The 122,217-nt window shown below is 43.6% G+C and overlaps 6 protein-coding genes across 12 annotated transcripts; 5 read left to right on the forward strand and 1 right to left on the reverse strand.

Moving 5' to 3' along the window:
• Window positions 1–17,453: 17,453 nt before the first annotated feature.
• LOC142391396 (complement C1q-like protein 2) lies at window positions 17,454–20,006 on the reverse strand. The gene is made up of 2 exons (XM_075477169.1): window positions 19,293–20,006; window positions 17,454–18,642 (listed from the first exon to the last, which is right to left on the reverse strand). Exons 1-2 carry the CDS (start codon window positions 19,890–19,892, stop codon window positions 18,463–18,465), a joined length of 780 nt encoding a protein of 259 aa, XP_075333284.1. The 5' UTR covers window positions 19,893–20,006; the 3' UTR covers window positions 17,454–18,462.
• Window positions 20,007–34,168: 14,162 nt separating this feature from the next.
• LOC142391788 (metalloreductase STEAP3-like) lies at window positions 34,169–46,205 on the forward strand. Of its 2 annotated transcripts, XM_075477850.1 has the most exons (6): window positions 34,169–34,227; window positions 35,060–35,309; window positions 35,462–35,728; window positions 37,843–38,370; window positions 40,910–41,074; window positions 44,834–46,205. In XM_075477850.1, exons 2-6 carry the CDS (start codon window positions 35,082–35,084, stop codon window positions 45,119–45,121), a joined length of 1,476 nt encoding a protein of 491 aa, XP_075333965.1. In that variant the 5' UTR covers window positions 34,169–34,227; window positions 35,060–35,081; the 3' UTR covers window positions 45,122–46,205. The 2 variants fall into 2 exon arrangements, with proteins under 2 accessions (XP_075333965.1, XP_075333966.1); XM_075477851.1 differs by lacking the exon at window positions 34,169–34,227 and having other exon boundaries at window positions 35,247–35,337.
• Window positions 46,206–48,254: 2,049 nt separating this feature from the next.
• On the forward strand, window positions 48,255–53,259 carry LOC142391789 (acyl-CoA-binding protein-like). Of its 2 annotated transcripts, none has more exons than XM_075477852.1 (4): window positions 48,255–48,363; window positions 48,548–48,668; window positions 52,972–53,034; window positions 53,124–53,259. In XM_075477852.1, the coding sequence occupies exons 1-4, from the start codon at window positions 48,358–48,360 to the stop codon at window positions 53,195–53,197; spliced, it is 264 nt and encodes an 87-aa protein (XP_075333967.1). In that variant the 5' UTR covers window positions 48,255–48,357; the 3' UTR covers window positions 53,198–53,259. The 2 variants fall into 2 exon arrangements, with proteins under 2 accessions (XP_075333967.1, XP_075333968.1); XM_075477853.1 differs by having other exon boundaries at window positions 48,257–48,363; window positions 48,551–48,668.
• Window positions 53,260–63,047: 9,788 nt separating this feature from the next.
• Window positions 63,048–90,676, forward strand: LOC142391790 (uncharacterized). 5 transcript variants are annotated; one of them, XM_075477856.1, is made up of 16 exons: window positions 63,048–63,138; window positions 65,315–65,425; window positions 65,510–65,602; window positions 65,683–65,799; window positions 65,878–65,988; window positions 66,952–67,065; window positions 67,595–67,714; window positions 68,678–68,756; window positions 68,917–69,124; window positions 69,272–71,048; window positions 71,766–71,939; window positions 72,872–73,045; window positions 85,886–86,059; window positions 87,104–87,265; window positions 89,492–89,538; window positions 89,665–90,676. In XM_075477856.1, exons 2-16 carry the CDS (start codon window positions 65,358–65,360, stop codon window positions 90,186–90,188), a joined length of 3,942 nt encoding a protein of 1,313 aa, XP_075333971.1. In that variant the 5' UTR covers window positions 63,048–63,138; window positions 65,315–65,357; the 3' UTR covers window positions 90,189–90,676. The 5 variants fall into 5 exon arrangements, with proteins under 5 accessions (XP_075333971.1, XP_075333974.1, XP_075333973.1 ...); XM_075477857.1 differs by having other exon boundaries at window positions 63,054–63,138; window positions 65,318–65,425; XM_075477859.1 differs by lacking the exon at window positions 85,886–86,059.
• A 5,132-nt stretch (window positions 90,677–95,808) lies between these two features.
• Window positions 95,809–100,821, forward strand: LOC142391210 (protein NLRC3-like). Its single transcript, XM_075476985.1, has 4 exons — window positions 95,809–95,872; window positions 97,359–98,757; window positions 98,857–99,021; window positions 100,576–100,821. Exons 1-4 carry the CDS (start codon window positions 95,809–95,811, stop codon window positions 100,748–100,750), a joined length of 1,803 nt encoding a protein of 600 aa, XP_075333100.1. The 3' UTR covers window positions 100,751–100,821.
• A 580-nt stretch (window positions 100,822–101,401) lies between these two features.
• On the forward strand, window positions 101,402–111,557 carry LOC142391211 (stonustoxin subunit beta-like). The gene is made up of 5 exons (XM_075476986.1): window positions 101,402–101,406; window positions 102,958–103,131; window positions 109,141–109,302; window positions 110,798–110,844; window positions 110,971–111,557. The coding sequence occupies exons 1-5, from the start codon at window positions 101,402–101,404 to the stop codon at window positions 111,555–111,557; spliced, it is 975 nt and encodes a 324-aa protein (XP_075333101.1).
• Window positions 111,558–122,217: the final 10,660 nt, after the last annotated feature.

Below are 122,217 nucleotides of genomic sequence, written 5' to 3' on the forward strand. Positions count from 1 at the left end.
GGGCTGCAAAAGATAATTTATAGCTTTTAATTAGTCTTCATTCCGCCCGAACTGCCCGGTGTTCATCACCGGGAGCGGGCTGAATAAAACCCGAGTCAAAAGCGCTGTCACCGGTCCCTGGCAGGGCCCTTAATCAAAGTGAAGCAGGGGCCGCGCTACACGCCGCGCACGTAATTTCCAAGGTGCTGATAAAGCTTGTTGAATAATAGCGGGGGCCCTCAGAGACACCATTTACAGAAATGACTTTATTGACGGCTTAACGTTGGTAATTCATTTTACCTTTCATGTATTGGGAGCCGGATTTGTCGCCGTAATAGGATGATAAATGCACCGGCGGATCGCAGCCGAGGTTTTTATTGAGTAGCCCAGAGTCGGGGTGCTTCAGCACACACTCTCACACACGCGCAGCCATGAGGAGCCTCTTGTTGGAGAGCTGATATAAAAAGCTGGGCTGCATGACAGTGTGTGTGGACTGCACACGAACCGGTTCTTCTGCAGAGGAAGAAAACCCGGTGATATGTTTTTTTTTAGAGGGGGGGGGGGGGGGGGGGGGGGGGGGAGACACAGCTGGTTGTTTCCTTCCTGAACGCGCAGCCTCGCGCCAAACAAAAGCAAACGCACATTTCTTTTCTTTTACTCTTTTTTTTTAAACGTGCCCGCCTGACGCATCTGTTACACCCCAATAATAATATAAAATATTATTTAGACGTCACAGAAAAATACCCCCCAAATAGTTTAATTATCCAGTTTTCTTCATTCTTTTATCAGTTAAATTCACTGCAAACACCACGTGCGATATTTGAGCCACAGGCAGTAAGATTATTTTTATTATTTAGTTTATCAAGAAATAAAATCGTATTTTTTTAGCCTCATGAAATAAAACAAGTTTTCACCTCTGATTTTTGTTAAAAAATCCCTGAAATAAAGACACCGCGTGTAAAACAAGGCCTGCTCGTGCTTTGAAATCCCATAATATTCACTGTAAACATTTGTTTTAATTTCTATAATTGCCCTCAAAAATGTAATTGGACAAATTATTAATTATTTTCCCCCCACACGCCAAAAACACTGCAGATATGTATTGTATAACACGCCAGTTAACATAATGTTTGACTGGTTTACGGACACTTTGTGGAGCAGAACTCCTCTGTGCTGGCAGGGTATGATATTTAGTCATTTTTCTCACCTTATTTTCCACTTCAAGGTGCTTGTGGTCAGTCCTCAAATGATCTGGGAGATTAGAAAGAGTCCCAGAGGACATGTAACTGTGTCATACCCAGCTGAAAGTTGTGAAAGTTTGGCCTGAGCTCCTCTCGGGTGTGCAGCTACTTTCGTGTGCTGCCACCCAGTGGACGAAGCTGGGAAATGCAACGAGCTCCACTTGACGCTTTAAGATGCTGCGGATGTGTTCTGCCAAACAGATGTGCATTTTACAAAAAGAGGAAGAAAGAAAGGGTCACAATTGTTGAGCAGATGGCATTCTTTGCTGCTAATCAATCAAAAAGTGATGAGCCTCAAACGTTGAATGTTTAACCTTTTAAAATGTTATCTTTGTTCGTGGCGTGACGAAGCTTTTAGAGTCATTTTAAACATGCGTGACGCAAGATTATAACAAGTTGCATCCACAAGAGAACATAGAAAAGGATCAAAAGAAGAAAGATTTTAAGTTGACCTATCGGGGGTTTTATGAGATTGCTCAAGCTGCTTCTCCATGATTAGATCCATTTCCAGGGACAGAAAGTAAACACGTAAGATGACTGGAAGGTTCGTAATACACCCAGAAATTTGAAACCTATACCATTTTAAGCTTTAACAGCAGGATTTTTAAATTAATCTGACTTAATTGTCGGCTTGATTTGGCTGTGAAGAGTCGAAAATGATACCAGACATAAAGATAAAGCCAGAATACTCACTTGAGTTTGACTTAGTTTTAGTTTTTATCACATTTTGAATGTTATTCTACATGTGGGCTACACTCCTGACTTGTTGCAATTGAGTGTTTTATGCCAGTTTTGACTCTTTTAGTGTTTTCCACCCCACAAAACAAACACACTCGCCTTAACCTGCACATTGAAGACCACCTTTGTGCCCCTAAAAACAAATGAAATCATTTTAGGTTTAGAAGTTTTACTTCTCAGCCACCATCCCTTTCAAAATATACACAAACTGGGTAAAACTGATGAGATTCAGGTTCTTTTAAATCAGTCATGTTACTTTGGCGCCATCTAGTGGCGCTGATATGTAAGGGTTGTTTTCACCGTCTAATTTCAGAAAGGTTAAAAACTGCTTTTTTTCACTGGAATCTAATTCTATTCAGTACATTAATCAAGTAATGATGCAGTTTTGAGTCCTACTTCACTACTTCTCAGAAGGAAATATAGATATTTAATTTATTTGACAGCTATAGTTAAGTTTATGTTACAAATTGAGATTTTATTTTTAAAATAAGTCATATTTACAGTGAGAGTTGTACAGTTTTTAACATTATCGTCAGAAATACTCAGGATTATGGGAATACTCGAACCCCTCCACATCTGGTCTCCTCGCTTTGGAGGTTTTTGGGCCCATCCACCCAGGAGGAGGCAGACCCATCTGACCTGGGAACGCCTCGGGATCCCACAGCTGGGGTGAGGGATGTCTGGGTTTCCCTCCTGGACCTGTTGGGATAAACAGATGAAAGTGGATAGATATACGTCCAGGTAGCTTTTGTCACAATTTTTGGAGAATTACTGAAAACACCTGAGGCGGAGGCTCCAGCTCTGATAAAGGTGAAGCTGCACCTCTTGCTGAGCTGGTGTATTTAAATGGCCACTTTACAAATGATCCGCTTGCAGTACATTGCAGGATTGTGGATTTGTCGTGCATTCAAAACAGTTTTTGGTTTTATTATAATTGTAAGTTGCAGTTAAATGTTCAATCTTATTATAGGTTTAGTTTATATTGTGGCATTTATAAACAAGTTCAAATCCAACTTATTTAAATCAAACTGAAATTTGAATCAGTTTAGTTCATTCTGATTCAATTTGAATGAACACTTAATTGTATTTTGTTATCACAGCACAGTATTATCTGACTAACAGACCCCGCTCATGCTCACTCATTGACATCGTGAATGTAGTGGGCTGCTCGACAGATGAAAATCCCTGTTGTCGCAGAATTTTATGATAAAACTCGTGATTTGTTCTCAGGAAAGTTTGGGAATCAAAGAGCAAAAACGGTCCCAACCAGGAGAGTTTTACCTGCCTTTTTAATAGAATCATATAATGTTGATATGCACCATTTTACAGAATACGGTATTATACTGTTAAAGGGTTAATATTATAGGGAAAAACACCTTTTTCTGTTATTGGGAGCATCAAAAAACTCTCCCCTCTGTTTGAAAGCTCCTCGTTTAACGAGCCGTTCTGATTTTCAAAATGATGTCACTCCTCCAATTTACTCCACCTCCTCTGCTACGCCTCGACCTCTGGCATCCACCCCCAAGCCCGATGAAGCCGGTGTCAGCAGGGTGAGGAGCATGCATCTCAGCCTCAGAGGGTATCAGAGGTCAAATAAGCCAGCTGTGCTCACACCAACAGGTGTTTTGACCAAAGCCTGCCTCATACATCTCAATAAGAAAGGATATCATGAGTCTCCTTTAAAATGGATTACAGAAGATCACATCTGCATGAATCTCACTTTAGTAAGTTGTGATTAAATACTGAGGAAATGGAACTAAACGGATAGATTAAATGTATATGTATGTGTTAAGATGGCTGCACTTCTCTGCTCGTCCACCAGATGTCAGACAGCAGCTGTTTCACCACAGAAGGAGGTTCCAACCTAAAAAACAGTATTAATCAGTAAAGACTGATGACACACGAACACTATGACCAGGTTTTCTTTGCGGTTACTCATTGACATTTCTCCACCTTCATAAAAAAAAAACTAAAACCAATAAAACCACAAAATTTCAAATAAAACGTCAAGATGAATAACTTCTGTTGGTTTGAAATGTCAGAGTTACAAGTCAAACTGTCAGAGAGACCCGAACCTAAGAAACGAGGCTGTAAAAGCAGCAATAAATGACTAAAAGCGAACAATGATTGATCAAAGAATACCAACTATCCGGTTACTGAGTTTAAATCCAGTTGGATTATAAAATTGATGCCGGCTGTCACCTGCGCCGCCAGTTTGAGATTTAAGTAGATTAATGTTGTGACGAGTCAAACGTTTCAGAGATTGAACAAATAAGTATTAAGAGTTTTCCGTTAAGTACCATCATATATTGAAATGCCAGCAATGTACAGGGGACATGTTTGCATACTGAACAGTGATTAATATTCTCCGGCTTTCTTCCGTCTCTTCCTTTTGTCCCTTTCTGTCTGTATCTCTCTCCAAGGTCCAGGCTCTCTCCAGTAATAATACATGAACGGCTCCTCTTCCTCATCCATTAATCAGGAGAGAGGCCGAGGTAACGCAGGGCTGATCTTTGGCCCTCACACACACACACACACACACACCTTATCAGTAATAATTGAAGGGATATGAATGCAGATGAATAATTAAGCTTTGGGGGATCTCTTTAGAGTCCTAATGAGAGGTGAGGACAGATTGCTCCTTAGTCTTATTGCGTCTTGCTGAGAAGTTTGGGGAAGCTTAAGGTGATGATTAATGGGCTCCATCCGGTAATTGGCAAATTAAATCGATGCAGGCGGACTGAGCCGTTTGCTGCTGCACAATGCAGATGTGATGTAGAGATCTCAGAGGCAAAGTCAGGCCAGACTGAAATGTCTCAGCAACTGTTGGCCGCATTGTTCAGACGTTTGTGACTGTGGTGACCCTAAATTTCTCGTAGGCAAGGCCATTCAAACAAAGAGACATTAAAACGGTAGAAATAAAAAGCAAATGTAAAATGTAAACAAAAAAGAAAGAACTAAGAAAAATAGATAAAATGTGATTAAGTTTAGAAACTCAAGCTTCAGATTTGGAGCTTTATTCAAACGCAGCTGAAAATAGGTGTGTCTTCAATCCACTGAGTGTTTCAGCTGATCTGAGGCTTTCTGGGAGTTTGTTCCAGACATGTGGAGCATAGAAGCTGAATGCAGCTCCTCCATGTCTGGTTCTGACTCTGGGAACTGATAGAAGACCGGATCCAGATGACCTGAGGGGTCTGGAAGGTTCATACTGGGTCAGGAAGTCACCGATGTATTCTGGTCCTGGACCATTCAGAGCTTTATAGAGCAGCATCAGAGCAGCATCAGAGCTTTATAGAGCAGCATCAGAGCTTTATAGAGCAGCATCAGAGCTTTAAAGACCAGCACCAGAACTTTATAGAGCAGCATCAGAACTTTATAGAGCAGCATCAGAGCTTTATAGAGCAGCATCAGAGCTTCAAAGACCAGCATCAGAGCTTTATAGAGCAGCATCAGAGCTTTATAGAGCAGCATCAGAGCTTTATAGAGCAGCATCAGAGCTTTAAAGACCAGCATCAGAACTTTATAGAGCAGCATCAGAGCTTTAAAGAGCAGCATCAGAGCTTTAAAGACCAGCATCAGAACTTTATAGAGCAGCATCAGAGCTTTAAAGACCAGCATCAGAGCTTTAAAGAGCAGCATCAGAGCTTTATAGAGCAGCATCAGAGCTTTATAGACCAGCATCAGAGCTTTAAAGACCAGCATCAGAACTTTATAGAGCAGCATCAGAGCTTTAAAGACCAGCATCAGAGCTTTAAAGAGCAGCATCAGAGCTTTATAGAGCAGCATCAGAGCTTTATAGAGCAGCATCAGAGCTTTATAGACCAGCATCAGAGCTTTATAGACCAGCATCAGAGCTTTATAGAGCAGCATCAGAGCTTTATAGAGCAGCATCAGAGCTTTATAGACCAGCATCAGAGCTTTATAGAGCAGCATCAGAGCTTTATAGAGCAGCATCAGAGCTTTATAGACCAGCATCAGAGCTTTAAAGAGCAGCATCAGAGCTTTATAGACCAGCATCAGAACTTTATAGAGCAGCATCAGAGCTTTATAGAGCAGCATCAGAGCTTTATAGAGCAGCATCAGAGCTTTATAGACCAGCATCAGAGCTTTAAAGACCAGCATCAGAACTTTATAGAGCAGCATCAGAGCTTTAAAGACCAGCATCAGAGCTTTATAGAGCAGCATCAGAGCTTTATAGAGCAGCATCAGAGCTTTATAGACCAGCATCAGAGCTTTATAGACCAGCATCAGAGCTTTATAGACCAGCATCAGAGCTTTATAGACCAGCATCAGAGCTTTATAGAGCAGCATCAGAGCTTTATAGACCAGCATCAGAGCTTTAAAGAGCAGCATCAGAGCTTTATAGACCAGCATCAGAACTTTATAGAGCAGCATCAGAGCTTTATAGAGCAGCATCAGAGCTTTATAGACCAGCATCAGAACTTTATAGAGCAGCATCAGAGCTTTATAGAGCAGCATCAGAGCTTTAAAGTCTGTCCTCTGATGGACAGGCAGCCAGTGTAAAGACCTCAGAGCTGGACTGAGTTGGTCCACATCGTAGCATCGAGAAACACCGAGTCTTTGTCGATTCATTGGAGCCGGAGCTGCCGTTATATGAAGATGTTCGGTGGAAGCAGATGTGTGTCTTGATGCATCATCTGTGTTGTGCAGTCATTTGCTGATGACAAATTAAAAAGTGTCGATTAGGATTTAAATGTCTCACTAAATATTGGATGCATTTTGTAAAGATATCCATAAAAGCTGCTAATGAAAGTGATCCTCCAGCACCTCCCTGAGACTTTAAGGTTTGCACAAGTTCTTTTTCTCTGTGGTAGATTTCATCTTTCTTCAAAGGTCTGGACTCATCAATGATTTAAACTGGGCAGCGCTTCCTCTCCCAAAGGTGCAGCAGCTGGTCTCCTTGGTTCCCAGATGTTTGCAGATGTTGTGAAAAGAAGAGGGGACGCTTCACAGTGGAAACCATGGACCTGTCACAGCTTTTTTTGAGGGATGTTCCCGCCATTAAATGGAAAAATTGGTGTCTACTGGTCCACATGTGCACCAGTAAGACCGATAGAAAGGATTCAGGTTGTTTTGCTAACACATTTTGCTCTAAATACTTTGATAATCTCCTGATTCCATCCGTCCTTTAATCCTTTAACAGTATCTTACCTACTTTCCTGCTCATGGTGGTGTCCTCCTCGTCTGTAGAGCAGATGCTCAGTATTGGTCCAGGTTATCCCAAAGCTCCAAAGATGTCTCGTATCCGTTCATAAATCAAATCAAATCAAGTTTATTTGTAGCACATTTCATGTACAAAACAATTCAAAGTGCTTCACATAAAATAAAAGCATTGCAGCAGGGAGTGGAAGAAGCATTAAAATACATAAAAGAATATAAAGAGAAACAAATAAAATAATTTAAATTAATTTAAAAACATGCAACAGTCAAGATAAGTTAAAAGATAGCATGCAGATTTCATGCATAGACACATGAGAACAGAAATGTTTTTAACCTGGATTTAAAAATGTCTCCATTTGGTGAAAGTTTAATCTCCACTGGCAGTTTGTTCCACTTGTTTGCAGCATAACAGCTAAATGCTGCTTCTCCATGTTTAGTCTGGACTCTGGACTGGACCAGCTGACCTGAGTCCTTGGATCTAAGAGCTCTGCTGGGTTTATATTCTCTGAACATATCACAGATGTAAACCATCAGCAGGCTTTTAAAATCTATTCTGTGACTGACTGGAAGCCAGAGTAAAGATTTTAAAACTGCTGTGATGTGTTCAGATCTCTTAGTCCGGGTTAAAACTCTAGCAGCAGCGTTCTGGATGAGCTGCAGATGTTTAATGCTCTTTTTAAACACTTTTGGCATTGAGATGTGTTTTTTCTTCCATTTTTCCATTCATTTTTGAAGATATTTTATATTCTATGCCTACAATTCAAAGGTGCCAGTAGCTCTGAATAGAAACCATAGACCCCAACATCTCCTGAAAATGTTATTTTAATGTTTCTTCCCGCCTCCTTTAAAGCTGCGGCCTGAGGCAGGCGGTGTATTGACGAATCGAGCAATGGCTGAAGTGTGTGTGTGTGTGTGTGTGTGTGTGTGTGTGTGTGTGTGTGTCTTCATCAGCCATGCTGCTTGAGGCCAATCTAACCTTTCAGTCGACTCTCTAAGGATCTCCTCTCATCTGGCGTCCCTTAGCCTGTCACTGTCATCAGCCAGAGGAGAGATAAACCATACAGTCCTTATTGGCTTTCTTACAATAAAAAACACCTGCTTTTATGGCTTCTTTGACCTTTTATCCACAATATGGAGAAATGACAGACTGCTTGACGTGGGATGCCAAAGTCCTCCCAAGATACACAGAGATGAATTCATGAAATCTTTGATTTGTAGTATTTTTTAGTGTCATTCACAGGCCGCTGCTGACGCCGCTAACGCTAACATGCTGATATGTTTTTAACGGGTGTGGATGCTCATCAAGTGCTAACCTGCCAACATTTACTCATGATGGCAGGTTAGCTTTGCTAGTATTTGGTCATCAATTAAGCTGCTGGATGAGGTCAAATATGGAGCTGAAGACAAAGTAAAGGACCAGAAACCTAAAGAAGGAAAATGAGCGTTATTTCACAGAGGAATTAGTCATGTGAAGAGCTTTGGACTGAACAGGAGGCTGCCAGTGATGACAGGCTGAGGAAGGAGGCCGGACATAGATGATGACGACATAAATGTGGGAGAGAAATTCAGCAGGGAGAGGCAGAAGATGATGGCTGACAGGATGGAGAGAAATTGATCTCCTTTAGCCTCTCATTATGTTTCAGCTCTGAGAACAACACAGAGATGTGTTTCCGACAGTTATGCCATTTGAAAATCAAATGTCCTCACAGAGATATAGAAACAACGGTCACGGCAAATGCATTTTAGCTGCGTTTGAGAAAGATTTGATAAATTAGAGGAAGCTGGTACAGAAAATGGATGAACTAGGCTTTTATAAGCGCTTTTAAGGCCTGCAATCAGGATCAGATTCACATCTGGGTCAGGCTTTCTTTTCCCTTACTTTAGCAACAAAGCAAGAAGAACATTTCTGTATAACATTCCAAAATAACTTTTTGTTTTAATATGTCCTGATACGTAACACTTTGGGCAAGATTCTGTCTCAGCCAAAGCAACAACTTTAAATCGGATATATGACATCGTGCTGTAGTGGTAACAGCAGAGATGTAGCGTTTCTTCATGGCTTTAATGTCACTTCAGCTTATTTTCCTTATGCTTAAGGGGGTGCTACATGACAAAGTCCATAAAGGAGTAACTTTTATCACCGTTATTTTCTTAACTAATAGAATAGATCAAATGTCTGACATCTAATAACCATATTTAAAAATATATATATATATATATCCACACTTAAGCAGCAGAAAACAGGTCATTTTCTTCCAGAAACAACTCATCAGTTGCTTTAATTGTTGCTGTTTATTTCCAGCTGATGGACTTCAGGGTTTTAACAAACATGCACCTTTATTATTCTGTTCATTTTAATGATACGATCTCTGAAAAGCTCTTTCTCATGCGGCTGCTTGAATGTAACAGAGGTTAAAAGATGCATAAGGTCACTGACACACTGTGGAATAAAGCAGCCTCCAGAGTGGATAAACATGCTGCTATGAGCAGGATCTGACAGAGGAAGCTACATGCGTGTTGGGTTCATAACAGCACACATTTGTAAAATAAGCACGGCCCTGCAGCCGTTTGCCTTTGTCGCCTTTATTTTCTGTCTTATTAACCTCGATTTTAGAAAAAAAAACAAAAAACAACCTTCATCTTCTTTGTCTTCTCTGCTCCTTGGCTCCGTTTCCCCTCCGTTTCCCCCCGGTCCTCCTTATTTGGACGATTAAAGCTCAGAGTAGATTCCCGAAGTGCCGAGTGACAGACAGAGTGAGTCAGCGTTTGGCCAAATCATTGTACAGCATATGAGTCGTAATACTGAGCAATAATTCCACTGAAGCACAGCATCTCAGGGTCGGTCTTCGCCTTACTTGCAAAGTTAAAGTTATGCTGTGTAAAATGTTAATAAATACAGAAAGCAAAGATTTGCAGATCACAGCGACTCATATTTTATTCCACTGCAGAACAAAGAAAACGTGTCAAATGTTGAACATTACTTTCACTACATCGTGAAAAATATCAGCTCATCTTGAGTTTGATGGCAGCAACACGTCAGCTCCATGTTTCCCACTGTGCAGCATCCCCTCGTCTTTTAACAACATCTGGGAACATCTGGAACTGAGGAGACCAGCTGATGGACCTTTGTTGTCCCATTCTTGTCTGATGGAGGATTCTGGATCTTCTTTGTTGTATTTTAAGTGTTTTCAGGTGGTGAAACATCTGGACTGCAGGCAGGTCAGTCCAGCAGCTGGACTCTTCCACCATGAAGCCGTGCTGCTGGAATAGATGCAGGATGTGGTTTAACTTTGTCCTGCTGAAATATGCAAGGCCTTCCCTGAAGAAGGAAGGGAGCAGATGTTGCTCTAAAACCTGTTTATATCTTTCAGCATTGATGGAGCCTTTCCAGATGTGCAGCCCCCCCCCCCAACACCATCAGAGATGCAGGCTTTGAACTGAGAGCTGATAACAAGCTGGATGGTCCCTCTCCTCTTTAGTCTGGAGGACGCAGCGTCAGATTCTGATCCATCTGACCACAGAACAGTTTTCCTCTTTGTCGTTTCTGGGTTTCTGGATCATGTTCACATGTGGCTTCTTCTCTGCCTGATGGAGCTCTAACGTGCATCTGTGGATGTTACGGTGAGCTGTGTTCACAGACCATGATTCCTGGAAGTGTTCCTGAGTCCATGCAGTGGTTTCCAGGACAGAATCAGAGACTCTGCCTCTCTAAGGTGCTCTTTTTATACCCAATCATGTCACTGACCTGTTGCTAATTAACTTAATTAGTTGCCACATGTTCCTCCAGCTGTTTCCTCTTAGTTCTACTTCCTTTTCCAGCCTTTTGTTGCTCCTGTCCCAACTTTTCGGCGTTGACACCTTTAGCTTTAACGGCGGCACCCGTTTATCGTGGCGTTGTTCTCCATAAGCGTGTCACAATCTTAATTTTAAAAGATTATGAGTCGTGAGTTGTATTTATTTTTCCTGGGTCAGTTCCTGGGTGAAAATGATCTCTGATGCTTCCAGAACAACTCTTACAATTTGAGCCCAATGTATCCTGACACTGTCATCTTTAAATATACTATCTAGACTAATCTAGATAAAATTGAGTAATAGATGAGTCGAGATAATTTTTTTTGGACGTCTTTTGCGTACAAAGTAATCAGTATGTCAATAGATAGAGATTTTATACAGTTTTTTTTTTACCCCCATTAACAAAATTTCCTTCAGTCTTTATATTTTAATCGACTTCTGCCACGTCTTCACTGCACATTTTCATCTGTAATGTGACAACTCCTTGATTTAACCTCCTCTCTTTGGCGCTCTGCGAGCAACCGACTTACACATTAACAAAAGAATATAGGCAGAAGGTGTCCAAGTGTCATTCAAAGTGAAAATTCTCAGCATGCGCGCTCTCTGTGGGTCTCCTTTATATTTTACTCATGCCATGTTGGCATTTGCATCTCAGGCATGAACATGGATCAATCATCGCAGGGATGAAATCGTTGGAGTGAAAGAATGAGGAGAGGTTTTAAAAATGCCCCGATGATTGGCTGCCTGTGCGGAGAGCTTGTCAGACGCAATATTTCATGCCGGTTAGGCAGTCAGAAGCTCGCTGGAATCAGGCGAAGCCGACTGCTCTTTACTGCCAGAAACACACGTCTGGGTGTCAGGTTGGTGTGTTTTTTTATATCGAAAGATTAGACTCAGTAATCACTGTAATTAATTAAAATGATCATTTGTGGAGATGGCAACTATAACAGCAGCTGGAGTGCCTGATGACACATGCTATCATTACTCCAATATGATGCCTGTTGCTCAGCTGCCTGTCAGGCTGAATTCCCATGAACAAGGCCTGTGTGTACGTGAAGGTTTGGCCCACTTATCTCATCCATCAGAGAATTTCACTAGTCTCCCTGTCAGTCAGCAATCGCTCACTGTCACCCCGGCCGGGGGGGGACGGAGCGACCCGATCATCTATCCTGTTCGGAGATACGTGAGCTTGTAAGCATCCGTCAGGCAGTCTGTGACACGTACTGCTGTTGATGTCTCAGTTGGTGTCAGCAACTCCACTTTTCATCCTTGATGGGTCTGCAGTGGGGGCTCTGCAAGCCCATCTTTAAACAGTTTAGAAGACTTTCACTGGTGACATCATCGCTTCAGGTCACGCCTTTTTTATCTGTCTGAGCAGAAGTTGTCTGAAGCAGCCAGTGAATAAAACCTGCCTCCAGTGTTATAACACGACAACACTTCGATGATCCTGAGAAAAATATCAGACATAGGTCATCTTTAGGCCTTCATCAGACAATCATTTGGTCATCTTTGGTGGAAAAGATTGAGGAAGCCGACAGGTAACATCAACAAGGAAACTGACTCAGATGAACACAGATCAAGTTTAACATTATGACATCAAATGTCTTCATCAAATAAAGCTACCCTGACCAATTGAGTCATGGACTCTATTCAACCTCTGAGGTTCTGTACCAGAGGAGCCCCCATGGATCAGACTGGTTTGTCCCTCACTTTCCTTCTTTGCTCAATTGGATTGAGATCTGGAGAATTTGGAGACAAAGTCATTACCTTGAACTCATTGTCTTGTTCCTCTGACCATTCTTGAACTTTTTTTGTCGTGAGGAATGGTGCATTAGGCATGTGATGTGGTGGTTAGCACCGTCGCCTCACAGCAAGAGGGTTCCAGGTTCAATTCCCAGCTGGGGCCTTTCTGTGTGGAGTGTTCATGTTCTCTCTGTGTATGGTGTAGCTCCGGCTTCCTCCCAACATCCAAAAACATGCACGTTAGGAGCCCCGGGGAAGGAAAACCTCGGAGAAACAAACCAGGGTAGGGGAAGCTCTTCAGCCTTGGCTGGCAAGTTGTTTACGAGAGGGAAAACTCGGACTAGAAAACCAACGCCGAAGACGGATGTACTGGGCCCTGGCGTGTAAGGGCAGTACAACGCAATGGAGACGAACGAGACAACAGGGCAAACTGTTTCCATGAGGCATGTATTAATGTAACATCATCATGAGTGGCAGAATCCAAGGTTTTCTGGCATAACTTTGCTCAAAACATTACATTTCCCCCACAATTGTCCTGCAAGCTCTTCTGTTGGCTTAAACAATACAAGCCCAAGTGCTTTAGTTGGCTTTGGCCACCCAAGACCCTGTCGTCAGTTCATCTTTTGACCACTTTTGGTAGGTGCAGACCATTGCATACTGGGAACATCCCATAATGGTTCTCTGACTCATCCATCCAACCATCACAAGTTGGCCTTTGTCAAAGTCGGTCAATTCCTTAAGCTTCACCATTTTTTCCCCACACTTCCTGCCTAATATATCCCGCCCACTGCCAGGTGCAAATGTAATGAGATTCATACCAGTTTCAGTATAAATTATAATGTACAAAACCATTTAAAGCAAGCACAACATTAGGCTAAGTTGGTTAGAGAAGGGGGAAACTTGGTCTAACTGACCAAAGTAAAGGTATTGGAAGCCTTTCCAAAGTATTAGCCAGGAATGTGGAGTATTAAATCCCTTTCTTCGCCTTCTGGCTGGGATGTTGAAAAAGGCTGATGGACAGAAAGGTAATACAGTAGTGAGGTCTGCTTGATGTAAATCAGCAGCTACGATAAAACCATCCAGTTGTTTTGAGGTTGTTCAGGCATTCGATTGAGATACCTCGTTGACATCTTCCTTGGGGAATTCCAGGCACAGTATAATGCTGTCCAACCATAGAGTTGTAATGGCACCCGTCTCTGCAGGTATGTGCACACAATATTCTCTAATTTCCTAAAGCTTTTTGTTACATATCGGTTGCAGCCTTCAGTCCAACTTATCTTACAGTAACTTGCAGCCCTCTGTGTATGGGTCAATCCCCCTACGATACAGTTGTGAGATTTGACTGGTATTGATGGTATGGATGATAAATGAGAGGACACCAGGGGCAGAAATGATCTGAGGGTCTGTTGAGCTGAATCTAAGACTAAGTAATACATGCTTCAGTTTAAAACTAAGTAGGAAAATAGCAAATTAAAACAAAAATAGCCTAAGGAGTTCCTTGCCAATGTCATGCCCTGCTGACAACATGGCATTCCAAGGCACCAAGCCAAGCTCGGTTGCTCGAGTTATGAATTATGAATATATCTTTTCCTCTTTGTGTCTCACACACTGTGGCCTTCAAAGCAATTATCCTGTCTTTCATGGATTTAAATGTGGGATTTATTTGGGAAATCTGTGACTTATGCTTTCATTGCTGTAACATCGAGGGAGCCTTTATGTCAGTAGGCAGCACAGGTTTTTCTTGCTGTCTGCCATTTTGCACTGATATGAACCCATGGTAGCCTAGAAGAGACAAACCAATCCTGGTTCCTGAGGGCACTGTTTTTGTTTTTTTGTGGCCACCATAGGAGGGAGGATTCGTCTAATCTCCTGCTGCTCAGTACCTTCCCCAGAGTTTTGTATGGAGATGTAAGGTGTGCCCACTCACTCTGGATCAAATCCTTAGTTTATGGCTCCCTCCTTTAAGTGAAGTGTACAACATGTGGATGATCCAGGAGTCCGGGTACATTGTTAGTGTTTTATATGTGCTGTATTTGGTGCATAGATGTCTCAGGGGCTCCCAGGAGCGTCTTTGTGGTTGTTCAGACACAGTGAGAGAAGTTAGGATTAGAAAGAGGGTAGAGGGGTCAAAGTGTGCCATTTTTGAGGTTGCGGTTTAAATTAAGGGTAGGGTTAGCATTGGAAGATTTTATAAAGAGCATGTAAAATACGTAAGCACAGTCAGCATGTTCTTACCCAACTTTTGTTTTTGGAGAACATGCCTGTTATCACAATAACTCCAACTTAAAAGAGAATTTCAAGACTAATTGTCGACGGTGTTGGGGGCGGTTTGAAAAGAATTAACAGTGAATGATAATACAGAAAAGTTTAAAATGAAGGCTTATGATCTTCTTTTCCGTCTCACAAGTTTTGTTTTGATGTATTTACATAAATTCAATTGAGTGCTGTCAAAAAACTAATTCAAACCACACTACACTTGTCTGTCTTTCCAAATATGCTCACAACCTGTACAATATGATCAGTTGCTAATCATAAACCTGGCAATGACAAATGTGAACAAAGGGTTCCTTTCCTTGAGAAGCTCAGTAATGGCACAATCCCCTCAGAGGAGGAAAGAGTTTGTTTGTAGGGTGCAGGAAAATAAGCCAACGCCTTAATAGAGGTTTATCTAAGCAGACATACTAATATTTGTTTCCCATGATTTCCATTTAAAGTGACAAGAGTGGTGTGTAAACAGCTGGTTTGTATGCCTCCCAGAGGAAGGAGGGGTATTAGAAAGAAAATACAAAACACACACAAAACAGCCATCATCTTAATGAGGGCTTACAGCAATATTTGAGCCTGGTGGAGCATTTGCAAATATCAATACAAGCTCTTCAGGAGTGAAACACTCAGTTTTTTTATTTCAGAATGTTTATGATGACACGAAGAAGACTCAAGCTGCTTATTCTTGCGTAACCGTATTTTTTCCCTCATGTCTCGAAGCCCCTGAGCCAAGTTGCTGTGCTGTAGAATTTGACTGACAATTTCATACAAATATATATATATATGTATGAAGAAAGTTACATATTCCTTTAGCCTGATAAACCAGCCTAAATGGATTGGATGTCTAATTTAGTCTGGCTCCGATGAATGGATACAACGGAACATTGTTGATGAGCACAACCCGTTGTCTTTCAAACCGTGTCTGTGCCTATAGGCCAACGCTCTGACCCTCTGCCCCGCCCGCGTTGATTCAAAACACATCTCTGCGTTGTGATTGGTTTAGTTGCCATCTGCCAGATTCAGGGCAGTATTTTCAAAATGAAAAGTGGTTCGAAGCCAGACCCAACCGCAGGCAAAACATTTTGCCGTCCAGCAGTTGGCGCTGGTTTTCCAGGCTAATATTCCTTAACTTACAGTAGCTCGATCCAATAGTTTTGCATCACAGCTGAACATCATCTATTCACGATGGAGTCAAAAGTGTCAAAAGGTGACGTCCAACAAATAGGTGAAATAAAAATAAAAAACAGCTTGTGGAAATAACTAAACTGTGCAGAATACAAATATAAACTATTAATACAGTTCGACTTGTTCCACGGCCAGCCCACTGAAAATATCCAAAAGTCCTAATGGAGCTAAAGGACATTCGGGGCGGCACCTGGAACCCGAGGGACCCGCTGCAGAGAAGCCGGTTTGTGAACGACAACGTGGTGCAACGCATTCAGACAGGCAATGGTTTTCAGGCATCTGTGAGAGAAAATATGTGCAGGCAGATTTCAGGCAGACGTGAACTCCTTGTATTTGATTAAAAAAGAAAAAAGAAATGTCTGAGAACAGATAAATAAGCTAAGAGCAACTTTTTTTTCAAACTGTATTTATTGGCATATATGAGAACAAAACCAGAACAGAATATGAAAAAAGATTCAGTGTATTTGGTTATAACGTTAAACACATTACTCCAAGACCCACAGTTTTGCTTGCTATAGCAGCCTAAGTTACCGTTTAAAGTTCTTTTTGCAGGTTTTCAGTTTGCACTGACCATTTAGAAATTTCAGCGTACTGCAATTTTAAAGCTGGGTTCATATTTGTTCTCAAATCTGTCCTCAAACAATTCTCACAAGCTTCCAACAACCTTCAAAGATGTGTAGCTTTGAACAGTAATTCCTCCCATTCGTAACAGCCATTACCACGTTCAGTCCACACAGGCTTAAGGGTAAAAAGAAGACATAATCCACAAAAAATACATGTTAAAAGTTCTATCTGTATCGTCTAAAATCTGTTGTGAAAGTACGGTAACACACACACACACAAGTAGATGACTCTTGAATCCTAATATTGAACTTCGGGGGGATATTTTTTTGGCAACAAAGAAAAATCTTGATTTATTTTTGATAAACAGTAGTAGTGACAATAGTATAATTTCCCATGTATATGCTTACTTATTTAGAACGGACATGAAAAACTGTATGCCTGATCTTTATCACTTTGTTAATTTTTTTTTTGTATATGACAACATGCTTGCTTTCTGGTGGGGAAAAAATGGGAATAAAACTGTGCTACGAGATAAAACTAAAATAATGTGGCTAAAAAACTCATTATAATTGTCTTTTTGAAATGTGTGATTCCATAATTTTGTAACAGTTACAAAGAAATCTTTAAAACATCTCTAGAACAAAGCTAGGCGTTTAGCTTTGTTCGGCAATTAGCTTACCAGCTAGCTTTGTCTATTAGCTTACCAGATAGTTGGTAAGCTAAGGGCTATCATGCCCGCTATTAGCAACATGCTAGGACTACTTATTCAACTTAGCTTTCTATTTCTGTTGTTGCTAGCCCCTGACATTTTGTTTTATATATCATTTTGTGTCATGTGACAACTAGCTAGCTAGCTAGCTTTGTCACTAATGGCAAGTACATTTACAAAAGATTTATTCAAAAAGATGTCTTTGGGTGGCTGCACTTTTCCGCAAATTTGTTATTGTAGAGTAAGTCAACTGCGTGGTACAAACTGCATTATCTTTGTTTTTTACTGTACCATTTATAGCCTCTTACGGTAACTTTGCTAACTACTTTCCTCCATTTTCATTGCAACATTTCAAACATTATTTCATGACATGTTATTATTTTATTTATTGTAGGTAATCCAGGCTTGTGTCAAGTTGAGACTAGACCCCCCTCTGCTGGATCACGGGGCAAACTACTTCTAGTAGTCAAATGCGTATTCTGTCTGAAGCACTTATAAACTTTAATTTTTATTCAAACCATTTACTGAAGGTTGACAGCCTTTGTGTCTCTTGTTTGGAAGTTTTGTCTCAGTTTCTGTAGAAGTCAGTGATGTGAAGATGGTCAAGTCTGATCAAATTGTTCTCATATTTCTTTATTTTTCAGATTGATCCCAATGAAAATGATGGGTTTCATCTGAACATTTCAGTTTTTAATTATGCTTTGAAAAGGCCAAACAATATATGTTGCATTTCCTTTAACCTTTTTTGCAAGATTAAAGTATTAAGGCCTGTCTTTTTAAGTTTCCTCAAAGGACTTTAGGAAGGTGGACAACTTTAGAAACATTTTCTCCTCTAAATTACGCTCTAAACTACCTGAAACCTCAGTTCTTCCACGCTCTTTCCCTCACGACCTCCAACTGAACATAAGTTAAAATAAATACAGCCTTATCTGTTAAATGAAAACAGAATACAGATGAGGATAAGCCAGTTTATGTGACATTGATGTGCAAAATAGTAATGCATTAGAATTTTTACTTGTGGTAAATTTCAAGGATGATTACAGTCCAAGGCCTACTGCAGCAGGTTTAGTCGGGGTATAAGATGAAGCCAGAGAAGGTGCTGTACTTGTTGTTATTGCCTCCATGAGCTTTGCCTCCATCCAGTTTGACGTAGATTTCGTCTCCAGAGTCTAAGTGCAGCACGGCACTGTTGCTGGCGTAGTCGTAGTTCTGGTCTGCATCCTGAGCTATGGCACTGGCCCGAACCTGGTTGGGAAAATAGAGATAGAATCGTAAAACTCAAACAAAAAGAAGATAGTAGACATATGCACTCAGTGAAGAAAGTTCACATATACCTAGGAGGCAAAGTGAAACAGCAGTGGTGCGTAAAATGATTAGATTCTAATAATAGAGGAGATATAAGGGGTAAACTGGGTTAAGAATAAAATCAAATTAATCCCAGTCACTTACATATATTTGAACTCAACCTTCTGTCAGAGCCTATAATGACTAAATGTTAGTCTGAAATCTGACCCGCAACCAGCTGCTGTAAACATCTGAGAAGAAACACTCATCCGGAGAGGATTTCTGCACCAGTGCCACTGTCCAACAGTGAAGGCACACAGGCTCACCGGGCTCATGTTGTTCTGAATTCAGCTCGATTGGATGTGCTGTTATATAACTCGTGTTAACCGTTGTGTAAAGATCAGCTTTATGCCGTCTGGTGCGCATTTGGTGCGTAAAATCCATATGCGTCTTTCTTTTAATATTAAACTTTGCCTATTTTTTTTTTATCAAATCGGAAATAACCAGATCAAGTCTTTGTCATTGTGCTGAATGCAAAGCGGAGTCACTGGGATTTCTGGTCTTTCCACCAGTATAATAAGATTTCCACATGCTTCATAATCACAGTCTACCTGTCCGTTCTTGCACAGGTCTGCCCACATGCTGGTTCCGTCTCCTCCGCGCATCAGCACATGGTAAGTGAAGAAATAGATCCCGGACACATGGCAGGTGAACTTTCCGGTGCTCGGATCGTAGTGGTTCCCCAAGTTTGTGATCACGTCGTCAAACTTTAACACCTCGTATCCCTCGTGTGGATTCTTCAGACCTACATAAAAGGCGACCCTGAACCCGCCGGTTGTGGAGTTGACGCCGTCTGCCTCGCTGTTGTCACCGCCCGCTGTTCCCGTTAGCGCGGGGAAACCGATTTTGCTGTCCCCGCGCTCTCCCGGTGGCCCCCTCGGACCCGGGGGTCCGGGTTCTCCCGGTGGACCCCTGGGACCAGGCTTCCCAGGTCGCCCCGTCTCCCCGCGGCTCCCTTGCGCCATCGGCGGCTGCGGAGCGACACCGTTCACGTTCTGGATCACTTCCATGGCGGTGGCGCCTCCCGGTTTGGGGTTGTACGGGTCGCACACCATCCGACAGGTGCCCATCATCTCGTAGTAATGGGCGGAGGTCTCAGAGGAGCGGAGCATCAGGAGCGGGACAGCGACGGTCAGAATTAGCAGAACCATCGCGATGACGGTCACCAGGACCACCACGGACCACTTTCTCCGCGCACGGGCACCAATGGACGACAGAAAGCCCGTGGAGCCTCTCTGGCCTGGAATGGTGACGGATAACAGAGGGGAAGATCAGTAGAATAAAAACAAATAAGATGAAGTTAAGAAAGTGCGCGGAACTTGGTCCAGCTACTCTAATTCGTGACTTGATGCTCCTGGGCAGCGGCTGCGACCAGAGAGGAGGCGCGCGTCTTCGCTGGGTGCGCGCAGACAGCTGCGTCCAGTTGTTTGCAATGATAAGACCGGAAGATATGGCTTCAAATTAAAGCTGCATCCCACAGACAGGGCGACGTAGACATATGGAGAGCATAGTGGGAAAAAAATGTGGGAAAATAAGCCAAACGCAGCTTATTTGAATAAAACTGTTATTTTAGATGTAAAAGGTTTGATCCACTTGAAGAAATAAGAGAGATGCATAAAGTCAAATCTCAGTAATAGAGCTATTTATGTCAGGGGCAGAGCCTGTGGGTGGCCTGGGGTGGCCATGTCCAACTCAGTCACCACAAAGACCAGAAACATAGGCAAAAAAACCCAGAAGAACAGTTGAAACAGTAAAAAAGATGCATTAAGAACACTTTTTCTGACCCAATCTTACCCGAGACCCAAAAGCAGTAAAAACTGTGTTCTGAATTTCTAAAAAAAACACCATTCGATACTCAATACAAGGGACGAAAGAATTGAAGAGCTGAGGAAATGCTGTGATATTTAAATCTTAGAAATATCAGATTTCTCAGATTTCTATGAACAAACATAAAGCACAGGTAAAACAAACCTGAAAACTGTTAAATTCTAAAATAATTCAATGTTACTTTCAGACTATTAATACGAGTAAGATTAAACTGAATAAAATGAGCAATATATTTTGATTTTGGAGAACATTAGAGACAATGTTTGGACATGATTAAATAAAACCCTTGTTTATATTTGTGAGGAATCTCTCCATGGGTTTTGTTTATTAGTATACGAGTGTATACGATTCAGATGATGCCGCATTCAGTCAATAACATGACTTTACTCAAGCATTTTAACCTCTTCCTGGTGGGGTTAAGACAATATAATGACATGCTTAGGATCAGAAAACAATCACAATTAGTGTCAGAGAACATCCTTTACAACACAAGTGCCACATTTATGGACAACGTAATTACAGATCCTTTCCACCTGCATCAACACGTTACCCGAATGCACGTTAGTCTCTTTAAACTATTTTTTTAAATAAATGCTGCATCCTGCTTGCTGCATTATATACTTTAAATATTAGATTATTTCTAATTCTAGAGAACATGACATCAGAAACTGCTCCTGATCTCATTTTATCTGTCGGAGTTTACGTAAACATTGTGTACTTCTCCATGGCGTGTGACCAGCTACCCTGCAGCTGAGTGCCACAAAGTAAAAACAAACATAAAAAAATCAATATCCGTGCCACCAGAGTGAGAGAGTAAGGCTCAGATTGCCCATTTTATTTATAGTTGGAAATGAAAGTATGTTTGTTTGGTCTCCCGTGCAGTTTGTTTGCACAGAGAAGTCGGACACGGCGGAGGCTGTCTGTTAGTTTTATTTTGAACATGAATAAATCCAGGTCAAAGTCAGATTTAATGAACAGCTTCAACTCACAGCAGCTAAATACATGACCAAATATTTGACTCAGACCACGAGATGCACTTTCAAAGTCACATCTTATGGCTGAGGGCAGGTTCACAATGGTGACATCAGCTGACTGACTACTTCATACAATTACACGCACACAGAGGGACAGTAGGGGGGGGTTATCAGATAATATATGCCAGAAGTGGACCAGAGACACCCTCAGCTCTGAGCTCTCTGTGGCTGCGGGGACATATTTGATGTCTTGTTTTATGAGGTTTAGTGCCATAGGTCCTGAATTTAGATTCTCCATCAGATTAAGATTCATGCCTTGCACATAAAATCACGATTCTGTTGCAGACAGATTCGTTGTGAATGCCTCTTCTGCCTCTTTTCTGTCTTTTGCTGAGTCCAACGTGGAATTTTTTTCTAATTATGGCTCTCAAGCTCCTCATTCAAAAAGGATTTTCATAATGAAATTCATCAGGTATTTAGATGGATATTTAGATAGATAGATAAATCTATCTAAATATTCTATCCATCTAAGTATTTCCAGGGAGTGCAAGCTACTCAGCCTTAAAAATAACTCCTACTGATTTTAAAACATTTCCTCAAAGGGTTTGAAATACTTTAAAACTGCAGGCCGGCGCAGCTTAGCATCAGCAATTGGAGCACAGGCCACACATCCATAACAGAGGCTTTAGAGCTCAAGGTGACTGGGAGAAATCTTCACTGGCTGAAGACGAGGTTTAGCTGAAGCCGTGCACCCCCACCCAACCCCCAACCAATTCCAGCTTGTTCTCAGTTCAGCTGTAAACATGCCGCCAGCTTACCTGCTCATGTCTGTAGGTGAGAAGGAGCACGACAATGTCGACATTTTACCATTTAATGAAAAATATGAGCTCATCTCGAATCTGATGGCAGAAACACGTCTCAAAAAAGCTGCGACAGGAGCAACAAAAGGCTGAAAAAGTGAGTGGAACTAAGAGGAAACAGCTGGAGTGTCATGTCCATGGGGTTGAGTCTTTTCTTGTTTTATCATGTTTTAGTTTATTTCATGCCTTAGTTTTCTTAGTTCAGGTCTTGTATTTAGTTTTGCCATTGTTTCCCCCACACTCATTAATTCATTCACTTCACCTGTCGATTTTTCTCAGCTGCATCCAGTCATTCATCAGTTCCCTCAGTATTTAGTCTCTCTGGTTTCTCACATTCATTGTGAGTTCCTTTTCACTTTACATCCTTCACCACAGTCACAGCCAAGATAAGTACTTTCTAGTTATGCCACGTCATGTTCCTTGTTTTGTTTTGCCTTATAGTCCGTGAGCCAGAGGGGTTGGTCGTTTCCGAAAAAGTGGCAAAGGTTACCATACCTTTTCTGAAAGCCTGGAATCTCAGCTTTTCAATGATATATGATGGCCATCCGACAAGAGTAGCTGTTTTGAGTTATCACACTTAATGTAAACTAAGGTTGAGAAAATAATGCATATAAAAAAGCAGAACACTGACATAACTGAAAATCTATATTGGACATGTTGGAATATTTTAGTTTGTTATGTTTGGTATCATTTTAAAGGGGAGACTCTGGGCCTTCTTTTTAAATCCTTTTGTGAACATTTTGGATAAGTACAGCCAACCCTGGAGCTCTTCAAACTTTTAATCACACACATTTTCCTGCCATTTCCGCCTAAGTCATCTTATGTCTTTTAATCCTGTGGCACCAGGGAGCATCATAGAAACATAATCCAAACACTGAAATACTGGCATGACCCTAAGGATTCAGAAAATGTATAATTTACCCATATTATCTGATTTGGAGGGGGTGATTTTCAGTCTTATTTCAGACATGGCGTTTGAGAAAATAATGCGTATAAATTAAGCAGAACACTGACATAGCTGAAAATCTGAAAACAGTATCACAAATAACAAATGAGACATGGATTCCTATGTTTTAAGGTGTGGTAAACCCAATTATGACATTGCCATTACTGTAAGAGGTCAAGGTCATGACCTTTAGGCATGGTCAATGACATTTTATGACATTTTTGCACAGATTGCATCATTCAAGGCCACGACACTAATCAAACTCCTCGTTGGAATCTTCATCAGAGGAATAGGATTGTTCCTCATCAGCAAGATCATCCTTCTGGTTTTTGCACTGTCTTGCATGGCATAGGTCAGTGCAGGCCAAGTTGTTGGCAACACACTGACATGATGGAGTGACACAGTCCCTCTTGCATGAGCAGGACAGAAACTCAAGCGCTGCTTGTGGACTAGAGTATGGCTACCCGACCGAAGCCCGACGGGCCCGGTCGGAACCCGACGGGCCGGGCCGGACTCGGACAAAAAATTTGAATGTCTTGTCGGACTCGGGTCGGGCTCGAAAGCAAGCAGACATCGTGAAAATTCTAAACAGCCAGAGGACAGGTGTCAGTTCATTGCAAACGTCAGTTTTTGTGATAAACATAAATAATTGAATATGCATAAATGAAAATGTTGGTAGGCTATTCGTGCCTCATGCCGTGCAGCATGCATCTGTGTGCATCTGTGGTCTGTGCATGCTCGGTGCGCACGCACGCATATCGAACATTCGAACAACTTTACATTAAACACGTGCGATCAGTGCAGCCGAGCTCAGTTGGCTGGAAGCGCTATGAAGGACATTAAAAGAAAAATAGCTTCCGGAGAACTGAAAGTCGTGGAAAATGAGAGGGGGAAATCCACTGTGTGGAAACGCTTTAAGCTATAATGGATTATGGTGGATAATGGTGCGCTGTCACCAATGTGTATTTACTGATTAGGGTGCGCCGTCTTGCGTTGGTCACTGGTCTCGGGCTTCCGGCGGGCTCGGACACAAATATTTTAATTAATCTCGGGCTCGGGTCGGATTTGAGAACTTTTCTGTCGGTTGAGGGCCGGGCTCGGACAGAAAAATCCGGCCCGAGCCAGGCTCTATTGTGGACCAATGGAGACATTGAACCAGTCTATGGAGAGCTGCAAGTCACCATCTTGGGCCACTCTAGACCACCCATGCTCAACTGGGGAAGGAACTTCAGGGTTGTTCTCGAGGCATCTTCTCCAGATAGCACCTTGATAGTTAGCTCTGAGACAGTGCTTCCTGAGAGAATCTGAGCATGGAGGTAACTGCCAGGATTCTATGCCTTTCTTTGCACAAAAAAGTGCATACCTCATTTCATTGATGTTGGTGATTCTGGACTTGGAGCTGTACATTTGACATGTGAACTCCTGTAAGGCTGCATACAACTCAGGTGTCATTGTCCAGTCTGCCCCAACCTTCTGACAGGTCTCACAGAAGTTTTCGTTCTTCTGAAGAAGTTTTAGGGCTGACACTTTACCACGACCTGCAAATGCACTTACAGTGTCGCAGCCTGTATATGCGTGTAAACCAGGCAAAGCCTGACACAACTGTGAACCCAGACCACGAGCGAGTTGTGAGATGTTTATGTCACTGGTGCGATTCTTTGTCCCTGTCTTCAGGAACAGGTCACATGTGAGTACGTCACTGGTAGCCAGGCTTATCACCAAGACATCAGTGTCATCAGACACAAGGATGACAGATTTGTGACCAGTCCTTGAAGCATGGCAAGCATGGACTAGCACACGGGTGTCAGCCTCTTCCTGAGTGGACGAAAGGTCTGCTACCTTGTGCACTCCCTGTTGGGTCAGCTTGTAACACTGATCTTTGGCTGTAGTGTACAGAACCTTTTCACCGAGTCTTGTTCTAGACTGTTCTTTGCCCCACTTTTTGAGCAAGAAGGTAGCAAGATTTGTTTTGTTCTTGTTGCTTTGTAGGAATTTCTTCCATTGTTGAACTCTGTGCCCTGCAGTGATCTGTTTGACCTCTGTGCCTGAGTCTGCACCTCTGGCCACTCTCTCCATGTGTTTGATAGAAGCCTCATCATATACATCAAAAACAATGTCAACACGGGTGCTGCGGCTTGCTTCAGCTAGCACAGTGGACAAGGCATAGTCTGCAATATCAGCAAATGTCTTGCCATCACCGTTCAGCTTCTGAACAAGTGCCATGCCATCTGCTTCATTTGAGTGTTTGGATTATGTTTCTCTGATGCTCCCTGGTGCCACAGGATTAAAAGACATAAAATGACTTAGGCGGAAATGGCAGGAAAATGTGTGTGATTAAAAGTTTGAAGAGCTCCAGGGTTGGCTGTACTTATCCAAAATGTTCACAAAAGGATTTAAATGAAAGCTCAGAGTCTTCCCTTTACAATGATACCAAACATAACAAAATAAAATATTCCAAAATGTCCAATATAAATTTTTAACTATGTCAGTGTTCTGCTTTTTTATATGCATTATTTTCTCAACCTTAGTTTACATTATGTGTGATAACTCAAAACAGCTACTCTTGTCAGATGGCCATCATACATCATTGAAAAGCTGAGATTCCAGGCTTTCAGAAAAGGTATGGTAATCTTTGCCACTTTTTCGGTAACGGTTTCCATATTTTGAGGCCCTGGCTCACGGTCTATTAGTCATGTTTTGGTTTTTCCACAGTCAAGATTTTGTCTTCCGGCTCAGCCGCAATTTTTGTAAACCTTGTTTTTTAAATAAATAATCAAGTCTTGATTTTTGAGAGTCCGCATTCCGTGTCCTCCTACGTATCACACCCACCCCCAGCTGACATGGAGGAGCATGTTGGAAATAATTGGGTTAATTAACAACAGGTAAGTAACATGAATTGGTATAAAAAAAAAAAGAGCACCTTAGAGAGACAGAGTCTCCTCGGGCAGCTCTGCATTAAAAACAGACCTAATTCAATCCTGGAAATCACTAAATGGACTCAGGAACACTTCCAGGAATCATCGTCTGACCTGCCTGCAGTCCAGATGTTTCACCATCTGAAAACATTTAAGATACAACAAAGAAGATTCAGGACTGCTGAGCAGCTAGAATCCTCTTATCAGACCAGAATGGGACAACATTCCTCTCCCAAAGGTCCGGCAGCCGGTCTCCTCAGTTCCCAGATGTTTACAGATGTTGTTAAAAGAAGAGGGGATGCTACACAGTGGGAAACATGGACCTGTCCCAACTTTTATGAGACGTGGTGCTGCCATAAAACTCAAGATGAACTGATATTTTTCATGAAACAGTAAATTTCTCCCTTTGAGCTTTTGTTTTTCTTTCATTTCATCAGCAGCAATAAAACAACAAATTACGAAACAAAACCCTTAAAAAAATAATTATCAGGAAGGCACAGAGATCTTGTTATGCTCTCTAACTCTGCTGCAAGACAGAATGACCTTTAGTCAGGATTAGTACAGTTAACTGTGACTCCAGGCTGTGGTGAGCTGTGCACGACACACTGTCCGCATTATGCACCGCAGCTTCAGAGATTATCTCGCCCTGCGGCGCCGTCACAGCGCATGTTAGAGCCCTGCTGCGTCATGCACACAAGCCATACGGTGAATCAAATGAAGCAGTCCATCATTAGCAGCCTGCAGACGTTAAACTGTGCATAATCAGGTAAAAGCTGACGCATTAAATTGGTTTGTAAGTGCTTTGGTTAGACATCATAGAGGATTTTATTTTAAACAGTATGACGGCTTTTAAGAAAATACATGTAAAGACAAGAAATCGTCCTCCAAAATGTGACACCACAGGAGGAACAAACATGTCAGATGCACAGACGTATTTACTGTGGTGAATGGTGCCGGGAGAGTGTTGAATCCTATTGCGTGAGTGACATGAATGTCACCATCATTTACTGATAGAATATGATGGCACTGACTTGCCAGCTTACTTCATTTGTTTTGTGCACGTGTCACACATCTGTCTATCGATGCCAAACCACTGGGCCGCGGGCAGAAACCATAACAATATCAAATATGCAGCTTCAAGAGGCTGAAATTGTCCCTTAGTTCAAAGAATAGATGGAGATCTTACAATCAGCGCTGGTCTTAGAAACTAACCATGATTGTTTTCTCACCCTAAATCAGTAATGTTATCACATAAACCCAACCAGGAAGTGATGAAAAGTATGATTGGTGTGCGTTACAATACAATGCACCGTCCATCTACTCCAACTTCCAGCCTCATTGGGAGGACTTTATGGCTTCTTACACAAAATGATTGAGGAATACGTCTTAACTGATGTGGAAACACTGATTTGAGTCACATATCCTTCTTGCTGCTTCTACAAGGGAGCGTGTCATTATTGTAGGTATTTAAGAGTATGAAGAAATGACAATTGGAGACCTTAATGGAATATTGGACAGTTGTTTTCTCAAGTCTTTGGGTTTTGATGCCATTTCAGCCAGTCCTGCCCCTCGCCTGTGAGAGTCATTTAGAATAACAGGAATGGGTGGAGGAAAGATTGCGTGAGATTATCCGTCTCTTTCAGCGTCTGTACGAAGCAGCAAAAACCTAAAAAGGTACAGTTCACGTTTCAAAAAAGATCAAATACGCAGTGTAGCTGTGACATTTCCTCAGTGGTGACAGAAGGTGGAGATGTCACAGTTCGCTGTGTCTGGTGTAAAGGAGGCATCACATGTACAGCAGTGTTGTATTTTCCATGACCCTGAGTCTGCAAGCTCTGCTGGGCAGAGTGTGACGTAAATGTCTTCATCAGTAGATTTTCCAGCCAGTCAGCGGCAAAGATGGTCGATAGCTGCGTATGCCCTGCATTAAACTACTAATGATAACAAAGTACGTTTCTTTTTAGCCTTTTATCTGCAACAGAAAGTATTCAAATCCAGAATTATCCTCTGTGAGTTCACTGCTTACACTGTTTTGATTGGTAGAAGCAGAGCATTCCTTTCTGGCCCTGGATTGTGATGTTGGAAATGTTTGCGACCGTAAACTCTTACTGCATGGTTCGGATAGTTATGCGTGTATTTTCGGTTGCATTGGCCTCATCATCTATTCAAATTGGCTTATGAATTAAACACGAGAGTCAGAGGCTGTCGGTCAAACTAGAATGGTCTTGGAATATAACCTCGAATCAGAGGACGCGGGGATGGTAAACAATGCTTAGAAGGCATTGGCATATTTCTTCATCTAACGTGCATCGTATCTTCAACTTAAGCAAGAAATCTGGAGGAATTTCAGTGTGTAAAGGGCAGGGATGCCAGCCTAGGAGCTCGGAGGCATCTGGGATGGACCATCTCACGTTGGAAACGTGAACTGTGATCAGACCGATCAGTGTTCCACATCTTTGTTGGAAGAAATGGACGCCGTGTGCAAAAGAGCCAAAGAGCAAAAGCAGCATCCAGACTGCTGTCAGCCACCAGTCCCTGCAGCCAGGCTCTGTGATGGGTTGGATCAGAGCTCCTGGCAAAGCTCATTTCCACCTCTGTGATGGCAGCATTAAAGCAGAAAAGCTCACTGAGATTTTACAGCAACGTATGCTGCAATCAGGACCACATCTTTTTCTGGGGTGAAACCACATAATGCACATATTACAAAGGCAGGGCTGAGGAAGAAGAGTGTACGAGCAGGTTGTTCATCTCCATCAACGAGGTGGGAGCGTTTATGAAGATTCGCCCACTGTGTTTTCATTACAGGGTGAGTCGTTGGTCAGTTTCAGAGTAAAATGTCACAGGCTATTACTGTAAAACATGCGTGAGGAACCATCACTGAACCACAACAAGACAGTGAGGGGAACTTGCAGCATCAGCTCCTGTCTTACCGTGTGACCCTAATCCCACATGAAGGCCACTATAGACACATCTGTCCTCGGTAGAGGTGCCGTCCTGAATGTGGCGCCCTGACAGTGAGATCCTGTCAGATGTTAACATTGCTGTACCTGTCTACCTCAGGCAAGCTGTTTATGATGTTTAGGACCTTCCCTCCTGTGCCACGTTTCCCAGCGATGAAATGTTGCTTAAAGGGATAGTTCGCCTCTTTTGACATGAAGCTATATGACATCCCATATTAGCAATATCGTGCATCAACGTTTTCTTACCCCCTGCTGCGTCCCGTGAGCAGAGTTCCAGCCTCGTTTTGGTGTTGGCGAAAGTAGTCCGGCTAGTTGGCTGGGGTTTAAAAAATAAAGCGTTTTGCTTCTCAAAACAATATGCGTTCAAAAGAGTAATACATTTACATCACAAAATCGTTCTCCAGGAAAAAATCAGACCTCACAATCGCTTGGCGCTATTTTCTCTCCCTTCTGCCGCCTGCCGACAGCCGGCCTGTTACGGTGTTTGCTGCTCGGAAGCAGGGGACTGCTCAGTCTACAATTCGGTCTGCACGGCCTACACAGCACGCAGTGATACGAAGGGAGAGAAAATAGTGCCCGGCTCACAGGACGCATAGGGGCTAAAGGCTGATTTATGGTCGCCTACGGAGAGCTCTCTCCGTCGACAGAGCCATCGTTCACTGTGAGGAGCGGAACGGAACCGGAAGGTGAACAATCAATCAATGACTTTCACGACAGACGTCGCGAGATTGGATCGTTTAACGTAGCGACGCCTACTGATCGGGAGGTGAATTGCCTTGCGTATCCGACATCCCGACGGAGAACTTCGAAAGGACGGAGACCTGACGGATAGTGACGGAGAAGCATACTGAGGCCTTAAGTCAATGTTCATAAACGATATTGCTAGTATGGGATGTCATACAGCTTCATGTCAAAAGAGGCGAACTATCCCTTTAACCCGTTAACATACAAGCTGAATGAAACCTTGAATCAAAGGGTAAATTACAGACAACATAATTTTAAATCCAAGACTTCTCCATGAACAGCAGTAAACTAAACGCTGCTGCCGGATCAAAAACACTCCATTGACACGAATTGTAAGATTAATGGGTGGCCACACACGGCTAATTGATACCTATGAGTGAGGGAAATTAAATATGTATGTCAAGGACTGTGACCTTAAGCAATATAAACAAAGAGGAGGCCGTGGCAGAGAGAGCATGAGAGAGGAAGAGGAGCGTGTTTGTGTGCCAGAATGTGCGCACATGTTGGTGTGTGGTGACACTGATGCAGCACAGCGAGCCGGGGGGATTCAACCTTTTGCAAGTGGCAAAGGCAGACATGATGAAGTCATGGTGACAACTCGTATCCCGCGGTCAGACATCATTTTAACACGCTTTTGCTTTTTTTACTAATCCCAAGGCCAGCTTATCAAATACACCAGCTTTACAGCAGGAGGGGGGAAAGGCAGACTTCAGTATTACAATATATTTACAATGAGAGAATATGAAAAATGAGCCCCTAAACCATTGAAGCTATAGCTATAACGGGATCTATAGCCATGATAGCAGCTAAATGCTAATGGTGACACTATACAAACTGATAAAAACTCTGGTCCTCTCCAGGTCTTAAAATGAGTTAAACACAACCTCAGATGAAGAGCAGCACATGGTAATTAACACCATATCATTATTAATTTAGGAAGAACTGAATTTTTCATACATGACATCTGCATTTTGCTTAAGTCCATCCTTCCTGCTTCAATGGGAGTTAAGAGGGTAAGAAGCAGCCAGGTGCTGCTGATCAATGCACTGATTAATTGATCATCAGTAAGTGTGAGCACCTCTATAAAAGCAGACGTTTTGGAGCATTCTGGTGCGTGTGAACACGATGCCATGGAGGAAAGACATCAGTAATGATCTTAGAGAAGCAACTGTTGCTTCCCATCAACCTGGGAAGAGTTATACGGCCGTTTCCAAACCATCTGGAGTCCATCGTTCTACAGAGAGAAAGATTATTCACAAGTGGAAAACATTCAGGACAGCTGTCAATCTTCCCAGGAGTGGACGTCCCAGCAAGGTCACCCCAAGGTCAGAGACCCAAGAGCTACATCTCAGACTCTGCAGGCCTCAGTTAGCATGTTAAAGGTTAAAGGTCACCCCAAGGTCAGAAACCCAAGAGCTACATCTCAGACTCTGCGGGCCTCAGTTAGCATGTTAAAGGTTAAAGGTCACCCCAAGGTCAGAAACCCAAGAGCTACATCTCAGACTCTGCAGGCCTCAGTTAGCATGTTAAAGGTTAAAGGTCACCCCAAGGTCAGAAACCCAAGAGCTACATCTCAGACTCTGCAGGCCTCAGTTAGCATGTTAAAGGTTAAAGGTCATGACAGCACAGTTAGAAACAGACTGAACAAGTATGGCTTGTTTGGAAGGGCTGCAGGAGAAAGCCTCTTCCCTCTAAAAAGAACATGGCAGCACAGCTTAGGTTTGCAAAGCTGCATCTGAACAAACCACAAGACTTCTGGAACAATGGGCCTCATGCAAGAACATTTTCGTATTTTTATTCTAAATTTCTCTCACTTTTTTCGTACGAAGATCTCGGACGAACACGCCACGTCAGATTCAACAAACGCTCTTAACTTCGGAAAAAGTGTGTAAGAGAATGACATCAAGAAGCAAAAAGAACAACTTTACGGGCTCTGAGACTGAAGTTCTGCTTTCAGAGATCCAAAAAGGAAAATCTGTCCTTTTTAGCAGTGTCAGCAGTGGAATTACGGGACCTGCTAAAGCGAAGAACTGGGAAGCAATTACGAGTGCTGTTAATACCATGTCACCGAAATAATAATAATAATAATAAAAAAGAAATGGCTTAATATGAAAATAGCTTTTAAAAAAAAAACATTTCTCGCCCTGGGCAGGCGATCGATGACTGCAACTAAAGCCGTGCAATCAGTTGTTGCCTCATCATGATGGCTCTTCGATGGGGTGGTCCATGAGGGGGGTCTTCTGGCACCACACCTTCTGGTCTGCCTGGGCTGGTTCAGGTTGTAGGAGACCCTTGTTCATGGCAATATTGTGCAAATCTGGCATGCCTTCTCTGGGTTATAGAGCAGTTTGCCCCCCCGCTGTATCGAGACACACCCACCCGGCCTTCAGCTCAGTGCGCTCCACAACAGCACGAGTGCTTTGATGTGTATATGTGTCTCGTGCTCCGATTATGTTTGGCAGTCCAGCCACGGCATGAAAGTCCCTCTTAATTTGTTCTTGTTGGACAGCGGTGTATGGGAATTTGATGTACCATGGGTGATAAACTGATGAGAGCTTTGATGACCAAGGGGAGCGCACGACTCACAGAGGACTGGGACACACCGATCTGTCTCCAGTCTCCCTCTGAAAGGTTCCAGTGGCCAAAAATCCAAGGGTGGTGAGGACCTGGACGTGTGGTGGAATTGGGTTTGATCGGCGTGTTTCTCTCTAGAGTTGTGGCTCTAGCAAGTTGCATATTTGCAGTAGCACAGTCCTTGGGAATCTTAATCGAGAGGTCAGCCATTCGTCTGTCTCTACACGGTCTCTTCCAAGAGCCTGATGCGCTAAGGCATCCGAAAGTAGCAAGTCAGCCGCTGGTTCGTGTTATATACAGAGTCAGATTAACCTTCAGTGCATAATTTAAGTCAAACAGAATAATTTCAGCATCATTATGGGGTATAATGTATATATTTATTTATGTTTGCTTCAAAGTAATTAAATATACAATCCATTAGTCAAGCAAACTTGATTGGAATAACAGCGGACTATTTTACGAAACTCCTACGACAGGTCTGGATCACTCGTAAATTCTATTCGTACCTGAAAGAAAACGTAAAATACAAAGATTGCGCAATGCGCAAAATCTCTTAAATCACTCGAACGCATGACTTAAGAACAAATCTGTTTGTACAAATGGTTCGTGCATGAGGCCCAATGTCCTTTGGACAGAGCAGACCAAAGTGGAGATGTTTGCTCATAATGCACAGCAGCACGTTTGGAGGAAACCAAACACAGCATATCAGCACAAACACCTCACACCAGCTGTCAAGCACGGTGGTGGAGGGCTGATGATCTGGGCTGGTTCTGCAGCCACAGGACCTGGGCACCTTGCAGCCACTGAGTCCACCATGAACTCCTCTGGATACCAAAGTGTTCTAGAGTCAGATGTGAGGCCGTCTGTCCGACAGCTGAAGCTGGGCTGAAACTGGCTCATCAACAGGACAAAGATCCCAAACACAGCAGCAGATCTACAGCAGAATGTGTGAAGAAGAGAAGAATCAAGGTGCTGCACCGGTCCAGTCAGAGTCCAGACTATCCATACTGGGGATTTTACGGCCTTTCACCATAGAATAGTACTGAAACTGAGAGCTGCCTTGTCTTTGACCATTTATTTTGATGCCATTATTTCAACATAACAATAACAATAATAATGTGAAATCGCAACATTTCGTAACCTTTTATCTTGAGGAAAAAAGCCGTTGTTTCTTGAGATCACAAGGTGAATATGATGAGCTTGAAAAGGAGAGGTAAGCACCTTAAAAATCATTCATTATCGCTGTCATAACAGTTAGAGAACATTCATGAGATTGAGTCTTCTTAATTTAAGTTCTATTGTTAGTTTATCGTAAGAAGTTGGAATAGATGATTTAGTTTCCCTTTGAATTGATGTGAAATATGATGTTTCAGTTGGAAAACATAGTTGTTAAACTCATGTTTTAGTTAGTTTTTCTAACTAGGTCGCACACTAAAGTCCACTTGTACTTATATACTGTCAAAGTCCCGCTGTCTCTGTCTTTTTATGTAGTTTCCTCATTGACTCTTTGGTTAAAACAGACGTTTTATGGTTTTTAAAGACTCAGTTATGGGAGGCTCGTGCTCGTGTTTTATCTTCCTCGCACAGGAGGGGGCGTGGCTTTGGCTGCTGCGTCATGATATCAGGAAGAAACGTTCCAGCATTTTCACAGAAAGCGGCGGAGCGGGTGGAATTTAACTGCTGCCAGTGAGTAAAGTTATCTCTGCAAGCGCGAAAAGGAGGTTGTTTGTGTGTTTTTAAGTTATTGTTCTAGCAAAATGTCGGGGTTTGGTCGGCTTAAACGAAGTGTGTGTTGAGGAGAATAACTTAAATCGGAGGTGAAGTTTCCACGAGTTCAGTCAAGGACAACAAGCGAGGCGGCTTCAACCCGGTTGTTTTGTTGTAGACAGAATGTCCTGTTAATTTCTCGCACTTAAAGGTTTTATCGCTTTCTGATCAGGTTTAACAAAGGGCACAACGGTAATTGGGACATGTTTGGAATATTCACGGTTGTTTTTTTTAATTCGGCGTGTGAATGGATAAGCGTAGAAGCAGCTAAAAGTGACTATTATCAATGTTTATGCAGGTATTGAGTGATGTAGCGAGCCGAATTAGGACGGGCTCGCATGAATGACAGGTTGGTTGGTAAAATGTGCCTTATGTTGCAATGATGCCGTGTAATTTTTGACTAAAAAAAATAAGTTGTTACCGTGTATTCTATCTATGCTATTATTGGATGTAGCCTCCTTTGACAGAGCAGCTACAGAACTGGGACATGCCAGTTGAGACTCAGAGATAAGAGGAATGAGGACTTCTCTGTTCAAAAGAAGCAGAAAAAACACAAACAGTTAAAGCGAAACTTCATGACAAATTTAATTTTAGTGTCACTTTTTACATCCTTATTTTCGTATTATGTCAAATGAAATGGCAAGTAACAAGACTAGACTACTGAATCTCTTTTCAGTGACTTGATTATGTGCTTGATCTAATAACCAGTTGAGTCATAAAACTAAGTTACGATCCCATCTGCTGTCTACAGATTTGTATTTTGTAAGAGCATTATGCCTGATGAGATGGGAAAGCCATTAATCCGAGAACGAGGCGAAGGAGGAGGCTCCAGACACCTTGAAGCCTGTGTGTCTGATCCCGGAGCTCCGGTGATTGGCATCCTGGGCACGGGTGACTTTTCCCGCTCGCTGGCCAGACGGCTGGTGGCCTCAGGATACCAAGTTGTGGTGGGGAGTCGGACCCCGAAGCGCTCTGTGGCTCTGTTCCCCGAGGAGGCCGAGGTGACGCACACACACTGATCCTCACCATGTAATTAGTGTTTTTCTTTCCTCCTGGAGATAATTATATGTACACCTTTGACTTCACCCACCGGGGATAATAACTGTCAGCGAAACTACAAATAAAACAAAAGCAGCGTGTCTTTTATTTCCAGATGACGTCCCAGATGGAGGCAGCCAGCCAGGCGGACCTGGTCTTTGTCGCGGTGTTCCCTGAGCACCACTCCACGTTGGTGGCATTGAAGCCGGTGCTGGCAGGGAAGACTCTGGTGGACGTGAGCAACGGTTTCCGCATCAGCCAGTACGGTCCCTCTAATGCTGAACTGCTGGCAGACCTTTTTCCGGAGAGCTCTGTGGTCAAAGGGTTTAACACCATTTCAGCCTGGACGCTCCAGATGGGACCACGTGATGGAAGCAGGCAGGTGGGATACATCCGGTGCAATCTGTTGGTTTCCTTAGCCAGGAAAGTGTTTTTGAATTGGCTCTATATGAATGAATTGGATTATTTTATAAATAATTATGATTACAATTAGGGTTGCAAAATTCCCAGAATTTTCAAAGACGGAAACTTTCCATGGGAATTTAAGGGAATTAACGGGAATTTATTAGCCTGGCTGACGCGTCCACAATCTCGATGAGATGGTGGTCTGGGAACTAGGTGTGCATTTTCTCGTATTTGAGGCGTGGTTTACGAATGCCTAGAGCCGTTTATTGGGCGCTACGAATGTCTATCAAATGACGTCAGGTTCTTCCCATGCTGCTTTGCGCGCGATTCATAGCCAATTGTATCACTTATACCAGATGACGACAGAAATTCGACGAGGAAGAAGAAAAAAAAAGTAAAATAAAAGTAAACTTGCGCTCTAAGCTACTTAAATTGACAACAAAGTAGGCCTATATGCTATATTCTACATGAATTTTTATGTTGTAGAGTTGTGAATTTATTTTATCAATGGAGAAATTGAGCAGCCTTGCTTTGTTGTCTACAGTAGTAGATCAACCCTCATCTTACTTTGAAGCTCCCAGCTCCCAGAAGTGACGTCAACGAAGCTTTAGCAGCAGAAAAGCTATCAGGCTTGTGTTGATAATAATAAACTCCTGGACTATGTACAAACTTCCAAATGCATCGTTTTGTGAGTACAGACCATATTTGTGCTACTGTAGAAGTTTGGTGTTATGGCATGTGATTTTAGTGTGGTAATTTTGGAGATACTGCCAGGGTCCGTCAGCGCTTGTACTAAGCTATTCGGGATAACTCAGTAACTCAGCTGATGTTCAGCCAATATCGGAAAAACTTCGGGTGGGCTACTTGGCTGGATGTCACGGTTCAAATGACCCTAGGGTGAATCTACTCCGAAACACTTTCTAAGGCTGCATCGAACGGTAACGTTGTGTCCGCTGTCATGTTGGATTAACACTCTACAAGCTTCGTGTAGCGCATAGACGTCGTCATCGTCTTGCTGCTGCTGCTGCTGCCCCCCCGTTCTGTGATTGGTTCCCAAACTCTGGCAAAAATAAGGGCGGTGGTTTCCAGGCTGACTTTGCAGTGAGAATGAAATCGAGCGCAAAGCAGCATGGGAATTCCCAGGCTAGGGAATTTATGGGAATAAACTGGGAATTTTCAAAATTGAAGGTTGGCTCTTCTAGGGAACTTAAATATAGTTGAGGAAAGTATATTTTAGCATAATCTTGACTAAAACAAACAGATGGAATTCCTCAATCACATGCACAGAGCACACTGCTTACTGCACGGCTATTGAGACCACACCCCCTAGTGGCACTGTGCATGCCTCCATCACATGTACAGAAGATTGAACCCAAAACTCCTGTTTTTGTTCATCCATGAAACCAGTAATTAGAACGTGTTCTATTCTACTTACCATACCATACCTACTTTATTTATAAAGCACTTTATACACCCACAGGACCAAAGTGCTATACACAATCATAAAATACAATACAATCATAAAATAGAAGGGTCAAATATAAAAGCAGTACTAAAGTAATTAAAATGTAAACACAATAAAACAAAGTCAAACATCTCAGATTGTGCCAAAAGCCAAAGAAAAAAGATGGGTCTTAAGCTGGGATTTAAAAACAACAAGTAAAGGGCTACTTACAAATAAATCTGAAAACATTTTGTATGGATGTTTTCTTATGACTTCTGTTTATATTTATGCTTGGATATAATATATTCCCAGTTAGTTCTCCTAAATTCCCATTAGTTCCCATTATTCCCATGGAAAGTGTCCAATATGGAATATATCCAAAATTCCCAAGCTTAACTTCCCATGGAAATTTACCAGAAACTTTCCGCCCCTTTGCAACCCTAATTACAATGAGTTGAATTCCAATTGGCTGGAATTGGACTTTATTATTTAAGTGCCTTGAGATGACATTTGTTGTATTTAGCGCTATATAAATAAAAATTAATTGAATTGAATTGAATCCGCAGGGAGAACCAGTGGAGGATGTGCTGTTGGATAAACAGTTTGAGGGAGAAATGTTTCATCCTCTTGTGATAATTTCTTTGCAGGTTTTCCTGTGCAGCAACAGTCAAAAAGCCAAGAACTCAGTGAAGCAGATCTGCCACAGGATGGGCTTCATCCCTGTCGACATGGGCCTCCTTTCCTCCGCTCTGGAGATCGAAAACCTCCCGCTCTACCTGTTTCCCTCCTGGCGGGTCCCCATCCTCTCCACCCTTGCTCTCTTCATCTTCTTCTACCTGTACAACTTCACCCGAGACGTCCTGCATCCCGAAGTCACAGCAGGAAAGAGCTTTTTCTACAAAATGCCCATCGACACTGTAAATGTCACTCTTCCCTCTGTGGCCTTGGTGATGTTGGCGTTGGTTTACACGCCCGGTTTGTGCGCCGCCTTCCTCCAGCTGTGGTGGGGCACCAAGTACAATCGCTTCCCCAACTGGCTGGACGGGTGGCTAACCACGAGGAAGCAGTTTGGGCTGTGCAGCTTCCTGTGTGCAGCTCTTCATGCCATTTACAGTCTGTGCCTTCCCTTGAGGAAGTCTGCCCGCTTCAAACTCGTCAACTTGGCTTATAAACAGGTCTGTGCAGACGTAAGATGCAACATCTTGATCAAACTTTTTAAGTTGTGTCAATGGGTTTAAAGTAACAGACATGCACTGCTTTTCAGTGATCTTGTAGCAACTAGTTTGTGTAATGTGTGAATTAACAGGCTAAAAACCACCGCCAGAGACCAAGTTTTGCACCTTGTTTTTACCGTTTTCATTCACCTTTTCCTGCTCTCCAGATACTTAAACTGCCTCCAGCACAGCAAAATGAAATTAAAAGCTTCTATCCAATCAGATTTTTTTAACTGGGCTTTACAGAAACACTTCAATGGACACCGGCTGGAATAGGAGCAGAAGAAGTTTATGTTGTCGCGCGTTTTCTGGCAAAATCTTTCTCGAGAGGGAACTTTGTGTTCTAGTGATGAGCATCTTGGATTGTAATGTCTTTACTAACGATTCCCAGTGCCTCTAGCGTGCATCTCCTCATATCTTGCACATTGAGAGCATTATGTATCGATAGAAAAATGGCAGCAAAGCACTTTGTTGTATGCAACTGTCAGGCTGTCTGTTGTTCTGTGGTGTGAAGGAGAATGATGGACGGGCTTTATCCTGACTCTGAGTGAGCTAACAGACCTTCAGAAGGACTGATGCTCAGTTTGGATCATTGCTGGGGTTGTAAATGATGTTTTGTTTGGTGAAATGTGAGTTTAAGCTCGAGGTGTTTTCATTGCTCGCTGCTCTTGTTTCTTTGCTTATGACGTAGATTTTTGGATTTTTACTGTTTGTGATGCAGCTTCCTGTCTAACTACCAGTTAAAAACCTTTTATGCTTTTTAAACCTTTCAGTCGTCTCTCTCCAATTAGTTACTGTCACCCTTACAAGTGGGGAGTCTTTAGCTATATCGCTCAGTTCCTCTTGATGAAGGGTTACTGTTTCTGTGAAATTCAGATGGTTGCATGATTTTATAGGTGTTTTAAAGCCATTTTTAAAGCAAAAGAGTGGCACTGAATGCCTGGGTACACAATGCGTGAACACAGGGAAGATACAAACCCAGGAAAGGCTTGTTTCTATTGCGACTGGCTAAAATAGCAGCAATAAGGCAGAAGACAAAAATATTCATCAAACCCGAATAAAATACAGTGGAGTTGATCAGTTAATCAGTTCAGTTTAGTGTAATCCGTGGATGACATGACTGTAACGGTGAGCGTGTGTACATAACAAACAGACTTTTGGGGTAACAATGACATCTATGTACCAGTTTCTCTGCATCTATTTAACTTTACTTGGGAGAAACATATGTGTACAACCACATTTGACAGTTCTGCACCAACCTTCCAGATGTCTTCCTTGGTCGATATTACTTTGGCCCAGTGTCTGACATGCAGAGTCCGCCATGAGCAACGATTTTGGATCGGACCCAGTCGAACCAGCAGATGGTGGAACAATTATGAACGAGCGTAATCATTGTTTTGGTTTTGAAGTCGCAGCCAAAGGAGAATCGGATCACTCAGAGTTGTCTTCTCGTGTATTTTGACCCGTCGGTGTGGACGTTATCGGCCTGGTATGATGACTCCAGCGTTTGGGGGGGATTTGTACGTTCTTATTTTAAGAAAGAAAGCTCATAAAGTTGTTTTTTATATATATGTTTTTGTTACAAATAGAGGGATAAATATCTGTTTAGAAATCTCCAGATTAGTGAAGTCAAGCCTGAAAAATGGTGGCAGATTGTGAGTATAACTCATCTGTTACCTTCTCCATCCCTCATCCTCCCCCACACGGCTGGAATCGCACTAGAAGATGACGTTTTATAGGAAGTATTGTGGTTTTATGCGTTTTCTATGACTAAGTGACCTTTGGAGTAACTTTACCTTCCTGGGTTTCGAACAGAGACAGATCTGCTCACACAATCCTGCCTCCAACTCGTCCGTTTTTCAGGTGCACAGACGGGCCAAAAAGCACCAAAGCACACTTGGTGCCAGCTGTTGTGACATCACTTCAGCATTTGTGAGGTCATAAACGAAGCATAAGGAGCATCAACGGCGTTGTATTAAGTTCTGAATGGGCCACGTTTAAGAGAAAGACTCCTTGTTGCCTTCAGACTGCAAAGTATTGTTTGATTAGATCATCCATATCTTAGATCAGCATACAGTAATACATGTGAGGTGTGTCTGAAGGTGAAGCAGGATGATTACTTGGGAAAACAACAACTATATTTCTTATAAATTTACTCCCCTCCACTTTTTTATATATTTTTTTAAACTATACATTCCCTCCCTTCCTCAGCTTTGTAATCTTTATGATCAATTTTTTACCTACAATGGCAAAAGATGCTGTTGTACAATTAAGTTAACACTCTTAACTTATGGATTACAGTTAAATTTAATGGTGTTTTTCCATTTTGTGGTATAGTACTGCTTGCTTTATTTGCTACTAAGGTTCCAAGCTAGCCTAGCTGATGGTATACAGTGACGTAGAAACACATTTCAGAAGGCCAGCATGCAGTTTATAACACACCTCACGTATTTAGTGACTTTTTAGAAATGCGTTTTGTTTTGCGTGTGTGTGTGTTCAGGTGAAGGCGGGTGTGGAGGACTCGTGGGTGGACGAGGAGGTGTGGAGGATGGAGCTGTACCTCTCCGTGGGCATCATGGCCCTCGGGCTGCTCTCCCTGCTGGCTGTCACCTCGCTGCCTTCGGTGGCCAACACCCTCAACTGGAGGGAGTTCACCTTCATACAGGTACGCATACACGGATCATCCGGCTCGCAGGGCTGCGTGATGGGGAAAGACACTGCAGGCGGGCTGACATGAGTCTCATTCATGTGCTCACAGTGAACTCAGTGTTTACACCCCTGAAGCTGCCTCATATTCTCAGTTAAACTTGTGCTGTGACAAAGACACCAAAGTGTTGTGAGTCAGTGTACACACTTCCTCCTCTCGTCCTCTACTTCCACCATCATGGCCTCCAGGCTTTCTGCTTTTTTCCCCCCTTTTCGTGTCTCAGTAATCCGTCAGCTGTCGGATTAGTCAAAGTTTCTGCCCAGAAACACCGAGACTTTATGGCATAGCTGCAGGACACCATGCTCATGCGCTTGTGTTGATACATCATGAGACTTTAAGACTTCCAGTTGACCTACACTTTGCTTTCTTCTAGTCTGCTTTAGGGATATTTAAATGATCAGGAAACTGTCCCATCAGTTATCTGAGATTCTTCCTCTAATTTAGCTCGGTCCCTAGTTTTCTCATAGACGCCCACTAAAGTAAATCGGCGCCAAATATTGATGAAAATAGATCCATTCAAAGGCAGCCATTAGTTTGTTGTGGGCGTGCGAGTTTTTTTTTTTTTTTCTTATATTTAAAATGCTTTTATTTTGTTCTCTGGCTGTAGTTTTGGATTTTAAAGAAACACTTGGTTGTGTTTGTGACCTTTTGTGTTTCTTTGCATTTCAAGCAGGGAAAAGAGTGCTGATCCAATGTGGTCACTTGCATTTTAATGGCAGCTGTGAGCCACCGTACTTGCAGCTGTCCACTTTCTGATCAGGTCACACGAGACACATGTTAATGCGGTGTAAACGGGACCAGAGCTTCCATGTGAACTGGGTACTAAATGACCAGTTTACTTTCAAATGCAGCAGTGATTAAAATTCAGCTCTTCACTTGCACAATTTTGTGGATCTCTGGTGAACTCACTGATTTCTGATGTAGAAAGAAGCAAATATCTGTCTGAGCCCTGCACATGCACAACCATGCACGTGAATTTGCTTTCATGCTGAAGAGGCCGACAAAAATATCAAGCAGGGTAAAGTTACAGGAAGAATGCTTTTACGTAAACATGAGGAGAGAAGCTGTTATGAGGCTGAAAAACCAGAATAAAACCATCAGAAACACAAGTCAAACCTTAGGATGACCAAAAATCAGCTGTTTGGAAGGTTGTGAAGAAGACAGAAGAATCCTCAGGCCTGTCCAACAGGTCAGAAACAGTCTTCAGGAGGCAGGTGTGTCTTTGTCAGAGACGACTATCCACAGAAGACTTCATGAACAGAAACACAGAGGCTACACTGCTACATGCTAACCGCTAGTTAGCCACAAAAACAGGATGGACAGATTAGAGTTTGCCAAAAAGTCCTTAAAGGAGCTGCAGAGTTCTGGGAAAAGGTGCTCTGGACAGATGAGACCGAGATGAAGCTGCATCGGAGTGATTGCAGGACCAACAGGAAGTGACCAAGACCCAAAGCATAGCAGCTCCTCTGTTAAACACGGAGGTGGGGGTGTTATGGCTGCCACAGGTACTGGCACACTTATTTTCATTAGCCGCATTCAGACGGAGCCGTTCTAAGAACTGTCCACCTCAAATGTCGTTCTAATAACTGTCCTTCCCCAGGGGAACTGTTTAATTTGACATTCGCACACGAGTCAGGACTGATGGGACGCAACCGTCTGCGACAGCGACGTGTTACTTTAGCGCCACATTCAACAACAAAACAAAACAAAACAGAACAAAAAAACCCCGGTAAAAGTAAGGAGAGAAGAAAAAACACCACCAAGAAGCTAATATGGAGAGCGGGGAGGCCACCGTGTTCATGGTCTGCATGATGCTGATATTAATCATGGACGATCACATCGGGCGTCTAACATGGAGGCTGGAAGAGCTCACAGAGAGAGTCAGGAGACGCAGGATGGAGCGCAGGCCATACTTCTTGGTTTCATGAAGGAAGGAGAGCAGAGCGCCGCAGACAAAGGAGACGATGTGTAAGTTTAACTTATTAAACACGCGCCGGTTGTGTCTGTGTCGTATGAGGAAACATTTCAGCCTGACAACATGACAAGGGGCGGAGCTACCGACCACCAAACACCTACGTCAGATGTGTTGCTATGGAAACCAGAACAGACCCAGCTGAGGAGAAGGAGCTGAAATGGTTATAGGAACTGAGGGCCGTGGTCCCGAGTTCCTGTATGTCCGAATATCCGCTTTCGGACTGTAGGAACTCGGGGCTATCTCCCTCAGTTCCTATAACCATTTCAGCTCCTTCTCCGAGGTCGGGTCTTTTCATGGTTCTATAGAACGCATCTGACGGAGGTGTTTGGTGGTCGGTAGCTACGCCCCATGTCATCCTGCCACGGCTGAAATGTTTCCTCATACAACACGGACACAACCGGCGAGTGTTTAATAAGTTAAACTTACACTGGTCTCCTTTGTCTGCGGCGCTCTGCTCTCCTTTCTTCCTTCATGAAATGAAAAAGTATCGCCTGCGCTCGACTGCGTTCTTAGAACGGCTCTGTCCGAAAGCGGCTAATGTGGGAGAAAACAGCCCCGTTCCTGAAAAGGTTATAGGAACTGCCAAAGGTTCCTTCAGTGCGAATGCGTCTAATGATGATGAATGAATTCTGAGCTGTAAAGAAACATCTGATCTGCTCCAGTTCCAGTAAATGCCTCCAAAGTCATTGGAAGGAGCTTCATCCTGCAACAAGATAACAATCCCAAACATCCTGCTGAGTTTCTAAGAGCTGAAACATGGAAAAAAAAAAACATGAATGGATCAGTCGCCTGATTTAAATCCACCTGAAGATGTGTTCTATGTGCTGAAGAAGACGAGCAGAGAATCTTTTGAGAGGTTTAAAAACTGAAATGACGAAAAAAGAAGAAAAAACTAATCAAACATGTTCAAGTCGATATAAAAAACAAGGTTATAACTTATGTTTCAGTCTTTTATAACTCATCTAACACGTATGAACATGCTGCTGTTGGAATGAGCATTTCCTGTCAGCTGATATTCATCATCTCGTGTATATAATTTATCTTGGAGTCTTATTGAAGGAAAAGACATCAAGGAGAGGAGAGTAAAGTGAGCGCAAGGAAGATTACGCAACGGGGAGCGTCCTGTTTGTCGTCCGAGCGAGTGAAAGCCTGCCCGATGTTCTCTTTTTGTCAGTTTTTGTTTAACCTTTCAGCTCCAGACTCGCCTTTGCTCTGCACCAACACGTCCGCAGCGTGTGCTCCAGCTTAAAGTGCTGTGAGAGGACGTATTTAATCCTGTGAACTGAAGAATAATTGTGTTCCATGCAGCCAGTTTGTCGGTGCACATGGAGAAATTTGGCAGTTTTATTTATTTATTTATTTATTTATTTTTGTTAACCCCTGGCCTCTACCCGAGTCATATTTGGAAGGTGTTTTGAGATTAGTGCACCCTGAAGGTGCATTATATGGCACACATGCAGACACGGATGCACCAGTGGGATTTCTTCCGGTCATGAGTGGTGGGTCAGCGTGTTTCCTCAGGGCAGGCAGTGGACTGCAGAGCAGTCAGCTGCTGCTGCTGCTGGGAACTGGTTGACTCTGCCTTCTTTTTTTAGCATTTGTCACACATTTGGAGGATTTTAATGGTACATTTCTTGTGTTTTTCAGTCTCCACGTTTGAGTTGTGCCTGAACAACAAGAGCAGTGGTGGCTCACGCTTCAGTATCCTGCTTTTTAAAAGTCTCCCTCTTCATGTTTTGCAGTCCACTCTTGGTTACTGTGCCTTGTCCATGGCCACCCTCCACACGCTCATATATGGCTGGGATCGTGCCTTCGATCCAGTCCACTACCCCTTCTTCCTGCCCCCCACTTTCATGCTGGTCCTGGTCCTTCCCCTCTCGGTCCTGGTGTGCCGCCTGGCTCTCTTCGTGCCCTGCGTGGCCCTGCGGCTCAGACAGATCCGCCGCGGCTGGGAGCGGAGCCGACACATCCGCTTCACCCTGCCGACCGAGGACTGCCGCAACGGGATGGAGGACGTCAGCAATGTGTGAGAAAGGCTGTTTTTAATGGTGTCCAGACACAAGGTGAATATCAACGCAGAGAGGATGAAATATTCATGCTCTCCTGGAGTGTTTTAAAGACTCGTCTCTTTAGCCTGATAAGAGTTTTCAGTTTCTTTTCCACAAATTGTCTGGGAGATTCAGATATTTATCTTTCACCAACCTTAAAGCACGGTGGACCGCCAGCAGTGATCATTTAGTTTGTACCTATTTTTCTTTAATTTATTGATCTATCTCAATCCAAACTGCAGAACAGTATTAACTTTGGTTTAAAGTGAATGCAGCGCAGTCGCTTTTAGACTTTAGAAACAACTAAATCGGTTCACAATTGAGATTATAGTCACTTATAGACTTCTTTTTCTTGGCTTGCCTTCATCTCTTTCGTGTTATTTACTTGCATTTGAAGAAATTGCAACAAAGATTGTTCCATCTGCATCTTTTGAGGTCAATTGTCTTAAATATTGTTGAGAAAACCCAAAATGCTGTCGTAATGAAACAATGTTTTCTAATTTAAACAGCAGTTGAGTGCCCCGCCCCCAACCTTTTTAATGAGGTGATGAGTTTTTAATGTTGTTATAACACTTGACATCAGTTAGGGTGCCAGCATACGATTTTAAAAAAAGAAAAACAAGGACAAAAGTCATCTGATGTCAGATGTGAAGCTGATGTACATAAACTTCTCTCATGAAATACGAAGCTGGTAATCTTTCCATCAAGTGTTTTATAGTCGTTAGAGCTAGATTTGCACCTTCTGGTTGTTCTGAAAACTATTACATGATTAAAGATTTATTTGGCCTCAAAGTCCTTTCAGGTTTCTGTCTCCCGCTCCGCCCTCTCATCCAAATATGATCACGTCCAGACGTGGCAGTCAAAAGCAAAGATCCGCTTACACTTTATTAAGATTATTTACTGGAAATGTCGCCGTTAGCGTTTGATAACATCGGCTGACGTTGCAGAGAGCGACTCTGTGATCTGTTGTTGTTTTGGTGAAGATGAACTCATCCTTTGTGCCGTGGTCTTCTGGAGAGGGAGGGTCAAACATGTACTAAAGAGACATTTAAAGTGACTTTTTTAAAGGGACGGGACTAGTTTAATGGGGGGACCTGGGGTAAAGTAATAATAACCGGGAAATCTAGTCCCGTCCGAACGCGCCATGTCAGTAAAGATAGCGGAGTATGTCGGTAAACTTTGCCGAGAATTCTACCTCCTGTGAAACGGTCCGGAGTATCTACCATAGGTAATACTAATCCCTTGCGAATGCGACCTTCGGTAATAAGTACGGAATATGTCGTCACATCCTTTTAAAGAGAGAAACAATTAGGTGTGTCTGTTTGCAAACATGGAGGTTCTGGATGAAGCGCTGCTTGCAGGCACGCATGGTCGGCGCCATGTCTTTACAGATGGGGTTTACAGAAGTGAAATGAAGACGTGCATAGCATCCAGGATGTGACGGTTGTGCGTAACCAACAACTCCTCCCATGTTAGATGAATATTACAGGGATTTCTTGTCCCGTCCGAATTGGTCATTTCTTCTCCCTGGCGTCGTCTGGTTAACCAACATTACCATACGTCCCCCCATTGAACTAGTCCCGTCCGAATAGGGCTTTAGTCACGAACCTAACCATTTCTGAGCCAGAAAAGACTTAGAAGTGGCTCAAGCATCAGCCCAGAACCATCACTGGCACCGCTTCGGTTGAAAAGCGGTAGAAAACCGCCCCAGTGTGCAGGTGATGATTTGGACTGTGAGGTATGATGTAATCGTCTTTATTGAGGCACTCTTTACTCATAATCAGCAGTTTAATTCGTCGTTGATTCGAGAAGATGTGGACTTTACTCCACAGTCGCTGCTGTTTGACACAATCTCCTGATAATTCCTGATAATTCCAGTTTTCCCATCACAACATGTCGTTTTTCCATAAAAATTCACACCAGTCACACAAAGACACAGAATTGTGTTTAAACTAAATGGTTCAGATGATAATTAGACAGAAAGTGGAAGCTTCGGCTGCAGCTCGGATGATGTAAAGCACAGTTTTCTCAGTCTCAGATGATTAAAAATCGATGCCGTAGCTTATTACAGCTGTGGAGGGAAACGTTTGGATCGTGCTGTTATTTATCTAATAAATTAGTTTATCAGCTTCCTCTGAACAGATGGCAGAAATCACATGAACCTCCCTCTATTATGTGCATTATTAATCAGATAGCATGGGGCATTTTACAGCATTTCAATGCATTTGAAGCTTACATTTCCCACCTTTAGCCTTAAGTAACAAGGCTCAGTCAAACCTCAAGCTTCTTGCTGTTATATTTAATTCAGCCACCCACCAATGCACTCATTCATATAAATATCAGCTAAATGTAAATAACACAGCTTTTGCCAAGCTTTCCAGCCACTTATTGTGCAACAAAGCCAAGCTGCTAATACGTGAGAATGAATCAGAGGGCGTCTGAAACTGTTCTCTTCTCCTGCAGTAAAGCAGCACTTTGTGAGAAGCTGCCTGTCTCATGCTGGGAGTTTGAATAAAGAAAAGCAGAGGGAGGAAAAGAAACTTTCTGTTCACCTTTCCCTCATTTAAAATCAAGCTGACCACCGCTCCTCACTGAGAACTTCTGTGTGATCTCGTCCCCTGGTGCCATTCACTGGTGTGTTAAAGGGAAGCTCAGTCTGAAGCACTGCTGCTGTGGGTGAGCTTGAATGGTCAAACACAGACAGCTGTGTACAGTAATCAGAGACTGCTGACAATCAAAGCACATCAAATGTGTGTATTTTCTCCCTTTTTTCTGCCAATGTCTCATATAAAATCTTGTGTTTTAGTGTGCTGACATTCAACATGTTACCAAGACAAGAATGTAAAGATTTTAAATGAAAAGATTGTAGAAAAATGGAATAAAATGTGTTTTCTACAACAATACATCTTCACCGTGTGTTTGTCTTTAAAATGTTGAGGCTCATTTGGTTCTTTTTACTTCATTTAATAGCCTGCAAGTATGATTATTATGAAGTCGATGCTCATTGTTGCAGCAGTAAAGCGGAATCTGATCGACATAAATACGTGGATGCTGCCATCTTGTGGCGCCTTCCTCGGTTGGCATGAATAAAAATGCAGAAGCTCCCTCCCTCTTTGGTTTCCTCATCAGATCTCGACTTTGATAAATGACTGCTGGACAAGTTGGGCAAGCATTGACTCGCAGCTGCAGAGTGAGTGCAGAAGCGTCTAACTGTCGTCATGGCTGTAAGTCTAAACCTCTTTCATTCAACTTTGTCTGAGCCGTTTGTGGACTCTGAGGTCGTTTCAGAAAGCAGGATTCTTTGTGTGCTGCCTCACATGTAGAGATGTGACGAGGCGGAGGGTTCAAGTGGTACAAAAGTTTGGCAGGTGGGGGTGAATCTGAAATGCTGTGTTCTTTAAATCCAAGCAGGGTTCCTTTGAGAAAGCGGCGGAGGAGGCGAAGATACTCAAACAAACACCGGATCATGGAGAAATGAGCGGGCTGTATGGTTTCTATAAGCAGGCCACAGTTGGTGACATTCACTCAGGTGAGTAACTGCGGGTGTGGTCGAGTGGGGAAAAATGAGGTCTGACGAGTTTGGAGACGGATCAAATCTAAACAAGTCGGACCTGGAAAATGCAAACAAAGGGTTTGAACAAAAAAACAGTGCTTTTTATTTTTTTTACATCAACTTTGAATGAGCTGAAAGTATTTCATGTTTAGTTTATTTAATCTGTTCAAAAACATTTGAAGCTTTTACTCCTTTTTAACCTCTCCGTCTCACATCACTCCTGCAGTTACTAAGTGATGAAGACGTTCAGTAATTTTGTCCTTTTCTTCCTATAAACTCGTGTAAAGTTGTGGAACTGAAGACGGTCGTGATATTAAAACTTCTCCGCATATCCTTGACTGGAGACGGGTCAGTCCAGTACCCTGAGCCCTCTAACCAGCCAAGGGTGACCAGATGACAGTCACGCATTTCCATTACTTTCCACACGTCCCGCACATTGAGACTTTGTCCCGCATTGTTACTGACAGTCAGACTCCAGTTTTGAGATGCGTGTTTTATAATCTGGCATTTATCAAATGGCTGTGTGGAGAAAGCAGTGAGGGCTCTTTGATCATGTCAATCAAACAGGAACGCAGACGCAGGTTTGCCGTTCTGAAGCAGGTTGAGAAGAATCAAAATTAGGCAAATACCGGAGACAGCAGTAAACATCAAAAAAGCGAGGGGAGGGGTTCTTAAACATTGCAGACGACTCAGAAAAGAGGCTTAATGTTGAAAATACCGCAGTTCCCCTTTAAGAAAAGAAAATGCAGCTACAACAAAGACTGGGAAACTATCTGCTCAGTGAAACCAGAGCAAGGCGAGTCTGGTAAAGTTGGATGAATACAGGAAAGCCTTATTGAGCAACTATAATTGAAAGAACAATTGTAGTCCTGACTGTCTATTCTGTTTAATTGTACACAGTCAGGTGTGTTGACCGGAGAGACAATGGGAAATAGTATGAAAGCTCCATGCTTGTCTGTTTTCTTACATGAGAACTTGGGAAAGTTGCATTTAAATAAAATATATATGTAAAGCTACTGAATCAACCAAAGCATAGTAACGTTACAAGCTAAGGGGCAGAATAGAGATGTTTCTTTCTTTAAAGTTATTTTAGACTACCCCGATGCATTGGTATCCCACACAAATATAGTCTTTGTCCCACATCTGGTGAATTTGATTGAGCCTTCTTTTCTGCACATTAGGTTTTCTCTTTTACACTGAAATTCCTCCAGCTTGAATATTTTAAGATATTCTGCACCATAGAAGGTAAAATACGCAATTCCCTTCCGGTGTTTCACTGAGGAACATTTTTTCCCAAAAAAATTCAATAATTTTCTCACACATTTGTCCAAAAAAAAAAAAACAGAGATTCTCCATCCATCTTTGCTCCTCACAGACTCAGACTTTCACGGCCACCTGTGTGAAATATCCTCATCATTTCTTCATCTTATTATGAGGCCTAAATTGGTCCAGTTCTAACTTGTTTGGAACATCCTGCTGGCCTGAATAAATTTGATAAGAACGAACATGAAATATGTTGTTATCATTCAGTCTGAAATTAATTAAACGTCACAGTAAAGGTGGGAATCGCTGTTTTTTTCTATGTTGATTTCAGACATTTAAAATTAAACTGACTCCCTCCTTGTCAGAGCTGAGTGCTTTTACTCCAGTACTTTGAGTAAAACTGTCACACATTTATGCATCAGGAGTAAACTCCCATTAACACAGACATATACAACGTAGTCGGAGCCACAAAAAAGGTCTCAGGAAGGCTGAAACAGCCCTCAGCTCCATCTCTGTATTCAGTTGGTTGTAATTTCTTTAACTTTAGTTGTTAGTTGGCTTTTTATTCCTTTTCAGACTAAATCCAAAAGCCTATAATTCTTAATCACTCTTAATCATGGGCTAAACAAACTGAGTACAGAAGGACTAGCCTACAATTAGCATGTCAGGATGTAAGTGCCTTCAGGGCACTTAGAGGTTCAGAGATCCAGTCTGTGGCTGTTTTAGCCATGATTAATAAAAATTTAAAAAAAGAAGATGCATGGCTTCCTCTTTGTATAATACAGTTTCTGGTTACACTTCTGGATGCGGAGGTGGACTGTGATGCGGCTATTCTGCTCTGTAGATGTCGAAAGACCAAAGTTCCGTGTAGTCTGCCACTGAGACGTATTGTTTGGAACTTATTGACGATTCTTTGACAGAGTTTGGCACAAAGTAGTGAGCTGAGACCCATCATAAGATCAGACGTGCGGTCACCGTGGCGTTTTTATTGCATGGTGCCTGCACTGCACCTTGCTCAGACTTCATCGTAACCTACCCTGAGGGGCCCAAACCATCTTTGGAAGAACACCTTCCTCTTCTTTTTTTTTGTCTGGGTGACCCTGACAGAGTTTGGATGATGCTGGGGGATGGAGTGGTCCTGCTCCTTCTTCATGATGCCTGCTTTTGTCGGTCCAAAGTTGAGGTTTTCTTTGCAGATACTCAACCCTTCAGACCAGCCTTTCTCAAACATCTTTTCACAGTCGTCAGAGTCAATAATATGTTTAACCTCTGCTTTACAACCCCTGGCAAAAATGATGGAAATCACCGGCCTCGGAGGATGTTCATGCAGTTGTTTCATTGTGTAGAAAAAAAGCAGATCACAGACGTGACGCAAAACTAAAGTCATTTGTTTCAAATGGCAACTTTCTGGCTTTAAGAAACACTAAAAGAAATCAAGAAAAAATAAATGTGGCAGTCAGTAACGGTTACTTTTTTTAGACCAAGCAGAATGGGGGAAAAAATGATGGAATCACCCTGTAAATTTTCATCCCCAAAACTAACACCTGCAGCAATATGTCTCAAAAACCAAAAATGCACAACAAAACAAATGAGGAACGAATGGGAGGAAACTGGAGTCAACGTCTGTGACCGAACTGTAAGAAACCGCCTAAAGGAAAAGGAATTTACATACAGAAAAGCTAAACGAAAGCCATTATTAACACCAAAACGGAAAAAACAAGGTTACAATGGGCTAAGGAAAAGCAATGGTGGACTGTGGATGACTGGATGAAAGTCATATTCAGTGATGAATCTCGAATCTGCATTGGGCAAGCTGATGATGCTGGAACTTTTGTTTGGTGCCGTTCCAATGAGATTTATAAAGATGACTGCCTGAAGAGAACATGCAACTTTCCACAGTCATTGATGATATGGGGCTGCATGTCAGGTAAAGGCACTGGGGAGATGGCTGTCATTACATCTTCAATAAATGCAGAAGTTTACGTTGATATTTTGGACACTTTTCTTATCCCATCAAGTGAAAGGATGTTTGGGGATGATGAAATCATTTTTCAAAATGATAATGCATCTTGCCATAGAGCAAAAACTGTGAAAACATTCCTTGAAAAAAGACACATAAGGTCAATGTCATGGCCTGCAAATAGTCCGGATCTTAATCCAATTTAAAATCTTTGGAAGTTGAAGAAAATGGTCCATGACAAGGCTCCAACCTGCAAAGCAGATCTGGCAACAGCAATCAGAGAAAGTTGGAGCCAGATTGATGAAGAGTACTGTTTGTCACTCATTAAGTCCATGCCTCAGAGACTGCAAGCTGTTAGAAAAGCCAGAGGTGGTGCAACAAAATACCAGTGATGTGTTGGAGCGTTCTTTTGTTTTTCATGAGTCCATATTTTTTTCCTTCTGCTTGGTCTAAAAAAAAGTAACCGTTACTGACTGCCACAATTTTTTTTTCTTGATTTCTTTTAGTGTTTCTTAAAGCCAGAAAGTTGCCATTTGAAATGACTTTAGTTTTGCGTCATGTCTGTGATCTGCTTTTTTTCTACAAAATGAAACAACTGAATGAACATCCTCTGAGGCCGATGATTCCATCATTTTTGCCGGGGGTTGTAGTAGTAACCCAGACCTTTCTCCACCATCATAACCTCCAGTTTCTTCTAGTCTCCTCGGGGTGTAGTGAACTCCTGTTGGAACCACGGGTCTGTAGCGTTAAGCCTCTCTGTGTCTCCTTCTGTCTTCACTTAGCTGTTTCTCTCTCACCATTTCTGTGATAGTTACACACGGTTGAGACTCTCAAAACCCAAAGAGCTAAAGTGAACAATGCAAACAGTGACTTGTTTTTTTTACTTTGGCACTGAAGTTGTGACTCCTGCAGATCTTCTCAACCCTAAATCTAAGCCCTTCTTTTCTTTTGCTAACATCTATTCAGCAATAATCTGGTAACATCGATGCATACCCAAAGGTAAACTGAGGGAAACGGTGCGTATCAGTGATGTTTACTTTTCTCTTGCATCCACAGAACGTCCCGGGATGTTTGATTTCACTGGAAAAGCTAAATGGGATGCGTGGAATGCAAAGAAAGGTGAGATTGATCAAGTGTTTAATCACAAAAGATCTGAGACTCGACTCAAATTTAGCTTCAGGAGCTAAATTGTTTTCTTTCCCCAACAGGTCTGTCCAAAGAAGAAGCGAAGGCAGCTTACGTTGATTTGGTGGAGAAGCTGAAGGCGAAATACGGACTCTAGTCCCTGATAAACTTTCTTCTTATAACATGTATTTGTTTCCTACATTAAACTTGATGGTCGAAGATATTTGTCTTTTTGCTCATGAAGAAGCCAACAGGCTCAGCGGCATTAAAAGCAGCCGGTTCTCCTCTACAGACCCGTGGTTCCCATTTCATCTCGCTCACTCGTACTTATTAAGCAGTTTCTGTGTCGTCCTCTGGTTTTAACCATCAGTATCCACAGTTGTTTTCATATTCTTGCTGCTGGTGTTGTTGCTTTTTGTGTTTTTTCTCTGTTGGTCTGACTGTAGGTGCTCCTGATGGAGGAAATTTGAACAGGTGGATAGAAAGCTCCCCTTTGGCAAAGCAAATGTGTTTGGGACAGCATTCTGCTTGTCTTGATGATGGTCAGGACAGGGTTAAAAGCAAAAGAACAGTTCAGGTAAAATGCACAACAGCATTCAGGTTTGGGAAAGAAAGGGAAGTTAAATTAATATATTTATGAGGAGAGAAAATTGTTTTCAAGATTCAGCCATGTCCCATACCATTTCCCCTCCTCATTATTGTGCTCCCGTTTTGGAAAACCCATTTGGGGCCTCGAAATTTAGCTCAAATACAACCCATCTGGACCCCACAGATGTGTTGGCTCCTCTCTGCTTACTGAATAAAATATCTGAGGACTTATCATAAATGTATATCTGTGCTGGCTCCAAAACATCAAATGGTAAGCTGCCCTACCTGCCTTTTGCACGCCACATAATTCAGTTTTCAGATTTTTTTTTTGAAGAAGACTAATTAAACCGTTGAACTAGCTAACTGGCGGTAAACCTGAGCTCAGGTAAGTGTTAAAATGAGGAAAAAATTAGTAATTTCAACAAAAAAAAGCCTCAAGGCTAGAGAATAGAAAATGTAAAACATGTATGTAAAATGTGAAACAAGAGTATTTATTGGTGTTTTTTTTCCACTTGAGAGTTGAGACAGCTTTTGGGCAGTAAAGGACTGAAATGTGACGAGGAACTTAAACAAATAAACTACTCGGGTAAGGAAAACGTTTGTGTTATTAATATTGCGGATGTAGTTTGAGTTTTAGTTGTAACTTTTCTTTCTTGGTGCCGTCTTGTTGTGTGTGAGCACAAATTAACGCCGCTGCCGAGCTAAATTAACAAAGAGAAATACCTGCGGTTAAAGAGGACTTATTTCATAACAACATGTCAGAACTTATATGTGAACAGGACTGCTATATGCCTACTGCTTTGTTCGAAAAACTGAGTTAATCATATTATGAAAGCTGCATTTACAGGGCTCTCAAGTTTGCTTGGAGTGAGATTCGGGCGGGGCAGGGGCCGGGCCGTGTGCGCGGGGGGGTTTCTTTCGTTTTTTTGGGGGGGGGGGGGTGTGGTCCCTTGCAGTATCCCATCGCCATAAACTAGCTACTTAAAGGTAGGGTAGGAGATCCTGGATTTTGAGTCCAGCGAAGCTGCATTTTGAAAATACACCGGTAAAAAGTCCCAACCCTTTTCTTCACTTTCCCCCCGAAGCCACGCCTCTAGAGTACATGAACGCGCACGAGCACAAAGGTGCAAGAGCGCTGTTCTGACAGCAAGCATCGATCGTTGCCGTATTTAGTATTTAGTTTATGCTAACTATACGTTTAATAATGCTAGGTGCTAGCCAAGCTGGCTCTAGTTTAGCTTCCTGCCAAGCTTCTGGACGCGTAATTCGTTCACGGAGCAGGGTATGCACACAGGGGGGAGGGAGGAGCAGATTGCAGTTTGATAGACGGCATCAGAATCCAATCATTGTGAACGGTCCGTTCAGTATGATTGGATAGTGTTTTTCCTAGATTGTACGTTCTAGAGGCCACTAAAACTTTTCATTTTTGTGTCAAAACTTTTAATTAATTGGTTGCAATGAGGGTGTGAAGAGTATTTCAAGCAATATGTAAAAAAATATTCCAGAAAAAGAACCCCTACCCCACCTTTAAAGAACAAAGAAATTGTTTTATTTATAACAAAATCACAAATCTTCACTTTTACACTAAATTCTGCTATATTTTAAAATAAATTGTTTTAGGTATGCAAAGTCTTAACAAACAAAAAAACAGACAAATGAAATTAAGAAAAACAAACATAACCCCAAATGGGCCCCTTGAGCAGTCCCTCTCTGTGTGTGATTGTTTATGAGTGTTGTTGTAAGTGTTTGTGGCAGATTTTGATGCTTGATGACTGATACTGGGGGCTCCCATTTAAAGCACTGTGGCTCAGTGTCAGCCATTTTCACAGTCATGATGGATGACCGAGTTCCATTCAGAAACAAAGTGTTCCTGGTCTTGGTTTTATTAAGCCCCACCATGGAAAAAACCCTCTCTGCATCAGCATTTCAGTGCGGCAGAACTAATACCAGTTTGGCAATTGTAGATAGCCTTATTGGGAACCTGCTCATACCAGTCACCTTTGAAAAAAATTAACCACGGAAGCCTAATTACACTCCTACATATTTTTCATTTTTCATTAAGTTGCTCATGTCAAAGGGTGTGTGCTGAATATTTAGACCTACTACTCCAACGAACACTTTAATCGGCAGGTATTGGTCTTTTACAAAGAGTAGGAAAACTATAGTAACTAATAAAAGATTCAAATAAATGAAGATATGACCTGTTGATGATCCTGACGGTTCTCTTCCACCTCCAGCTCGTCTACAACTTCTGCACGCATTCAGAGCTTAATAGGTTATGTCTGTGCATTCATGGGACGCGTGCTTGCAGCTGAAAGCTATTTCAGACCTCACCCAGCAACAAGAAATTCTGTTTTCTGATTGGCTGAGAAATTCTATTTTGTGATTTGCCGATGGGTTGCTAAATCAAGACAGCTGTACCAGAGCTATAGTTCTGAGCTGTAAGAGCGCACAGTAACCTGCCATTGACTCGTTTATAGTATCGGCCATTAGAATTTCTGTGCGACGAAGTTGATCATTTCTCAGCGTGAGAAATGGCAGGTGTGGCGTGTGAACTTGTTGAAATGCGTGTGTCTCACGCTCATTGCGTGAGACTTGAGAGCCCTGATTAGTTTACACTTGAAGAAAAAACTGCGCCTTTCACACAAAGAGGCCACCAACTTATTTACATTCAGTCACTCCTGAGTAAAACAAGTTTCAGCTGTTATCAGATCAAACAGCTTTACACCACAGCCATTATAACGAACAGCCTTGCCACTCTCTATTAAGCCCCATTGTACCGGCTTTTTGGCTGCAGTTCCACCAGAATTCCACTGGGCGCGTCGGAGGAGACCAGAATGAATTGGGCCCAATGGAGCTAGATGCTACAAATGGTCAGTTTCACCTAAGTCTCCTCAAGAGCGCTCAGATTTGAATGTAGTTTCTGAGAGCTCAACATGGGTTTCAAGTCAAAAATCTACTGAACGAGTACATATATCCCTTTGATTTCTTACAGGTTGGCTTCTTGTTGTCCACAACGCGCTAGCATTGTGCTAATGACAGCGCTCGACCAGAATTACGACCAGAGGCACCGCTTGACGGCTGGCTCCATACCAAGCGACAACAGAATTAAGATGGACTTTTTCCGCTTATGTTACCACAGCCTAAGAATCTGTGATGTTACCACACATTCTCTCTTACTACAGCTCTTCCTTGAAAACGCTGCTGCCTTTGAGACCAACAACAAGCAGGATTGTTGCCGTAAAGCGGCATCTCCGGTCGTAAGCTATGTATGACGTCATATACACTTCAAATCCTTTTTTTAAGCAAATGAGTGGCTCTAAAAATCTAAAACTCAGCCATGGGTATTTTCTAAACATCCTCTTTTGAACACAACATTCGAATTACTAGAGAAAAAATTATATCTTGAGATAAGGGCACGAAAGGGCGTATAGCTCCATAGGACTCCATTCATTCTGGTCTCCAAAATTGGGCGCCCCACGTGGAAAGAGGGTGGAACTACAACCAAAATCGCCTCGTTGGAAACCGGAAATGCACCGTGAGTGGCGAATCTGTACTATTATAGAATCTGTGTTTATATTACGTCTGTGAAGTGCAGCACAGCGTTAATAGTATTTTATTGTGAAAGGTCTCACTGGAAGTGTCAGTCAGTTGTAAATCTCCAGCTTTACCTTTTCTGTAGCCATCTGTGGCCACTAGAGGGCAGAAACGCCCTGCTCACAGCATAAAGTCTGAATCTGCAGACTGCAGCTGGCTGCCTTCATCATATGAACAAAATGACTTTGGAACAGATTTCCCTCCATTTCAGACACAACGAGACAACAATGCTGTCAGTAAAACATTCAAACTAACAAAGTACAACAATCTTTATGAAAAGTTTTGCTGATCTATCTATCTATGACAGTGTTGTGAAAGTATTAATATGACTGCTCTCTTCCATCATAAAACTTCATTTTATAAATATTTCCCACATTTCAATGTAGTGATGGGATACTCGATTCCTTTTACTGACTCGAGTCACTCACTAAAGTGAATCAGGTTCTCGAGTCACTTGAATCAGTCACCCAGAGTGTGCGCAGGAATGTACAAACAAGTTCCAAACCACGTCCCAAATCATGTTGAAAAAGGCTAAAAGTCCAGAAGTCTCCAAGGCGAAACATTTATTTTTCTTTCTTTCTCTCTAAATAAATTCAAATAACCCAAACAGCCAATAAATAAACATTCAGTGCGAAACAGTGCAAAATTATAATAAAATGTATTAAACTGTGCACAAATAGAACATTTAAATAACCTGAACTATAGTGCAAAGTAATAATATTCTAACAATCAACACTGCACCATTAGAATAAAATAATTATGTACAGAATGAATGAACTCCCGCTTCCTTCAGAATAAAGCCGAGAGGGAGAGAGAGCTGTGAGCTGTGAGTCGGGTAAAATAAATCATGGAAATATAAATACTGTTGGAGCTATTTATTCCTGATCTTTATTACTTTGAATTGTGTTCAAATGTATTCTTAGTTTACTTTATATTTTTGGGGAGTTATTGACAGAGTTTATTTGTAGGTTAATAATTGTTTGTTTTGTGTTTCTTTGTTTTTTTGTTAGACAGGAAGAACTGTGGGTCCATTTCCTATAAGTACAGGGACTGGTATAGGACCAGGCTTCTCCTGCTCTTTACCAGAGTCTGCAGAGTGGTGTTCACATTATGTTCCCACGTGTTTAAGATGCTGCACTGATGCTTTCACATCACCTGTTTCACTTCATGCAAACACGGCACATTGCAAGCAAATGGAGTGCATTATGGAAGCTGTTTGTGCTCGAGATGCTTCTTTAATGTTTATTCTCTTTGGAAAGGCTTTGTATCATGTGAAGTTCAGTTTATGATTTGTTCGCCTGCTGTGTTTTTCACTGACTGATTCCATCTGAGTTATGAAGCCAAAGCAGGAAACTATGAAAAGATGTGAAAAACATCTGGATTGAACTGATGTGTGTGTTTAGAAAGCCTAAACTCATAAAGGTCCATGTGGTGACCATGTGTTCTGATGGTGTTGTATGAGTTTTATAAACTCTGAGGTGTCAAACAGAAGCTGTGAACATTACAAGTCTCACTGCTGCCATTCCTCCAGAAACACTTCCGCTCCACCGGCTTCAGGAGCCAGTAGGAACTTTGTCCGTCTCTGACGTCATAAGCAATAACCAATGGGAGAGCAGCTGAGCGGTTGGAACAAGCCCCGCCCCCTGGTTGGCTGCTCCTGCCGGGCTGAAACACAGAGATAAACCCAGAGAGCAGAGCAGCCTCGTTCCCTCTGTTAAAGACACCTTTATGTCCACTGAATCCAGTCTGAGGAGAACTCTGAAATGTTCCAGCTAACAGGAAAGTTGTCCTCAAGAACCAACACAAGAGACTTCATGTTTTTAAGGGTTAGCTACAGCAGAAAGTTTCAGAGCTTTGGAGGAGCAGACAGGAGCAATGTTCCCTCTAATTTTTCATGTGCCTGGGCAAACACACAAACTCCCTGAGCACACTGAGGACCACTGTGAGCAACATCAGGTGTGCACGCTGTGGTCACACACCTGTATCACACCTGTTCAAAACCTTGGATCATAGCAAGTCACATGGCTTATTAAAAGAATCAAATCCCAGCTGCAATTTTCATTAGTTTACATTTAATATAAGTGATTTGGCCCACTTAAAAAAGAAAAAGACAAACATCTTGTTGTTCATGAGATGTGTAGTATGTTATATGTGAGAGTCATGCTTGCAGCCTGCATGTTTTGCAGAGTAGACCTTTCTCACTCGAAAAAGAAAAAAATATCAGCCAGTTTCACAGCTTGTTCTTCTGTTTGCACATACTCAGACAGCCATTCCAACCTAAAAGAACCGCATTTCTTTTTTTACTTTGGCTTGGTGAGTGGATGTGTCGCTGGCGCTGCAGGGTTGCGTCTCCTAACTTCGCCGCACTGTGTTAGCTAGCTAACCTGCACGGCGGGTATGGGCAGAGCACATATGCAAGCACTATCAATGCTCTGATTGGCTGCATAGCGTAAGTAAACTCGTATCATTGGCTGAAAACCTGTCACTCATTGCTTTACATTGAAAAAGGGTACAGAAAAACATTACGCCTGGTATTAGATATTAATTAATACGTTTATGGTGAATTTTATTTTATACGCTGCATAGATTTTCTTTTTTTTTTAAATACTTTATTGCAAGTTTCACAAGGTCATAGAAACATTTCTTTTGATTGCAGTTCCATCTTGCAAACTTTTTTTTTTTGTCCATAAAGAATGGTAACAAGTGAAGTAAACTGATAAGTGCCGGGAAAAAATAAAAGGAGAAATAAAATCCAATGGCTTACATATATTGTTCATACCGCAAGGCCAATAAGGGGGAGGGGAAAGATAGATTTTCTTGTGCGCTGAGAATGTGCGAGCAGTGCGCGATTGCGCAGGCGCGCAGTTTAGAGGGAACATTGGACAGGAGTCCAGCAGCTGAGGAGTGAACCCCAAAAAACCGATTCAACACGCCTAAAAGGCAACATACAGAAACTCAAGTGTCCGCTACAACATCGTTGTGTCTCCTCTCTTTATGATGATCCACAGACATGTACGGGAGGCAGGAGAAGCCAAGAGAAACATAGCAAAGAAGAGAGAATAGACTATTTGAAGAAGATTCATAAACCCCCCCTCTCTCTCGTGCAGCGCCCCTATGCGCCGCATATGGTGCATCCCCACTTTTTGCGCCACAGCCTCTAAATGCATTGAGTTGCGGCCATGCGATCAGCTGTTTGTGTTAAAGAACAACTGAACAGGTGCACCTAATAAAGTGTCCGGTGAGTGTATAAGAAAAAGTGCTGGGACCACTGATGAATCATCAAATCAAAATCAAATCAAATTTATTTGGAGCACATTTCATGTACAAACAATTCAAAGTGCTTTACATAAAATAAAAGCATTGCAGCAGGGAGTGTAAGAAGCATTAAAAATACATAAAAGAATATAAAGAGAAACAAGTAAAATCATTTAAATTAATTTAAAAACATGCAACAGTCTAGATAAGTTAAAAGGTATTTCATGCATAGACACATGAGAACAGAAATGTCTTTAACCTGGATTTAAAAATGTCTCCATTTGGTGAAAGTTATACTCCATGAATGGCAGTGGTCCCAGCATTGAGCCTTTAGACAATCCTACTAATAGGTCTAAATTTGCACCACTGATTCAGGCTATCAATATACTTAATAATAAGTAATAAAATTAAATCTATGAGATAAGATAAGAACGGCTGTGTACGATGTAGCTGATATACAGTTGAGACAGTGGGGACGGAGCGCATTTTCATGTAATACCACTTTGTAAAAAAACTGAGTTAATCATATTATGAAAGCTGCATTAATAAAGGTGCTATATTTGTGTTATATTTGCCAACATGATACTGTTGTATCTGGACGCTAAGATCTGCGCATGCTCCAGAAACAAAACAGCGATACGTCACAAAACTGTTTTGTTTAATGGCTGAACAGTTTGACTTTGTAAAACATACCTTCAAATTTTACTTTTCTGATAAAGCTTTGGGGGAAAAAGCCACTCTGGTCCAGTGAGATTGGGGGCTGTTTTCTGGTTGTTTCTACTGTTTTCTCTCTTTGTTCTGTGATGTGTTATCATTCTGAAAAATGAGCTCAGCATCATCAAACCTCCTTTTGATCGATGGAATGAAAAAAATGTCCAAAAAAGTGTCCCCTCGAGGGCCAGCGTTTGACATCCCTGGTTTAGGCGTTAGTGACGGTCCATGTTTGGCTTATTCCAGCTGGTTTCTTACAGTTTGGTCACAAACATTGACTCCTGTTTCAGTGAATTTGTTTATTTCTTTTCTTTTCTTTTCTTTTCTTTTCTTTTCTTTTCTTTTCTTTTCTTTTCTTTTCTTTTCTTTTCTTTTCTTTTCTTTTCTTTTCTTGTTCATTTTCTCCTTTCAGTCATGTTTCTTTTCGTTTTACTGTTGGCTGACTGAGAACAACCAACATCTTTTGTCACACTCTGTGACTCTTGATACTTAATGTATCAATGTTACCACTAAATGCAAATAAACACAGAGAGACAGCTGTTAGGTGACTTTCATCTGCAGATTTCTTTTTTTAAACACATATTCAGCGGCATTCATTCATCAATTAGCCTACTAATAATTTTGCGTATTAAGAGCGACTCATCATTTATATTTATAATTGAATGTTTACATGTGTAACAAGGGTTAATTTGGCTTGTGTATAATTCCACAAAATTATTGTTTTTAATTGTTTTTATGACATTTATAAGACTAGTCAGGTGGAACTTTTGTTTTCTTTTTTGGTGTCTGTACATTCTTTTATGGGGAAGCAACATCTGTGACAAAAGACACGGTCCCGCCTAAACTCTTCTTCTTTTTTCTGATGTTCGGTGAGGAAAGGTGAGCTCCCATTTTGTCATTTATATTTGTCATTTTATTTTGTCATATGCTCCATGTTTTACTTTTTTGTGCTAATGTTTGCGTCATTGTAATCACGGCTCTTTTTTCTGATGTTCGGTGAGGAAAGGTGGAGGAAAATAAAGACCTTCGAAAGGGCAGCGGTGTGGTCTCCATTCGTTCTAATCTTAACACAACGCAGAAGTTTCATACCGGTTACACTTGTGCAGATGTGTGTGTGTGTCAATTATCTGCCGAGCCCAGGATCAAAAGCCCCACGTACCCAAGGGTGTGCAACATGCTGTGTAATTTGACTGTGATGGCTAAAGTGCAGCTGAAATGGGGAGGAGGGGAGATGCAGCAGAGCTATCCCCACTGCTCGTACACCGCGGACGAGTGTTACTCTCCACAAACGCAGTCATCATGAAATAAGGCATGCTATGTGTGAAAGCAGTGTGGACTCAGAAACACAAGTATCAGAGGTGTCAGAACACTTTTAAAGCTTGAAACTTAAGAAGGAACATGTTGTAAAGGGACTGCTCAGCCAGGTCATCTGTTTCAGTCCTGCTCAGATGGAAAGAAAATGCTCTCTTTCTTTCCTACATCAGCGATATTAATGAGCATGTTCCCTCCTCCCTCTGATTGTTGCTTCAGAGTCAACATGACCAGTCTACCTGATACCAAAAGAACAAATCACAGCAAGGTTACAAGCTGCTGTTAAACTCAGATGAAAATGAAATCTGATCCTGTTGCTGCCCCTCCCTCCTACCTGTCCTGCCCCTACCTGTCCTGCCCCTACCTGTCCTGCCCCCGCCTCCTACCTGTCCTGCCCCTCCCTCCTACCTGTCCTGCCCCTACCTGTCCTGCCCTCCCTCCTACCTGTCCTGCCCCTACCTGTCTTGCCCCTACCTGTCCTGCCCCTCCCTCCTACCTGTCCTGCCCCTACCTGTCCTGCCCTCCCTCCTACCTGTCCTGCCCCCATCAGGGTTAGAGCTCTGACTGATTCCAGGAAGCAGCTCACCTGTGTCTGTGGAGCGGAGCGTCTTCTTCAACACTTGGTTTGAACAAACTGTGAGTTTGAACTTTGTCTTCAGTAACCTTACTGTTTGTTTCTGTCAAGTCAAGTCAAGTCTTTTATTGTCAGATACACAGAACAACAGAGTCGGACTGGGCACTGAAATTCTTGGGACAGGACACCGTACAGCAGCTACCATAACAAGACAGGACATAACGTGCCGTAACATGTCATGTCATAAGTACTCTACTAAAAATATTTACAAGACAGTAGAATAGATAGGGAATGTGGATATTACAATATGCAATATACATTTTTAACGCTAATTACAAGAGCTGTACTGTACATATAATACACATAATAGCATATGCTAATCAGAGACCTATACTAACTATAATATAAGGAAAATAAAAAAAGAAATACAATGTTGTGCAATATTTAAGGTTGCAGTGCAATTAGCAGTGGAGGTAGGCATGTGATGTTATGTTTGGGGAACATTTGAGTTCACATGCTCCAGTTTGACAACTCCAAGAACTTTGAAGAAAAATCTGCATGATTATCATTTACATTGTTGTTGATTAGAAACATATTATTCATTGTTTTATTGCCAAAATAAATCACATTGTGTTTTAATTTGTGGGGATAACTGGGGTATCTTCCACTGAAGTCAGACACAGAAACTCTCTGCTGTTTTATCTCTTAAAGACAAAAGGTAACACCCTGGATGGAGATGTGGCTTTCTTGTTGTGTAACTCGGTGAGACAGACAAGGTTTTTTCAAGGTTTTTAAATTCCATCACCTTGATCCTAACCCACCTCCATGTTCCAGTACAGTCGGTACACGTCAGGCCAATTTTTCTTTGTGTCTGTGTGTTCAGTTTCCCGTCTTCACTGAATAAAAATGTCTCTTTATCCCACAAACAAACTTAAATTCCAGCATGTTTTACATCTGCTTTATTGTGTCGCTAAATTAGAGCTGCAACAACGCGTCATTTATCTGAAAATTGTTTCTCTTGTGACCTTTTCAAGTATCTTCGAGAGTTTTTTTTATACTTTTCTTTTGAAAATCTGTTGAAAGCATCACCTGAAAAACAGGTTTTAGTGGCGTCTCTGATATAAGTTTCTCTGTATAAAGAGTCAAATTGCTGGAACTGGAGTTTTGAAAAGTTTTCTGTTTTAATTTTTGACCTTTTATTGCATGTATCCATTTAAAATATCTGTTTTATTCTATAGCATCACTTTGCTGAGAAACACATTTAATGACAATAATGATTCGTGTGAAACAGAGAATCTGAGCCAATCAGAGGAGCAGCTGATCTTTTTACATCAATGATGGAGAGGAGGATCATCCTCTATAATAATATAATAATCATGTTGTTATCCTGCTCTGTCATTGTTCAGTGGAAGTTGTCTCTCAGATATTTGACACGATTTTGGCATTACTTAGGATTCATTTACTAAGTTTGGTGTGTTATTTATAGGCCTCTAATTAGAAGTGTTCTACTGTTAGTTTTTTAAAGTGATGTACAAATATTAGGCATCCTGTTGATTATTTTAGAATATTGTGGCAGTGGATCATTTTTCTTAGTTTTATTACTTTAACTAGTACAATGTGTAGATAAATGCAGAAACTTCTTAAAAGTGACAACTTCAAAAACTCTTTTGTTCCTCTGGCCATCAGGATGTACAACAGCTTTAAGTGATGGCGCTTCTGTATTTCCCTGGTCACTTTAGATTTTTAAACTGTTTTTTAAATAGTTTTTTAAATTCTTAGATTGTTTTTAAAGTGTTTATAATTGTATAAACATTTTTTATTGCTTTATGTCTTGCTACTGGATGCTTGAATTTCCTTCGGGATCAATAAAGTATCTATCTATCTATCTACTGTGTAATTGGGTACAATCTTTAAAGGGACGCTGTACATTACAGTTTAATATTTAAAAAAAACTCAAAATCTGTTTTATTTATTGTTTTCTTTGTATTATATATTCTTATTAGTTTAAATTGCCTGAGTGGTTCAACTTAAGATGTTTAATTTAAACTCTAGCCTGTTTTGCTCATAAAGTGTAATAGATCTTAGTGTTCCATCTAAAGGGTTAGGAATCTCTTCATTGTAGTTTGACAAACTAGGGGCCCCCAAACGGCATCTTGCTTAGGGCCCCCACAAAGCTAGAAACGGCCCTGGGAGGATGTGAGTTGATGTGCAGATGAATGATCTGTGTTTCCTCTGCAGAAGAAGGTAGAAAGTGTGTGTGAGCTGATGTGAGTTCAGCAGCATGGATCAGTGTGAGGACACTAAAACCTCTCTGTGTGGGGAACATGAGAGCCAGAGCAAAGCTCAGAGGTGAGGTGACCATCTCTAACTGTCCATGACTCTTCTCCATGTCCCAGCTCAGCGCTCACATCACCAAACCTCCTTTATTCACAGGAAGGGACATAGACCTGGATCCAGGAGTGGGTCCTCACAGAGCGAACTGCAGAAGTATCTCCCACTTTTCAAATTACAGGCCTCGAAAGCAGAGTAAGTTAACATCAGGTCATTGATTTAGAGGTTATTAAGTATGTCATGCATGCAGGCTGAAAAGCATTTTTTCCCATCAGGATCTACCAGAGACCTGAACCAGAACCAGAACCTGAACCCAGCTGTGTGTCCTTTAAGAGCGACCGGTCAAAGAAAGATTTTATTGATTTCAAACAAATCTTTTCATCTGACAAAAAGTAAAATACATGATTAAGATATTTAACTTAAAATGCATTCAGCTTTGACATCATTGAGCTGAAATGTTTTTCTATCAGGATCCATCAGACACTGGAACCAGAACCAGAACCCAGCTGTGTGTCCTTTAAGAGCAACTGGTCGAAAGATATTATTACTGATTTCCATCATGATGTTCCATCAGCCCAGCAGTGAGTAGCTGTCAGTATTCAGTGGAGGCTGCATCATGTTTCAGATGATAACCAGTTTCCAGCTGAATTGAGACTTGGATCAGTTGTTGATGTCTCTGATGAACTAATGAGCTGCATCATGTGTGATGTGATGTTTTAGTTCAGTCCTGCAGCTCTTTATTTAAACAAAGAGAGAATATTACTGAATATCTGTCCACTGATGTGGCTTTTTTACAAGATGCTGATTATGTAGTGAACAGGGCGGCTGATATAGAAATATTATGTTCTCACACGTTGTGTTTAATGACGTGTTTAATGATGTAATTTTTTAATCTGACTCTTTATATTCCAGAGAAATTAAATCTTCCAGAGTCAGTGTTTTCCAGTGTGGTGCAGCTGTAGTTTGTCTCTGAAAGAGCAGAATGAATCTGATCACACAAACAGTAAAGACTGAGTCAGAGAACACTGAAAGCTCAGAGCTGAAGTCTTCCTGTTTTCTCTCAGGTGAAATTACATCCAGCTCCCAGTTTCACACACCTGCTGACGTCTGCCTGCAGAGTGGCAGAGCTGCCACAAGGGGAGCTCTAACATTTCTGTTCATGATGTGTGTTACAGAGCAGTCAGTCTCCTCTGAAGTCCACAGGTACAGAGTCTTTCAGCTGGGCTTTAGTTGGTCTGGCTGGTACCAGTGTGAAGAATCTCAGTTTTCCAACAGGACGTCACATGTGCAGCCACTTCTATACAGCACCTGTCCACAGGGAAGCTGTGCAGGAAGCAGCTGAGGGTTGCTGGTGACTGGTCTGAATCTGAGGGTTAAAAGCTTCAGAGTGTGTGTTTATCAGCATTGAGCTCAGTAAGATCACAGAGCTGCCACCAGGGGGAGCTGTAACATTGTTCCACAGCAGCCACACTGACTCTCTGACAGGCCGTCTCACTGCTATCACTGATACTTTAGTTTGAAGAAAACAAGTGTTTTTCTGTCAGGATCCATCAGAGACTCAGACCTGGACCTGGACCCAGCTGTGTTTCCATGAAGAGCGACTGGTCGATGGGTCGTCCTATTACCTTCAAATCAGACCAACATCCATCCCCTCAGAGGTGAGCTGAGTGTAAATGCTGTAACAGAGTAAAATGCAGCAGAGTCAGTTTGAACATTTTTTACTCCAACATGTGTTTAATGTGAGCTCAGCTCTGCTTCACATCCATTTCTATGTTCATATGTGAAGCGGTGTGTGTTGGATGTTCTATTTCATTTTTCCTGACCGCCAGAGAGCGGTGCTTTCAGCACTGGATATCTCCATCTCATATATGTACAGGTCGAGTTATTATACCAACAAAGTCATTTGTGACCATGTGATGACGTAGGGTACGCGCCCCAGTATAAGACCCCCACGTCATCACGCAATCTGTTCCTTCTATCTTCTATCTTCTCTAAAACTCAACTGGATAGCAGGTCAAATTTGGCTCGCCGCTGGTAGTCTCGTAACCTGAGGGTTGATGCTTCGGCTATTCATCCACCAGAGACTGCGGCAAGCCGCTTATTCTTTCAAGTGTGTCTCTGTTCACTGCAGACTCAAACACCATCACTGATACTTTAGTTTGAAGAAAACAAGTGTTTCTCTGTCAGGATCCATCAGAGACTCAGACCTGAACCTGAACCTGGAACCAGCTGTGTGTCCATGCAGAGCGACTGGTCAATGGATATTCATAATGACTTCAAATCAGACCAACATCCGTCCACTAAGAGGTGAGCTGAGTGTAAATGCTGTAACAGAGTAAAATGCAGCAGAGTCAGTTTGAACAGTTTTTACTCCAACATGTGTTTAATGTGAGCTCAGGTCTGCTTCACATCCATTTCTATGTTCATATGTGAAGCGGTGTGTGTTGGATGTTTTCCACCAACACAGCAGTCGGAGAGGAAAGAATGATGTTGGAGGAGGTGTTTCTGAGTGTCTGTAGGACAGCAGCTGGTCCAGCAGGGGGCGCCTTTGTGCTTTGGCTCTAACACAGTGTAGGAAGGAACTTCCACTAAGGGGGCCAGTGCTGCTGGATGGAGGAGGACAGACAGATTTATTTAGAATTAAAAACCTGATCGTCTGAACCACATGGAGCCGATGGAGGTGTGATGTGTTCCAGGTTCAGCAGAGGAACAGTCAGCAGGGTGCTGGTTAGCTGCTTAAAGCTTTGACATGTTCAAATTAGTGAGCAACAGAACAAAAGTATGTCCTGAGAGGCTGAAATGAAACTTGGTAAACAGACAGGAACTCTGCTTCTTCCAGTTAACTGAACACAGCTTTGGAAGCTGCAATGAAAGTTTGTCTCCCGTCTTTGGGAAATAATCATCAGATGATGTTGAACAGTCATCGTCTGAGCCCTTTACACTGGGAGCTGCCCAGTACAACCGGCCTGATCCCAGCACACACTGGCTCTGGCTGCCTTGCTCCAGGGAACTTCAGCAGGGAGGGAAAGCTTTCTGAAGGGGTTGGTGAGAGCTGCTGGGACCCAACCAAAGTGAGCTGAAAGCTCCAAGCAGCTGCAGACTGAGCTGTTGGTTCTCAGTGGGATCAGCAGGACCAGTAAAGCTTTCCCACTACAGGGAGTCCTCTGATCCACTGCTCACATCCACACATCCCTTCATGGACCTTCAGCTTGTGTTGGTCTCTGTGTGGACAGACACAATGTGAGCTCATTCTTCATGATTCCTCCACAGAGTGGACCAGCAGAGCTCAGAGCGTCCCAGTGGTCAGTCTGCCCAGCAGCATCAAACACAGCTGGACTCCATATTTATGGTCTGTACATGTACAACAACTACTTTTCCATCTATTCTGTTCATTCATCTCCATGCTGCACTCTGTAGACCAGTGGGTTGTCAGTGAGTCCAACATGGATCTGATGTTTGGCTCCATGGTTTCAGTCTGATTGGCTCATTCATATAGTTTTCTGTTCCAGCTGCTGGAGGGCAACATGCTCACTTTTGTGAAGGAGGAGCTGAAGAAGATGCAGAAGGCTCTGAGTCCAGATTACCCAGAATGCTTAGAGAGTCAGAGGGAGGGTGAGGATGAAGAGCAGAGGAGCAGCAGAGAGGCGTTAGTGAAGATCACAGCTCACTTCCTGAGGAGAATGAAGCAGGAGGAGCTGGCTGACCGTCTGCAGAGCAGTAAGAGGATTCCTCTAAAGGTTTAACCTGCTGGATAAATGACACATTTACTGATGTCTCAGCACACAGAACAGCAGATGTTCAGATACTCATTCTGTACAGGGTTGAAATGTCTGTTTACTGATGTTATTTCTTGTCTTCATTCAGAACTTTGTGGACGTAAAATTAAATCTGCTCTGAAGGAGAAGTTCCAGTGTGTGTTTGAGGGGATTCCTAAAGCAGGAAAGCCAACCCTTCTGAATCAGATCTACACAGAGCTCTACATCACAGAGGGAGGGACCGGAGAGGTCAATGATGAACATGAGGTCAGACAGATTGAAGCAGCATCCAGGAAAGCAGGCAGAGCAGAAACATCCATCAGACAAGAAGACATCTTTAAAGGCCCACCTGGAAGAGATGAACCAATCAGAACAGTGATGACAAAGGGAGTGGCTGGCATTGGGAAAACAGTCTTAACACAGAAGTTCACTCTGGACTGGGCTGAAGGCAAAGCCAACCAGGACATCCAATTCATGTTTCCATTCACTTTCAGAGAGCTGAATGTGCTGAAAGAGAGAAAGTTCAGCTTGGTGGAACTTGTTCATCACTTCTTTACTGAAACCAGAGAAGCAGGAATCTGCAGCTTTGAAGAGTTCCAGGTTGTGTTCATCTTTGACGGTCTGGATGAGTGTCGACTTCCTCTGGACTTCCACAGCAAGGAGCCCCTGACTGATGCTACAGAGCCCACCTCAGTGGATGTGCTGCTGACAAACCTCATCAGGGGGAAGCTGCTTCCCTCTGCTCGCCTCTGGATAACCACACGACCTGCAGCGGCCAATCAGATCCCTCCTGGCTGTGTTGGCATGGTGACAGAGGTCAGAGGGTTCACTGACCCACAGAAGGAGGAGTACTTCAGGAAGAGATTCACAGATGAGGAGCAGGCCAGCAGGATCATCTCCCACATCCAGACATCACGAAGCCTCCACATCATGTGCCACATCCCGGTCTTCTGCTGGATCACTGCTACAGTTCTGGAGGATGTGTTGGAAACCAGAGAGGGAGCAGAGCTGCCCAGCACCCTGACTGAGATGTACATCCACTTCCTGGTGGTTCAGGCCAAAGTGAAGAAGCTCAAGTATGATGGAGGAGCTGAGACAGATCCACACTGGAGTCCAGAGAGCAGGAAGATGATGGAGTCTCTGGGAAAACTGGCTTTTGAGCAGCTGCAGAAAGGAAACCTGATCTTCTATGAATCAGACCTGACAGAGTGTGGCATCGATATCTCAGCAGCCTCAGTGTACTCAGGAGTGTTCACACAGATCTTTAGAGAGGAGAGAGGGCTGTACCAGGAGAAGGTGTTCTGCTTCATCCATCTGAGTGTTCAGGAGTTTCTGGCTGCTCTTCATGTGCATCTGACCTTCATCAACTCTGGACTCAACCTGATGGGAAAAGATGAAAAATCCAAGAGACCTAAAGTACTTGATCTGAATTATCTCCATCGATGGGCTGTGTACAGGGCCTTAGAGAGTCCAAATGGACACCTGGACCTGTTCCTCCGCTTCCTCCTGGGTCTTTCCCTGCAGACCAATCAGAGGCTCCTACGAGGCCTGCTGACACAGACAGGAAGTAGCTCACAGACCAATCAGGAAACAGTCGATTACATCAAGAAGAAGATCAGTGAGAATTTTTCTGGAGAGAGAAGCATCAATCTGTTCCACTGTCTGAATGAACTGAATGATCGTTCTCTGGTGGAGGAGATCCAACAGGCCCTGAGTTCAGGAAGTCTCTCCACAGATAAACTGTCTCCTGCTCAGTGGTCAGCTCTGGGCTTCATCTTACTGTCATCAGGAAAACATCTGGATGTGTTTGACCTGAAGAAGTACTCTGCTTCAGAGAAGGTTCTTCTGAGGCTGCTGCCAGTGGTCAAAGCCTCCAACAAAGCTCTGTGAGTACAAACACAGATATATTTCTTTAAAAATACATTGTTTACTTATTAACTGGAGAAAAACAACAGAATCAGCGTTAAACTCAGTTTCAAATGAACTTCAGTTTATTTATGAAGTGTCAGTTCACAACAAAATATCATCTTACAAGTGATGTGAGATGATACTTTGTTGGAAATAGAATCTCAGCAGTTCCTCTGAGGAAGAACTTGGTGGCAGTTATTTATCAATTTTATAATTAATTTGTTTAATGGATTAATTAATAATTTTATTTGCTCCCATCTTATTAGTTACAGTAGTTATCTGGCTTAACTAACTCTAACAATAAGTCAATAAAGCTTCTCTGACTCTTGATATGTTGTTTTTATCTGATGTTTCCTCCCCAGACTCGTCAGACTCACACTGACTGCATGTGTTCAGTACATCCTGAAGTGTAGATTTAGTTTTACTGTCTGTTTTGAACATACGAAACTTTAACAAAGTAAGCAAAATTCAGTTTGTGCTTTTTAACTTACTCTTCTGTGGAAACTTTTTAAGTCTTAACTCTCTTTGTCTCTGAGCTAAGACGGCACATGTAGACATCTTCCATCACACTTTAATGTCTTTAACAAATAAACAGAAACAAACAGGGAAACAGAATTCTTCCACTTATCAAATATGAATGTAGTTTGATTGATTAATCGATCAAGTTATTTCCTTCCATCTCATTCCCTCCTCAGCCTGAGTGGCTGTAACCTCTCAGAGAGAAGCTGTGCAGCTCTGTCCTCAGCTCTCAGCTCCCAGTCCTCCAGCCTGACAGAACTGGGCCTGAGTAACAACAACCTGCAGGATTCAGGAGTGAAGCAGCTTTCTGATGGACTGAAGAGTCCAAACTGCAGACTGGAAACACTTAGGTAAGGATTCATGAACTTTCCAGGTGAGAGCTGATATAATTCTGGGTTATTAGATGAAAAAGCAGCTTCCAGGTACTTTGATCAATGAAACAGGTTGATCAGTTCTGCCCTGTGATTATCTGACTTAAATAACTCTGATAACTCTGATAATGAAATATAACACACACAGTTTAAAGAAAAATACTAAAGTGCTCTTTTACTTTAACTCCTTTCCATTCCTGTAGATTTGTCCTAAAACACAGATCCATCACATACCCAAAGTAAACTGAGAGCTGTTCTACAACCATGTGTAGCAGTAGCAGTAGTGTTGTGTCTGGCATTATGATGCTTTCATCCTGCAACAGTCACTGCTACCATGATAAATGGGAAGTCTGAACTTGCAGAAACATAGATTTGAAATGTCCTGCAACTACCACCAACTCTGAGGAGATGTTAGACATTTAATTTAAACTGTGTGTGGCAAACAGAGCTGATCTTTGAGAACTGGATGCCACAGCACTGACTTACATCAATTCAGTTTTTTTCCTTACATCTTCTACATAAAACCTTTGAATGTAGACATACTGCACAGGAACAGTGATATTTGGTTGGTTGATTGCTTTGAGATAAATTTGACCCTTTGTAAATTAGACAGATGTGCGGTCGACAAACCCACGTTATCTTTTTTTGAGTCAAGGCCAAAATGTATTTTTCCACACAGTCCACTGGAATGTTGTTGTTTTTATCTGATGTTTCCTCCCCAGACTCGTCAGACTCGCACTGACTGCATGTGTTCAGTACGTCCTAAAGTATAGACTTAGTTTAGTTCTATTTTTTGTCCATTTTGAACATGAGAAACTTTAACAAAGTAACCAAAATTCAGTTTGTGCTTTTTAACTTACTCTTCTGATTAATCGATCAAGTTATTTCCTTCCATCTCGTTCCCTCCTCAGCCTGTATGGCTGTAACCTCTCAGAGAGAAGCTGTGCAGCTCTGTCCTCAGCTCTCAGCTCCCAGTCCTCCAGCATGACAGAACTGGGCCTGAGTAACAACAACCTGCAGGATTCAGGAGTGAAGCAGCTTTCTGATGGACTGAAGAGTCCAAACTGCAGACTGGAAACTCTCAGGTAAGCATTCATGAACTTTCCAGGTGAGAGCTGATATAATTCTGGGTTATTGGATTAAAAAGCAGCTTCCAGGTACTTTGATCAATGAAACAGGTTGATCTGTTCTGCTCTTTGATTATCTGGCTTAAATAACTCTTATAACTCTAAAGTGCTCTTTTACTTTAACTCCTTTCCATTCCTGTAGATTTGTCCTGAAACACAGATCCATCACATACCCAAAGTAAACTACTTTACAGAAATATGAGCAGTTTTTTCCTTTAAAATAGTGCATACAACCTTTAAATGTGGACACACTGCACTGGGGCAAAGGGATGATATTTGGTTGGTTATTTGGTTTGAGGTGAACCTCCTTTGTGAAGGCGACTGTGAATTAGACAGATATGTGGCGACAAAGCCACATCATCCTTTAGTGAATCAGAAGCTGAATTTATTTCCCAAACAGACAGAATCCTTCTAAGTGTTACTGGAAGTAAATAAACATGTCTGAACTGATTGGAAAGTGTGAATTTTTATAAATAGTTGCAGTTGGTGATGGTCGCGTTTGCGCCCCCCCTCCCGATTCACAGCTTCTGGTTGGTGTTGTGATACGCACTTCAGCTTGGCTACTTTTTAGCCTCTCTGGTTGTTGTTGCGCTTTAAATTGTGCGGTAGCGCCTCATAGCCGTGGGAACTAGGGGTGCAGGGGGTGCGGCTGCACCCCCTGCTGAATGTGCATTGCGAGATGGTGGGGAGCTAACAAAAATATATTTCATGAAAACCATGTACAGTCTCCTCCGATCGGGATTCGAACACGCGTCTCAAACAGAAACGTTCCGACTCAAGCAACGGAAGCACGTCTCTTACCAACTGAGCCACTGCTCAGGTCTACCGTTCCAAAGTTGCTATTGAGATCTGTAGCTAGCTACTCCGTAATGCGAGACAGCGCGGTTTACTTATGTAGCCTATGCTTAGACTCGACTGTTCTCTGCTAGTTTGCATCCATTACAAATGCATCGATAAACATAATAAAAGAGTAAAAAAAAAGGTTAAACAAAAATAAAGTTCAGTAGAGTGTCTTAATAATTAAAAAATACTGTTTAAAATAAGTTCATAACATCAACGTGGTGACGTTGCTAACGCTGTGCATTATGGATATTATTGCATTTCCTTCATTCATTCATTCATTCATTCATTCATTTAATCAGCGCTGAGATATGTCTCAAAAAAGGATTTTAGATTTTTTTAGTGGCTCAATGCCCAAAGTCAGCCGGCTCGCGGAGGAGGAGAAGCATGTCGGGGATGGTAACACCGCTGCAGTTAATGGGATCGCAGTCGCAGAGGATGGAGATAACGGTCCACGACCTGCCATGCTGCCGCTGGAGAATGGCCCTGCGTGTGCACCTCCCGCCGCCACCACCACTGGATGTAGGCCGCTGCTTCCCACTGGTAATAAACCCTTCCAGCCCTTCAAATATTGTTTCCCCAGCCGACGTTTTGGAAACGAATCGTCCGGCAGGTCATTTTTGCCCGCCTGGTTCAATAAGTGGACTTGGCTGCACTATGTTCCCGAGACTGACCGTGCCCTGTGTTTCACGTGTGTGGGGGCCATCGAAAAAAAATTGACCAGCCCCGACCACTTTCGCGCTGACAATCCATTTGTGTCCGATGGCTTCGGAAACTGGCGCAAGGCCACCACTAAATTCGCTGAACACGACCGATCTAAACTTCACATAGAGTCGGTTCAGAAACTGGCTGCATTAGAGGGTACGCCAATCAATGCGCTGTTGTCTTGTGCGGTATCCAAACAGCAGGCGACAGCTCGTCATGTTTTGGAGCTGCTGTTCAGGAGCATCCGTTTTTTGGGAAGCAAGGGAATCCCGTTCAGGGGGGACACGACCCGGGATGGTATTCTGTACGAGTACATGATGGAGCGCACCTACGACATGCCGAGAGAACACGAGTGGGTCGCCAGACGTGACAACTGGATGTCGAACACCATACAGAATGAAATTATCCAACAATTCGCGCACGCCATACAGAGGGACATCGCGGGCCGTTCCTCTGAATCCATGTGTTTTGGGTTAGTGGCTGATGGGACCACTGACATTACCACCACAGAGCAGTTCTCATGCAGCTTGCAGTTTGCAGACCATAGCCTGGAGACGCACTGCCTTTTCTTGGGGTTTTACAGCGCACCGGACACCACAGGACAAACCCTGTTTGACTGCATAAAAGATCTGTTTTTGAGAATGAACATACCAATTCACAGGCTTGCGGCATATTGTTTTGATGGTGCCAGCAATATGTCTGGCTGTTTTTCTGGCGTCCAGGCTCGCCTGAAAGAATTGTGTCCCGACTCCATGTATATGCATTGCAACAACCACGCACTGGATTTGGTGCTCCAAGAGGTCGCAACACTTAACTTCGTGCGCTCTGTGTCTGCTGCGATCCGCGAATCGCCAAAACGTAAGCATGTATTCCAAGCTATGTTCAGCAGTTGCGATGAGATGGCGGTCAACATCCTTGGCTTATGCCCAACCAGGTGGTGTGTGCGGGCAAAAGCTATCAGTCGCATATATGCCTCCTACAGCACTCTGTTGGCCACATTAAATGAGCTGAAAGACGACAAAACAACACGAGGTGACAGCAGAGTGAAACTCAATGGTTTATGGAAGCAAGCATGCAAAGCCAAAACTTATTTTGGCCTGATGTGCTCCAACGCACTCTTTGAACCCTGCGAGGCCGTGGCGAGGAAGCTGCAGGGCTCCAAAACCAGCGCACTTGGCACACTGGAGTGCGCAAACGTACTGAAGGACAGCATTGCAGCTCTTCGGAATGACGACGCAGCTGTTACGGGGATGCTCCAAACAACCGAAGAACAAGCTCGCAAACTGGGGTTAAACATGCCAGAAACACGAGTGAGCAGAACCCCAGCACGTTTTAGGCACACAACAGAGCCGGAAACACCAACATGCAGTACACCATCCGTTTCTTGGAAACGTGAGTTTTATGAGGCTGTCGATTTAGTGTCAGAGGAGCTGACAAGGCGATTCAATCAGGACACTTTGAAACTAGCGGTGGAGAGAGAAAGGGCTGTCACTGTTGCGGCTCAGGGAGGAGGAGTTCAGCTGGAGGGCCTTCAGCTACCCACAAGTGTGGACAGTGCGCGCCTGGACCTACAGCTGAAAATGCTGAGCAGTGTGACAAAGGAGCATCCGTGCAACTCTGTCAGAGATGTAGCTGAGCGTCTGCGCAATCTCCATCCGCAGACACGATCTTTGTTTACAGAGGTGGAGAAGCTCGTACAGTTGTGCCTGTGTCTGCCAATATCAGTGGCCTCCTCTGAGCGCTCGTTCTCAACTCTGCGGAGGCTGAAAACCTGGTTACGGTCCACCATGACGCAAAAGAGACTAACGCATCTGGCACTAATGAATGTACACAAAGACATGATGCACAACATAGACATTCAAGCCCTCATGAGGGATTTCATATCCGTGACACCAGAACGTCAATCCGTTTTTGGAGTGCTGTAGGTCTGCATCCCCATCTCACTCCATCTCCTGGTAAGTGCTGCCGAGCAGCGTACTAGCTATTTAATGATATTAATGTTGTTTTCGATAACGTCCCACACGCACGCAAGTCCTGCTCCTGCGTGTAGGCTCATTCCATGAGGATGCTGAGACTGAGACGTGGTTTATGATATTATGGCACCTCTGGTTTAATGTCCACTGTCTGTCTGTCTGTCTGTGCTCGTCATCCACAGAGACCCTCGATGGAGGTGCACGTGGCCAACAAGTTCAGCCCAGCAACATTCTGTTGTTCTGTTGTTCAGCATCATTCTGTTCTGCCATGAATTTTTAGTGCTTTAATAAAATGCAATATTTTACCAGTTGATGAGGCTGCATACTTTTTTTTGGAATGGTATGGGTGTTTGCGTTGACCATAACGAGGGCGAAAAAGCCGCCACTGACCTAAACTGTGTGTTCAGGACACGATTAAACACAATGTAACAACAGGAACTTAAACAAAGTTCTAATATAATTAAAGCTCGCAACAATGTTGCGAAATATGAGCCCTTTACACGAGCACGGGTAGAGTTCCACGGTCAGATTGCAGGAAAGGCTCCGTTTTTTGCTCATTAAAATATTTCATTGAAGGAGATATATACAGCTATTTATTGTATTTACATAATATTTTACAAGTTTGCGACCCACAGTTTGAGAACCCCCCCCCCCTTTTTTTTTTTTTTTTTTTTTTAAACCGCACCCCCTGTTAAAAACTACTTCCCACGGCCCTGTAGCGCCTTAACCTACCGCTTTTTCAGCTGAAACAGCTGATTGTTTAGTTCTGAATGGAGCTACCTGCGGTAGCATCTGAGTTCTGTTTGCTTAATCGGCGACGGTGGCGTTTCGCCCCCCCTCTCCCGATATTAAACAGCTGATTGTTTAGTTCTAAACTGAGCTGCCTGCGGTAGCATCTGAGTTCTGTTTGCTTTAATCGGCGACGGGGGCGTTTCGCCCCCCCTCTCCCGATATTAAACAGCTGATTGTTTAGTTCTGAACTGAGCTGCCTGCGGTAGCATCTGAGTTCTGTTTGCTTTAATCGGCGACGGTGGCGTCTCGCCCCCCCCTCCCGACATTAAACAGCTGATTGTTTAGTTTCCTAAACTGAGCTACCTGTGGTAGCATCTGTGTTTCGTTTGCTTTAATCGGTTACGGTGGCATCTCGCCCGCCCTCTCCCGGTATTAGCCACGGCTTACTCAGTTTTAGATTGAGCTACCTGTGGTAGCATCTAAGTTTGATCTCTTTATTTGGTGACGGTGGCGTCTCGCCCCCTCTCCCAATTTTAGCCAAAGGCTTATCCAGTTAGACTGGGCTACCTGTGGTGGCATCTAAGTTTGATTGCTTTAATCGGTGACGGTGGCGTCTCGCCCCCTCTCCCGATCTTAGCTAATATCTCACTCTATTTTTGCGCTGTGCTCTAATTGGTGACGGTGGCATTCCGCCCCCCCCCTCTCCCGATATTGAACAGCTGCTTGTTTAGTTTCCTAAACTGAGCTACCTTTGGTAGCATCTAAGTTTCGTTTGCTTTAATCGGTGACGGTGGCGTCTCGCCCCCTCTCCCAATTTTAGCCAACGGCTTATTCAGTTGTAGACTGGGCTACCTGTGGTAGCATCTACGTTTGATTTCTTTATTTGGTGATGGTAGCATCTCGCCCCCTCTCCCAATTTTAAGCCAGCTGATTATTCAGTTTTGAATAGCTACCTGTGGTAGCATCTGAGTTTGATTGCTTTAATTGGTGACAGCTGCGTTTTCGCCCCCTCTCCCGATTTTAGCTAATATCTCATTATTTTGTGCTGAGCTTTAATTGGTGAAGGCAGCATCTCGCCCCCTCTCCCAATTTTAGCCGGCCGCTTATTCAGTCTCAGATTGAGCTACCTGTGGTAGCATCTGTGTTTGATTGCTTTAATTGGTGAAGGCAGCGTTTTCGCCCCCTCTCCCGATTTTGGCTGACCGCTTATTTGGTTTTGAAGTGAGCTACCTGTGGTAGCATCTAAGTTTGATTGCTTTAATTGGTGACGGCTGCGTTTTCGCCCCCTCTCCCGATTTTAGCTAATATCTCATTATTTTGTGCTGAGCTTTAATTGGTGAAGGCGGCGTCTCGCCCCCACTCCCGATTTTAGCTGGCCGCTTATTCAGTTGTAGATTGAGCTACCTGTGGTAGCATCTGTGTTGATTGCTTTAATTGGTGAAGGCAGCGTTTTCGCCCCCTCTCCCGATTTTAGCTAATATCTCACTATTTTGCACTGAGCTTTAATTGGTGACGGCAGCGTTTTCGCCCTCTCTCCCAGTTTCTGGTTTGTCGTCCTGTATTCTGGACGTAGCTGACAGTGTCAGCTCCTCTGTTCTTTCTGCCTGCGGTTGGACTCGGGTCAGTTTCGAACATGGATGGCTCCCACTGTTGTGTGGATTGTGGGACCGTGCTTCAGGCAGATGATGGCGACCTGTGCCCTGCCTGCCTTTGACACGATCACCTGGTGGGGACCCTATCAGAGAATTCCTGCATGAACTGTGGTTACATGCCCCGTGCTGTGTGGGTGACTCGGCTGGCCCGATTGCGCCCCGAGGTTGGCAATGACCTTCCACCTTCTGGGAAGGTGACCCTCCCTAGGCGCTTGAAGCGCCGGAATGAGGCCACAGCCTCTGTGGCTCCTCCTAAGAAGAGTCGAGCCAAGACTGATCAGGGCCTTTCCACGAGAGTTGAGCGTTTGTCTGCAGAACTGGCAGAAGTGAAATCCCTTCTTCAGGCACGCCAGCTGGATCCTTCGCTGGTTGGATTCTCTTCTCCACCCATGCTGGAGTTGGCTTCGGAGGTGGACGTGTCGTCTTTGGCTGCCTCTGCCCCTCACTTTAAGAGTGAGGAAGGGGCGCAGTCGTGAGAGACTGACTCACTCTCTTCGTCTCATAGTGCAGCTGGTGGGTTGAGTGGCAGCTCCATGCGGGACGTCATGCATATGGCATTGAGGCAGCTGCAGTTGGACGTCCCGCAGGTGGAAGAGTCCGCTCCTGGAAGTGCCTTTTTCAGGCGCAGACGGGCCCCTTCTGTCTCTGAGTTACGCGCTTGTTGGCGGAACTAGAGCCTTTCACGCAGATGGTCGCGTGTTGGCCGCTTTACATGAGTCGGTTAAGGCAGGCTTGGATCTTATGCCTGCGGTTGTACCTGAGGTGGCCACACTATGGTGTCACCAGATGAGGCTCTGCATCGTGATGTGCCACAAACTCTGGCCGCCGCCCCATCAGGGGCCATGGGGACGGACGATGAGGCCACCAGGCCAATCGTCAAATTTTTTTCCAATCAGCAGCTCAGTATTGGGCTGCTCATGCTGGGGATCCATGGGTGGTTCCCACCCTTACCTCGGGTTACCGGCTACAATCCCAACGACGGCCTCGCATGTCACGCCGGGTCAGGGTGACCATAATCACCGACCCGGTGTAAGCTCAAGCACTGGACCAGGAGCTTTCTGCCCTCCTGGCCAAGGGTGCAATAGAGACAATTGATCCTCTGCAGCAACCCAGAGGCTACTATTTTGGGTCCCAGGGGGACTGAATCGATATCTAAAGGTGCTGCCTTTTCACAGGCTCACGATGGCAGAGGTTCTTCAGACTGTTACGAGGGACAAATGGTTTCCCTCAACAGACCTGACGGATGAGTACTTTTCATGTACCTCTTGCGGCAGAGCATTGCCGTTTTTCTCCGATGCCCCCGTTTGGCCTCTCTGTCTCCCCGAGGGTGTTCACTCGGAGTGTAAAAGCAGACCTTTCTCCTCTGCAGAATGAAGGCTCTTCCATACCTTGACGATTGGCTTCTGCACCCCATCCCGGGCGCATGCTTCTCGTGATACGAGTCGTCTGCTTGGTCATGTGTCCCAGTTGGGCCTCCAGGCCACCTTGGAGACGAGCTGCCTGACCCCATCTCAGACAACCACTTTTCTTGGGGTGTCTCCGGATTCACCTTCCATGAGGGCTTACCCATCTGCTCAAGGGTGGACGATATACTCCGGTGGGTCAGTCGATTCAGGCTGGGCCGGCAGTTTCCGTACGTCGCCTCCCTGCGGCTACTGGGCAAACTGACGCCGGTCACTCGGGTTGTGCCCTTAGGTCTGCTGTCACTGCGCCCTAACACATAAATGTACTGGAGCTGCGTGCTGTGCATCTGGCTCTCAGACACCTTTTGCCCACCTGAAGGGGAATTATGTTCTGATTCGGTCAGGCAACGCCTCTGCGGTCTACCACCTCAACCATCGAGGTGGCACCAGGTCAGTGCGGCTTCTGGAAGTGTCCAGAGATCTCCGGGAAGGGGCCTCTCCTCGCGTGTCCACCCTGCAGGCAGTGTACTACCAGGGCGGCACAACCATGTCGCAGACTCTCTTTCCCACCAGGCAACTGCTCCGGGAAGAGTGGTCCATTCACAGCGACTTAGTGCTCAGGATCTGGGGCCTCTTCGCCACAGAGGAATCGACTCGATGTCCTCGATGGTATTCCCTTAAGGGGGCATCAGGTGCACTGGGCCAGGATGCATTGGCTCATCCCTGGTCAAGGGTCCTCCTATATGCTTTTCCACCCATCTCACTATCCTGGAGTTTCTCCAGTCTCTTCTTGATAGGGGCCGCTCTCCTTCAACACTTAAGGTGTAGGTAGCGGCGACATCATCTACTCATGCTGGCTTTGAGGGCTTTGAGGAGCCCTATTCCAGTTTATCTTTTCTTGCGTGGTGCGCGTAGGTTGCACCCGCCGATGGTTCCGCGGGCACCAGTTTTGGATCTGCCCTTGGTTCTTAAAGCTCTGTGCCACTCTCCATTCGAGCCTTTGGCACAGGCAGACCTCAGGTGGCTCTCATGTCAGACTGCCTTTTTGTTGGCTGTTGTCTTCTCTAAGAGAGTCAGCGAGCTACATGCTCTTTCTGTCAGCCCCTCCTGTTTCAGATGGGGTACTGATGGCTCTGGTGTTACCTTGTGGCCAAACACTGCACTCCTGCCTAAAGTGTTATCTCGTTCTCATTGCAACCGGCCATTGAGATTGGCACGATTTCAGCCTGTGTCAGAGGGAACGGCCGATGGGTCTCAGTCGTTGTGCCCAGTGAGGGCACTGGAGGCATACATTGCAGCCACTGCTGCTATACGACGCTCCGATCAACTGTTCTTGTGTTACGGAGGCCCTGGGTTGGGTTGTCCTCCTTCCAAGCAACGCCTCTCCCATTGGATCGTGGGCGTCATCTGCCACGCCTATGCTGCGGGACGCTGCTCCCCACTCGTTGGTGTGAAGGCGCACTCTACCAGGAGCGTCTCCGCTTCCTGGGCAGCTTTGAGGGGCCTGATGGAAGCAATATGTGCTGTGGCATCATGGGCTTCCCCGAGCACGTTCACCCGATTTTACGGGGTTAATGTGGCCTCCCCTCATCCTCTGGATCAGGTTCGGCGGCCAGGGTCCTATGAGCCTTCTCAATGAGGTAGTTGCTCTGGATTCCTCGTGACTCCGCTGGTATTAGTCATTCAGTGCTTTCAGCACCGCCCTCTGGCGGTCAGTAGGGATGAAATAGAACGTAAGTTACGTATGTAACTACGGTTCTATGAATCCCGGATGACCGCCAGAGGGCGGTGCTGAAAGCACTGAATGACTAATACCAGCGGCGTCACGAGGAATCCAGAGCAAGTGTTCTAGAATGCGCTGCTGAGGGTGGCAGCACGTTGGAGTAGCTCTGTACCTCACATTGAGATTTATTCTTTTTTCTAAATTTCATTCCTGTTTTTTCTTGGAAGAAATTGCATTTTTTGGACAACTGTTCCTTCCTGCCTTGGATGCTGTGCAGCTGGATTGATTTTTCCCAATACTTTTGTATATTTTGCTCTTTTGTTATGATGCATAACCATAGCAACAAGGTGGTTTACAACAGGGAGCAGCTGATTAACATTGGAAAAGCAGAAATAATTCGACAACTGAAGCCAGAAATCCCACTGGAATTGAAAAGGAGGCGTCGTGGATGCAGCGCAGGAGCAAAGAGGAGAGAAAGAAAGAAGAAGTTCAAACCATCTCTGCCATCCGTCATCATGGGCAATGTAAGATCGTTAGCTAACAAGTTGGATGAACTTCTAGCCTTGACAAGGTCTCAGCAAGAATATCGGGAATGTAGCATAATGTGTTTTACTGAGACATGGCTGCAGGATCATATCCTCGACTCCAGCGTCTCTCTGCTGGGCTTCCTGACTGTACGAGCAGATCGAGATTTAAAGAGTAGCAGGAAAAGGAAAGGGGGTGGATTGGCAGTGCTTGTCAACAACAGATGGTGTCACCCAGGACATGTTACTGTGAAGAGTCGTCTCTGCAGTCCTGACATTGAACTATTGGCAGTAAGTTTTCGTCCATATTATTTGCCAAGAGAGTTCACCAGTGTTGTTTTGGTGGCTGTTTACATTCCACCCTCAGCTGTTGCTGACACTGCATGTGATGTCATCAGTTCCGTTGTTGCTAAGATACAGACACAACACCCAAATTCTTTTGTGGCAATATCTGGTGATTTTAATCATGCCTCATTCTCTGCTACACTGCCAACTTTTCAACAGTTTGTCAGCTGCTCTACCAGAGAAAACAAGACATTGGATTTGTTTTACACAAATGTCAAGGATTCATACATTTCCAAATCAAGACCTCCCCTGGGTAAATCAGATCACAACCTTGTTTTTCTCTGTTCAGCATATAAACCCCTTGTCCAGAGACTACCTGTCACAAAAGGGACTGTTAGAAAGTGGTCACAGGAAGCTGAAGAAGCCTTACAGGGTTGTTTTGATGCAACCGATTGGATTTCTCTTTGTAAGCCACATGGAGAGGACATTAATGCCATGACTGAGTGTGTGACTGACTATATAAACTTCTGTGTGGACAACACCATCCCCACCAGAACAGTGAGATGCTTCCCTAATAACAAACCCTGGATCACCAGTGAGCTAAAGGAACTATTGAACAAGAAAAAAAGAGCCTTTAGGGAGCGAGACAGGGAGTTACTGAGGAGTATACAGAAGCAGCTCAAAGTCAAGATCAGAGAGAGCAAGGAGGTGTATAGAAAGAAGCTTGAGAGTAAACTGCAGAGGAACAATATCAGAGATGTGTGGTCAGGAATGAAGAAGATCACAGGCCTCAAGCAGAGGGAGGATCGGATGGATGGAAGTCTGGACAGAGCAAATGAGCTGAACACATTCTTCAACAGGTTCAGTTCAGGAACAAGCTCACCATCCTCCCCTCCTGTTCCCAGCCAAAGAGACATCCCACCCTCCTCTGACCCACAGCTTTCCTGTAACATCTCCACCTCCACCTCAGTCATGGATTATTCTGTTTCCACTAGTTTGTCTTCAACCCAATCAGGAGATGCTGCTGTCCCCTTTGCCTCCCCCTCCCACTTTTCTGTTTCTAGAAGTCAGGTGAAGAGGCAGTTGGAGAGACTGAACCGGAACAAGGCTGCAGGTCCAGATGGTGTCAGCCCCCGAGTCCTGAAGGCCTGTGCAGAGCAGCTCTGTGGGATTCTGCAACACCTTTTCAACCTTAGCTTGACCCAAGAGAAGGTACCACTGTTGTGGAAGACATCCTGTCTGGTTCCGGTACCAAAGAAAACTCACCCTTCAGACATCAATGACTACAGACCTGTTGCCCTGACATCCCACATCATGAAGGTCCTGGAGAGACTCCTGTTGACCCACCTGTGTAAGCAAACCAGCACATATCAGGACCCCCTGCAGTTTGCTTATCGCCATGGAGTTGGAGTTGAAGACGCTATCATACACCTGCTTCAACAAACCCACTGTCATCTGGACAAAGCAGGCAGCACTGTGAGGATCATGTTCTTTGATTTCTCCAGTGCATTTAACACAATCCAGCCTGATCTGCTTCGTCTGAAACTCCAGAAGACTCAGGTGGAGGCCTCAACAATCACCTGGATTAATGACTACCTGACAAACAGACCACAGTTTGTCAGACTGAAGAATTGTGTGTCTAACCAGGTGATCAGCAGCACAGGAGCACCACAGGGGACTGTACTCTCACCATTCCTTTTCACTCTGTACACTTCAGACTTCCAGTACAAGTCAGACTCCTGTCATCTACAGAAATATTCAGATGACTCTGCAGTTGTCGGGTGTATCAGAGATGGACAAGAAGCTGAGTACAGAGAGCTGGTGGACCGCTTTGTGGCATGGTGTGGGAACAATCATCTCATCTTGAATCTTAACAAAACAAAGGAGATGATTGTCGATTTCAGGAGAAACAGGGTTAGATCAAACCCTGTTTCCATCATGGGAGAAGAAGTGGAGGTGGTTGAGGAATATAAATACCTTGGTGTTCATGTGGACAACAGACTGGACTGGAGACACAACAGTGAAGCCATCTACAAGAAAGGACAGAGCAGACTGTACTTCTTGAGGAAGCTAAGGTCCTTCAAGGTTTGCAACAAGATGTTGCAGATATTCTACAAGTCTGTTGTTGAGAGTGTCATTTCCTCTTGCGTCATCTGTTGGGGCAGCAGCATCAGAACCAGGGACCTAAAAAGACTCAACAACCTGATAAGGAAGGCTGGTTCTGATCTGGGGACGACTGTGGAACCTCTGGAGACAATAATGCAAAGAAGGATTTTGCATAAAATCAAGAGAATTATGGACAACCCTGAACATCCTCTCCATGAGACTGTTATCAGAAAACAGAGTCTCTTCAGTCAAAGGCTTCTTCAGTTTGGATGCAAAACGAACCGCTACAGGAAATCATTCCTGCCCACAGCCATCAGCATCTATAATAACTCCTTGATTTAGTTGAGCTACATCAACATTTAATTTCCCTCTGGGATAAATAAAGTATTTTTGAATTGAATTGAATTTGAATTGAATTGAATTGAATTGACCGCCAGAGCTTCTCTGTCACTCAGAATCCTTGCATTCCGCGAGAAGATTCTGTAGGAGCAGAGTGACGGATGACGTCAGGCTATATAGCCTCTGTTTGATCATCCGACATGTCACAGGTGTGACTCTGTTGGTATTACTACTCGAACGGCGCATGCGCGAAGGGACATTCAGTGCTTTCAGCACCGCCCTCTGGCGGTCATCCGGGATTCATAGAACCGTAGTTACATACGTAACTTACGATTTATTTTAATGTCTGTTTTGTCATGTCTGAGGATGAGAAACTCTAAAAAAAATGGTAAACTTCTTTTATTCTATAATTTTTTTACTTTATTTCCACGAACAAATAAACAAAACCAAATGGGAAAGAATTCTATAAAGGTTATTTGACTTATTGATTAATTAATGTATTTTCTCCCTCCTCAGCCTGAGTGACTGTAACCTCTCAGAGAGAAGCTGTGCAGCTCTGTCCTCAGCTCTCAGCTCCCAGTCCTCCAGCCTGACAGAACTGGGCCTGAGTAACAACAACCTGCAGGATTCAGGAGTGAAGCAGCTTTCTGATGGACTGAAGAGTCCAAACTGCAGACTGGAAATACTCAGGTAAGGACTGTATGAAAACAAGCTTCTCCAAACTACTCTAACACTCCAGATAATGTAGATGAGGATGAAATCACGTGTATGCTCAGCTGGGCTCAGATGGACCGAGGTGCTCTATGGATGTTCCTTCTTGTTGTATCTTTTAGCAAAAACAGTAAAGTGTAGGTGTATATTAATCCAACTGAATTCCCAATAAAGCTGCTCACATTCAAGGATTTTTCTGGGGTTTTTGTGACAGTTTGAAAGTGTGACTGAAAATCAGCCCATTAAGACTACATGTCAGCTGGTGGTCACTTAAAGCATGTAATAAAATCACCATTCAAGTAACTTAAAGACAACAGGTGTACAGTGAGTTCAGCTGTACTTACATGTACCCTGAAGCCAAACTGGCAGCTGGTTCCACAGAGAGGGGCCTGATAACTGAAGGCTCTGCCTCCCATTCTGCTTTTAGAAACTCTGGGAACCATAAGTAAACCTGCAGCCTGAGAGCAAAGTGCTCTGTTGGGAACATATCCAACAATGAGATGTTCTCACTCAGTCCGCAGAGTTGCAGCGTCAGACAGACTTCAGTCAGAAACTGGATTCTGCTCCTCTGCATGTAAACAGTTATAAGGAAGGTGTTCCAGTTAATGCTCCAGTCAGGCTGTGAGCAAAGCTCAACTCAAATGTGGAGGAACTGTGCATGATACAGCCAACAGCTGCAGAGTCATCAGAATATTTGAGGAGATGACAGGACTCTGGGCTGTGCTGGAAGTCTGAGGTGTGCAGAGTTCAGTGAAGAGTGAAATGTTGAAATATTCACAATAATCTAAAGTTTTTATTCTCAGAGGTGTTCTTTTCATCCAGGTTTTTCATTCACTGCTGCCATGTTTCCTCTTTGTTTGTCACAAAGATTGTTTATATTTTCTTCTCATTTTATCTGAAACTGTTACTGGAGCAAAATGATGAAAATAATCTTTCTCTAAGAATGTTGTTACCATTGGATGACATTCAGCTTGAGTTTCAGAGCAGTTCTCTCAGAGTTTCTGTTGTTCTGTGTGTCTGCAGCCTGTCAGGCTGTCTGATCACAGAGGAAGGCTGTGCTTCTCTGGCTGAAGCTGTGACCTCCAACCCCTCCCATCTGAGAGAGCTGGACCTGAGCTACAACCATCCAGGAGACTCAGGAGTGAAGCTGCTGAGGGCTGCACTGAAGGATCCACACAAACTCAGGTATGGAGAGGCCTGCTGCAGCCACACAATGGGCCTCATGCAAGAACATTTTCGTATTTTTATTCTAAATTTCTCTCACTTTTTTCGTAAGAAGGTCTCGTACGAACACGCCACGTCAGATTCAACAAACGCTCTTAACTTCGGAAAAAGTGTGTGAACGACCTGCGTAAATGATGAATCCCACCTGTGCGTATCTAAGTTCACGTGCACGAGGATAGTAGATATGCATACTCCACGCCCTAAATGATACCATATAAGGCAGTGCTTCCTCTCTCCTGTGCCAGGAAGTGTTGAGTCATGAGAATGACATCAAGGCGCAAAAAGAACAACTTTAGGGGCTCTGAGACTGAAGTTCTGCTTTCAGAGATCCAAAAAGGAAATCTGTGATTTTTAGCAGAGTCAGCAGTGGAATTACGGGACCTGCTAAAGCGAAGAAATAGGAAGCAATTACGAGTGCTGTTAATACCATGTCACTGAAATAAAAAAATAAATGGTTTGATATGAAAATGGCTTAAAAAGACGTCTCGCCCTGGGCAGGCGCTCGATGACTGCAACTAAAGCCGTGCAATCAGTTGTTGCCTCATCATGATGGCTCTTTGATGGGGTGGTCCATGAGGGGGGTCTTCTGGCACCACACCTTCTGGTCTGCCTGGGCTGGTTCAGGTGGAGACCCTCGTTCATGGCAATATTGCGCCATGAACGAGGTATCGAGACACACCCACCTGGCCTTCAGCTCAGTGCGTTCCACGACAGCACGGGTGCTTTGATGCATATATGTGTCTCGTGCTCCAATTATGATTGGCAGTCCAGCCACAGGATGAAAGTCCCTCTTAATTTGTACTTGTTGGACAGCGGTGTATGGGAATTTGATGTACCATGGGTGATAAACTGATGAGAGCTTTGATGACCAAGGGGAGTGCACGACTCACAGAGGACTGGGACACCCCCGATCTGTCTCCAATCTCCCTCTGAAAGGTTCCAGTGGCCAAAAATCCAAGGGTGGTGAAGACCTGGACATGTGGTGGAATTGGGTTTGATCGGCGTGTTTCTCTCTGGAGTTGTGGCTCTAGCAAGCTGCATATTTGCAGCAGCACAGTCCTTGGGAATCTTAATCGCGATGTCAGCCATTCTTTCACACACGCTCTCTCTTGAAGAGAGCGTGTGTCTCCACACGCTCTCTTCAAGAGCCTGACGCACTAAGGCATCCGAAAGTAGCAAGACAGCCGCTGCGCTTCCCGTTACAGATTCAAATTAACCTTCAATTAGTGCACAATTTAAGTCAAACAGAATAATGTCAGCATAATTATGGGGTATCATGTATATTTATTTATGTTTTCTTCAAAGTAATAAATATACAATCCATTAGTCAAGCAAACTTGATTGGAATAACAGCGGACTATTTTACGAATCTCCTACGACAGGTCTGGATCACTCGTAAATTCTGTTCGTACCTGAAAGAAAACGTAAAATACGAAAAGATTGGTGAATGCGCAAATTCTCTTAAATAACTCGTACGGACGATTTAAGAACAAATCTATGCGTACGAACGGTTCTTGCATGAGGCCCAATGTCTGATAGAGGAAAAAAGAGTATGTTGGTCGGTCGATTCAGTTTGGACAGATCGCTGCATATTAAAGGAACAGTCTGTCATTTTCAAGAGACATATTTAGGTCTTCTGACCCTGATAGTAAAGATAAAGCCACCGGTGCAAACTTCAACAATCCTCTGAGCTCCACATGACTTGATATAAGACTTACAAACAGAGCACACAGATCCCCTGTGTTTCTGACAGTCACTTAGCTTCATGTGTACGGAAAAGAAGTCACTTTAACATTTCCCAGCTGAGTCAGAAAAAAGAACAACAGTGAAAACAATGTGAAGAATCTGAGGCAGGCTGCTGTGCAGAGGATGTTCCTGTCAGAAGCAGATCAGTCAGACTTTAGGGCAGAGAGAAGGTTGCAGCTCTGGCTCAGATCAGGAGTTTTTACAGTGTTATTCATATGTGAAGAGATGAAAAGGAGGAGACGGCTGAAAGAAGAAATTGTGACTTCCACAAAGCAGTTTTGTACGCGTCGGTGTTGATTCTGCTCATTGTAGTTTCCAGATGCTCCACTCCAGTGGATGTGTCCAGTTGTTGGACTGTTCCTTTCTCAGTGTAGAACAATGTGTGTGAGAGCCATGTAATGTCCATGTTTGATGCTGCTCTGACCCCCCTCCTCCTTTCAGGGTGGAGCCTGCTGGAGAACGATGGCTGACACCAGGTCTGAGGAAGTGTGAGTGTGTTCTTCATCTGATTCATGACATCCAGCCATCGTCACACTGTCACATCACTCATTGATCAAAGTGAACAGATGATAGATCAATAACTGCAGCTGGACTGTGTTTGTTCTCTCCTTCAGATTCCTGTCAACTCACAATCGACACAAACACAGTGAACAGAGTCCTGAAACTGTCTGACAACAACAGGAAGGTGACACGTGTGGAGGAGGTTCAGTCATATCCTGATCATCCAGACAGGTTTGATGTCTGGCCTCAGCTGCTGTGCAGAAATGTTCTGACTGGTCGCTGTTACTGGGAGGTCGAGTGGAGAGGAAGAGTTTCTATATCAGTGAGTTACAGAGGAATCAGCAGGAGAGGAGGAGACAGTGAGTTTGGATGGAATGATCAGTCCTGGAGTCTGAGCTGCTCTGATGGAGGTTACTCTGTCTGTCACAATAACAGAAGAACAGACATCACCACCTCCTCCTCTGTCTCTAACAGAGCAGCAGTGTATGTGGACCGTCCTGCTGGCACTCTGTCCTTCTACAGAGTCTCCTCTGACACACTGATCCCCCTCCACACCTTCAGCACCACATTCACTGAAGAACCTCTGCATCCTGGATTTGCAGTCTGGTTACCTGGTTCCTGGTTATCTCTGTGCTGAGTATCCAGAGTGTCCTCCTGTCAGAATCCCTGCTGAACTGATAGTTCAGTCTGTTTATGTCTGTCTCTTTCACTCAGAAACACCTTTTCAGATTCATGGACTCAGCCAGTTTCTGTTTGAAACTCTTCTGAATGATTCCTTGGAAACTTCTTCCTCTTCCAGTCCTTTAAAGATAGAAGCTGCCATTCTTCCAGGATGTTGTTTTTCTGTGTGTTTCCAGTCAAAGCTTCACACTGAGTATCAGCATGTTGTGTTTCTCTGCAGCTGACTTTAACTGAGACCATTCAGTTAATGTCAGCTGCAGTTAGTTTGCTGCACATGTGACAAACTGTGACATCAGAGAGGAATCACTGAGCTGCCATCAGCCCAGATGGATTCCAACCTGCTGACAGATGTTCACTGATTCTGCTCCAATGAGCAGAGGTCTGGTGAGCAGCCGGGGTTCATCCTGATGTTTCTTCCCCTTCACTTCCTGTTAGATGATGAAAGGACACCTGGACTGGAGCTGGTTTCTGATGGCTGAATGTTGTTGTTGAACGCTCCCAAAGAAGATTGAAATGATTCTTTACAAACAATATTTGGACTTTAACAACATCTGCTTTGGACTGAAAGTTCCTGATGTTCAACAGGAAAATCCTCCCAGTATTTCACTGTTAGTTTGTTTGGTTCATTCTGTCTTTATTTGGACTTCCTGACATTTTCACATGTTGAATTATTGATTTTTCATCTCAGAAATTTGACTTTTTGCCTCATTATTCACCACAATGTTTATTTTTTAAAATTCTGTCTCAAAGACTTTACATGTGAAATGTGGACTTTTAATCAACATTCAGATTTTTTTGATGAAAACTTGTCTTCTATATCAAATTTGTTCTTCATATCTGAACATTTAGATTTTTAAATGGTCCTAGACTTTTTGGTGTATACATTGTTTTATCTGATTACTTTCACTTTGTTCATTAAAATATATACATTTCTAAAATCTCAGATATTTTTCTCAGATTCTTTTTTAAATCGTTTTTTTCTGAATATATTTAGCCGTCAGGTTTTTCTTTTAGAATATTTTTGTTGTGTCGAACCGCCTCACAAAAACTGGCCCAAGAGCAGACACAGGACTCGAGGAGAATCAGAGTTGGAACAGAGTTTATTTAAAAGCGGTGGGTGTTGAAAGCCAAAGGGAGGACCCGGGTAGACGTGTAACTCTGAGAGAAGAGGGAGATGATTAGTGAGGTTCGGAATAAGGAATGAGGGTAAAAGTTGGGATGCTGTGTAACATTAAATAAAAACGGAATGCAGTGATTTGTAAATCTCATAAACTAATATTTTATTCACAGCAGAACATAGAAGACATCTCAGATGTTGAAAGTGAAGTGGGAGAAGATCATCCAGGCTTGCTAATTTGTTAAAGCTCCCGTTTCCTCCTCTCCCAGATCCTCCAAAGTCTCCAGCAGCTGCAGCTTTACAGTCTTCTCCATCTTTACTTCCTGATAACAGCACAAGACATTTTCAAATCTGACTCACTGACTGACAGAAACAAAGGCAGCACATGTGGAGTGCCCATCAGCTGCTGTTCAGCTTTATTAACTCAGACTTTATCTTTAACCCTGACTTCACTCCAGCTTGTGTTCTGTCTTTGCATGTGTGAGCAGGATGTTTTTTACTTGGCTGTAATATTTGAATCAAAGCTACAAAGCAGAGAACATCCTGTCTTTTTATTCTGCACAATGAACAGGAGAACTACAACATTTTTACTGAATGATGAAAAATATTCTCACTGCTGACATCAGCTTGATAGTTTTTATAGTTGAACACTTCTGGGCTCATTAAACTGACATCGTGCAGTTCATCCGTTCACCACCAGAGGGAGACACATCTCCATCACTGCAGAGTCCCGCTCAGTATCACTGACAGAACTTCACAGCTATAGGACACTTTTAAATCAATACAATTCAAAGACATTATTTCTATATTTAAACCAGGCTTCCCACCTCCATATAAGACAGACACTCTGTCCTCATACAACAAGCAGATCTCCTGTATGAGCTTCACGTCTTCTTCAGTACACACAGCATCATCTCTTGGTAAACAGATCCCACCTGAAGGTTCATCTTTAGGAGCATGGCAGGCCGTCCACTTTCTCTGCATGGAAAACATTTTCATTTAGGAATAACTTTGGTGTATTTTCAGCATTTATTGACATTGCAGCTGTTTATGATCAGCTGCCACCATAGGCGGTTAGTCCATTGGGCAAGGTCGGGCAATTGCCCGGGGCCTCGTCCAATCAGGGGCCTCCTCGTCGTCACGTCACGGTATTCCTGTTTCCCTGCATTTATTATTTTAATAAATAAATAAAATAAATAAATTATCAATATTAGTCAATAATAGTCAATATACACATTTCTGGTCGACATGAGCATCACATTGCTAGGAGAATAATAAAAGCAATATAAGTAGGCTAAGCACGATTCGCGTGTAACTCCTCTCCCAACGACCACCTTGATGAGGCAGAAGAAGCAGTCAATCAAGACACGGATCATGACAGTGACACGGCCACAGAATCGGTGAGTGAAACTGAAACCGTTTCAGCTTACGAATGTGATGATGAGCAGAAGTGAAAGCCCCGGTGTTGTGCCGGTGTTGTGCCGGTGTTGTGCCGGTGTTGTGCACCCCCTCGCGGGAGCGAGCGCACCCCACTCGTTTGTTCAGAAAGTGAAGCATTTCGCCTAAACAAACGCTGGGGAACATACTATTCTACGATTTAATTATTTATGAAGGAGATGGAAGAGAAGAATATCTGTTGCTTTCAGTCTTTAAAAGTCTAAAGAGGGGGCGGTCGGTGGCGTAGTGGGTTAAGCAGCCGTCCCATGTACAGAGGAAGTCTAAAGAGTGTGCCGATGTTCTTCTCAACACAAAACCGCGTTATAGCGAACGCAAAACAACACTTTTCTGTTCTGTGAAATATATACCCCAGCCATAAGTACAAAATGAATGGACTTGATTTTTTTCAAAACAAGGTGAATATATTTGACTTGGGGTTTCACAAGACTGAATATGATTCCAGCTTTTGTTGCAAGGTTCAAAAGTAAGTGCATTTATTTGTGTTAACCTGGAGGCTATGTAGGTCGAAACAATAGCCTTCTGATCCTGAATATCACTATATGAAAATGTAATTTGATCTATGCCTGATAGACAAGTCATAGCATCTGTGTGTTTCTCACCATTAAAGGACATATTCTCATATTCAATAGCTACACTTGTTTTTAAGAAATTAAATATTTTTCTTGGTGCTTTATAAGATAAAATACAATAAACCAATCCCTCATCCACCACTAACATATCTGTTATCAGACTTATCAAACTCATATATTGGCACCAAATTCATGCAGTTAAAAGTACCTAATGCTGAGGTCAAAGAAATAAAATTGTGCAGATGGGGAGCATTTCATGGCAGGCCTTGTGTTCCCTTTCCTGTGATACAGCATGTACCCCCTGCTTTTTTTTCTCCCCTTGTCTTTTTGTGCAGGTCTCATCCACTTTAGCCACCACCACCATCCATGAGACTGGCAGGCAGGCAGGCAGGCAGGCAGGCAGGCAGGCAGGCAGGCAGGCAGGCAGGCAGGCAGGCAGACTCACTCACTCTCTCACTCTCTCACACACACACAAACACACACACACACACACACACACACACAGCTTATATCCAGATAGTCCGACCGTGATCTTTATTGGGTCCAATTGTTTAATTTCACCATTGAGCCAGTTGTGCTGCCAATTTATTTCCTAGAAAAGTATACTTGGAGGCAAAGAATCACCTATTTTGGCTCAAAATCCTGTAAAAGAGAGGTTGTAAATTAGTTAATACTTACCTGCTGTGTTTATATGCCTTTTAACAAGGATATACATTTCAGTATTTGTTTCTCAGTGTATATTATTTTTTCAATGATTTCCACATGTTCATTAAAATATGTGCATCAATACATTACTCTATGTCAGGGATGTCCAAAGTCGGTCCTCGAGGGCCGCTGTCCTGCAGGTTTTAGATGTTGCCCTGTTTCAACACACCTGATTCAGATTAAATGGAGCTCTTCAACAGATTGTTGAGTTCTACACAAGCCTGTTAATGATGTCTTGATCTGAATCAGGTGTGTTGAAGCAGGGCAACATCTAAAACCTGCAGGACTGCGGCCCTCGAGGACCGACTTTGGACATCCCTGCTCTATGTGTTTGAGTTAAGGGGGGCCTCAAAATGGTTCTTTGCCTAGGGCCTCAGATTTCCTGGCTGCCACCACCTCGCATAAAATACCAACCCAGTCTCATAGAAAAACGTGTAATAGGTACGTTGGTCCACAAGGGAAAACGTGGTATTGTCACAATTTGGCCCCCAAAAATTGTGATAATACTAAGTTTTCTTTGGCCTATTCATTTACATTGCCTTAAAACCAGGTCATGTGACTATCAAGTTTCCCTCAGCGAAAAAAAAAATGGCCGACTGTCGACTTATTTTCTGTGAAAAACATAAAATTTTAAGAAATCATCTGCATTTCGATGGCATTTCTAGCAAGAACTATGCATAATATCTTCAGAATATTTGTTCAAGGAATGTAGACGATCTTTCGTTTTATTAGTTTAGCCGAAGATTTTAGTATCTCCTTAAAAAAACGTAAGAATACCGTTGTTACCGTTGTTAAGGTGGTTGCTATGGACGCTGCTATCTCTACGTCATCGGCCTGCGCCCACATTCCCGTACTTTCTTTTTTTTTTGTTTTTCAACTTTATTGACCAAACGTGTATCTTTCATAACATATTCATCATAAATATATTATACCGAAAAAATATATACGTATAATCTGTCTTTTTGCGACTATAAATAACCTTTGCAAACCGGAAGTACTACGAGTACGGTGTTGATTTTGTATGATGTTACATGGTGCGGCTCTAAAAGTATCTGAAGTAAATTTGTTAAATTCTTCTTTGTATTGATCATTGAGATCAAGTGTAATTAATAGTTCGGCTGTACTTGATATTTGATATATTTAGTAGATGTATGTTTTTCCAACCCTACTTTGCAAAACAGAAGGAGCTGCTAACCCAAAACCACATTTACGATACGATACGATACGATAATACTTTATTGTCAGTTTTCACTGAAATTCATTTTGCATCTCTGAACAAGGCTCGTTTAAGGAAGGACAAGACAAACATGTAACATCACAGGACTATTGCACAATATTGCACATTACATACATACATTGCATACATACAGACATACATAAAGTGAGGACAATTTTCCATGGGGTGATTGTACTACATACAGCTCTAAGACTGCAGATTCAACAAGAGAATGGATTGATGTATGAAGGAATGTTTAAGTCTGTTGCGGTTGTAGAAGGGAACTCTAAAACGCCTATTTGAAGGTAATAATCTATACTCTTGGTGTAGTATGTGTGTGATGTCAGTGGGGATGCATGTGGCCAGTCTGAGCATACTTTTGTTGTGAGCTTCCTGGAATAAGTGTGATATGGGCAGCCCAATGATCTTAGAGCAGATTTTGATTTGATGTTGAAGTTTAGCTTTATCTTTGACAGAGAGGCTGTTATACCAAGCTGTACTGCAGTAAAGCATGACGCTCTGGATCACAGATGTAAAAAATAAAAAGATTATTTGGGCACTGGCACCAAAGGATGGTAACCTTCGCAGGAAATAGATGCGCTGTTGAATTTTTTTGCATGTGAAGTCTATGTGGTCAGTCCATGTCAGATTTTGGTCAATCATTACACCTAGATATTTGTAGGTTGAGACCTGAGTGATGTCTGAGTCATGGATTTTAACTGGGGGTAGTTGGAGATTGGGTGGTTTTCCAAAAATTACCTCCTCTGTCTTCACTGTGTTGATGATGAGGTAGTTATCATCACACCATTTAAAGGATAAGACCGGTTTTTTGACATTGGGCCCTTGATTTCACATTATAGCATGATGTTCTACTCACCCCTGCTTGTTGTTGGTCATTTGGAGCTGTTCCGAAGATATTCGAGAGGCGTCTGGCTGCTCTCTTGAGATATTCGGCCATGAAACGGTTTCCTATGGGCAAGCTTATACAGGCACAAACTATGCTGTTTATAAATTATTAATTACTGTACATTAACACTGATAACGTGGAGGTGTGTCGCTTACTTAAAAAAATCCGGGTTATTGTAATTTTGATTTTTTTGTCGTAAAGTGGGTGTTACTGACGTCATCATCGTGCTACTGCCACAGACAGCCCACAGACCTGCTGCCTATTTATTCATTCGGCTAAAATTCAAAATTAGTAACCCGGATTTTTTTAAGTAAGCGACGCACCTCCACGTTATCAGTGCTAGTGTACAGTAATTAATAAATTATAAACAGCATAGTTTGTGCCTGTATAAGCTTGCGATGTGATGTTTTAGTTCAGTCCTGCAGCTCTTTATTAAAACAAAGGGAGAATATTACTGAATATCTGTCCACTGATGTGGCTTTTTTACAAGATGCTGATTATGTAGTGAACAGGGCGGCTGATGCAGAAATATTATGTTCTCACACGTTGTGTTTAATGACGTCAGTTTAAAATGAGCTTCTGAAGCAACACCCCAATCATGCAGGTAATTGATCTGTTATTAATTATCTCCAAATAAACCTTGTTAAAACTAACATTGTTCCACAGCAGCCACTCTGACTCTCTGACAGGCCGTCTCACTGCAGACTCAAACACCATCACTGATACTTTAGTTTGAATGAAACAAGTGTTTCTCTGTCAGGATCCATCAGAGACTCAGACCTGGACCTGGACCTGGAGCTGAGCCTGAACCTGAACCCAGCTGTGTGTCCATGAAGAGTGACTGGTCAATGCTTGATTTTATTGACTTCAAATCAGACCAACATCCATCCCCTCAGAGGTGAGCTTAGTGTAAATGCTGTAACAGAGTAAAATGCAGCAGAGTCAGTTTGAACAGTTTTTACTCCAACATGTGTTTAATGTGAGCTCAGCTCTGCTTCACATCCATTTCTATGTTCATATGTGAAGCGGTGTGTGTTGGATGTTTTCCACCAACACAGCAGTCGTCCAATAACCAGAAGGTTGGTGGTTCGATTCCCACTCAAAAAAAGTTTGGTGAACTAACAGCTGGAGGGGTGTCCACCTCCTTGCCACAGCTTTCAGAGAGCTGAATGTGCTGAAAGAGAGAAAGTTCAGCTTGGTGGAACTTGTTCATCACTTCTTTACTGAAACCAAAGAAGCAGGAATCTGCAGCTTTGAACAGTTCCAGGTTGTGTTCATCTTTGACGGTCTGGATGAGTGTCGACTTCCTCTGGACTTCCACAGCAAGGAGCCCCTGACTGATGCTACAGAGCCCACCTCAGTGGATGTGCTGCTGACAAACCTCATCAGGGGGAAGCTGCTTCCCTCTGCTCGCCTCTGGATAACCACACGACCTGCAGCGGCCAATCAGATCCCTCCTGGCTGTGTTGGCATGGTGACAGAGGTCAGAGGGTTCACTGACCCACAGAAGGAGGAGTACTTCAGGAAGAGATTCAGAGATGAGGAGCAGGCCAGCAGGATCATCTCCCACATCCAGACATCACGAAGCCTCCACATCATGTGCCACATCCCGGTCTTCTGCTGGATCACTGCTACAGTTCTGGAGGATGTGTTGGAAACCAGAGAGGGAGCAGAGCTGCCCAGCACCCTGACTGAGATGTACATCCACTTCCTGGTGGTTCAGGCCAAAGTGAAGAAGCTCAAGTATGATGGAGGAGCTGAGACAGATCCACACTGGAGTCCAGAGAGCAGGAAGATGATGGAGTCTCTGGGAAAACTGGCTTTTGAGCAGCTGCAGAAAGGAAACCTGATCTTCTATGAATCAGACCTGACAGAGTGTGGCATCGATATCTCAGCAGCCTCAGTGTACTCAGGAGTGTTCACACAGATCTTTAGAGAGGAGAGAGGGCTGTACCAGGAGAAGGTGTTCTGCTTCATCCATCTGAGTGTTCAGGAGTTTCTGGCTGCTCTTCATGTGCATCTGACCTTCATCAACTCTGGACTCAACCTGATGGGAAAAGATGAAAAATCCAAGAGACCTAAAGTACTTGATCTGAATTATCTCCATCGATGGGCTGTGTACAGGGCCTTAGAGAGTCCAAATGGACACCTGGACCTGTTCCTCCGCTTCCTCCTGGGTCTTTCCCTGCAGACCAATCAAAGGTTCCTACGAGGCCTGCTGACACAGACAGGAAGTAGCTCACAGACCAATCAGAAAACAGTAGATTACATCAAGAAGAAGATCAGTGAGAATCTGTCTGCAGAGAGAAGCATCAATCTGTTCCACTGTCTGAATGAACTGAATGATCGTTCTCTGGTGGAGCAGATCCAACAGGCCCTGAGTTCAGGAAGTCTCTCCACAGATAATCTGTCTCCTGCTCAGTGGTCAGCTCTGGGCTTCATCTTACTGTCATCAGGAAAACATCTGGATGTGTTTGACCTGAAGAAGTACTCTGCTTCAGAGAAGGCTCTTCTGAGGCTGCTGTCAGTGGTCAAAGCCTCCAACAAAGCTCTGTGAGTACAGATATAGAGGGATGTGTATGAATATACTGCTGCTGTTTCTATAGGAGAGAAAGTCCCAGATTCCTACTTCTCTCATTATTTCCTCCTCAGACTGAGCAGCTGTACCCTCTCAGCTGAAGGATGTACAGCTCTGTCCTCAGCTCTCAGCTCCCAGTCCTCCAGCCTGACACAACTGGACCTGAGTATCTACGGCTCAGGATTGAAGCAGCTGTCTGATGGACTGCAGAGTCCTCACTGTAACCTGGAAGCTCTCAGGTCAGGTTTCTCTGCTGTTTCAGCTTCATACTGTCTCTGTGATGCAATAATCTGAAAACATCTTCAGATCTGTTTTAAATCCACAAAGTAAAATGTCTCCAGATCTGTGTCACTTTCCTCTGATCTCGTCTGCGCAGCACACACACATGAACTGTGGTGGAACATTTATTTATATTCTGGTAGAGTTACAGGAAATGATTCAGTATATCTGTTGTAGTTTTCTCAAAGCGTGTCATTTCCATCCACAAACACGTGTTTCACATCATGAAGACAAAGATGTGCAGAAATGTGAAAACATACATCAGATACGTGCAGAGTGATTTTTATGTTTGTGGATCCCTTTGTTCATGTTGAACATGTGAAATGTGGAGAAAACACCTTGTTTCCATCAGATAACAGGATAAGTATGATAAAGTGGAACATCCAGCTGATTTCAGCTTGGACTGTTGGGAGGATCAAAACTGAACTGTGAGTCGGGCTGCTCGTGTGTCGTCTGTTTTACTGCAGTTATCAGAACAGACACAATCACTTTGGAGGCAAAGATGAGAGGCTGAACAGGTCCTGCTCCTCTGCTCCATCCAGCAGCTGGTTGGTCATGTGATCAGTCATGTGAGGAACATCTTCTCTTTCTTTGTTTCAGAAAAAAGCCAAAAAAGCCTTCAGAGAGCAGAAAAAGCTTTTGGTGACATTCAGGAAGTTGTTTTCTGTTTCCATGAAGCTTTTCAGAGTTGCTGCTTTAAAACATGATGTGATCAAAGATTAGGACATAAATTAACAAGTTATCATGAAAATCTGCTTTGATTTGTTAACATAATGAGATAATTAACGACCGATCAAGAATCAACCATCTTTATTCGTCACCTGCAGCTGAACGCCGGCAGTGAAATGTACACTGCAACGAGCTCAACTGTGCAAGGCAGCAACATAAGAATAAAACAGGGTGAAATGAATCTGACAGAAATGAAAATATACAAGTAAACATGTGAGTAGGAGCGGGGTCTTCCTGGCTCTGGTGGTGCAGCGCCTGGTGTGGACCTCCTGCAGGGTGGGCAGTGCTGACCTCACTCTGTGGAGAGCTCTGCACATCACATTGATGCATGGTCTCTGCAGATCAGCTGCAGTAAAACTACACAAAACGGAGCAAAGTCACAAACTACAAAGAGACAGGAAGAGATTCACAGATGTGCAGAACACATTTCACATTTTAAATCAGTGTTTTTCTTCCTTTTTAAAGCGTGAAACTACAGATTAATCTGTATATTTGTGGATCAGCCTTTATGAAATAAAGTGTTTCTGTGTATAGTGAGATATTTGTGGGTGATGGGAGACATTTTCATCATCTCTGCTGTGGATTAGTAATTAAAGTCCATTAAAAACATGAATATAAAATACAGAGAATGAAACCATCGTGCATATCACCAAATTCAGAGACTCCTAACTAGAAGTTACAGAGATATTGTGGCTGCAGAGCAGCTTCACATCATTATTGTCCCTTATTTGACTGTTATTATTAAATGTGACTGAATGTAAGACTGTTTAACATCTTCTCCTCAGGCTGAGCGTCTGTAACCTCTCAGATGAAGGATGTGCAGCTCTGTCCTCAGCTCTCAGCTCCCAGTCCTCCAGCCTGACAGAACTGGACCTGAGAAACAGCAACCTGCAGGATTCAGGAGTGAAGCTGCTGTCTGGACTGCAGAGTCCAACCTGTGGACTGGAAACTCTCAGGTGAGGCTGTTTTCATGCTGGAGAAGAATGCTGATAAATGTTAGCCTTTGTTCGCAGTCAGCAGCTCTGAAATCAGCCCCTGTGGGGTAAGAAATCGGTCAAAAAGAAACGTGCATCTGTGCAAGTAATCCGCGCATATTTGGGAAATGTGTGCGTCTTCGGTTGTAGTTGAGCATAATAAATAAATATGTGCAATCTCTAAAAATGAGTCCATCTGTGTTTATAATGGGTTGTGTTTTGATATTTGTCAAAATACGAATTGAAAAGTTACGAATCAAAAAGTTACGAATTCAAAAGTTACGAATACGAATTTCTCAAATGCAGGAAAGGGGACAAAAATACGTCATCGCTGACGTCATCACGTCACAGGCATCACCAGCAGAAGAAAATTCGATCACCCCATCAGCGCGGCCGGTGATACTAGAACATATTTTGACTTTGACCACAGTGCGGACTCTATATTACTCTATATTTACTATACTATACTAGTAAATATTTACTGGATTGCGTTTGTGATTTAAAGCATGACACAACAAGGGGCTTCAGCAGCGGATGAACCTGTAAGTTAAAGATATTTTCCCATTATTTTTTGTGTATGAAATGCGCTGTGAATAAACTTGGCTTGTGAATAAACTCGGCACGTTTATCTAGGTAGATGAGGTAGTTCATGGTGGTAACCACTTGAATCCTACATAAGAGGGGAAATTGTGACAAGTAATGGTAGGATTAAGTTGACAAGTGCATGCGAAATCAAATGTATAGGCTATCCTAATAAACTACGATTGCTGAACAGGAGGACGACGCACAGCTTTAAGTTTATTCACAGCGCATTTCATACACAAAAAATAATGGGAAAAAAATATCTTTAACTTACAGGTTCATCCGCTGCTGAAGCCCCTTGTTGTGTCATGCTTTAAATCACAAACGCAATCCAGTAAATATTTACTAGTATAGTATAGTAAATATAGAGTAATATAGAGTCCGCACTGTGGTCAAAGTCAAAATATGTTCTAGTATCACCGGTGTTCTGTTGATTTGTGCTACTTCGTCGAGAAATGCTGCCGCCCCAAAAACCGATAAGCGTGTCCAGTGGTGTAAAAAGTATTACTCTATAGCTCTGAGCGTGTCTATCGATTCAAGCTACCCCATCAAAAAAATGCTACTTTATGGTTTTCTACCTCTGTATATCAAAATAAAGTCATAAAGTAAGTGTTTTTGTCTCTCATGTGGGTAATTATAAAAAGTGTAATGAAATTGATTTATTTAAGAGGGTAGCATATTTTGATAGTCCAATAACACCCTGTCAAATAATGCTCCCCCTTCTCAATGCATTCATGACAATGATGGAGCAGTCACCTAATACAAAAATCAAATGGTGAATGACACCCCATTTGTGCATGTTAAGCTAACTTCTTGTTAATACGATAAGTGTTTTATTACTTTGCATGTCTTCCAAAAGAGAAAACAATCAGACGCAGGGTAGCAAAACATGATGGGCGTGAAAACGAAACGAAAATCGGCTCGGCGCATGCGCAAAACCACCGGCCGCGCTGATGGGGTGATCGAATTTTCTTCTGCTGGTGATGCCTGTGACGTGATGACGTCAGCGATGACGTGTTTTTGTCCCCTTTCCTGCATTTGAGAAATTCGTATTCGTAACTTTTGATTCGTAACTTTTGAATTCGTAACTTTTTGATTCGTGTATGTATTTTTTGATGTCGTAACTTTTCAATTCGTATTTTGACAAATATCAAAACACAACCCATTATAAACACAGATGGACTCATTTTTAGAGATTGCACATATTTATTTTATGCTCAACTACAAGAAAAGACGCACACATTTCTCAAATATGCGCGGATTACTTGCACGGATGCACGTTTCTTTTTGACTGATTTCTTACCCCATAAGCCCCACCATCAGCCTGATGGGATCAGTTCCTCAGGTTTGTTCCCCATGAAACCCTCTGCTGTTTGAATCAGATTCTGAGACTGTCTCTGATGAGCTGCAGTTCCAGGGTGGAAAGGCTCAGCCACCGTGTGGACTACTTGTTTCACTCATGCGTCTTTGAGCATAAAAACCACCGCACGGACATGATCACAGGCTTATAACCCTGATGTTCCCTCTAAGTGGGCTTTCAGTCCACATTCAGCATTAGAGGTGATTGATTTGGATCCCAGCTGTTCTTTTTCTCTGTAACTGTCTCCTCAGGCTGAGCGTCTGTACCCTCTCAGATGAGGGATGTGCAGCTGTGTCCTCAGCTCTCAGCTCCCAGTCCTCCAGCCTGACACAACTGGACCTGAGTAACAACAACCTGCAGGATTCAGGGGTGAAGCAGGTGTCTGCTGGACTGCAGAGTCCAAACTGCAGACTGGAAACTCTCAGGTAACAGAACACCTGTGGATGCTCTTTGTATGATTGTTCCAGCAGCTTTAGGCCTCTGACACCACAGGAACTCACCTGAACCTGAACCTGGAACAACCTGGAAAGTCTTTTTTGGGTCATTTGGTCAGTTTCCTTTTGGTTGTGTTCTCATCCAATCAATAATGTAGAGTGAAGATTCCTACAAAGTTCTTTGAGTGAGTTGTCCTCCTGAGCCCACCTGATGGGCGGGGCAAACAAGCTGTAAACAAGCGTTGGACCTCGTTCCTTCTAACTGAACTTATACGCATGACATTACGTTTCCTTTCAGTGGATTCCCTCGCTACAACACATACAGTATGGGACATGTATACTCGCCCCGCAAAGCAGCCGTCAAACCTGGGTCAGAACCAGCACCCTCGTGCACTTCTGACCCAGCAGAAAGAACCGAGTGAGTCACGAAGGGCCCGTCACATAAAAAATTTTTTAAAAAACGTCTCGCCATGTCCAGGCGCTCGATGACTGCAACTAAAGCCGTGCAATCAGTTGTTGCCTCATCATGATGGCTCTTCGATGGGGTGGTCCATGAGGGGGGTCTTCTGGCACCACACCTTCTGGTCTGCCTGGGCTGGTTCAGGTTGTAGGAGACCCTCGTTCATGGCAATATTGTGCAAATTTGGCATGCCTTTTCTGGGCTATAGAGCAGTTTGCACCTCGATGTATTTAGACACACCCACCTGGCCTTCAGCTCAGTGCGCTCCACAATAGTGCGGGTGCTTGCGTATATGTGTGCAGTCTATTGGTCCGATTATGATTGGCAGTCCAGCCACGGAATGAAAGTCCCTCTTAATTTGTACTTGTGGGACAGCGGTGTATGGGAATTTGATGCACCATGGGTGATAAACTGATGAGAGTTTTGATGACCAAGCGGAGCACACGACTCACAGAGGACTGGGACACCCCCGATCTGTCTCCAATCTCCCTCTGAAAGGTTCCAGTGGCCAAAAATCCAAGGGTGGTGAGGACCTGGACATGTGGTGGAATTGGGTTTGATCGGCGTTTTTCTCTCTGGAGTTGTGGCTCTAGCAATCTGCATATTTGCAGTAGCACAGTCCTTGGCAATCTAAATCGTGATGTCAGCCATTTGTCTGCCTACACGGTCTCGGAGCATCCAAGGCATCCAAAAGTAGCAAGTCAGCCGCTGGTTACACTTCCCATTGACCTTGTTATATCCAGAGTCAAATTAACCTTCAATTAGTACATAATTTAAGTCAAAGTATTTATTTATGTTTTCTTCAAAGTAATTAAATATACAATCCGTTAGTCAACCAAACTTGATTGGAATAACAGCGGTGTAGCGTTATGCACTGATAATGGATTAAATAACAGAAGGGGGCACCACCTCCCATATAATTATTAAACTTAATTTTGTCACAGTCCTGGGAGGAGAAACTGTTAAGGTTATGGAATAAGAAGTCTCACTGAAATGAGTTCTGTCTGAAGTGACAACCGATGCTTAATAACTTTTCCATGACGCTCTGATGAATTATTACAAGGATTTATTTAACGTTCCACAAGCATATATAAACAGTTGATAAAGGGACAGAATATAGGTGATTTGCAGTTGTTATAATGAAATACGGTTGAGAGAGATAGCTAAACTAAGAGGGACGAACAATGACTTGTTACGTAATTCTAAGTCTGGGTCTTCACCAGTAGCGGCTTGTGGTCTGGAAAATAGGCGGGGCAGATGATCTGCGTTATCAAAATGCAAGCTTTTATGGAGCATACGCAATAGGCCAATCTACGCAACCATACGCGGGGGGGGGGGGGGGGGGGGGGTGTGCACACTAATTTCATGGCACAATTGAGATGCGCCTTGCTGGACTCATGTTTTTTTTGCCTTTTCCGAAAAATGCTTCATGTCACACACACCGACAGTGCTCCAACCTAAGCTAGCAGACAAGTAACCTACTGTACATGTAAGCTGTCAACACATTGTTTACTGTCTCAACATTGCTTTGCTCATCAAGCTAAGATATTTCATTAAATCACTCCCAGTTTCCCATTTTGCAAAGACTTCGTTCACAATCACTTAAACTTTGTAAGATAGCAACTATAAAGTAAAATCTTTACCTACCACAAACGTGAATCCGGATTAAACAGCCAATATCCTTCATCAAATCCGACATAGTTATCCGTTTTATCCAACAAGTTTGTAGGGGAATTTGGCGGCACTGAAGTTCCCACTGGCTAGATGGGCGGAGTAATATATTTCTTAAACTCTTTGAGTCCTTTCCATGTCCAGGGCAGATCATACACCTGCCCCAATAACATCTATACAGGCGCGCTAAATGTTACATGATATTATGCTACGTAGGGGCCTACAGTGATTCTGATTGGTAGAATGTGCTCGAGAGTTCGGCAGGGCCGGGCTTAGCTGAGGGCAGACCAGGCATCTGCCCTGGCCAGTGGCCATAGATCTAACGTTAAGCAGCCACACTGGAGGTAGGCTATATTTCAGCGAAAATAAAAACAGATTCCACTCGCAAAGTCCGTCACAAGCCACAATATGGTGTAATACGATTCCCACTGTGATTGAAGTTGAAATAAATATTTTATCTATAATTTATAATTATCTATATTTTATCTATAAAAGAAAGGTTGGGGTGTGGAAGGCGGGGCTCTGCCCATCCTGCTCAAATACAGCGGCCGCGGCTGGTCTTCACCCGGAGTTCATATGGCTAATCACTTCGGCCGGTTACCTTCTACGGATTCCTGCACAGCCACCGCTTTCCAAGGAGTTCATAATTCAGCACCTTACTTTGTGGTAGAGAGTGGAATCGCGTGGTTTTCTTCTGATGAACGTCGTTGTCGGAGGCTGTGTTTCCGTGGTAACCAGCGGGATGACGTCGAATACGCCTCAGTGTTCTGTGTTGGCTAGGATATGGTCCTCCCAAAGTCGTCTTCTTCTTTGGCGTAAAGTGTCTGAGTTCAGGCCAGTGCTGTCCAAGCTTAACCAAACACTCGCGGGTATCGGAACCAGACTTAGATGACAAAAAGGGTAGTCTAAAAAAAGGGAATTAGGAGTTTGAAGCAAAGTTTCAGGAATTTAGAAAAAGGGGAGCTAAGAGTCTCAAGAGGGCTAAAGTTGAAACTCAAAAGAGTTTCAGGAGTCAACAGTCTAGCGAGCTAAGTATGAATAGTCAAAGAGGTTTAAGGATCAAAACAAAAGAGCGTCCAAGAGTTAAGGATTCAAAAACAAGAGAGGTTGGACGGACTCGCGCTTCTGCCTTTAAGCTTAGTATGACGCTCAGCTTTCGACCAATCAGCGTTTAGCCAAAAGGCCTGTAAACAGGGGGGCGAAACTGTAAAAATTCATACAAAGGGAATCTCTTTCTTCCAACCGTAATTCTGCCACATTACACTGATTAGACAATATAATGTTCATAACAGACAATAATATTGGCATAAGAACAGGCATAAACACAACTATGAGCAGGAAAACGGTCATCAACACAGAATATTTCATATTATCACAATGAAAATGATATGACAACTTTCGGGAATTCTTGTTAATGAAGGCAAATGCAACTTTTTGGTTAATACCTATACAATTTAAACCATAGGATTAGGCATTAAAAGGTGAAAATATTAAAACATATATGGCATTTTAGAAAATATTAAATGGTTGGTACAGTTAAAGGCGGGGTAGGGGATCTTTTTCTGGAACATTTTTTTACATATTGCTTGAAATACTCTTCACACCCTCATTGCAACCAATTAATTAAAAGTTTTGACACAAATATGAAAAGTTTTAGTGGCCTCTAGAACGTACAATCTAGGAAAAACAGTATCCAATCATTGTGAACGGACCGTTCACAATGATTGGATACTGATGCCGTCTATCAAACTGCAATCTGCTCCTCCCTCCCCCTCCCCCCCCCCCCTCCTTCCCCCTGTGCGCGTACCCTGCTCCGTGAACGAAGCTTGGCAGGAAGCTAAACAAGAGCCAGCTTGGCTAGCACCTAGCATTGTTAAACGTATAGTTAGCATATACTAAATACTAAATACGGCAACGATCGATGCTTGCTGTCAGAACAGCGCTCATGCACCTTCGTGCTCGTGCGCGTTCATGTACTCTAGAGGCGTGCCTTCGGGGGAAAGTGAAGAAAAGGGTTGGGACTTTTTACCTGTGTATTTTCAAAATGCAGCTTCGCTGGACTCAAAATCCAGGATCTCCTACCCAACCTTTAAGAGTGTCCGTTATCCGTGTCCTCTAGGTGGCACTGTAGCTCCACGGGAGGATGTCTGCAATAATGAATCATTTTATAACTTCTTGAATAATCCTCATAGGAAAACGTTGAAAGTCTTCAGAATGACCTATAGACTCGTCCAGTCCGAATTTCCACACTTTGATCCAAGAAAACCGTAGCTTCTGGGAGTTTCTCATTCTCTGGAAAGAATTGGTTTAGGAAATTCATTCTATTGACACCAAAGCAAGGGGTGAATACATCTTGCATTCCTTATCTGGAGGTGTCGATGCATAATTTATTATGCATAGATAGCACAGTGGTGTTCTGTTGGGGGAAAGGCTCGAACAAAGGACCCCTTTTGGGCCAGGTCACCACATCTGGTTTCTTATCTTTTGGTTAATCCATTAAAAGCATTTCATAGGTTTTCCTTAGGTCGTAAAAAGTGAAATGTCTCTTGGTGTCAAGAAGGGAGGATTTTCATGTAAACATCCCCCCCCCCCCCCCCCCCCCCCCCCCTCTGAGCACGCTACAGCGGACTATTTTATGAAACTCCTACGACAGCTCTGGATCACTCGTAAATTCTGTTCGTACCTGAATGCGCAAATTCTCTTAATCCACTCGTACGCACGACTTAAGAACAAATCCGTGCGTATGAACGGTTGTTGCATGTGGTATGCATGCTTAATACAGCTCCAGTCACGAGAAGCTTGAATGTAGACCTGGTTTTAATAAACTCTGAAACACTTCCACCAACAATCAGCTTATTTGGAAGCAAAGTTCAACGTTTCACAAAGACATCCCTTTATTATAAGCCCAGATTTAAAACCATGTGTGTGTGAACGCTGTAACAGTCTGATCCAAAGCACTGAAGCAGCAGAGGTAAATACATGGAGCGATACCGCTCCAGCAGCCTGCACACGCTGCCACAGAATCAGAGCACTTTCTGGTGGACCATCACTTTTTGGAACATTACATTACATTACATTACGGTCATTTTGCAGACGCTTGTATCCAAAGCGACTTAAAATAAGTGCGTTCAACATCTGTAAGCAAAAGAACTTCAGGTCACAAGAAATCATAAGTGCATTTCCTTCCAAAACCAAACAGCTAAGAGCAAAACTAGTGCTAGAGTAAGTGCGATAAGTCAGGTACCTAGACAGATGGGAAGACAATTTAGAAAACAAAGACAATTTAGGAAACAATAAGTGCGTAAGGAGCTAGGACGGAGCAGGTGCTGTCCTAAGAGGGCGGATCAGGGTAGTGTTTCCTGAAGAGGTGGGTTTTCAGCCACAGGAACCACAGCGGTCCTGAGCCCATCGCCCCGATGCCGTCCTTCTGTCACCTGATGCGCTGACTCGTTTATGTCACCGTTTCTTTCTGTCCTTTGCTCAGACTTTAGAGAGTTGATTCTTCTGTTTCTTTTCTCCATCCAGCAGCTTTTCTGATTCCAGAACTGAGGTCCGCAAATAAAAGAGATTTAATTTTCTCTGCTTCCCTGATGAGCGTCTCAGTTTCATATCAGTGAAATCAGCTTCTTCTTCACTGCTGCTCTCACTGCGGTGCAGACCATATTTTTATCTGAACAGGACTCAGTGGGGAGTGTCTGCGTGTGTTCGGGGCTAAAATGGGAGCAGAAATCGGGTTGATCCACGTGTGTGTAGTTTGATTCTGACAGATTTCTGAAGACACAGAGTCAGTAATGTGAGACAGTTGCAGACATTCAGCTTCAGCTTCAGAGCAGTTCTCTCAGAGTTTCTGTTGTTCTGTGTGTCTGCAGCCTGTCAGGCTGTCTGATCACAGAGGAAGGCTGTACTTCTCTGGCTGAAGCTGTGACCTCCAACCCCTCCCATCTGAGAGAGCTGGACCTGAGCTACAACCATCCAGGAGACTCAGGAGAGAAGCTGCTGAGGGCTGCACTGAAGGATCCACACACACTCAGGTATGGAGAGGCCTGCTGCAGCCACACAATGTCTGATAGAGGAGGAAGAGCTGGGAACATGTTCTCTGTTCTGCACTCAGCCCTGTGCTTCTGCTTCCTGCTGAGTGTTACATAAACAATCACACATGTAGGAGCCTGTTTCCTTTGCTCACAGCACAAACGCTGGTTGGACATGAACAGCAGATATTTGTGGAGGAGGTCTCCAAGGAGAACATCTGCAGGAACAACAGTGAGAAGTGTCTGTTGGTCCTCTGACCCTGGATCAGACACAGAGATGGGTCCAGGACATGGTAGCCTAGCTTAGCACAAAGATTTCTAGAACTATGTTCAGTGTACATCTGGAAATGCGTACATGTGGGTTAGACCTGCGTCCTGAGAGAGGATCTGGATGTTTGGCTGCCCTGAAACATTCTGAGAGGAGGAGTCAGCAGAAACAATGTGACCATCAGGAGAGACCATGATGTCAGAGACTGAAGAGATTTCAGCAGAATGCTTAAAGCTCATATTTGGCTTCAGAAATGAGTGAAAAATGAAAGTGAAAATTCTTCCAAAGTTGAATTCAGAGACAGAAACTTCATCATCTCCATAATCTGACTGCAGAAAATATTTAGTTTGAATTTGTTTTTATTGGGTTTTCAGCGCCGACGTTCAGTTTCTACACTTTTCTCTATCCGGCTGTAGATGATAATTACACACATTATGTCCAAATTAAGATCAAAAGCAAACAAGAGACGAACAAAACAAATATCCACTCCCAAATAAATACATTAAACATCCATCCATCCACCTTCTACACCCGCTGAATCCGTCGGTCGGGTCGCGGGGGGGCCGGAGCCCCTCCCAGCGGTCATGGGGCCAGAGGCGGGGTTCACCCTGGACAGGTCGCCATCCATCACAGGGTCACATTAAATATGTTAAATCAAATATACACATTCAGACATTCATATGCACAAGCCCACACAGAAATAAGTGATGAGGAAATCAGCACTGAAACATTGTGAGGCTCTGTGTGGATGATGGGAAACAGGTGGCAGAGGAGGAAGGCTAACCAGTCTCCTTGTGTTCAGAAAGAGCCGACAGGACTCCACCGGTTAGTAAAGATGGACTTTAGGAGCCTTCATAGATATGTAATGTGCTCCATCTGATGGAAGTCCCAAACCTTCTGGATCCAGATGTTATATGAAGGGGGGTTCAGCCATCTAATAGTTCTACACCTCAGTGCTGCTGTGAGTAATATATTTACAGATGTTTCTCTGACCTCCCATTCAGCCCTTTAGGCATCACTCCTAATAGAGCCACAGTTGCATCCCGAGGTATAGAGCATCAGATACCTCTCCCCAGAGTGTCTTTACTTTAGGTCATAACCAGAATATATGGGTATGACTGGCAGCATGTGCTCCACCATTCTTCCAGCATCAGCTGGAATGTGACCGGCTCATTCTAGATACTATTTCTGGAGTCCTGAAAAATCTGACAGTTATTTTCCTCCTTTCAGGGTGGAGCCTGCTGGAGAACGATGGCTGACACCAGGTCTGAAGAAGTGTGAGTGTGTTCTTCATCTGATTCATGACATCCAGCCATCGTCACACTGTCACATCACTCATTGATCAAAGTGAACAGATGATAGATCAATAACTGCAGCTGGACTGTGTTTGTTCTCTCCATCAGATTCCTGTCAATTCACAATCGACACAAACACAGTGAACAGAGTCCTGAAACTGTCTGACAACAACAGGAAGGTGACATGTGAGGAGGAGGTTCAGCCATATCCTGATCATCCAGACAGGTTTGATGTCTGGCCTCAGCTGCTGTGTAGAAATGTTCTGACTGGTCGCTGTTACTGGGAGGTCGAGTGGAGAGGAGAGGTTTATATATCAGTGAGTTACAGAGGAATCAGCAGGAGAGGAGGCAGAGACTGTTTGTTCGGAGGGAATGATCAGTCCTGGAGTCTGAGCTGCTCTGATGGAGGTTACTCTGTCTGTCACAATAACAGAGTAACATCCATCTCCTCGTCCTCCTCCTCCTCCTCCTCCTCCTCCTCCTCCTCCTCCTCCTCCTCCTCCTCCTCCTCCTCTGTCTCTAACAGAGCAGCAGTGTATGTGGACCGTCCTGCTGGCACTCTGTCCTTCTACAGAGTCTCCTCTGACACACTGATCCACCTCCACACCTTCAGCACCACATTCACTGAAGAACCTCTGCATCCTGGATTTGCAGTCTGGTTCAGTTTACCTGGTTCCTGGTTATCTCTGTGCTGAGTATCCAGAGTGTCCTCCTGGCAGAATCCCTGCTGAACTGATAGTTCAGTCTGTTCATGTCTCTCTTTCACTCAGAAACACCTTTTCAGATTCATGGACTCAGCCAGTTTCTGTTTGAAACTCTTCTGAATGATTCCTTGGAAACTTCTTCCTCTTCCAGTCGTTTAAAGATAGAAGCTGCCATTCTTCCAGGATGTTGTTTTTCTGTGTGTTTCCAGTCAAAGCTTCACACTGAGTATCAGCATGTTGTGTTTCTCTGCAGCTGACTTCAACTGAGACCATTCAGTTAATGTCAGCTGCAGTCAGTTTGCTGCACATGCGACAAACTGTGACATCAGAGAGGAATCACTGAGCTGCCATCAGCCCAGATGGATTCCAACCTGCTGACAGATGTTCACTGATTCTGCTCCAATGAGCAGAGGTCTGGTGAGCAGCCGGGGTTCATCCTGATGTTTCACATTCACTTCCTGTTAGATGATGAAAGGACACCTGGACTGGAGCTGGTTCCTGATGGCAGAATGTTGCTGAATGTTGCTGTTGAACGCTCACAAAGAGGACTGAAAGGATCCTTTACAAACAACATTTGGACTTGAACAGTCCACAATATCTGCTTTGGACCGACAGTTCCTGATGTTGAACATGTCGGCCGGTTTTCCTCGCTGCTGCTGTTTGGATCCAGATGTTGCAGAGACTCTTCCTCCTTCTCTCAGTACGTGCATGTGTTTGTGAACGCTGGTGTGAAAATGAGCTTTTTCTGAAGTGGCAGCTGAATGTGCTGATGTCCCGCAGACAGATGGACAACAGCTGACCTGATGGCTTTAAAGTGAGTAGCTGGCTAAGTTTCCATGTTATTTTCTTCTGGGATTGTTTCATGTTCAGAGGGAAGAGTTGGAAAATATGTACTGTTTACTGTGTGAAATATATAGTTTGCAATGATCACATGATTTAAAGTGAACTGATGTTGAAATCCCAGGGATTTCATACATTCACATGTTTAATTTGTCCCTTTGTGTACATGTACAGACAGTAATAATACAGAAAGTAAATGTAATGCAGAACTAAATAAACACCAATCTTTATTGATTTATATAGAGAGTCATTTCTGAATAAAATGTGTGTTTAACTGTGTAGCTTGATATCCAAGCAGCTGTAATGTTGGAGTAAAAAAAGACATCCAACCAGGAACAGAATGTGAAATAAAGAGGCAGATCTGCAGGTTTCCAGCCCACAGAGGAGTCCCATCCAACCGGCTGCTGCAAACAGTGAAATCCTCTTTGCAGCTGCCATCAGGAGTGAAAGTCCCGGCTTTGGGCTGGTTTGTTCAGTGAGGTTTTAAAGCCTCCGGGTCGGCATTCAGGCATCCCCGTGTTGGTGCTTATAGAAGTGACTGTAATGGGACGAGCTGCTGACACCACGATGAGTGAGAGAAAAGGTTTGGAGTTGGAATTTAATCAGAGGAGTCGGTTTCTGGAAGTGTTTAAGTGTTTAAGTGTTTAAGAAAGCCATCATCCGAAGAAATGTTCCCAAAGCTGAGCTTTTAGTGAATTCCCAGGAATATTGCGTGTGACCTGTTGGCTCCGGGCGTCAGACTGATTCTGAGCTGTTTAGAAACTTTGGGCTCAATCCCCAGGCAGAAAAAAAGTATTTAAAGCTCAGCAGCACACAGGTGAGGAAGAAATGAAGCGGAATGGTTGTTTATCACTGTGGTGAGACGGCTCAGAAACTATTCACTAACAAAAATTAATTAAAGAAAAGTCACATTTCTGGTTTTACACAACTCAGAATATTCCAACACAGTTATGTACGTGTTCGGCACCTCGTGTGTCTTTGTCTGCTATTTGTTTCTGTTCATTCAGTCACATTTCAGTTCATCAAATATTAACACGATTTATCTCAAATTAAAATTTCTGCTTCTGAACAGGGATACAAATATTTTATATTTATATTCCCACTTTTCTTCATATATTTCCACATTTATTTCCTTCAGCTTTGACAGATCTGTCCTGTTTGTGGCAGTTCAGTAAAAATATGGAGTTTCTGCAGTCCGGAGGCTGAACTGACATCATGCAGTTTATCTTTACACCACAAGAGGGCGACACATCACCTTAAGTGAAGAGTCCCCTTCCCTCACAGTTCCAGCAGATATTAGTTACATTAGAGCCGAACTGAACATGGATCAATAACATTTATTAAGTCCTGATCACTGGAGGCAGCCTTGTTACCACAAGGGCAGTGAGACAATCAATCTGGCAAAGACTGGTTGCCCCTGCAGCTCCCATAAAGCTGCCCCGATGAGGGCAGATGAGAAGCAGGTGTGACAGCAGGAGCGATCCAGACTCCGCCCAGGGCTTCCAGGAAATCTGCTCAGCCCCACCTGAGACTCAGAAGCAAAGCAACAACACAGCCAAGCATGATCGGGACAATTAAGGGTAAACTTCAGATCAAAACTCTTTGAATTTTCATGTATTTTCTAATTATTTCTGTTAATATTTGTTTGAATATGATCTCGACATGTTGTCCAAACAGATTTCAGGATCCTTTTATCTGCTATATTGTTGTATTTTGTTTGTCATTTGTAGAATATATTTTGTATGCTGGCGTACACAGTCTGGCCTTAGTCTTCTGCTAGAAAAACTGCAGCTACTCCAGAGGTTTCTTTAAATCTTATTTATTGATCCACACCGATCGGAACAGGACACACCATTTGTGTTAGTTGTGGTTTCTTTGTACTCACGCACAACCGAAACATAACAGCAATTATGGGTGCGGCCCGGTTCGGTTTACACCGTTATAAATGTGCTCAGCGACCAACAGGTAACACTGCTGCAGTCAGATTATATTGTCCACGTGTAAATCCGGGACTACTCGGGTCTTTCCGGATGTGATGGTGACGTCACACGCACGGCAGAGCAGGGAAGTTTGCACAGCCGCCCCCGAATTCACTTGGTGAATTTGTAGTACCACAAAGGTCTCTGCTGTGCTATATGATCAGTCTCAGTCCTCTGGCATGCCTGGCAGGGGGATGAGTTTGGCCACTGGTCGTGTGTATGTAGATCCTTTTATGTTTACCTCAGCTGCGCGTATCCGACCGTCGTCACTGGGGATCACTTTGGTGACTCGTCCAACCGGCCACAGTGCTCTTGGCAGCTGTGGGTCGATGATCATGACCACCTGATCTGGTGTGAGGTCCACAGTAGATCTATGCCACTTCCGACGATGTTGAAGGTTGGGGAGATAGTTCTTGGTGAACTGGAGCCAGAAGTGATCTGCCAGCACCTGGCTGTGTTTCCAGCGGCGACGTCCAAGCAGGTCACTGTTGTGGTACACAACTTGTGGTAATGATGAATCCCGCCGCCCCATGAGCAGGAGATTTGGCGTTATGGGGTCGGGATCTGCAACGTCTGATGTAGCATAGCACAGGGGCTTAGAGTTAAGAATCCCCTCAACTTCTATAAGCACTGTCATGAGGACTTCCTCTGAGAGCACTTGGTCTTTCAGTACAACTTGCAGAGAAGCTTTAACAGATTTGATTTCTCTCTCCCAAGCACCGCCGAAATGTGGTGCCAGTGGCGGATTGAATCTGAAATGAATGCTCTGCTCAGCAAGTTGGTTCTTTAATGCTGGCTCAAGTGAGGCGAAGGCTTCTTGCAGCTCTCTGTCGCCTCCCCGGAAATTGGTGCCTCTGTCACAAAGAATTTCGAATGGCTTCCCTCTTCTTGCAACGAAGCGTCGTAAGCCGAGTAAAAAGGAGTCGATGTCCATGCTGCACAGAAGGTCCAGGTGCACACACCGAGTGGTGAGGCATTTAAAGATAATTCCCCACCTTTTCTCGTGTCTGCGGCCTATTTTAATGGTGTACGGGCCAAAACAATCTACTCCAGTAGACCAGTATGGCGGTTGGTTGATGCGCAACCGTGCAGCTGGCAGGTCAGCCATCGGAGGAATAACAGGCTTGCTGCGCCATTTGCGGCACTCTGTGCAGCCATGCTGATGTTTCTTCACAGCTTGACATCCTCGTACGATCCAGTATGTCCTTCTTATCTCTATGAATACACGGTCAGGGCCTGCATGCAGCAACCGGTCGTCATAGTCCTTAATCAGCAACTTTGTGACGTGGTGATTTGGTGACAGAATGATAGGATGAATGGTGTCCTCTTCTAGCTTCTCTGCCTTTCGAAGTCGCCCTCCAACCCTTATCAGCTCCACATCTTGGTCGTAAACAGGGGATAGAGACAGCAAGCGGCTATTGGAGCTGAGAGGTTTACCTGCTTGCAGGGCTGTGAACTCTGCCGGGAAACTCTCCTGTTGTGCTCTCTTTAAAATGGCAACTTCTGTGTTAACTCTGTCGGCTGCAGTCATGGGACGAGCAGCCGCCCCGTGCTGGGCCTGTAATGTGGAGTCTACTATTTCGGACCATGATTTCACCTGCGTTACGTCCGGGACAGGAGGACTGTTTACAGTGATGTTACCACAAAAAGTGATGTCACGGGTTTCTTCAGCTAGAGTAGATGTGGAACTTACAGCAGGATTAGCTGGCCACTCGGCTGGAGGCTGGTGGAGGAAAGCTCGACCACGTGTCCATCGATTGGGCTTTGCTAGATCTGCCAGAAATTTCCCCCGGGTGATATCGTCAGCGGGATTCTCTGCTGATGGAACATATCTCCAGTTGTCTACTCCGACCAGCTCCTGAATCTCTGCTATGCGGGTCCCCACAAACACCTTGTACTGCTGAGATTCAGCCTGGATCCAGTGCAGGACAGTCGTGGAATATGTCCACAGTGTTGTTTTCTTTACTGGCAGAGTCAGCTCTGTGTGCAGGACCTTGGCTAGTTGTGCACCTGACAGAGACGCACACAGCTCCAGGCGGGGTATAGAAAGTTGTTTCTTCGGCGCAACACGAGATTTTGCCATCACAAATGTCACCTGCACCTTTTCTTCACGGTCTTCAATTCTCATGTATGCTACAGCACCGTAGGCTTTCTCGGAGGCATCGCAGTAGATGTGTAGTTCGACTGGTGTGTCAGCAGGAACATTGGTGGTGTAACAGCGTGGCAGTGTGATGTGTTGCAGCTGTGGGAGCTCGCACTCCCACGCTTGCCATATGGGGAGGAGACTGTCCACTATGGGCTCATCCCATCCTCTCTCCTTCCTCCACAGGGCTTGAACCAGGACTTTGGCACGAGTTGTATATGGTATGATGTAGCCCAGAGGGTCGTATTGGCTGGCTAAGACCCGATATACATATCTCATGGTCGGTTCAGTCACTGGGATGGTTCGGTGTTTGTAGCCGAGTGTGTCAGGTCTGCAGCGCCACAGGAGGCCAAGTGTTGACTCCTGGGGGTCAGTCTTATTTGCAGTCAGCCACAGCTCACATGCTGCTGATTTGGCTTCGGGAGGCAGATGGGCGATTACCTCAGGAATGTTGCTGGACCACTGTCTCATATCGAAGCCTCCACTGGCAAGGAGATCTCTCATCTTGTCAATGAGCTGTCTGGCTTGATCCTGAGACTGAATAGACTGAAGACAATTATCCACATAAAATGATTGCAGCACAGACAGGACCACTTCTTCATTGCCCTCACTGTGTTCTTGCACATGATGCTGCAAAGCATAGGTGGCGCAGCAGGGGCTGCAGGTAGTCCCAAATGGCAAAACACGCCACTCGTAGACATCAGGGCTGCGTTCTCTTTCACCATCACGCCACAGGAAGCGGAGGAGTGGCTGGTCTTCAGGGAGGAGCCTGACTTGGTGAAACATGCCACGAATATCTCCGCTGATGGCCACAGCATGTTCTCTGAACCTCAGTAGCACACCGAGCAGTGGTGCACTCAAGGTAGGGCCAGGAAGCAGGTTGTTGTTGAGGCAGGCTTGTTGATAGGTGAAGGAGCAGTTAAAAACAACTCTGGCTTTACCGTTATGATAAACAAGATGGTGAGGGAGGAACCAAGATTCCTTTGAACTGCTCACCTCGTCAGCGTTGATCCTGACAGCATATCCAGCTCTCTCCAGCTTGTGTATCTCTTCATTGTACACTGCAGCTTGTTCAGGGTTGGAAGTAAGGCGTCCCTCTGTTGCTCTGAGGAGAGCCATCGCAGCTGTGGGTGGAGCATGGAGTTTGGGTGCATTTGGTTTATGCAACAATGGAGTAGCATAGCGGGACACACCGTCGACTGTGACTCTGATAGTCTTCTGCTCCAGTTGTTCCATAGCTGCTTTATCTTCACTAGAGCGGGTCACTTCCTTGCTGTTTCTGAACGGCAATGTGTCAAGCTTCCAGAGCCTTTCAACATGTTGGTGTAGCTCTTCTGAAGGAGAGGGGAATGTAGAATGAAGACAGCTGTTCTCACCTGATGACTGATGTAGGAAGGTGGCAGGTCCCTGCACAGCCCATCCCAGAGCCGTGCACACAGCTACAGGTCCACCGATTGGGCCAGACCGCACAGGGGATACTGGTGTTATCAGGTGAGGGTTGTCGGAACCGATGAGTAGCATAGGCTTGACTTTGATGTAGGAGTGCAATGGAATGTCTCTCAGGTGCTGGTAGTTTTGTTTCAGGCTGTCCGCTGCACATGATTGTTCAGCCAGATTCAGGTCTGCTGCTGTGAAAGCATGTTGAATGTCATGTTTCACACCTTTCTTCATCATGGGTGACATTTTGAATGAAACTGTAGCTCCCTTTAACTGCACCTTGTCCTGTCTGATTATTCTTAGAGACAGGGTTTCTTCATTCCCCTTGAGACCCAGGTGACGCACAGCAGCTGGTAGTATGATTGTCCTTTGAGATCCGTCGTCTAGAACAGCGTAAGTATTGAGTGTTCTCTTCCCATTTGCAGGCGTACTGGGATGACCTTCAGCATCACTCTGCCTGAATGGCTGATTTGGTCCATGTAAATCATGCTGGGGGAGGTACTTACGGTCAGAACAGTCTCTGTTTGAGCTACATCATGGAGCACAGTGAGGTGTTGTTCTCCACAAGTTGAACAGGGCTTCTTCAACGTGCAGTTGTCAGGTGGATGTCCTCTCCCACACCTCCAGCATCTTTTCTTCTCCTTTATCCAGCCAGCCTTTGCATTGTTGGTGAGCTTGGCAAAGTCGCTACAGGTGTTGAGGTAGTGTTCTTGGTTACTACAGTAAGGGCTATAGGGCTTAAACCTGTCACGCTTGGATGACTGTAGTGGGGAGCTGGATGCAGGAGCTGGATTATGTTGCTGTGCCCCCTGGTGGTTGCCGAGTAGAATAGTTGCAGATTTCACTCTTGGCTGCTTCACAGTTCTGCGCTCGCGTCTGTCAGCATGTGTGGGTTCTGGGGGACATGCACTTATCCGACGGGATACCTGCAGCGTCTGGACTTTCCTCTCGAGCCAGTCTGCCAGATCTGGAAGGGCATATGTCCTGTCACTGCCACTCTGGATGATTCCCCTGTTGAAGCAGTAATCTGCGAAGGCATCTCTGAAGTTGGGAGGCAGCTTAGTGAGTAGTGTGTCAACATTAGAACCACACATCAGTTCTGAAGAGGAGGGACCTTGCATTGTGCTTAACATGCCCACTAGCGTTCCAACTAATGCTGCAAAATCTTCAATACCTTGATAGTCTCCGGCCTTGACAGGTGGAGCGTTCAGGATGGCATTGAGTTCTCCCTGCACAAGCTGTCTAGGCTGACCATATCTTTGCATGAGGGCTTGCATGGCAGTAGTGTATGGCGTTGCACTGTGGATGAACCGCTTGGCTATTTGGAGTGCAGCAGGGAATCTGAGGTGGTCAAGAAGGACTTGGTACTTGTAGTCTTCACTTAAGTGTCTGTGGGGCCCAAGAACACTGTCCAGGCCCTTTTTAAGCATCAGGAAATCACTTTCCTTCCCGGAGGCAAAAACGGTCAGTTTGGGCTTGGGGATGCCATATGATGAGGCAATAACCATCTCTAAAACACCTGGTGTATTAGTGTTGTCTGGTGGCTGTACAGGTGGAAGAGGCTGCTGAGGATAATAGTGTTGGACAGGAGGAGCAGGATAATATGCAGGCGGATAGGGGTATTGCTGAGGAGGAGGCTGCCAATACTTGGGTGCACTGTAGGCTGGTCGTGATGGGGCATGTGCAGTCTGAATCGGTGGGGCATGAACTGCAGAGACTGCAGGTGGCACCATCGAGGTAGTTGGATGTGCTGATGAGATGGAGGCTACAGAGTCCACACGTCCCATCTGTGAAAGGGGAGCCGATCGTATAGATTCACCTTCTGATGCTTGGTCCACATCAGCTTGCAGTGCAGAAGAAGCTTGGTTCACAGCCTCCGCAGGTGTAGCAGAGGGTGCAGCGTGCGTTGATGAAGCTGCAGCCCTGTCCTGATTCTGAGAGAGCACCATCGGAGCTGGGATTTTTGATGAAGATGGATAATGGATCCCGGTGGTACCGGGACACATCTTCTCAAGATGGGGAAGGCTACTGTACTGAGACATATCGGCAGCATAAGGGTGTGAGCGATATGTGGGGTGAGTGTAACCAGCCTGAGGGTGAGGAGTCAGTCGTACATTGTTCATTTCAGCCTCTAACTCTCTCATTTGGTGTCTCACGTTTTGCCAGCGTGCCTCTAGGCGCTCAAGTCTGTCATCAGGGCTCTCATAGGACGGATATGTGGACACTGGATATGGAGGGAATCCTCCAATGTTGGGTGGTGCTGCATATGTTGTCATAGGCGACACTGTCCTTGTCACGGTGTGATGAGGGGGTTGAAACGGGTAGCCAAGCTCATAGTCCTCCAGATGTTCCTGGAATGCGTCGCATCCTGCTGGGACGGGGACTAGGTGGCTGCTGCTCGTCGTAGTATACTCTGCTTGTAGCCATAGCGCAGCTTGTGTACATCCGGCTCGAAGGACCACTTGTAGAATATATTTTGTATGCTGGCGTACACAGTCTGGCCTTAGTCTTCTGCTAGAAAAACTGCAGCTACTCCAGAGGTTTCTTTAAATCTTATTTATTGATCCACACCGATCGGAACAGGACACACCATTTGTGTTAGTTGTGGTTTCTTTGTACTCACGCACAACCGAAACATAACAGCAATTATGGGTGCGGCCCGGTTCGGTTTACACCGTTATGAATGTGCTCAGCGACCAACAGGTAACACTGCTGCAGTCAGATTATATTGTCCACGTGTAAATCCGGGACTACTCGGGTCTTTCCGGATGTGATGGTGACGTCACACGCACGGCAGAGCAGGGAAGTTTGCACATCATTTAAAGTCTGATAAATCTTTTTAAACTGGATCCTATTTTTCTTCCTCTTCATCACTGTTCTGATGCAGCTTATCTCCCTAAATTGGTTTGAAATTGGAGTGTTCATTGATGGTGATTTGTCGCCCTCTGGTGGTATAAACTAAACAAAGCACATTGATAGTTTCATTAACTTCAGCTCTCTTCTTGAATGTGTCGCAGTTCATTTTCACCGCCTCAACTGCCATTTGAAGGTGATCTGACCAGTTTTTCTTGTTTGACTTGTTAACTTCAGCTCAGTTTCAGCAGAAATCTGTCGCTTCAGACTTTATGTTCACGGTCACACAAAAAACTGATTTTATTTTATTGATTTGATCGTCTGTTATAAAAGCAGCAGCACGGTGAACTGATGCTCAGCAGCTGAACACAGATCCGTTTCTACGGTGCTGCTCATCTTCCTGATGACTGAAAGATGCTTTTTGTGCCTTCAGAGGAGGCGGATTTGATCTGCTGCTGGCCGCTGTTTGAGCCACTAAACGCGGCCTCAGCTCAGCCGGACAGCCGCCGCAGAGCGGTTCTCACTTTCTGTGGTTGTCACAGGGCTTTAATTATAAATGCATCAGTACTATATAAATAATAAAAACAGCTTCACATATCAAACTCATAAAATGCGTTACAATATTTCCCCTCCAACAGGAACTAAGTTGTTTGGACAAAAACGCGCTTTAAACTGATTTCCTTTCAAATAGGATGTGAACACTTTCCTTCTCTGCTCTATAACATGATCATTTATTGATAACCTGTTTCACACGTTTTATATCCTAAACTGAGGTATTTTGTTAGAATATTTGCATCTTTGACAGCTGCAGTTGGGTTAAAGCAGCCACTTCCAACAGAGACACAGAATATCTCCCTCATACTCTTCTTTATATACTGATGAAAACCTCCTCAAATTAAAGCAAAGCCCTGGCTCTGTACAGTAACTACTTTACTCTGCTTCTAAGCCCAATAGTTGTGTTCAGATGGTTAAATAGCTTTGTAGATCATGCGTAATGTGGATTTATTATGGCTCTGTGAGAGTGCATGAGCGCGTGCATGAATGTGTATGTTCATCTCATTGGGCACGCAATGTCTTTTTTATTTTTTTTATTTATTTATTTTTTTTTAATTTTATTTTAAACAAAGTGTGCTTTTTGTATTACTTTGTTATTGATGGACTTGAGAGTACGTCACATGTGTGAATATTTAGACCTGCTGTGAACTATAGCCTACTGTTGACTATTACCGATGAGAACGCACACAACGTGTGGATATGTTTTGTGTTAATGATGTTTTAACAATCTTTGAATGTTTGTGGAGGTGTAACACGGTTGAAAATAAATTTGGCACACACAGTATTTTACTGGTGCACACCCGATGTCTCTTTTTCTGGCTCCGCCAGTGGCTTGCAAAGCTCA

This window comes from Odontesthes bonariensis, chromosome 11 (assembly GCF_027942865.1).
Source record: "Odontesthes bonariensis isolate fOdoBon6 chromosome 11, fOdoBon6.hap1, whole genome shotgun sequence".
NCBI lineage: Eukaryota > Metazoa > Chordata > Actinopteri > Atheriniformes > Atherinopsidae > Odontesthes > Odontesthes bonariensis.

Coding starts and splice junctions, on each gene's coding strand:
- LOC142391211 (XM_075476986.1), top strand. Junction 109,303..110,797: donor AAGGATCCACACACACTCAG/GTATGGAGAGGC, acceptor TCCTCCTTTCAG/GGTGGAGCCTGCTGGAGAAC. Junction 110,845..110,970: donor GACACCAGGTCTGAAGAAGT/GTGAGTGTGTTC, acceptor TCTCTCCATCAG/ATTCCTGTCAATTCACAATC.
- LOC142391396 (XM_075477169.1), bottom strand. CDS start 19,892: ATGGTTCTGCTAATTCTGACCGTCGCTGTCCCGCTCCTGATGCTCCGC. Junction 18,643..19,292: donor ACCTGTGCAAGAACGGACAG/GTAGACTGTGAT, acceptor TTTCCCAACCAG/GTTCGGGCCAGTGCCATAGC.
- LOC142391210 (XM_075476985.1), top strand. CDS start 95,809: ATGACGCTCTGGATCACAGATGTAAAAAATAAAAAGATTATTTGGGCA. Junction 95,873..97,358: donor GGCACTGGCACCAAAGGATG/GTAACCTTCGCA, acceptor TCCTTGCCACAG/CTTTCAGAGAGCTGAATGTG. Junction 99,022..100,575: donor TGTAACCTGGAAGCTCTCAG/GTCAGGTTTCTC, acceptor TCTTCTCCTCAG/GCTGAGCGTCTGTAACCTCT.
- LOC142391789 (XM_075477852.1), top strand. Junction 48,669..52,971: donor AGTTGGTGACATTCACTCAG/GTGAGTAACTGC, acceptor TTGCATCCACAG/AACGTCCCGGGATGTTTGAT. Junction 53,035..53,123: donor TGCGTGGAATGCAAAGAAAG/GTGAGATTGATC, acceptor TTTCCCCAACAG/GTCTGTCCAAAGAAGAAGCG.
- LOC142391790 (XM_075477856.1), top strand. CDS start 65,358: ATGGATCAGTGTGAGGACACTAAAACCTCTCTGTGTGGGGAACATGAG. Junction 71,940..72,871: donor TGCAGACTGGAAACACTTAG/GTAAGGATTCAT, acceptor TTCCCTCCTCAG/CCTGTATGGCTGTAACCTCT. Junction 89,539..89,664: donor GACACCAGGTCTGAGGAAGT/GTGAGTGTGTTC, acceptor TCTCTCCTTCAG/ATTCCTGTCAACTCACAATC.
- LOC142391788 (XM_075477850.1), top strand. CDS start 35,082: ATGCCTGATGAGATGGGAAAGCCATTAATCCGAGAACGAGGCGAAGGA. Junction 35,310..35,461: donor TGTTCCCCGAGGAGGCCGAG/GTGACGCACACA, acceptor TTTTATTTCCAG/ATGACGTCCCAGATGGAGGC. Junction 41,075..44,833: donor GGGAGTTCACCTTCATACAG/GTACGCATACAC, acceptor CATGTTTTGCAG/TCCACTCTTGGTTACTGTGC.